The sequence below is a fragment of the Pipistrellus kuhlii genome, unplaced genomic scaffold, assembly GCF_014108245.1.
Source record: "Pipistrellus kuhlii isolate mPipKuh1 unplaced genomic scaffold, mPipKuh1.p scaffold_m20_p_6, whole genome shotgun sequence".
In the NCBI taxonomy this organism is placed as follows: domain Eukaryota; kingdom Metazoa; phylum Chordata; class Mammalia; order Chiroptera; family Vespertilionidae; genus Pipistrellus; species Pipistrellus kuhlii.
In genome coordinates, this window is record NW_023425562.1 from 74,446,463 (window position 1) to 74,590,641 (window position 144,179).

Sequence of the window (144,179 nt, forward strand, 5' to 3'; positions counted from 1 at the left end):
CTTTTCTTTGGCACCTCCCGCCCCGGCCCCTGCCCCAAAGGAGACCATGCAAACGTGTAATACAATCCTGGCAGAGAAGCCAAAGGCATGAGGTCTGCCTCCATACACCCGACATGCAATGCACCCTCAGTCACCATCTCTGAATAATGAGGCAGTGGCAGTACCTGCCTTATTCTGGTGGTTGTGAAGGTTACATGAGCTAACATGTGGGCAGTCCTTAGCACAGAGCCCAGGACAGCATCGTGTTTGAGGCGGGGCAGGAGAACGGCATCTCCTGGTAGGATGGGACCTCTCAGACCAGGGTCTGGGCCAGGGTGAAGCTTGTGGGGTGCCCAGGCTGCAAAATGTAAGGTGGTGTTCACCCTCAGGGCTGTGCAGACCCAGGTTTCCCGAGACAGAGTCGTCCTAGGTCTCTGCTGCCGCCTGCTGGTCATTCTGCAGAATGACAGCCCATTCCTCTGCTCTGACCCGCTCCTGACCCTCTGCCCCCAGAGCTGGCCGGAGGGAAGTCACCTGACTAGCTTGGAGAGGCAGTGGAAACCTGGGTTTCATTACCAGGAAACTAGGGTAGGGAAGCCTGCCTCACAGCATGTAGAGAACAGGAAGCACTCCGCAACCATCAATGTCCTTCCTGCAATGCCAGCGTTTAATAAGCACCTACTAAGTGCAAAAGACTAAAGGTGACTGAGACATGAGCCCTCCCCTCCAGGGGCTTAAGAAGTGGAGTGGGGTGGGCAGGAGGAAGAAGGCTGAGAAAGATGACTGACGTAAGGGGCTGGCCCTATTGAGCACATACTATTCTAAACACGTGTATTAACACGTTTAAGGCTCTCAGAACACAAGGAGGTGGTACTATTTTTAATTCCTGCTAGGAAGCTGAGGCCAAGAGAGGGTAACTAACCTGTTCCAATGTTGAGCAGACTTGATGGTGGAGGTGAGACTAGAATCCACAAAATTCTAGTGCGAGGCCGGGGTGTTGTATGGATCATCCATCCATTTATTCAACAAATTGAACACCTACTGTGCGCCAGGCACAGTGGTGGATGCTGGGAAGAGAGCAGTGACCAAACAGACTCAGCCCCTGCCCGCAGGGAGCTGTTCACGTGGAGGAGATGGATAATAATACGCAAGATAGATGAGTAAAATATGTCACGTGGTGTCTTGCTGTATATAAAACATAGAGTGCAGAAAGAGAAGGAGGGCTGGAGTGTGTTTCAGTCCTTGTGGGCCATGTAGGTGCTTTTGCTTTCACTGAGCCGTGGGGTGGGGTGGGGTTCTGAGCAAGGGGGTGGTGAACACAGGGCATCTGGGAGGGTGGAACAGGCTGAGAGTTGCGGGTGCGAGATATCAGTTCAATTTCAGGTCCATTCTGCGTGGCCTGTGAGTATGGGTGTGGCATTTGGATTTATCCCAAATAAGACATGGCGCTTTGACCTGCCATACAGTGAGCCCTGCGCCAGCCGGTGGGCTATCGCTGTGGTTAGGAGAATACTGGAGGGATCATTTCTGGTCTTGGCTCCTTTGAGGGCTGCTGCAGTGTCTCATGCAGCCACCAGGTGGCGCCAGCGCACAGCGGGATGACCCGAGCCGATTCGCAGGGGACGTGGGCCTGCAGGCCTGGATCTCAACTATTAGCAGCTTGGGCAGGATCCTTCTCTGTGGTCCGGGCTGTCCTCGGCATTGCAGGTCGTTTGGCAGCATCTCTGACCTCCCTTCACCCCGAGTCAGCATCACACCCCATCCCTCTGCATGACAACCAAAACGGTCTTCAGATATTGCCAAGTCACAGGCCTGCCCTGACGCCTGCTTAACCGCGTTCATTCACTGTGTGCCCCAGTTTGCTCCCCTCCAGGCTCACAGCCCAGAGGACCGAGTACCAGCAGGGATCACACCCAGACAGTGCAGGCCCCCATGTAGCCCTTCGAGACAGTTGAATGGCATAAGTCAAGTTCATCTACTACATGGGGGTGGGGGGAGTGTTCTAGGTGCAATCCAGATTTTCCCACTTATTAGCTGTGTGACCTTGGGCAAGTCTCCATGGCTCTCTCGAGCCCCCATCCCCCATATGCAGAATGAGAGAGGAGTCTGTTTTGGTGCCAAACCCCAGTGGGGTCTGGGATCCAGCTATGGTGAGGCCGCTGTCCCCTCCTGGAGCTCCCAGGCCTGGACAAAGGACATCCGCACTGTGAATAACACACACACTGGTGCCTACACGAACCCTGACACCTTCCCCGAGCTAGAAAGCAGGTCTGAGTCACACACAGGAGGTCTGAGCCAGCTTCCCTGCCCGTATTGTCTCCACACAGTCACCTGACGTACCAACGGTTGTGTGCGTGCCTCTGGTTCATCTCCAGCTCCCCACTCCAGCTCCCTGTGAGCAGAGACTCTTGTCGAAGTTGCTCACTGCTCCAATTCCAGCCCCAGGATCGTGCCTGGGGCTCGGGAGGGGCTCCATTTGGTTGGGTGAATAAAGTCCCTTCTTCCATTTTTGCCCCCATATAGACTATAGTTCATTCTCCACAAAGGATCCCGTGGGACTCTCAGAGGAAAAGACCTATATAAGCCCTACTTGATCTACCCCTCCGCTTCACCCCTCCTCCGCCCCTGCCAGTCTCATCTCCTTGACCTCATTGGCCCCAATCTTCACTCACTTACTCTGTGCCGGACACACGGGTCTCCTTGAATATTCCTGCCTCAGGACCTTTGCACCTGCTGTTCCCTCTGCTAAGAACTCTCTTCCCCATAGATGTTGGCACCGCTCCTCCTTTCACCCAGGCCTCTGCTCAACACCGCAGCCTCACAGAGGCCTCCGTCCCAAACACTCTCGGCCCAGTCACTTTCACAGCGCGTGCCTCTAGCAGGAAGGATCTTGCAGAGATGTTAAGCTCTTTGTTGTCCGTCTCACACTCACAGCAGTAAGCTCTGCCCTCGGGGAGCTCAGAGTCCGGTGAGCCAGACCAGGAAGGGCCTCTCTGAAGCGGGGCATTGAGCTGTGACTGGAAGGATGGGAAGGGACTGGTTGTGGGGGAAACTGAGGAAAGGTCTTTCCTGGCAGGGGGAGTAGCATGTGCCAAGGCCTGGGGGCGGCTCCCTGCAGGGCCTGCCTCAGGGTGGTGAGTGCCCAGGCCGCGCAAAGCTGCTGGCTGGGAGCCCGGGAGTCACCCAGAGCCCACCCTGGGTGGACAGGGGCTGGGCCAGACCCGGCCGCATGAAGGCCATGGACAGCGGGACGGGAAGGGCCCGGAGCAGCCCGAGCGGGCGGCTCCCTCCTGCCAGCCCCCAGGAAGCCCTGGCTGGAATGACTGGCCACGGGAGCTCCCAGGAGAGGCCCAGGCAGCTGTGCAGGGGCCCTGAGATCCACAGCCCCGGTTTAAATCACCCCCCCCCCCCCCCCCCCACAGCTGAGTGACCTTGGCCACATCACCACGTCTCCAAGCTCCCGTTCTCTCTTCTCTAAAGGGCGGTGGGAAGCAGGACTGCGCGTACAGGCCAGTGTGCGGCCCCGTGGGAGAGCGAGGGGAACCCGTGTCACCCAGCAGGTGCTGGGCAACCGGCGTCAGCTGTGGTGGCTGTGGGGGCCCCCCTATGGGGCGGGGACGGTGGTGGCTGTAGTGGCACCAAGCATAAAGGCCAGCAGGGGAGCGTGGCATGGGTTTCTGGTTCAGGCAGCCTGTGTTGGACTCAGACCCCCTGCTTTCTAGCTTGGGGCATGTCGCATCGCCCTGCTGCATGCCTCAGTTTCCCCATCAGGGACAATGAGAAGCCTCACCCAGGGAGGAGAGTACAGCACCCAGCATGGGGCTCGGGCCTGTGGCTACAGAACGGGCAGGCTGTGGGGGCAGCCGCAGGGGGCAAGCGGGAAGGGTGAGGGCGTGCTCCCCACAGGCTGGTAGCAGGAGGGTTTGTGGGGAGCCCAGCTAATCGCTAAGACCAGATCTTAGCTATTATCTGGAACATAAGCATGCATCGGGCTCCGTCTGCTGGGTGTGAGTCCCCTGTGCCAGCTGTGCATCCTTGGGCAAGTTACTAAACCTCTCTGCGCTCGGTGCCTTTGGGTGAAGCAGGGACAAGTGCATCCCTTCCAGCCATGGGGTAGGTGGAGGGTCCTGACAGAGGAAGGTCACAGGAAGGTTGGTGACAGGCGCAGGGCCCGCCTGATGGCAGAGCTGAGGAAGCTGGGGACCTGGACCATGACAGGGCCTGGGAGGGCCGGGGGCAGGCGGGCGACCTTGCGTGTTCATCAAACACACGTACATGCTCTGCCACGGGTCCGGGTGGGAAAGGGCAGGCCCCGGGGTGGAAGGCAGTCCAGCGGAGGCAGCAGGGCCATCGGTGACTCCTGCAGGAACGGCCGCTGGGCCCAGGGAAGGCGGGGACGTGCCTAGGTAAGAAGTGTGTCTTCGGCTGGGGCGGGCGGGAGCACTGGAGGGTTTAGGAGTGAGGGCTAAGTCGTGCTTTCCCTATATTCCACCTCACTGCTTCATCCCCAGCACCCGGCCCGCAGCCTGCCTCTCAGGAGGGGCTGAGGGAACTGGCTCTGAATGAATCCGTGGGATCATGGAGGAGTGAGAAAGCAGCCACTGAGAGGTGGCCCTCACCTCACCATCCACCCACAGAGCCCGAAGCACCTGACTTAGAAACTGAAATATGGTGGCACTCATACTTGGGTAAAAACTGCTGTTTGAATTTTAACCTTGCTATCTGACTTCGACCTTCGATTACTTGCTTGAACAATAGGGTAGTTGTAGGAGATTGACTCCCACTGACTCAGTAGCTTCAGGGGTAGAAACTGTAGATAGCCTTTAGTTCTGCTTTTGTATTATGGGCAAGATAGGGCCACATTCCAATGTCGAGCAGGGTGTGACTGGGAACCGACCCTGCAGGCTGTCCCCAGTCTTTAGAATTTAGTCCTGAGGGGCCAATCAGGGTTAGCCGAGGCAGTGACATCACCGACCTGAGTAAAACCCCTGGACTGGGCGATATTCGCTCTCTTCCGCCATGCTGCCGGCATGAGTGGGATAGCCCATGCTAGCATGGAGATGGCTCTTTTGTTTATTGCATCGGACTCTGCTCCCTGGTGGTCCTTAGGGATCATGACTGGAATCCCCAGCCAGGACCATGAGGGACCCCCATTCCGGAGAGCCTGACTGGCCGCGGTAGGTGTGTGTTTGTTTTTGTGTGAGGGCTCTGGAGGGACTGCCCCTCCATCGGGGCTGTCACCTGGGTGTTTACCGGCTGCTGCGTCAGCCATGGTTTGAGTCCAGATTCGAATCTGTAATAAATTCTAGCATGCTTAATCAAGTTGGCTCCGGTGGTCCATCTCTTGGGGACTCGCTTCGTAACAGAAACCACTGCAGAAAAACTTGTAGTCGCTACTATGCGTAGTGCACCTGCTATGTGCTAGGTATTGGGAAGAGCCAAGCGCCAAACAGATCTAGCCCGTGTTCATGGAGCTCGCATTTCAGGGGTAGAGGAGGGACAGGTAGACGAATAGCACGGTTCCTCCAGCGAGCGTTCAGTGCTGGGGGTGTGAGACCGTGAGGAGGGAGCTGGAGGAGCGGTGGTGGGAGTGCCAGGGGGGCCCAGCACGGGAACATCCCTGAGGTGGAGGAGCAGGAGGGCCCCGGAGTGGCGGGGGGCAGAGGAAGTCAGAGAGGGAGCCCTGGGGCTTTGTGAGTATGAAAGGAGGACTTTCTCAGAAGTGCAGGAGGCCCCGAGGCAGGGTTCTGAGCAGGGAGTGACTTGATGTTGTTTGCATTTTAAATCCTCCCAATCGAAGGGCTTAACCGTTACTACCATCGCCATCTTACAGCTGGGGAAACTGAGGCTCCAGAGAGCTAAAGTCTTACCTTAGTTCACACAGCTGCTAAGACAGAGCCAGGATTCAACCCCAGTCTGCGTGCCTCTGGGACCCCAAGGCTGGGAGGGGATTGGAAGACGCCTGCTGGACCCAGCGCAGGTCCCTGAGTCACAAGACTGGGTCCAGGGCTAACCTGGGCACCCAGGAGCTGCCCGGGGAGGGGTCCTGGGCATCCTCGCCCTTCCCACGCCCCAGGCGATTCTGGCCGCTGCCACGTGGGCTGATGCCCCACAGGGGACGCAGGACAAGCTTCTCCAATCTGCCCTCCAGCTGCTGTGCAGCCTCCGGCCAGCCCCCAGCCGTCTCTGGGCCCACAATGCACCTGTTATCTGGCCCCGCCCCCAAGTCTGCAGTCTGTGTACTGTGTGGACTCCCGGGCAGATGCTGATACTGGGCCCGGGCGGGAAGGCAAAAGGCGAGACAGATAAACAGGCCGTGGGAGGTGCTGTGGGCCCAAAGCCCAGCCTCCGGTGGGTGGGGCGGCGGCTGTGGCGGCCTCACCAGAACCCGGGGCCCAGGCCCTGCCCAGATAATGTGGCCGGAGAAGAGGGAGACTCGGGCAGCAGAGCTTGGCTTCTGTGAGAGGGAGAAAGCGAAGGGGGAGGGAGGGAGGGAGGGGTGGAAGCAGGGAGGGCGGGAGGGAGGGGGGAGGATTCCACAGCTAGCACTCCTTTAACCCTCACAGCAGCCAATGGTGATGGTCTTGCAGGTGAGAAAACGAGGCCCAGAAAGGAAGAGTGCTTGCTCAAAGTCCCCTCTCGGAGGCCGCAGAGCCAGGAGCAAACCCAGGCCCATCTCGTTCCAAGAGCCCCTTTGACCCCGCCCAGCTGCCCCTCAGATCCTAGACTTTTGTTTTCCCCTCAAAATAGTCCGGCGATCTGGACTGAGCCGCCGGGGGCCGGGCTGGTGTGAGCCGTGGAGCAAGGTGGGCAGGGGAGCCGGTGGCCTCCCCGGGCACAGCCCAGAGCCAGCCCTACCCCCGGGAGCCTGCTCAGCCCAGGGGCCTGCCAACCCAGAAGGAACCCCCTGCCACACTCGGCACCCGGGGCCGGGGCACCGTCTGGAGATGGGAAACGGAGGCCAGGCATCCCTGTAACGGGCCCAGCACCAGGGAGAGAGCAGACACGGCTGGTGGCATCCAGGGGCGGGGGGCCTGGCTCTTTTCCTCCTTCCTGCCTGCTCGGATATTTTCCCGGCCATCGCCTCTTTGTACATCCTCATTTCTCCTCTCAGGACCTCCGCTGTTAAAAGACATAAAGTGAACAACAAATACGTAACTATCAACAAGTGAATCTAAAAACCAAGGAAACTAAAAAAAAAAAAAAAAAATCTGAGGAACAATATTAACTGTTGAATATAATAGAATCAGAGGTATGGAAGGGGAGTGAACTGTTTATTCTTGGGGAAAAGGGGAGAGGGGGACTTGGGAAGAGACTGAACATAAACTGTGCACCTATGGATGAGGACAATGGGGGGTGGGGAAAGGGCAGAGGGTGGGGTGAGAAGGGGGGAAAGGAACATTTGTAATAATATGAACAATAAAAATTTATTTAAAAAAATAAATAAATAAAATAAATAAAGACACCAGGAAGATATTAAAAAAAAAAAAAAAAAAAAAAAGACATAACGTGTCCTCCCTTGGCCCATCACCGGCCCACAGGCGCCCCATCCCTGCTTTCTGGCCGGCATCCCGCTTCTGATGGGCATGTCCACCCCCCTGACTCGCTCCCTCCTCGCCCCACCCCCTCTGGAGTGTCCTCCGACCAGGGGTCCTCCCAGAGGCTGCCTCGTGGCTCTGATGTCACCCTCCTTGCCCCCAGGCCCAGTCACGTGGCATCTCCGCGGGAACGTTGCTCGGGGTCACCTCTTAGCAACGTTCCCGCTGAGCTGGTCTTTGGACCCGCCCAGCCGCGCCCTTGGCAACCACTCCTGAGGCTGAAAATAAATGAGTGCGACGAACCTCACGTGCCCACCAGCTTCTCCGCCTCTCTCCCAGGCTCTGGACCTGAGAATCGAATCGCCTACCTGAAACATCCTAAAGAGACACCTCGGTTTCCCCAGATACTTACTCCTCCCCCCACCCCACCCCAACCTCCCGTCTTTGCTCTTCCTGACTCTGCCCAGTAGTAGCTCACGCTCCAAGACTAGGTGTTCCTCTCCAAGTACCTGGTTACAGATGCATCCACACAGGCGTGCATTCGTCCACCAGCAAGTATAATATTTACTTACTGAGCACCTGCTATGTGTCAGGCACTGCTCTGCACCCCTGGCTTCCGTCTACAGCGGTGAACAGGCAGCCACAGGTCTCTGCCTCCAGAAGAGAAACAAGCCATTCCTACTGGAACCCGGGGGAGCGGGTCAGTCAGCTGCCTGCCCCCCCCCCCCCCCCCCCCTCCGGGAGCCACTGGAGAGCAGGGCCTTGGTCCTCTTCAGCTCAGGATCTCGGCGTTCGGCTCCTGGTTCGCAGTATCCGGGAGCTCTGATGGGCGCGAGCGAGCGAGTGAGCGGATGAGTGGGTGAGTGAAAGTGGCCAGCAGGTGAGGAGACGCAGGCAGGCGGCTCCTGTGACCTAGAGCGCGGCACTTCCACATTCGGTGCTCACTTCCTCTTGCTCGGAGTCCTGGTTTCACTGTCTCAGGTTGCTCCTGGTTTCAAAAGGGTGTGAAAGCAGGACTCGGTGGAGCCAGAAACTGAAACCTACCAGGAGCCGGAGGGGGGGGGGGGGGGGGGGGGGGGGGGGGGGGGAGGAAGCGGGCAGTGTTTCTCTCCAGGGGGTTTGACTAACGACCTGACCCTCCAGTTGGAAGAGCCTCGGGAGTCACATTAGTAAAAAGACACTCTGACTCCATTTCCACCAAAGCCACAGGCCCCACGGCGCGGCCAGTGGAGGTCTGGGGACTCTGGTGTCCCCGATGTGCTTCGGGCCTTGGCACACCCGCAGGCCGTCCAGACGCCAGGCTCCGGGCTGGCAGCGGGATGTAAACAGCTGTCCTGCAGAAGGGGCTGCTGCCCGGGGCGGGCCCCTGAGTCATCGCCTCTCAAGAACCGGCTTGTCACCACAGCGTGGCAGGTGCTATTTGGTCAACATCTCTGCGGGGTCACTGGGAACAGACTCAGAGACACAGCCCCACCCGCAGGTGGCTCCCGGGAGGGGCCCAGGGCCGAGAGGGGCATAGGAGCTATTTTTTAATGGATTCCTACACAGTTCCTGACTCTGTGGTTGTGACTCCTCGCTTATTCCCAATCGTGTTCTTGTCACTCTTTTCCTGAGTGAGATTTGCCAGGATTTATCTACTAAACTTTTTATCATTTTTATTAAGTTGTTTTTTACTTCATTAGTTGCAGAATTAACCTTTAATTTCTTATTCTTATTTTAATATATATATATATATATGTATGTGTGTGTGTGTGTGTGTGTATATTCTATTTTTTAAGTTACTTAATTCATTTGTTTTTCTCTTTTAAATATTAGAAGTTTGTAGGCTCTGGATTTCCTCTGTGGCATTCGCTGCATCTGCTTTGGATGATCAGTGTCTACTTTTTAGTGCAGGTAGGTTGCCCTTTCAGTGCTGACTTTTCCCTCGGATGCTGGCTCTGATTTTTTAAGAAGTTAAGAATTTGCCAGGCTGGTGTTGCTCAGTGGTTGGGCATCAACCTATAAACCAAGAGGTCACAGTTCAATTCCTGGTCAGGGCACATGCCCAGATTGTAGGCTCGATCTCCAATGTGGAGTGTGCAGGAGGTAGCCAATCAATGATTTTCTCTCATTATTGACTCACTCTCTCTCTCTCTCTCTCTCTCTCTCTCTCTCTCTCTCTTTCTCTCTCTCTCCCCCTTTCTCTCTCTCCTCTTCCTCTCTGAAATCAATAAAAATATTTTTAAAAAACTTAAGGATTTGAGGCTCTTCTGAGAATGTGTTCACTCATTGGATTATGAAATGAGAGTGGGGCTAGGAAAGATCTCCACGGTGAATTGTGACCTTGCCACTCAGCAGCTCTGACTAGACGGGTGACTGTGCCTCTGAGCCTGTTCCCTCGTCCGGAAAGCGGGCACCACACCAGTTCCCATGTGAGAGGGCCCGGTGGCCATGGAGTCAAAAGCCAGGCCGGGCCCTTGTCCTGAAGCCACCACTGCCCAGCCCCTCGCCGCCTTTACCTCTGCTGCGTGTGTATCAGGGTGGCATTGGGGGCGCTGGAACGAGGGGGCAGGGACCTGAGGCTCCTTCCTCAGCCCCTGAGCCACCCTGGATGCTGCCACTGCCCCTCGTGGTAACACCCAGGCCTGACACGAAGTCCCTGGTGCGTGACAGGCCCCGGTGCCCCACGGCGGATGTGGGGGAGCTGCTCCCTGGCGGTCAAGATCACTGAGTGATGCTCGAATTTATCACCACAGCGGAATTAGCAGCGAGGACAAACTGCTAAGAGTAACTCATGCCAGTTGTGAAATGAAGTCAGCTCCTGGCTGGCAGGCAGCTTCCCCAGGCGGCTATGAGCCTCTCAGCTCCGAGAGGCAGCCCAGCCCTGCCTCTACCCTCCACTCACCACCTGCAGACCTCGCCTCACTGCCCCCGCCTGCGCCCCTCACTCCCCCACGGCTGGACCGGCCGCCCACAGGCCCTGCTCGATGCGCGCCCAGGGCAGCGGAGGGCAGCTTGGCGAAGCCGCCGAACAGGAACGAGGCCCGCGGGGTGGGGAGCCGGGGTGAGAAATGGGGGGACGGGGAGCAAGTCCGCTCTCAGTTCTAGAAAGAATGGGGACCAGAGAGAACAGCTCTGCCACCAGGACCCCGCAGCCTGCGGAGCAGTCCGAGGGGAGGAGAATGACCCGGGTGGTCATGTTTCCGTCAGGACAAACGGAGAAGCAAAGAAGCCTGAGAAAGCTTCTCTCCTCCCTCCCTCCCTCCCTTCCCTGTCCTCTCTCCTTCCTTCAGCTACTATTTTAATCCCACCTGATGTGGCCCCTGCTCTGGGCGGTGAGGCGAGCCGAGCTTCTGGCCCTCCGAGTCCACAATGCAGAGGGGGAAATGCAGATCCTAAACCAGCGCAGGAATAAATTCACACGTGGATGGACCGAGTGATGTGGGGTGAGGAATAATCACCTGGGCTGGGTGCTGCGGGCTCCAGCGGAGGGAGGAGCCAGGGAAGGTCCCCCGGAGTTCATGGGCCCGGGTCAGCTTTAGCCGCACTCGAATTATTTACTAGTCCTGACAGCCTTACCTGGAAAGAGCCAGGCTCAAACACAGAATGTCACCTTTTGTACTTTAGCCTGAATTCGTTAGGCAACAGGCTGGACACGTTTTTTTCTGTGAAGGTAGTAAATATTTTGGAGTTTGGGGGTCGCAGCTACTCCATTCTGCCCCTGTAGCTTGAAGCAGCCGTAGACCCTATGTAAGCAGGGGGGCGTGGCAGTGTTCCTGGGAAATTTTATTGACAAATCCAGGCAGCTGACTGGCCAGAGTTTGCCAACCCCCATACTCCTCCCGAGTTAGGCTAACAATTAATGAAAATATAAATGGGGGAGGAGGATCACAGAACAAGGAAGGAGTCCAGGAAACACAAAACCAGCAATATGTACTGGCCAGTACAGGGAGCAATAGCAATAGCAATAGCCTGGGAGGAAGTAAACCACCCAACAAGAATGGACAAACAGTCCAGGCCCTGTCAGCACAAAGGAAAAGGAAGTGGCAGGGAAGAGCGACAGATTATACAGAAACGCGGAAAAGCCAGCCTGTTGAGCGGAGAGAGGACACGCCACAGGGAGGTACACTGGCGTTCTCTGATCCTGGGACACAGCGGAAGAGAGAGCTCGCTGAGATTTAGGGTGATGGGGGGGGGGGGGGCGGGAGACACACGACATTTCTGTGTTTGTCATTCTGCCTGAACAGATGGCCAAAAACACAACAGAGGTAACAGGTTTTGTTATTTACTTACTTATTTTGAAAGACTTTTTATCAATTTTTAGAGAGAGAGGAAAGGAGAGAAATATCAATGTGAAAACAAAACATTGTTGACTGGCTGCCTCCTGCACACCTCCCAACAGGGATCAAGCTCGAAACCCAGGTATATTTCCTGACTCGGAATCCAACTGGCAATCTTTTGGTGCACTGGACGATACCCAACCAACAAAGCCACGGTGGGCAAGGCTGGTTTTTTTTTTTTTTTTTTTATAATTTACAAATTAAATCAAGAAGTCCTATATAATAAAGAGGTAATATGCAAATTGGCCCTCACACCCTCACAAGATGGCTGCCTACAACCAGGCCAGCAGGGGGGTTAGTGAGGGAAGACCAAATGACTGAACAGCAGGATGTATAGGGTGACCAGGCCAGTGGGGGGACCATGAAGGGTGACCAGTTCGGCAGGGGGCTGTTAGGGGCAATCAAGCTGGCAGGCAGGTGAATGATTAGGAATCAGCGATCCAGGATTGTGAGAGAAATGTCTGACTGCCAGCAGTCAGACATCCCCTGAAGGGTCCCGGATTGGAGAGGGTACAGGCTGGGCTGAGAGGGAACCCCCCCTTGTGCACAAATATTGTGCTCTGGGTCTCTAGTATTTAATAAGGGCCCATTACATTAGGGACTACCGAGATTAAAAGTGGCAACAATGGCAGTTCCTATTAGGAGTTGTTGAGAAATAGCATTTCATTATATTACTACTTTAAATTTTTTTAATAATGGTAAAATACACATAACATGAAATTTACCATCTTAACCATTTTTATGTGTACAGTTCAGTATTAAGGGTATTCATATTATTGTGCAACCAATCTCCAGAACTTTTTCACCTTACAAAAATGAAACTGTATATGCATTAATCAACCCCCCACTTCCCCCTCCTTTCTGCCTCGGCAGCCATCATTCTACTTTAGGTTTCTATGCTTGACTTCTCTAAAAACCTCATAAATATAAAATCATATGGTATTGTTCTTTTTGTGACTGGTTTATTTCATTTAGCACAATATTCTTAAGGTTCATCTGTATGTCAGAATGGCCTTCCTTTTTAAAAATATATTTTATTGATTTTTCACAGAGAGGAAGAGAGAGGGATAGAGAGTTAGAAACATCGATGAGAGAGAATCATCGATCAGCTGCCTCTTGCACACCCCCTACTGGGGATGTGCCTGCAACCAAGGTACATGCCCTTGACCGGAATCGAACCCGGGACCTTTCAATCCGCAGGCCGACGCTCTATCCATTGAGCCAAACCAGTCCAGGCTGGCCTTCCTTTTTAAAGCTAAATCATGTTCCACTTTTTTTGTCCATTAATCCGTCAGTGGAGACCCGGATTGCTTCCACTTTTTGGCTGTTGTGAATAATGCAGGTGTACAAATACCTTTTTGAGACTCTGCCTCCAATTCTTTTGGATATATATCCAGAAGTGAGTTGATGGATCATGTGGTATTTCTATTTTTAGCTTTTTAAGAAATATATATATATTATTGATTTCAGAGAGGAAGGGAAAGGGTGAAATAGAAACATTAATAATGAGAGAGAATCATTGATCGGCTGCCTCCTGCATTCCCCCCATTGGGGATCGAGCCCACAAGCTGGGCATGTGCCCTTGACCAAAATTGAATCTGGGACCCTTCAGTCCGCAGGCTGATGCTCTATCCACTAAGCCAAACCAGCCAGGGCTATTTTTAGCTTTTTAAAGAGGTACTGTTCTCCGTGGCATTTTCATCATTGGGCATCCCCCCAACGGCACACAAGGGTGCCCTTTTCTCCACATCCTCGTCAGCACTTCTGGAGGCAGAGCCGTTTAGAGCTGGAATCTTGGCTGTACCTTGTCACTCCCCAACCTCGTCAGCGCCCTGAGGTGGGTTTGGGTTGGTTGGTTGTCTTCCTTCCCCACCAGAATGGAGCACACAGGCCCTGTTTTGCTCATGGTTCAATCCCCAGCACCTAGTCCAGGACGAGTGTTCGGAGTGACCTGAGGTACAGTGGAGGTGGTCAAATATTTGCTGAATGAATGAAAGAATGAACCCCTCTGTTTGGCAGATAAAGAACCAAATGAGATAAGGTAATGTTTATATATAGAAACAGCCAAACACACCCAACCTGAATTCTGAGTCAGGTGCTGTGGTGAGGTCACCGCACTCAGACCCTGTACTCTGTACTCCCCTTTGGAAAAGGGGGGTGACAACACTTTCCACCCGGTAAGGAAGAGATGCCGTGACACCCAGGAGTTCCCTAGCACCATGCTGGACATGCTATAGGCGGCCAGTCCATGCATGCTTCCCTATAAAGCACCATATATAAATGCAAAGTATTCTTACTATTAAAGTCTAATAGTAAGAATAGACTTTAGACCAACCCCACCCATAGGAGAAGTAAATTGAGCCAAGATTTGTAGTCGGTGCAAGATCACTGACATTTCTGTTAAAAGAACTATCTTAACGGAACTAAATACAAAATAAGATCACAATACAAAAAAGAGGCCATAAGGTTTTGGCTGCCTATTATACAGGGATATTTATTTTTCACTCCATTTTTTAAATTGAAAATCCACTGAATAATAAAAATATAGTTGTGGGAACATGAATTAGGAAAAAATTTATAAAGTAATTTTAGAGATAAGACTTAGTATTGTAAAGATATTGAGCCTTCCCAAGTTAACAATTCAATGTCATGCCAATCTTGATCCTACAAAGATTTTTTTTTTTTTACCAGAAATCAACAAAATGAATCTAAATTTCATTGGCTTAATACATAAAAATAGCCAAAAAATTTTCATAATAAACAATGATGAGATTAGATGGGTATGTTCAATGTGACAATTCAAAAAGCTGGCTATTCATATATGATGTATGGACTCTTCCGTATGCACACTCCACTTTTAGAAAAACTTGTTTAAACATTGGAGGAGGAAAAGGAGGAGGAGAGACACTGGTCTCATAAAAACGCACTGTGGAAATGAAGTAGGGCAAATGTGAACTGTCTAAGGCAGAAGGAGACAAAGAGCTCAGCACAATGGAAGAATCTGGCTGCAGAATTTAATGGATGAGACACAGTGTTTCATATAAGTGAGGCAATTATAATAATAAAAACTGTTGGGACAATTAACAGTTCATTCAGTAAAAAACACACACATTTGGACCCTCGCCAACCTCACATAAATCAATTCCAGGGAATTAATGATACAAAGAGCACAGTCAATCATAGATGGGACCAGGATTGTTAATTCAAACTGCCTGTCTATAAAGCTTTACAGGACTGAGAGACCAAAGAGGCTGACAATCCCATCACTATGCAAGAGCTTATTAAGGGAACTTATGTTTGTTTTTTTTAAAAAGTATATTACCTTTGTTTTCCTATACATACATGGGCATAGGTATAGACACCAGCCAGACTGCTGGCATTAAAGGGAATGAGATTTAGAACTTTTCCCCGTAAACAGGTACTCATGTATCACATCTATATATATAAAAGCCTAAGCGACCGGTTGCTATGACATGCACTGACCAACAGGGGGCAGACGCTCAACCCAGGAGCTGCCCATGGTGGTCATTGTGCTCCCACAGCCAACCTCCCGTGGCCGGCCAACCTGCTGTAGGCTCCCCCTCTCCCCACCTCGCAACCACCCACTGCCAGCCAGCCCTAATCGGCCCTAATCAGGACTGGGTGAGACGCCCCAGGGACCACAGCTGTGCATGAATTCGTGCACCAGGCCTCTAGTTTAGAATAGTATTTGTGAACTGTGTCTGAACAAAAGCTCTTAAGAGCACATATGCAAAAAAGAGGTTGGGTCAGAGGCAGCTTGGGGGTTTAGAGCATTAACCTCAGGGTAAAAGCCTTGGTGTCCACATGGCAGGTGGCTCCATGGTGTTCTGTGACCTCAGGCAAACAGTGGCTTTGGTGGCTTCTGTGCCTCAGCCCTCGAGCAGCGGGACCAGGGGATTTTGCTCTCCCGGGGTCGTTTGGCAATGTCTGCTGGCACTATTGGTTGTCACAAGAGAGGTGCCACGAAACATGCTTCAGTGCACAGGACAGCAGCCTTCCCCGCCGGAAAGAGAATCATCCACCTCAGGCATCCAGAGCTGAGGTTGAGAAACGAGGTTCTAGAAAAAAAGGGCAATGTCTACCTTGCAGGGAGAGGACTGATGGTGTACAAGGTGCTTAATTAGCACAGAACAAGCCCTCAGTAAATGGGAACTACTATTTTTATGACTGGACTTCCACAAAATTAAGAAAAAAATATATAGCGGGAGGAAGTGGTAGCAGTGCCTGGAGCCCACTCAGCCGCACTCTGTCTAGGGAGAGAAGAGGTGTGTGCCTTTCCTAACAGCAGCCCTGGTCTCTGGCGTCTGTGCCGCCAACTGAAAGTGGAAAAGGGCTCCTCCCTCCTCCGGAGTTTTTGTTCTCCAGGCTCCTGCCCTGTCCCGGCTCAGGAGCCTCCCGCTGAGTGTGCCTGGGCTCCGTATACTCACCATCTTTCTCTGGTGGGCATATCCCTCTGCTTCAAGAACACACCCAGTTCCTCTTGTTGGAAAATCAAAACCATGCGCCTTCTCTTTTTCTCTTTTCTCCTGAAATTCAGGAGGAACCTACATGGAGGACTGCTGCTTCCTTTCCTGCCATCTCCGCCAAACTCCAGCGTGCCCCTCCTGCACCCCCAAGTTCAGCCAAACTGCTATTGCCATGTGACCAACCATTAGCTTTCACTCAACTTACTCCACGGCTTTGCTGCATCCTCGCTGGGGGCCACCCCATTGAACATCTCTTCCCAGGACTCTCCTGTCCTAGCCCCTCACTTTCCTCCTGCCTCTCTTGCTGTCTGCTCCGTTCACTCACCCTCTTCTCAAACGTCATTAAACGGAGATGTCAGAGATCGGGCCACAGGCATCTTCTCTTCGCTCTCCAACGATTCCAGCTCCACTCAGTTCAACCTCCTCTGCGCCTAGATCGCAAGTCCATCCCTGGTCCTGACCACTCCTCTCAGTCCCAAAACCAGAGCATGTATGACTGCCCATGTGTCACTCTGTTTGGATGTCTCAAAACGCCTGAACTCAGCACACCCTCAACGGATCCAAGGACCCTCCCTGGGAACCTGGTCCAATTCCAACGCCCCCGCCTCAGGGAATGGCCTTGTCATCCACCAAGTGGGGAAGCCAGCAGCTCAACGAAATCCTCCATCCCAACAGCAATCCATGCCAAATTGTCTTATCCCAGCATCCTCCTCTCCACGGCTCTTCCCCCAGCATCCTCCTCTCCACTGCCTTACCCCAGCATCCCCCTCTCCACAGCTGTCTTCCCCCAGCATCCTCCTCTCCATGGCTCTTCCCCCCCAGCATCCTCCTCTCCACTGCCTTACCCCAGCATCCTCCTCTCCACAGCTGTCTTCCCCCAGCATCCTCCTCTCCACGGCTGTCTTACCCCCCAGCATCCTCCTCTCCACAGCTCTTACTCCAGCATCCTCCTCTCCATGGCTCTTCCCCCAGCCTCCTCCTCTCCACGGCTCTTACCCCACAACATCCTCCTCTCCACGGCTGTCTTACCCCAGCATCCCTTCTCTCCACGCTGTCTTACCCCCCAGCACCCTTCTCTCCACAGCTGTCTTACCCCCCAGCATCCTCCTCTCCACGGCTGTCTTACCCAGCATCCTCCTCTCCATGGCTGTCTTCCCCCAGCCTCCTCCTCTCCACGGCTGTCTTACCCCCCAGCATCCTCCTCTCCAGGGCTCTTACCCCCCAGCATCCCCCTCTCCGCGGCTGTCTTACCCCCCAGCATCCTCCTCTCCACGGCTGTCTTACCCCCCAGCATCCTCCTCTCCACGGCTGTCTTACCCCCTAGCATCCTCCTCTCCACGGCGGTCTTACCCAGCATCCTCCTCTCCACGGCTGTCTTACCCAGCATCCTCCTCTCCACGGCTCTTACCCAGCATCCTCCTCTCCACGGCTGTCTTACCCCCCAGCATCCTCCTCTCCACGGCTGTCTTACCCCAGTATCTTCCTCTCCACGGCTCTTACCCCAGCATCCCTCCTCTGTGTATGGGCCCATGGACTGGAGTCACCTGATTGGCCCCCTGCTCCCCCTTTGCTTTTCTACAATTCCCCACTCCCCCTGCAGCTGGCAATTTATTAAAAATTACTGTCTAATCACATGACACTGAGCCCTACTTGCTGGAAACTCTTGTACCCACTGCTCTAAGGATAACGTCTAAACTCCTGACCTTGGCCCACAAGGCCCCTGCAGTAGAGTCTGGCCCAACCCAACCCCCCAGCCTAACAGTGCCCAGTGTGGTCCTCTGATCTCTCCAAGCTTCCTGGCTTCCTGCTCCTGCGGATGCCCTGCTCACCCCTCCTCAGCTCACCCACCGTACCGCAGGGACACCTGCCCTCCATGCACCCGCAGCCCACAGTGTCCCCTTCACAGCGCTCATCAAGGTTGTCACTTTAACCTCGGTGGGCGGGCGGGGAACAGTAAGCAATGACACTGACCCTGTCTTATTGCTCGTCATTATGTCCCAGCTCCTGGCACAGAGCGTTACACTCACTAAATACTAGCGAGCGGTCAGCATTCTACAATTAGACTCTCTGAGCAGAACCAGGCAGACGGCAAACTCTGGAGTGATCCAGTGGACCTTCTGGATCCACCTGTGGAACTTCCCCTCCCCTTGCTCAGGGATCTTATTCGACCTGGGCATCACCTGGTCGATTCTTGAAGAAAACCCGGGTGCGGCAGGAGGTCTGGATAGTCCATGGGGTTCGTGCTTCTGCTACCCTGGCTGCGTTTTTCACCAACTGGTCTGGCTGGGAGAGTCTGGTGGGCAGTGCTCCCTGAGGAACCCCCGGTGGTGAGCGGAGCAAAGAGCCGCCCAGCGCTTGAAGGAGCACATGGAGGAGCTGAACTCGCTTAAGAAAGGAAAGGCCAGAGAAGCCACGGGGTCCTGGGCAGAGAGAGACGACCACCACGGTTTGGTTCTTGAATATGTATTTTTTACTGAAAAAAATCATTCATAAATTAACATACAAAAATGTACAAACACATGAGTAAATAATGTAATGACAAAGGACTATCTTCGTGAAAAGTGTTTTTTAAAACATCTTTAGATTTCAGTGCAAAAATGTACCCCTGGCACCTCTTAAAACATAAGAGCAAGCTCAAAAAAACGTAGTGATGGGAATAAGCTAGCTAAGTTCCATGTCATCGTCAATGGTGAGTGGATACAATCAATACATGTGGCTGCTGTTCCGCTATTGATGTCTGCGACAGAGGAGCTCTAACTAGAGTCCCTGTAATGTCAAAATGATTATTTTTGCAAATAACCCCTCTCCCCCCCCCCCAAAAAAAAACACCCAAGAGTGTGAAAGGAAAACCTTTCCCTGTACTCAATAATCAAAGACAAGAATGATGTAAGGGGTCACCCATCAGTAGCCTTAAGCAATTTCAGCTGCCAAAATATGCACAAGGTCACACTTGGTTCTTATTGTTCCTTTTCTTTTTTGACATGAGAATTTCACACCATTAACAGCACACCGGCCTGGCTGTGTGTTTTTAACATTTCAGTTTGCCACACAACACTCAACGCGGTGGATAAATGGCTAACAGCACACAATAAGAGTTCACACTAATAATACACACTTACACATGATTGCAAGGTAATTTAAGTGACCCCACTTCATGAGACCTTCCCTTCTTGTCCTCAATCCAGCATTTTCTTTTTTTTAAGTCAGGTGTCAGCCTTTTGCCAACATTTGGCTCCTGGCTGCAACTACATCAGTGAAAAAAGCTTCAAAGAAGATCACTTTAGAACACTGCCAACTATTATACCAAGCAGTCTGTCCTGGCCATTTCTGCCGAATGGCATCCTGGCTTTGTCACCCGGAAAGCAGCGCGGCCTTCAGTGATGGAGGGAGGAAGGGGGGTGAGAAGGTGAGGAGCCAAGGCCAGCACAGAGGTCTCGGGTGGGGGCTGGGGGGTGTGAGAGGGGAAAGTAGTCTTTATTGCTATATGCACCATACATCAAAGGAAAACCAAATGAACTTCTGTGTGTAATGTTCCCTCGTGAAGGTCTTTTAAAGCATGAAATTCTCAAATTCTTTTAAAACATATGATACAACTTACCAGCATTTTCAAGGGCAGCAGCCTGCTCTCTCATACAAGCCGATAAGAACAACTAATTTTCTAAATATCACTCTATTCTTCAAAAGAACAAAAACATGAACAAAAGCAAGGCCTGGCCAATCACTCCCACAGCTTGTGGGGATCATACGTCCATGGAACCAACACATGCAATGGAGAAAACCCCAACCCACATGTGTATACAAATATACCCCTACACACACATCCATGTAAACCATGAAATTAAGGAAGTTGAAGGCAAACAAGGCAATTAAAAAAAATATGAAGTACTCTTCAGAAAGTACTCCCAATCACGATATATAAATATGTCTTATGGAAAGGGAGGGGGAAACTGGCATTTCTCAAAATTCTGCAGAAGTCCCCGGGGACTAAGAATTGAGGGGTTTGGCTCAGGGCAAAAACAGGGAGGCACAAATTCAAATGCAATTTAGAACGTGACTTCCCAAAGCACACGGGGGTGAAGAGACCACGTGGCTCCTGCACCTGGCTTTGCCAGTTTAATTTAAAGCTCTGATGTGGTCTAACCTGGATCCCAGCTGACCCACAGCACACAAGAGCCACTTGCTCCCGGCTGGTTCCTCATCATCCGATTGCTCGTTAGTTCTATGTATTAGTTAACAATGTTGACAAGGAATCTTTCCAGAAATCAGAAAGGAAATATTCAGAGGGATCACTAGAATTTAGGCACAGGTTTCAGATTTTGTGGCCGTGTTCCACAAGAGGAAAAAAATTTGAGAGGCAGGGTGGGGGTGGGGGGGGTGGTGCAGGGGGAGACACCACTCATCCTCTCCTGATGATGGTGAATGGACGGAACAAAGTGCAGGGACCCATGGGTGGGCGTGTGCCCGCACCACCACCACCACCCGCCCCCCAAGGGCTTGCTTGGAGCAGAGGGCACGCCTGCTGTAAAACAGGAACCTCCTGTTTAGCCAAAGATTGGGAAGAGCCTGTCCGTGCCCAACAGGGGGGCGGAATCCAGAGCAAAAGTCAAGAGCAAGACCTTGGGAGAAGGGGCCGGGCGGGGCAGGAGTGGGTGCCAGTGACAAAGACTGGACTGTTTTGTTCTTTCGCGACGTGCCCTAAGTCCACTCCCTTCCAAGGTGATAGCAACTTGGGAGATATGTTCTTCCCAGCGTTTTAACTGAATTCCTGCATTTGCCAGCCAAAGAAGTGATCTTATACGATAAATCCTCAGTTTGAATCAAAGCCAGCTATAAAATTAAATTTAAAAAAGGCATTTTACATGGCTTATTTACAATTATACTTCTTCAAGAAGTGATTGTTACATGTCTATTTATCGTCCCCAATCCCTCCCCTCTACCCTCGATCCCCACCCAAAGCAGGTAATTTAAAAAAAATGAAACGAAGAGGACACCAGAGACGACGGTGTGCGGAGTCTCATTTGCTCTTCCTAAAACACAGCTGCCTGCGGTGCGCTTGCTGCCTCTTCGCTCCGAAGGCCAAGAAGCTCCAAAGGCCGCTCGGCGGGCAGGCTCTGGGCAGGCCCACGGCGGGTCGCAGTTCGGTTCTGGAGACTGTGGCTAGGACGGGACGCTGGGGAGGAGACGGAGGAGAGCAGCAGGACAGACGTCTGTCTTGTGGAAATAGAAAGCAGTCCTGATGAAAGGAGTTCCCGAGTGGACTCCCCGATCCCAGCGGTCCGAACAGCGGGGGCGCTGTGCGCGCGTACTCTGCTCACAGTTTCTCTTGGACCCTGTGATCCTTCATTAGACACCGTTTTTCTAATTCCCATCCCGCGTGGAGCCCCAGGACCTCTCCACACATCAGGCTGCTTTCGTGGTGGTGGTGGGTAAAGCAACACACATTCCCTCCTCGTTCAGTACTCGGTCACCTGAGCCAGCTCAGGTGTCAAGTTGACGGTAATGTTTTTATACAAGGCGTCATATGTGATGTTTGCAAAGTAGTTCAAGTTGTTGAGGCCGTCCAGCCCTTGCCGCTCTTTGGACCTCCTCAGCAGGGCATACCTGTTGGTGCAGAGAACAGAGGTGGCTGTGAGGGAGTCTGACCCCCTCAGGACAGACGATGGAGCCCACAGGGGAGGGAGGACACATGGCGGGAACGGCCATTCAGACGCGGTTATCATTAGAAACACCTCCTGTTTCATGCCAGGTGCTTCATTACAGATTTCTTTAAGGCGCCCACCCCTTAAACAGAGGAGGAAACCGAGGCTCCTGATGTTAAATGACGTGCCCGAGGTCAGATAATGGGGAAGCAGGAGGTGAGATACTAAGACATCAGATGGGGAAGTTCAGAGTCTGTATTCAGGGCCCTGTAATTCCCAAAAAGACAGAGTCCATGCAATCAGAATCGGCTCTCCAGAGCCCATCCTCCCCCACGAACAGAGACACAGCTGCCCCTGAAGATGCAGATGCCACTCCGTCCGCACGCCCCGAGTCCAACCTGGGATTTACGTGTTGGAAGCAGAGAGGTGTTAAAGCAACGGCAGCCACAGCCAGCAGCTCAGGGCCACCCCTCCAGACGGGAGTCTGCAGGGAGGTGCCAACTCTGCTCTGTCACGTCAGAGCAAGTCCAAGACCTTTGCCCGAGTGACTGCCCAACTCCCTGCAGCTGCAGAGGAGACAGTAAAGCTTACGGTGTAGACGGAGTGACTCCCTTAAAGGCTCTTACAATCGATAGCCTGACTTCACCCTCAAACGCTGGCCTCACGGGTAAGGATACCTGGGGCCCATCAACAGCTGTCAGAACAGGGCCCGGGAGAGAGGCTGGGGAGTCGGACGAGGGGCTGCTGTGCCCCCTGGGACACCTGGAAACGCAAAGCCCAGGAGTCATAAGAGGAGTAAAAGGCACCCACCTTCCAAGAAACTGGACTTCTCCTCGGTGGTGATGGGGAATGGACTTGTACTTCCCTGTGTCACCTTCCGGCCGGCTCACAGAATAGCCTGCATTCTGTACTCTGCCCAAGACAAAGAGAATGGGCAGTTAGATAAGTGATCAAGTCCTAGGGGTGACCTAGGCCGAGGCTGAGAAACCCAAGTTGAACAACAGAACTTTCTCTGCATCTAAATATTCAAATTACCTATACTCTCTGAATAAGTTCATGGTTTTATAAAAGAAATCGACAAAAAAGTTTTGAAAAAATAAAATAAATTCAAAATGAAGTTCAAAATTCTTGAGGGTAAGGTTGACACGGGTCCCGGGTGGTAGGTCCAACAGTGATGCCCCTGGCAGGCCAGTGCACACCCACTCCTCCTGCCGGCTCGCTGGGGTTCCATCAGACATTCTCAGGGGTGGAAAGAACCGTTCCCTTCCACCAGCTCCCACAAAGCAAGTCAGCAAAGTCAGAGTTGCTACGGGTTTTCTCTGCTTAGGTCTAAATTATGTCTCCGCTCACCTCCCCCATCACTACGGAGATGAACAGATTTACATGACAAATTCTCGATGGAAAACTTCACAGTTCATGGAGAGTCACTACAAGGGAGGCAGAATTTGGAGAAGGTGTTCAGGATATTATCCTGACATGATAAAGATAAGATTTCCCAAGCTGGGCTTACTGGAAACTTAATAAAGCTCTAAGAAATCATTAATAGATTTTGTCTTGTATGGAAAATTTAAAGTCATTTTCATATTATTTCAATATCCTCCTTACTCCAAATTAAACTCTCATTTGGTAAGTATACATGGAATGCCTACTGTGTGCCTGGAATTGTGCAAGGTGCTGGGGAACAAACCAACCACAGTTCCTGCACAGAAACTGCCCCCCTCCCCTGAGCTGGGGGTGGGAGGAGAGAAAGAAAAAGAGAGAGAGAGAGGAAAGTTGTGACAGATTTTCTGGGTGAGATCAACTGGATTCAAGGGCCAGCCAAACCAGTTAAGTTTATGGAAAAGCTCTTCATTCTCCCTAGGTTCCTAGGAAACTCAAATTAAAAGGATGAGATGCCATTTTTACCTAGTAGATTGAGCAAGAATTATCCGGAGCTGCTTTGTCCAGTGTAGTAGCCATGAGCCACTTGTGGCTAAAATTTAAAAGATTGTTTATCTCCATTGTTGGCAGTGGTATAACAAAATGGGCAGCACTGACTAGAATCTTTTTGAAAGAAAATTCGGCAATAATTATAAAAATTTAAAGTGCATTTACTTATTAACTCTGTAATTCCATAACTAGGGATTTAATGGAAATAAATAGTTGCACATGTGAACAAAGGATGTTCAAAATCATGAACAACAGGAGAGCATTGAAATAAATTACTGTGGCCTCACCAGTGTGGCTCAGTAATTAAGCATCGACCTATGAACCAGGAGGTCCTGGATCGATTCCATGTCAGGTCACATGCCTAGGTTTCAGGTTCGATCCCCAGTGTGGGGTATGCAAGAGGCAATGGATCAATGATTTTCTCTCATCAGTGATGTTTCTATCTCTCTCTCCCTTTCTTCCTCTGAAATAAAAATACATTAAAAAAATAAAATAAAATACTGGGTACTGGTACTCCATAAAAGAATACTATGCAATTATTAAAATAATGAAGTGGTCCTCACTATATGAACGTGGTGGGAGGGGAGAAGGGATGTGTCAGAGTTGCTTATATATGAATAGGAAGCAGTAGAAAAAGAAACTGTGTTAAATGGCTACTTCCTGGGAATGAAATAGGATGGCAAAGGGAAGTCAGACTTCCACGCTTTGGTTTCTGTGCTTTTGTACCCCATGAATTCTTACCAACAGATACTACTTTGTAATTAACAGCCAACACATACTTTCTTTTTTAAAGCCAACCTAGAAGTAAACAGAGGTGGCAATTCTTTTGCTTATTCCTGCCTTATTAAATGTCTACACCACACAGAACTGTTCACTCACACTTGTATCACACAAGCCTGGACTGATGGCGCAGATAAATCTGGGCACATCTCTGACATTCAGCCTCTGGCTTGGGGAGGTTTCAGTGAAATGTGCTGAGTGGAAAACACACACCAGATTTTGAAGATTTAGTAAGAAACAAGGAATGTAAAGTATTTCATTAACATTTTATATTGATCACATGTTGAAATATTATTATTTAGAGACACTGTGATAAATATATCACCGGCATATCGTGTTTCCCAGAAAATAAGGCATCCTCCGAAAATAAGACCTAGCGCATGGAAAGATAAGACATCCCCTGAAAATAAGACCTAGCGCAACTTTGGGAGAAAAAATTAACATAAGACACTGTCTTATTTTCGGGGAAACAGGGTATTTTATTACCATACTAAAATTAATCTGCCCTCCTTTTCTTTCTTAACCGTTGGAGAAGTGGCTGCTGGGACCTTTTTAAATTGCACACATGGCTCGTATTCCATCGGTACTGGACAGCACCGCCTGGAGAGTGTGAGGGAGCGCCGCTGGAAGACGCGGGAGAAGGGCCGTACCTGTTCCACAGGTCGTCGTCTTCTCCGCCCCAACCCCAGAAAGCATTAGGGAAGCCATTGATTTTCCGAAATTGTTCCACTGTTAAGCCGCTCACTCCGCCGAAGAACTCAGTGTAAGGAAGCCTAAAAGGAGACAAAGAGCGTCCATCATCTGTGCACGAAAGGTGATTTCTTCCCCCTAGAACAGGCCATCTCGCTGGAAAACTGTCTACCGTAAAACAAGGCTCTCTGTGCTACTGCCCTGAACCACCCGAAACGGTTTCCTCTCGCTGAGATGCATCAACCCGAGTAGCTCATTGAACATTTTTACACCAGCTTTTCTGAGACATAACTGACAAGCCATACAACTCACACATTTCAAGAGCATAATTCAAGCTGAAACCGGTTTGGCTCAGTGGTAGAGCGTTGGCCTGCGGACTGAAAGGTCCCGGGTTCGATTCCGGTCAAGGGCATGTACCTTGGTTGCGGGCACATGCCCGGTAGGGGGTGTGCAAGAGGCAGCTGGTCGATGTTTCTCTCTCATCGACGTTTCTAACTCTCTATCTCTCTCCCTTCCTCTCTGTAAAAAATCAATACATTAATAAAAAAAAGAGAGCATAATTCAAAGATGTTTAGTATGTTCACAGAGTTGTGCAACCATGCCCACAGTCAATTTTAATACATTTCATTACCCCCAACAGAAGCCTTGTATCCATTAGCAGGTACTCTTCATTTCCCCCATTCCCTCATGCAACCACTATTCTCCTTTCTGTTTCTACAGATTTGCCCGTTCTGGACATTTCACATAAGTGAAATCATGTAATATGTTGTCTTCTGTAACTAGTTTCTTTCACTTAGCATGCTTTCATCCACGTTGTTGCATCTAGCAGTACTTCGTTCCTTTATACTGACAAACAGTATTCCACTGTGTGGATCTACTACGTGTCATTTACCCATTCATCAGCTGATGGGCATTTGGGTTGAAGCTAATTGGATTTGCCATCTTTGCATCTCTCATCATCCTTTCAGATTTAACTTATTTTTGTTTTTTTCCATTAAGTTATTTTATTTTATTAAGGTATTACAAATAGTAGTCCATGTGTCTTTCTCCCTCCCCCACATTGACCTCCTTCTGGCCTCCCCTACTCCCTGGCGATTGCCCTCACCTCTCCCCCTGTCCCCCCAATGTCTTGTGTCCACTGGTTATGCTTATATGCGTGCATACAGTCCTTCGGTTGATCTCTTAGCCCCCCAACCCTCCTCTGCCTTCCCGCTGTAGTTTGACAGTATGTTCGATGCTTCTTTGCCTCTGTATCTATTTTTGTTTAACAGTTTATAATGTTCTTTATATTCCACAAATGAGTGAGATCATGTGGTACAGATTTAACTTCTTTAATTAAGAGGAAATGATACTCACAGATACATATACTTATCCAATTTAGTCGCAAAATGCCTTGGCATCTGTCCACATCCATAGTAGTTACGATCACTTTCAGGTATGTGATCCACATCATGAAAAATAAGACAGTCCCAGTCCAAGTCCTTCATCGCTTCTTGAAAGCCGACATTGAAAAGCATGGCTCGGTTGAAGGGCTGGGTGCCAACCTACAGGAGCAGAGCTTTATTTGTAAAAGGACTCTTGAAGCAGTCGCTGCTGCCTCTGCCCTGCCTGAAGGAAACCCACTGGGGAAGATCGCTGGGCCGGAAGTGAGACAGGCCCAGCACCCGCACCACGGCCTCAGGAGTCACCTGACAGCCAGCCTCATTTCCTCAGGAATAGAAGGGATGGGGATGATAAACCAGAGCTGCTCTCTCCACAGCTGTGGTGGACAGCGTTTAGATTACCCAGCCCAGAAAGGAAGGAAGAACACTCTGCCCTTTTACTTACAGCTCCTTATCATAAGGGGAATTTCCTGGAGCCTGAAGACACCACCCAAAGCAGCTCTAGCAAAACCACCACACAAGGGGCCTTTGTTCAAGGGTAAACAAAGCTCCACCCTGGACGCAAATCTGTGGTCCTGACTGAGCCACGTTTCACAGAGGAGCAAAGAATTGCTCTCTGTTCCCCTTCCAGGCTCAGGGTGACTCAGTCACAAGATTTCCGTTTTACCAGCTCTCCACACTGAAGATGGATTGATTAGCTTGAAGCACTCTAACTGCTGCCTCAGAAGAGAAAGGCGAGGAGAGAAAGGACCGACCACTCACTTGCTCAATGACATAAAATGCAAACCGCAGGCGCTGGCGCTGAAGCATGGGAATCAGGTGTCTGAGCAGGACTGGCAGGTGCTCGTGGCGGTTCCGGAAGGGGATAAGGATTGCCACCTGGAGAGGGTCACAGCGAAAAGAAAGAGGCCGTCCTGTTAGTCGCCTCAACTTCAGCAGAATCAGTGACCAGCTCTTGGGGAGTGGAGGCTGCCTTGTCCTCAAGTACTTTAAAGGAAGAACTACTTTGGCAAGTCAAACCTGTGGAGGAAGTGGACCTTGTTCTTGCATGTGCCATACTGTACACATGGTGGGCCTGCTGAATGGAGTCATTCTAGACCACAGCCCAGAGGAAGACACACATCCTACATGGTGACCCAGTACGCGGATATATCCCTAGATATATAAACATTACAACTAAACTACGCATCACAAAAGAATACTTCCCCTTACAACGCGCAAGGCACTTTAACACAGATGATTTATTTAATGATGGTCATTGCACTGACTTTCCATTCTAGCCAACAGGCTGGAAACACGGATCTGCTCCAGACCCTCCTGGGCCCCTGCTGCACCCAGCTGTCTCCCAGGGCTGGCACAGAACAAGTCCTTCAAAATTCTCTGTGTCCGGTGAGCGGCCTCCAGTTTTTACTCCACTAAACTCAGAGTAACAATGGCGAACAGGGCAGGAAGCACTGAATTTGTGAAGATGGCCTCTGTAGATGTGTCCTAAGAGACCTACCAACCCTCCCCACTGCTTAGCCGATAGTCCTCTAAGGAGACAAGAGTGCTGCTCTGTGACCAGAACAATGTAAATGTCTGGCCATACAGGAGTCCTCAGGGGACACCCATCCTCCTCAGGGGACACCCATCCCTCCAGAGTATTTCCATCACATGCAAACACTTCTCACTGGGCAGCAGGAAGCAAATTACAAATCCCCTGGTGGTGAAGCCCACGGGGATGGGAAGCAATGGCAGGTCTGAGCACTTCAGGTCCTGACTCCACACCCTACCTTCCAGCGGGGCACGCAATCGGAAGGTGCCCAGTGACCTCCGAGCTTGATGGCAGGGTCTTTGGAGAAGAGTTCATGAATGGTATCCATTCCAATTTCACTCATGTTTATGTCTATTGGGCCCTCTGAACAGAGAGAGAGAGAGAGAAAAAAAAAAACATTAAGGCCAGGAAATGGTAGATTCTTTCCCCTATGTCCAGGGTTTTACTCTCCAGAGAAGGTCAATGCTTTTTCAGCTTATCGTTTCTAATAGGAGTGGAGTCCCTTCCTCGGCTTTCCAACTCTTTGCATTTCAGGTCGTCACCATTACTGCAGCCAAACCAAGATGGAGAGTTCTGCTTCGGCCCAGGGTGCAGCGAGAGGTTAAACCCAAGTAAGATAGCAATTGCACTTCTCAGAGAGGAAGGAGAAAAGCAGCTGAGTTTGGAGCCATCTCTGCATGCTCCTGAGGCAAGTGCAGACGCAGTGTCCAGATTCATTTACCTGGTCATGCCCAAACTCAGAACACCCATCTCTAACCTAAGTTAAGAAGTGGAATTGTCTAAGATACAGAAAAGGTATAATGCTTTGTCGTCATTGCTTTAGAGCAGTGCTTCCCAAACTTTTGACAAATGTGTACCCCTTCTACAAGTTTCTTAACGCTGAGTACCCTCATACTCATGAGAACGTAGAATTAGGCACAGCTAAGCACGGTGCAGTGCATATCCCCACCAAACTCTGGTGCAACGCGTATCACACTTTGGGAAACACTGCTTTAGAGTAAGCCTGGGATTTCAAGAAAAAAGGAAAGAAAAAAAGAGCCAACAATTTTTTAAGCCAACACTTGGTTAAGAAAATAACTTTTCTCATATCAAACAAGCTATCATCAGTGTAAAATACATAATAAAAGACGTCCTATCAGGCCCCAATGAGGGTGTGTGTGCAAAGGGCACGCAGAACACGGGCCCCCTTGCAGGGGGGTTGAGGAAGGGTAGGGGCACAAGTCCGTTTCACAGTCTCTGTTTCCACTCCAGAGGGATGTTTATGTTTTCTACGCAGGGAGACACATACAGAGAACAAGAGCATCTTCCCTCTAACTTTAATCAAATACAAAGACAGCAGTTTCAAGGGTGGAGGAAGATAAGCGAGAGCTCTACTCACTCATGGAAGGGAGCCTTTCGGGACAGGTATGGTTTGCAAAGTAGGTGAAGTCTTCAGGAAGAAAAGTTGTGGTTTGTAGGAAGGTCTCACTGTGGTTCAAGTCAAGAGGATAATCTAGAAAGGCAAGGGGGAAAAAAAGGCAACTCAGACTGGTAGGTACATGTGGTCAATTCTGCAATTCTCGGATGTCTACAAAAGAGGGTTTTTTTCTTAGACATAATTTTTTGTGAAGCAGGATTCTGGACTAGCTCTTCATTGCAGCTATAAATTTGAACCCATTAATAAAAATGCTAACCAGATGACACCATTTTAACCACTGTTTCTATTCTGATTGATATTACAGCTTTATATCCACTCAGGTTACTGTCAAATTACCCACAACGTAATTATAAAAACAGTACACACACCCTGTACCTTATTCTCTAAAGCAGGAGTGAGGAACCTTTTTTCTGCCAAGGGCCATTTGGGTATTTATAACATCATCCACAGGCCAGACAAAATGATCAACTTAAAAATTAGCCTGCTATGTTTGGTTAAACATTTAATAAACTCACCCCTCAAGCCTTGGCAGGGCCAGACCAAAAGATTTCGGGCCAGACGTTCCCCACCCCTGCTCTAAGGGAACTACTCTCACTTCTGTTAGCCAACCGCTTTACAGTTACCTCCTTTTGCTCACACAGCTCTTTGTGATGCTTCCGTTTTAGGCCTGACGTGCTGACTTCACACCATGGGGGGGACAGGATTTCCCTCCCTTTCTTCCCCTGCCCCACCACACACATGCCATTTCCACCCTCCAGTCTCCTAACAATCATATATGATAATTGTGGTTGTGGATACTATTCATAGCTGAGAAATGTGGAGAAGTTATGATTACTTTTCCTTCCTTGTTTGAATTTTTTTTTCCTCTGAGTGACTGTCTTGTTTTTATGCTTGCCAAGTTTTTTTGTTAAGGATTTTTTCCCCATTGATTTTTTTTTTTTTTAAGACAGAGTAAAAGGAGGGTGGAGAGAGAGAGAGAGAGAGAAAGAAACATTGATGTGAGAGAGATTGGCTGCTGCCTGCACGGCTGGACCAGGACCAGGGATAGAGCCTGCAACCATGTACAGTATGTGACTTTGACTGGAATCAAGCCCGGGATCCTTTAGTCCGAGGGGCAACCTTCTAACCACTGAGCCAAATCAGCTAGAGCTATTTGCCAAGTTTTATCATAGACTAATGACTAGCTCAATACCATGCCCTAGTTATCACTGCATTCACAGGCATCAGGTATTCTCTCCATTTCATGGCCCAAAGAGGGTCCAGTGCCTCTGACCCACTCCAATTTGGACTGCCTTTCCTCTGGGCCTGACGTGCAGATGCTATCCTGGGATCTCCCTCCTCAGTGTCATCTCTTTACAGAATCGCTCCTCATTTTCCCCAAGTTCAATTTCTCCCCTTTTTCTCGTTTAATGGAGCACATCCTCAAAGCAGCTCTTACAAAGGGAAAAGGGAAGTGATTTTGAAAACTGTACATCTGATTGTTTTTATTCTTCTTCCCTTGACTTGTCGGTTGGTCGAGCTTATAGAATTCTGGGCTGGAAATAATGTTCCTTTAGAATTATGAAGGTGCTGTCCCATTACTCTCTAGATTCCACTGTGTCTGCTAAGTCCAAAGCCATTCTAATCCTGGATCTTTGTCAAGGTGACCAGTAATGTCTTATTGGAATTGTAAAGAACTTTCTCTTTGTTCAGAACATGTCATAGTGGTGTGCCTTGCTAGGGTGTCTATTCTTAGCCATTGTGTTGAACATACCTAGCCATTTTGCTACTCTACCAATTTTCTCAATTTTACCCAGCCCTACTTTTAATGATTATTTCTGCTATAATATTTTTTATTTCAAAGAATCCTTTTTATTTTTCTAAATGTTCATTTCATATAATATATTCTTGTTTCAAGTTTGGTATCCTTTTTTCTCTCACCCTTGAGAATATATATTATTGTTGTTTTAATAGTCTTCTCCCAGCCAAAGCCGGTTTGGCTCAGTGGATAAAGCATTGGCCTGTGGACTGAAGGGTCCCGGGTTCGATTCCGGTCAAGGGCATGTACCTTGGTTGCGGGTACAACCCTGATGGGGGGTGTGCAGGAGGCAGCTGATCGATATCTCTCTCATCAATGTTTCTAACTCTCTGTTTTTCTCTCTTCCTCTCTGTAAAAAAATCAATAAAATATATATATTTTTAAAAATTCTTCTCCCAGAATAGTCTGTTTCTTCTAATTTGCTGCTTCTTGCCTATTTAGATCCCTACGCACAATAGTTGGCCATCTGCTGACATTTGAGTGGGGCACTAATCAGCTAACTGAAAGGGTATAAACAAGGTTCTTCACGATAAGATATTCTAGCCGGAAGTTTGGTTTAGAAACTTCCAGCATCAATATCTTTGGGTCTTTCCTCTTGGTCCCATCACATTCCCCATAGCAGTCTATTCTAGTCTCCTGCCAGAATTGCAGTCCTGGCTATAAGCATCCTGGAACTGAGGAAAACCAAGTTGAGATGAAACCAACTTGAGGGACCCTCTCTTTTGCCATCTTTGAATGTTATCAAGTCTCCAATTCTTTGCCAAGATTGAGAAAGAGATCTGGGCATCTGATTGCTTTTCAAAAAGCTTTCAACCAACCTTTATCCAAGTTGCCACCTTTGTTTCTTTAAAATATATTTTTGTTGATTTCATAGAGGAAGGGAGAGGGAGAGATAGAAACATCAATGGTAAGAGAGAATCACTGATTAGCTGCCTCCTGCACCCCCCACTGGGGCTTGAGCCACAACCGGGGCAGGTCCCCTGACCGGGAAGCAAACTATGACCTTCTGGTTCACAGGTCGACATTCAACCACTGAGCAGCACTGGCCATGTGCCACCTTTATTTTATCTCCAAAAGTACTTCATATTGCTCATTCCTGAGCTTCTAGAAGATTCTGGGGTATAAACTCGGGTGGTTGATGACTTTCTTTGCTGCCACATTAGCAGTCAAATTTTTTTTTTCTTTTTGGGTGGGGGTCTATTAAATCCTTTCATCTGTTTTCCAACTTCCAAAACTTTTTGTTGTGGTCTGCTTTCTTGTTCTCTTCATTCTTAAGGGTTTATAACATTATGTATGCATACACACATGCAGCATGCATGCACGTGCGCACGTGCGCGCACGCACACACACACACACACACACACACACACACACACTTTTTTACTGTCATTTAGTGGGGTTCTAAGTGTGTGAAGCAGACGCCTTTTTCCTAGGGGATTCTAAGAAGGAAGCCACTCCAACCTTTTACTTTCTTACAGATAAGGAAACTGAGACACCATATAGATAACTCATATAAGGAGACTTGGCTAGTACATGACAAAAATCTGAGTCAGAGATCTTTCCATTAGACTGTACTATTTTTTCAGAGTATTAAAATCACTCTCACCAATCTTTCTAGACTCATACTGATTCTATGAACATTAAAACTTCCTATTCAAATTCATTTTGCAACCTGAAATTTATAAATCAATGTTTCTCTCTCATCCATGTTTCTAACACTCTATCCCTCTCCCTTCCTCTCTGTAAAAATCAATAAAATAGATTTAAAAAACAAGCAAACAAACAAAAAAACAACAACACTAAGCCTGCATTTATATAAAGATATAAACCAAGTCAGCATTAACCCCAAAGGTAAAATTACATTTACACAGAAACTAGCCAGAAGTCCTTAGTTTACACATGCAAACCTGTCCTAAGTTGTTGAGCCTTTTCTGAAGGTATTAACATTTCAAAAGCTTTGTCAAGAACCTCCTATACCAGTGGTCAGCAAACTCATTAGTCAAAAGAGCCAAATATCAACAGTACAACGATTGAGATTTTTTTGAGAGCCAAATTTTTCAATTAACTTCTTTTAGTGCCACTTCTTCAAAAGAGACTCACCCCGGCCATGGTATTTTGTGGAAGAGCCACACTCAAGGGGCCAAAGAGCCGCATGTTGCTCTCGAGCCACAGTTTGCCGACCACAGTCCTATACTGATAGTTCTGATTTTGCTTAATTATACACATACTTCCCTTTGAAACAGCATCACAGTAATTATACTGTATTTTCCTAGAAGGCAAAGAAATTCTCAGAGGTATTATAATAAGCATTTTCATAAGCAGATCAACAAAAAATAGAAGTGAATAATAATTCTGGGCAATGATAGAACTAAACCTTGGAGCTGCGACCTAAACAGGAATTAAGTAAAAACAATAACAAAAATAAACACGTAGGAGAGGAGACAAGACACTTTCTAACCTTTTTGGGCGTTTAAAGATAGATCAGTTCCTTTCTACTTCATTCAAACACTGACATAATAAGCCTGCTAGCAATTAGCATGGAACAAAACACGACAAAACGCCACATATTTTTTCTTCTGGTTACTAAATTAATAGTGTCATTAAAAAAAAAACAACCCTCGCCGAAACCGGTTTGGCTCAGTGGTAGAGCGTCGGTCTGTGGACTGAAAGGTCCCAGGTTCGATTCTGGTCAAGGGCATGTACGTTGGTTGCGGGTACATCCCCGGTAGGGGGTGTGCAGGAGGCAGCTGGTCGATGTTTCTCTCTCATCGACGTTTCTGGCTCTCTATCTCTCTCCCTTCCTCTCTGTAAAAAATCAATAAAATATATTTTAAAAAAACAAAAAAAAAACAAAAAAAACAACAGCCCTCAAATACACAACTCCTACATGGAAGTCCTCCATAACTTGGCCCTACATCTTGGGGGAATACCCCTCCCCTCCCCCGCAAACCCCTAATTTCCTCTTTTCTAATTTTAAGTTCTCTAGATAAAATCTTCACGAAGTGGAAGAGGCAGAGGGCATGAACTGCCCATGGCCCGGTGAAACTGCACGATTGCTGTGGGGCCCTGGTTCTCCCGTCTGGCCTGGAAATGGGTGGGCTATCCTGCAGGTGCTTCTCAGGGCACCAACCATCAATGGCTCTTCTACAGCAGGTATTTACTGAATGAGGGAACTACTGAAAGAAAAAGAACAAGCTTGCTGAATGTCCATGGCCACGGTTTTACCTTTTCATTTAAATCTGTTTCATTTCATTCTTCCAGCAAGGGAGTGGAAGGGCAGAGAGTGCAGCTGTTTTTACATTTATAAAATGGGGAAACAACACACATCCTTCCTACCTACAGATCCAATGGTCTGTTTATTCAATTTTATTCTATACCAGTGGTTTGGCAGCTTTGTTTGCACGTTAGAATCATCTAGAAGCTTTAAACCCCCTAATGTGGACATGTATATATGCTAGAAAGATGTAATGGGGACAATATCTGTGGAACATAAAGAATTAGCATTCTTCAAGAGTTAGCAAGCTTAGGACTGACTACCTGCAGAGGGCAGACATACAGAAAACTATGGACTGAGCATCTGAAAACCAGAAAGAAAGAAGTATGAATATTTACCTCACTGAATATATCACAGAGTACACTGGTGATGACTTCACTCATTTTATTTGTCTATGGTAACAGATCTGGGTTTTTTTGTTTGTGTTTTTTAATATATTTTTAATTGCTTTCAGAGAAGAAGGGAGAGGGATAGAGAGATAGAAACATCAAGGAGAGAGAATCATTGATCGGCTACCTCCTGCACGCCCCCTACTGGGGATCAACCCCACGACCTGGGCATATGCCTTGACTAGTAATTGAACCCAGGACTGATCCTTCAGTACACAGACTGATGGTCTATCCACTGAGCCAAACACGCCAGCGCAATAGACCAATTTTGAGTGATGTAGTTAATAGAACATTTTTCTTTGTGTGTACTAGGAAGGATTAGGGCCATAAGTGTTTGTGAGAGGTTTGTGTGCATATGTGTGTACAGAAGTAAGAAATCTTCCTCTGGTTAAAAATTTCTAGATAGACCCAGCTGGCAGGCTCAGTGGTTGAGCATCGATCTATGAACGAGAAGGTCACAGTTCAATTCCCGGTCAGGGAACATGCCCAGATTGCCGGCTTGATCCCCAGTGTGGGACTTGCAGGAGGCAACCGATCAATGATTGTCTCTCATCATTGATGTTTCTATCTCTCTCTCCCTTTCCCTTCCTCTCTGAAACATATATTATTTAAAAAAAATTTTTTTTTAAATGTTAATACATAGGATAGCACCTGGAAATTCATATTTAAATATGAGAAATGCTAGGCCATCCAACTCCTCACCTCATCTATAAAACTAAATAGCTAGACTGGATAAACCCAGAGAATTCTCTTCTGAAGTCATTATTATCTTACTTGCCTTTCCTACTACTCCTAGTCCCCCCTTTCTATGGCTTTCAGTGATAACAAGCTTCTCCAGGTCATTAATTCAGGCTCAATCCAGGCTCCTAGTCCTACCCCCAAAAGAACATTCTTATTAGACGATCACCACTTTAGCTTTTAAGGATAAAGAAAGCTAGCATTACCTAAATGTCACACGATGCTTTTTAGCTACACTTGGCTAATGAAGGCCTTTTAATGTGTGTGTGTGACATGGCACTACTTACAGGGTAGGGCAGGAGCTGGCAGACGACCTTAGTCCAGGCTGCTGCCCTCAAGCCCATAGCACTCCTAGTGGGAGTGGCTGGGTCAGAGGTGGCAGTCATCTGGCTATCTCAGCAGCTTTAGATCCAGAATGCCCTCTGGCTGGGCTAGGCAGAGAACTGCTTTGCAATGAATAAAATTGATATCTTTTCACTGGATACACATTAAATGAAATGATATTTTTTCTTTAATACTAACTCACTAAGGATGTGGCAATAACATAGAAGCCAATCAAGATGGTAATCTCAGAATTAGGCGACAACATTTACCTCTGTTTTCTTATTAAATCTATTTATTCCCTTGCACGTTCAAAAAAAACACATTTACTGAGAGTCTCCTATGGTTTAGGCCAGTAGTCGGCAAACTGCGGCTCGTGAGTCTAGGTCAGTGGTCGGCAAACTCATTAGTCAAGAGAGCGGCAAACCGCGGCTTGCGAGCTACATATGGCTGGCGAGCCGCAGTTTGCCGACCATTGGTCTCTAGGCAGTGTACAAGGAACTGGGGATACAAAGATGACAGAGGCTGGGAGGGCACTGCTAGGACTCAGAGACCAGCCAATCCCAACTCCACTGCTGCCTCCAGTCTTCTTACTCCCATATGCTTGACCCCTTCACCCCTAAATGGGGACAGGCAGTTAGCTTACTGAGTCCTTGTGAGGGTCCGATGGGATAATGCAAGTAAAGAGCATAGCATAATAACATAGTCCTCAACAGCAAAGACTTACAATTTATAAGGGAAATAGCACAAATTAAACACAAAATGGACGATTAACCATTTCAACCACAAGGATGATGAAAGAATTATTTTGGTGTGTGATAATTTGAGAAATACATGCAAAACCAAGTGAGTTCCTGGATATGCCTTCCAAGAGTGCAAGACACTCCTGCACTCAGTTTTCAAGGACAACAATCCTCAGGGAATGAGTGAGAACCTGTGTTCAAGACCAGCAGCGGTGTAGGGAGAGTCCTGCTATGCGCCCTCTAACTTCTCAAAGAGAACAGACCACCTCACTAAATGCCCAGAAAGAAGTCCTAGCATCACCTAACTGGAGTGGCAGGATCACATTGTGACTGAATAAATGTCACAACGGCACAAATGTTCCTTTATCCAGAGTGAAACAGGGCAAAGAACTCTGGAATGACTGTCAAAGAACTCCCTAATTTTACCACACAACCTAAAGCAGGTTTGGGGCAGGGTTCAGGGAATGTCACATGACCAAGGCACTTCAACATCCCCCCAAGATGATTTGTTCTACCTGTGAAAAATGGAGTAACTTAAAATCTTGTCCATCGGACTGAGCCATGTTCTAATCAAATCACACAAAGTGTGTGACATCATTAGCAAAACCTAATGCCACACAGGATGAATTAGGGCCGAGGTCGGCAAATTGCGGCTTGCAAGCCACATGCAGCTCTTTTGCCCCTTGAGTGTGGCTCTTCCACAAAATACCATGGCCTGGGCGAGTCTATTTTGAAGAAGTGGCGTTAGAAGAAGTTTAAGTTTAAAAAAATTGGCTCTCAAAAGAAATTTCAATTGATGTACTGTAGATATTTGGCTTCTTTGACTAATGAGTTTGCTGACCACTGAATTAGGGCACAAAAATGTGCTCAGCCTTCTTCCATGACTTTGGGAACTGCAGGTATGGTTCACAACTCGGGCAATTTGTCCTGAGACCACAGTTGGGCTAAAAAAAAAACTCTGAAAAGTCATCACAAAAAGTAATTACCAATGCTTATTTGATTTGCAAACTATAGTCCTTTGTTGCTGCCAAGTTGGCCAGCAGGACAGACTGATGAACTAGAATGTGGTCAATTTTAAAGATTTAACTTCCCTTCGAGAGACGCTCTCTCTTGAGATTCCAAGCATGCAGGGTAATTCTCATTAGCAATGTCTGCAAAGACAATCTCATTTCTACACTGAGCTGCAGAAGAAGGGAGGACTGATTTGAAGGAAAGAAAAAAAAAACTTAAGTATACATATTTTATAATACTAGGCTTGAGAGAAATCAGTAAGAAGCCATAGGAAAGTACATTAGTCCTTAGTTAGAGAAGTAAGGCAAATCATGAATGCTTAGCAGAATAAAATCTCAGAATCTATTTTTAAAATGAAAATCATTCCTGGCTTAACTGGACAAGCCTCCCGGCAGACCCATTTAACCATCTGGAAATACTTCTTTGTTCAATTTTTGGAAGTGTTAAAAAAAGGCATATAAAGAACAGCTTTCTCTCAAAGGTAAAGAACTGCCTACGTATATTGTCTTTTACAAAAATAGTCAGGAACAGGTTCTTACAATATTATTTTAGGCAAGCTATCTAACCTGTGTTCTTTTCTCCTCTTTATATAATTAGTGCTTATCTATATACTAGTCTACACTAATAAAAGAGTAATATGCTAATTAGACCAGGAGACCTTCGGACATCCTTCAGGACAAAGCCTGGGGCTTGGACCCCTGCAAATCACACCCAAATGGCCCTCATCCCCTTGCCCAGGCTGGGCCCCCCCCCCCCAACCCGGGACCCTCACCCTGATGGGGGTGTGGCCAGCCTGCAAATGGACCCCCCCCCCAGTCCCTCAGCCAGGATGGCCACGCCCCCAGCAGGGACCCACCCCCACGAGGGTGTGGCCAGCCTGTAAACCACCCCAGGCCCCTCACCCAGGCCAGCCCTGATCCCCAAGGGGACCCCTATCCTGATTTGGGACCCCCTTCAGGGCAGACCAGCTGGCCCCCACCCATGCACTAGGCCTCTATCTATACTAATAAAAGGGTAATATCCTAATTAGTCTGGGAGGCCTTCCTGGACATCCTTCCGGACAAAGCCATGCTGGCTGGACTGAGACAGAGGTGGTTACGGTCAATCAGGCCAAGAGGGGAGGGGGGGGGCCAGTCGGGGGTGAGAAGGCTGGCAGGAGGGCAGTTGGGGGTGAGCATGCTGGCAGAGTGGTTAGGGCAATCAGGCTGGCAGGCAGGCAAGCAGTTAGGAGCCTGCGGTCCCGGATTGCGAGAGGAATCCCAGATTGGAGATGGTGCAGGCTGGGCTGAGGACACCCCCATCACATACCCCGTGCACAAATGTCGAGTGGTGGAAAGACCAGAACAGCTGGTCGACCAGTTGCTATGACATATGCTGACCACCAGGGGGGAGATGCTCAACGCAGGAACTGTCCCCTGGTGGTCAGTGCACTCCCACAGTGGGAATGCCACTTGGCTGACCAGGATGAGCGGTTTGGAGCAGCTGCTAGCAGGCCCAGGGTGAGGCCAAGTCTCTGCACCTATCAAATACCCGAGCCAATCCAGACTCTGGTCTGACTCCACCAGCTGATGCAGGCACTCTAAGGTGTGTTCTAGAAAGAGTGCAGGGAGCTGGTATAGGCAGGTGGCAAGAGGGGACGTGACTGTGCCCCCTCCCCCCCACCCCACCCGCCTGGAAGGCTGTCCTGATGGATGAGGATCCTGGAGCAAGGTGCCCTGAACATCTTCAATGGTGCCACCAACCTGGCATCACACATCAAGAAATTCACCGAGTGACTTTGGGGTGCAAAGCTCTCCGTCAGGCTCCTCCAGAACACAGAACATGCTTTTACCCAAGACATCACTCCAAAATATCAACTCAGATATTTCCTCATTCAGCAGCTGCTCAGAGGGCAGGTCCACAGCTGCTCGGATGACTGGGAGAGCAGAGCTCCCACAGTGGGCCGATTCCCGCAGGCCAGGCCCCCCCACCAATGCATGAATTCACACACCGGGCCTCTAATAAGGTAATAAAAGCCACAAGTTTCAAAGACTGGAACAGAAATGTTCACTCTTGTGTCCACCACAGCAATGTTTAAGTGAATAGTATGAACATCTTTCTTTAAGGCTGAATGAATCTGACCATCAGGCTAGGCCATGGAGTTGGAATTAAATCACAGGATGAAAACCACATCTGACTGGGAAAGGTAAACCAGGTGACCTAGTAAACTTCTTCCAGAAGCTGCTTTTTTAATTTGGAAACTGTCCCGGATGACAAGATTATTATGAAATGAAGTTATTCATGGACAATGTGTTCTACTGGGTAGAACTATTCGAGTAGAGACCAATAGGAAGAACAGAGTTGGAGTGATTTTTCCTGTGTGGGAACCAGGCTAGCTTTGAAAACAATATGGAACATTGTCATCACCCTGTGTGACTCAAAAAAACAAAACTAACAAATCCCACATGTGAAGCCATAAAATTAAGTATCAGGAAATTCAACCCAGTTCTGTTTTTACTCATTGCCAGTACAGATACATTTTTTGAAATTACTTCCAGAAACAGCTTCTGCTGCTCCTGTTTTGCTGGTGTCCTAATCTGTGCTTAATCTGCCTACTTGGGGCAACTACACTGAAAAAAGGTCTTGAAAGATACTCTTTACCTCCCTGGCCCTGGTAAGCTATTAGGAACAGAAAATGGAGTCATTTCGTTGAGCTTAACATACTATTAGCAAAACAAACAAGGATTCATTTTGCAAGAGCTTCTTTTTAGTAATAAGGTAAGACTCAGCTCAAACCTTTCCTCTTTTACAAAGCACTTTGTCTCATCAAAGACAATTGTTCTCACCAATTTTCCCTCCCCTGGGAGGAGACATTCTAAGCAGACCTTGTCTTTACTAAAAATATACCTGAGTCATTTACGCTGCTGTTCCTCTTGGCATAAGCGCTTCGAACCACCTGCTCATAAACCTGAGCACCTATTGTCCTCATGTTGTCCCGGATCAGAATGCCTTGAGCTTGCATCATGAAGAGGTAGGTGTTCACTGCAGAAAAGAGAAAGGAGAGGAAAAAGGGGGTAAATTCAAAAGCAACCATTAAAACAAAACAAAAAACATATATGAATTTGGTTTCTTTACTTTTTAAAAAACTCTTTCAGCTCTAAAACCTACAAATGCCATAACTCTGTTTTCCACTCTGGATTCAATGTTTTCAGGACACTAACATTCCTTGGGTAGCTAGTAGGACTTTGGGGGAATTTCTGTCAATATTCAGCAGTTGCAGGAAAAACCATACATTTACAAAGTTATACTCCACCAGGTCTTCAAATATTCAGTCTGTATTCTAGCAAGGGGACAATCAGAAAGACCTTTATGAATCAATTAAAACCGTTTAAAAAAGACCTCTGCTCTCACGTGTATGCATAACCACAGAAACAGACAACAGTGTGGTGATGGCCAGAGGGACAGTATAATGTTTCTCAACCTTGTGCTAAGTGTAAATAAAAGCATCTTAAAAAAATAAAAGTGAGTTCTCTGATCTCTTTAATTCACTTTCTCAACACTCGATGGCTATACGCAGAGAATGGAAACCACCGACTGCTGTGCTTAATTAAACACTCAGATCTAGGTCTGGTCTTGGCAACCTTATGAAAATGGTGGACTAAGATTCCAGCTACTTTTCTTTGGGGTATTTGGAGAGATAAAGAAAATAATGGGGGAGAGAATCCAAGATGGCTGCAAGGGTAAACACCTAGCCGCAGCTGCACACAACAATTTCAATAAAATACAACTAAAATATAAAATGGACATTACCCAGAATTACAGGAAAGTCGACTGACTGGAAATTCTACAACGAGAAGCAAGGAAAAAACCAGAAGGAAGAGCGGAGGAGCTGTAAAAGCCTAAGGTACAGAGACATGCGGCGCGCGTGGAGAGGCAGTTCCGGAGGCGCGCACATTGTGTGCAGAGGACGAACTGTTGACTCTGCTGCCAGATTGCCCTGGCGGGAAGGAGACAAAGGCTCCAGACTGTGCTGGGCCCCAGTTCCGACTCCTCTGAACCCCAGTTCTAGGCCAGACCCCAGGGACCCAGGCTCAAACAGAGGGAGCTGGGCTGTAAGGCGGAACCCTGGGGGAGCGGCAAAAGGAGGTCCCGGAGGCGCGCACATTGCTCGCAGAGAAGGGATGGCTGGCTGTGCCACGGGATTGCCCTAGCGGGAAGGAGACAGGGGCTCCAGACTGCTCCGAACGCCACCTCCAACCCCACTTCCAACTGAACTGAACCCCAGTTCAGGGCTCATTGGGGGAGAGCCTACACTGCTTGGTAGCAGGTGAAAATCAAGGACACCTTTCTCTCAGAGGTGCTTGCAGCGAGTACTGAAGGACCCTGGGGATTACTGAGACTCAGGAGCCGCATAGGGCGTGGCCGACGGAAGCCAAGCCTGTAGGCTCCACCCTGAAACTCTGCCCCATCAGGGAAGCAGCGAAAAATGCCAAGACAACGAAATAGATCACAAACGAAAGAAACGGAGGACAAAAAGCGACTGGATATAGAGTTCAAAACCACACTTATAAGGTTGTTCAAGAATCTCCTAGAAAAGGCCGATAAAATAAACGAGACCTATGAGGATATGAAAAGGGATCAACTAGAAATAATAAGGAATCAACAAGAAATAATAGGGGATCAACAAGAAACAAAGAATACATTGTCTGAAATAAAAAATATTATACAGAGTCCTAAAAACAGAATGGAAGACTGCAAGAATCAAGTCAAAGATTTGGAACATAAAGAGCCAGAAGACACTCCTCCGCAGAAGCAAGAAGGCAAGAGAATCCAGAAAGTTGAAGATAATGTAAGAAACCTCTGGGACAACTTCAAGCAAACCAACATCAAAATTATGGGGGTCCCAGAAGATGAGAGAGAGCAAGATATCGAAAACATACTGAAAGAAATAGTGACAGAAAACTTCCCCCACCTGGTGAAAGAATTAGACTTACAAGTCCAGGAAGTGCACAGAACTCCAAACAAAAGGAATACAAAGAAGACCACACCAAGACAAATCATAATTAAAATTCCAAGAGCAAAAGACAAAGAGAAAATATTAAAAGCAGCAAGAGCAAAGCAGGTAGTTACCTATAAAGGAGCACCTATACGATTGTCAGCTGATTTCTCAACAGAAACCATGCAGGCCAGATGGGAATGGCAAGAAATATTCAAGGTGATAAATAGTAAGAAACTACAGCCAAAAATAATCTATCCAGCAGAGCTATCACTCAGAATCGAAGGCCAGATAAAGAGCTTCACTAATAAAAAAAAGCTAAAGGAGTTCATCACCACCAAACCAGAATTATATGAATTGCTGAAGGGGGTTCTTTCGGAAGAGAAAGTAAATAAAGATAAAAATTATGAACAACAAATATGTAACTATCAACAAGTGAATCTAAAAACCAAGGAAATTAAAAAACAACAACTGATGAACAATATTAACTGTTGAATATAATAGAATCAGAGGTATGGAAAGGGAGTGAACTGACAATTCTTGAGGAAAAGGGGAGAGGGGGATGTGGGAAGAGACTGAACATAAACTGTGCACCTATGGATGAGGACAATGGGGGGTGGGGAAAGGGCAGAGGGTGGGGTGGGAACCTGGTGGAGGAGAACAATGGAGGGGGGGGAAGAGGAACATTTGTAATAATATGAACAATAAAGATTTATTTAAAAAAAGAAAGAAAGAAAGAAGGAGGAGGGAGGGAGGGAGGGAGGGAGGGAGGGAGGGAGGAAGGAGGAAGGAGGAAGGAGGAGGAGGGAGGGAGGAGGAGGGAGGAGGAGGAAGGAAGGAAGGAAGAAGGAAGGAAGGAAGGAAGGAAGGAAGGAAGAAGAAGAAAGAAAGAAAGAAAGAAAGAAAGAAAGAAAGAAAGAAGAAAGAAAGAAAAATAATGGAAGAATGTAATCAGTATTCACTACCCACCCACCTTAGCCTTAAAGTTCTAAGTAATAGGAAAAAAGAAGGGGCTAAGTTCAAGCGTCAATTGAAACATATTTGCTTTGCAATATGTACAAATATAAAATCATGCTACTGTACAACCAATGCTAATATAATGTTATAAATCAATTATATATTAACTAGAAGCCCGGTGCATGAAATTTATGCATGGGGAGGGGTCCCTCTGCCTGGCCTGCACCCTCTCCAATCTGAGACATCCCTCTCTCACTATCTGGGACTGCTGGCCTGCCTGCCTGCCTGCCTGCTCACTCCTAACCCCTCTGCCTGCTTGCCTGATCGCCCCTTGCCTCTGCCTGCCAGCTTGATCACCCCTACCTTGCCCCCTGCCAGCCTGACCAGACCCTAACTTGCTTCCTTGCAGGCCTGATCACCTCTAACTGCCTCTGCCTTGGCCCAGCCTAAGCGCAGTCTGGCCTCCCTCTGCAGGAGGTAACCTGGTGGATCAGGGGAAGGTGCCGCCCCCATAACCCCGCTGCTCCTGCTGCCACTGACAGCCTGAGCCTAGGCCCTTCGCAGCCTCATGTACCCCGCCACCCACCCTCCGGCTGCCAGCCTTGCTGCGATCAGAGCCTTTGGGCTGTGGGGGAGGGCCCACGAGGTGTCCATGCACCTCATGGTGACTGGTTGTTTGGTTGTTTTGGTGTTGCCTTTGGTCCCTCACTGCCTCCCCCGCCCCCTGCCAGCCTGGTCACCCCACGCAGCCTGCCTGTTCAGTTGTCCGTCCATTCGTGAAAACCCCTGGCTCTTTATATATATGGATAAAAAGCACAACAGAACAAAAAATATACAAATTATTATTCTGATTAACTTCCCAATCACTGTCATTTTGGAAAAGTGAGTTCCACTGGGTTTTCTTTAAGTCTCTCTATGATATGAAACTCAGACATCACAAATACGAGTGAATATAATTCTGGTATTCCACTTGCCATCTCAAATACCATGCCATCTGTTTTCAAGAAACGGAGAGGTCTAAAAACATACTTCTTAACTATTATAGTCAATCTAGTTTATTCACTTTCCCCACACCATTGTGAAAGGGGGGTGTCTCACAGGGTAGCACATTTATAAACCTAAACTCTGGTGTATTAGGATCCTCTGAACACTTGGTCCAACTCCAACCAAGCCCCAGGCAGGCAGTACTCAATGGAGAGCTAGAGCCACTCCTCTAGATTCAATAAAGATGGCCTGCAGCTGCCCTGCTCTTCAACTAGACATCATTATCATCACAGCGTCCTGTGCCTAATGGCAGTAAATAACTAAGTGGGTGAAGTTTAGAGGTCAATTTACTTTATTCCAAGATATTGTGTTTGGTGCTTGTGCTGACGATGGGGGTGGACATGGGAACTCACCAACTGCATACCTCTCAATATTGAAAACCTCAGTTGGCCCACATTAAGCAGGAGCATAAAATATTTCAAATCATCTCGAGCCATAAAATAATCAAAAAAAGAAGTCAATGTTCAGAATGCTTTCAGAAATGAGGTAGCACTCTCAAAGTAGGTCTTGACTGCAAGGCAAGCACCTGCTTAATTTCTGGCTTTGGCTGAGAATAGATCAGATAGTGTTTATTCTCTGTAGCTGGAAAATGTTACAAAAAAAGATAGCTTCAACTCCTTAAAAAAAAAAAAAAAGTAATTCTGTGAAGCCTCTGAAAACAAAGAGTTATATATCATTTCCTATTTACGGCAGATAGCACAGTGCCTGGTCTCAATAGTAGGCAGTCCATAAATATATGCTAAACATAAGATTTAAACTTCAATATCAAATTTCTAAGGTGGTTCTGTGGTGTTTTTTATACTTTGGGCTACAGACTATGAACATCGCATACAGTATATTATATATAACTGCCCTGAAATCCTCCTTCCATTCCCAACCTACTATGAAACCAGTTGTCTTCAATAGCATAAAAACATGTATTTGTTGAACATTATGTGTAAAACTGTTAGGCACTGCCAAAAATACACTCCCTCCTTCCCCACAAATTTCACTCTCTTCTCTGCAAAGGACACTCTGGTGAAGCACCTCTTAAATGCTCTCCCTTTCCTAGTTCTAGGACCCCAAAAGCTAAGGCAGTTAGTTCTCAGACTGCCTGCCTGTCTCCTGAGCAGCTTTTTAAAGCCTGCTTCCCAGTGAGTCAGAGAGGGGCGGCGAAGACTTGCACTCATTACAAGTTTACAAGTGATGGATGTGGTTGATCAGAGAACCTACCTTTCTGGTACCACAGTTCTAGGAACTTCAGCTACTTAATAAATATAGCAAGTAACGTTTACTGGGCAGTTACATAATCCTTTATCTCATTTAATCCTCATAATGATCTTAATAGGAAAGTAAACAATCCAATTTACAGTCAACTTCTAGGCTTCGGTTTCTCCACGTAGGTCCACAGCGAAATGGACTTGAACCAGGACTAGAATTTATGCTCTAAGACCTCGCTCATCCATGGTCTAGCCACAGTCTCCTCAAAGACTTCAAGTACCCTGATGCTTCTTTAAATATTTACTCTTAAGGAGAGAGCTCTCAATCTTTATCTCTTAAACCACATGTGTCAAACACAAGGCCCGCGGGCCAAATCCGTCCCGCCAGGCCTTGCAATGTGGCCCGCACCGCGCTGTCATCACTGCACTCCGCTGCGTTTCCATCACAATGACAGTTTATGACTGTTCAGTAAACCATTTGGCCCTCGATTTAGGCTGGATTTTAGATTTTGGCCCCTTCTCTGATTGAGTTCGACACCCCTATCTTAAACAAAGCTGCCAGATGGATCTTCCTTAATTACAGATTTACCCACATGCCACAGTGCAAAGCCTTCTATGTCTCTTGCCTTCATCCCTGGGCTTCTGCTGACCTGCAGTGCTTCTGCTCTTCCTGCCAGGCACACCTTATCAATCCTTCAAACCCGTTCACATACTTCTCCTGTCTCCCCCTTCTCCAATCTCCATGGTTCCGTTACAGATTAGCAAAATGAGCCTTTTGTTTTGTTTTCTTAGTTTGCAAACAACCGTCTCATGTGACAGTATTGTCATCCAACCAATAAACTTAACCCGCATCTTATTAATGCTTTCCCTAATTATCCACAGGAATGAGCACAGTGCTGAAAAAATAAAACGCTGAGGAAATAAATTTTGCAAAACAAAAGAAAAAAATCACAAATTTATAGATTTGGGACTGGATGGGATTTTATTTATTTATTTTTTTAAAAAAATATATTTTATTGATTTTGTACAGAGAGGAAGGGAGAGAGATAGAGAGTTAGAAACATTGATGAGAGTCATCTATCAGCTGCCTCTTGCACACCCCCTACTGGGGATATGCCCGCAACCAAGGTACATGCCCTTGACCGGAATCGAACCCGGGACCCTTCAGTCCCCAAGCAGATGCTCTATCCATTGAGCCAAACCGGTCTCGGCCTGGATGGGATTTTAAAGAGCACTTTTCCAAAAAACACCTAATGCTTTCACACCACCCCAAAAACACGCCTTCCAAGAACAGAGTTAGCATGTAAAATACAGCCACCTTCAAGGAAAATTTTACTTTGGGTTCAAAATATCTCCCAGACCCTTTTACCTCCTGGTTCTCATTCTGCCCCTTGACAAAACAGTCAAACCCCTTTCCTGCATTTCAGATATTTTCAATCTCCCTCACCTAGACCCTAACTGTCCAGTCCCCTCTCCCCGGCCCCCGCCATGTGCTCCTCCCATGTGTCATCACACTTCCCTCCCCCTCCTGGCTGCTCTCCTATGGATATTGGCTCTCTAGACTACAGGCTCTCTAGTCTACACTTGACAAAGGGCAGGGCCCATGCTGGCAGTGGTCCTGGTGCAATCTGACAGGTTCAGAAACAAGCAAAATTACCAGCAGCCCAGTTCCATCTGTTACCAAAGCTCTGTCAACTCAAGCTCCCTCATGGAGACCCACAATTCACAATAACTCAAGACCAAAGAAATTCTCCAGCATAGATGTCCAATGAGCTAATCAACTCATCATTTCCCAAACCAGCGCTACCCTCCACCCCCGTGGAATAATTAGTAACACCAAGTGATTCTCTACAGAACTCACAATGGGAAATTCTGTTTTGGATATTTCTGTTCATAGCATTTAAAACTTCCATTACATGGTAGTCAATCAGTCGGTTATACAAAACCAACTTTTAAGAGCTTACAAGTGTCCCTATTAAAAGTCTTATTGCTAAATTTAGCCCATGGCTCTGGCCTAAACTAGAAATGTATATGTACACACATTACTTTCAATCTAAATTATCTCATTTAAAATTCACATATTTGTGAAGCAGGTAACATCTTGATTGTTTAGATAAGAAAGTCAAGTCCTGCCAATGGCTCAATGGATAGAGCGTCAGTCTGGGTCTGCGGACTGAAAGGTCCCAGGTTCGATTCCGGTCAAGGGCATGTACCTTGGTTGCGGGCACATCCTCAGTAGGGGGTGTGCAGGAGGCAGCTGGTCGATGTTTCTCTCTCATCGATGTTTCTAACTCTCTATCCCTCTCCCTTCCTCTTTGTAAAAAATCAATAAAATATATTTAAAAAAGAAAAAGAAAGTAAGTCAAGTCCTCCAGAAGTCATTTACCCAAGGTCACAAGGTTAGTGAAGTCAAAAACAGAGAGAAGTGAGGTTCCATAACATTTTGACAAGCTTTACTGAAAAAACACAGTACTTTCCAATAATATGGTCCTGATTAACAGTGGCTGAATCACAGCTTAAAAGCATTTTTCTGAATTGACACACAGCGGTTAAATCCTCCATTGTTTCCGTATCTACTGAGTAGCTGCCTGACCGAGTGCTTTCCACACACAGTACTAGGCCACTGGGGGACAAGGATGAGTAAGACAACACAGGATGAGGTAGACACAATTTAATAATTATAATACAGAATGATATGTGCTAAAATAACATTTACTACAAATTCAGGCATACTAATAACTTTTTTACACTTTCATGAGAAATTGTAATAGTTATCCAGCCCACGTGGATGACCACGATTTGGTTGAGAAAAATAAGTCCCATTCAGGTTTACCTAATCGGAAATGCCAGCCAGATGCCAACCTAAGAGCCTTGGGCCATGGTTTTAACTGAAATTTCCAGGAGCAAAGCACTGGTCTCCTAACAGGAAGACACATACTCTGGTTTCTCTTCAGATTGTATAAATCTTTCGCCTTTTACTAACAGGAAGACATACTCTTCCTCTCTCCACCGGAATTCCACTCAACTTCCACAGCCTATGAATCAGGTAACACGACTGTCACTTGAACACACACATTAATAAGCCACTGACTCATACAAATTCCTCACAAGATAATGAAATCTGTCATTTCAGATTAGGAGCAAAATGAACCCAAGAGGAAAAGACAGAATTACAACTCTAAATACTTAACAGTTTATAATGTTTTATCCTAAACGTGTGTATCCTTAATGTTTGTTACATCTGGCTTGGTAAGCTGAACGAGAAGTAGAAAAAGAAGGTCATTTCTTTCCTGACCACTCTTCAAAATCTGTCTTACTCTCAGTGCCCAAACATCCCAACACACACACACACACACACACACATTCTCTCTCTCTCTCTCTCTCTCTCTCTCTCTCTCTCTCTCTCTCTCTCTCTCTCTCTTTCTCTCTCCCTCCCTCCCTCCCAACCTCCCTCCTTTCCCTGCTCTCTGTTTCTATTTAACATACCACCTTTTTTTTGTCTTGTCTACTGACACTGTGAGCTCCATGAGGGCAAGATGCTATGCCCTCCTTGGTGGCCAGAACAGTGTGTCTGGATCACAGAGGATGCATAATAAACATTTAAATAAATGAGGATCTAAGTTGGGACAACAAACAAATGAATCTTCTGAACTCAGCTGTGCCTAAGGAGGCCTGGATAATGGTATTTAAGCCTTTCTATTATATTACCTCCCTACTCTGTGAGAAGAACCCAAAATGCTGTGAGTTAACCAGCTTCACTGCACTAACCTGTTCCTCAGAGAAGTTCAGCAATTCCTTTTCACCACCCCACCCCTTCCCCAAAAAAGTTCTCTGGTACTTTCCTTACGAAATTGTTTGGTTTTGTAATGTTCCTTAAAATAAGGCGCAAATTTATTCAAAACCTTGTGCAACATTATTTGTAATATGAGGAATCATTCAAAATAGCCCAATCTGATAAGAGCTCAGAAGTCCATCAATAAAACAAATAAAAAATTTGTAGCCTATTTAATTTCAGCAGGATTAGAATAAGCAAACTACAACTATATGCAACCTCACAGATGAAATCTCTCATATATTATGTAAAGTGACACCAAAGAGCACATATGGTATAATTCCATGTACAGAAAAGCCAAATATAAGCACAACGAAACTATAGTATTAGAAGTCAGGAGTATGTGTATGAGGGTAGGGGACTGAAGGGGGCTTCTAGTTATCTTTATTTCTTGACTTGGGTACTGGTTACATAGGTATAGTTCATTCTGTAAAAATTCAAGGTATTCACTTATTTGAGCACATCTTTATATATGTTATACGTTAATAAAGGAACACAGGAGAACAGATATTAAATCATGCTGTGAGGGCAGGTCAGGAAAACATTCAAGAGGACTAGGATAAGGCCTTCAAAGAACAGCTCTGAAATGGGAAAGTGAAGGGCACAAATGAAGGCAAAGGGGCATAAGGGGAGAAAACACATTTGAGGAACTAACAGCAGTTCCGTGTAGCTGGAATGAAGGGTGCGTAAGGCAAAAACTTGGGAGGCGGCTAGAAAAACAGAGAGAACACGATCACAAAGGGCTTTATGTGCCAGCTCAGGGGCTAGACATTGAAGAAATGGTCCCGGATCAGATTTCAGGTGTGCCAATGAGGCGGTGTCAATCAAAACGAGTAAATTCACCCCAACTCAAACTTATGGCTCCAGATAAAAGCCTGAGCTTTTTAGTATCCAAACAAATTGCTTAAAGGAAGGAGGAAATCTTTGGATGAACTGAACAAGTTCTGGATGAAGAATCCCATTTGGTTACTGAAAGTTCAGTGTCCAAGTCTTACCAAAGGTTGTATTTTTATTTTCTACATTAGGGGTGTCGAACTCAATCAGAGAAGGGGCCAAAATCTAAAATCCAGCCTAAATCGCGGGCCGAATGGTTTACTGAACAGTCATAAACTGTCATTGTGATGGAAACGCCGCGGAGTGCAGTGATGACAGCGCGGTGCGGGCCACATTGCAAGGCCTGGCGGGACGGATTTGGCCCGCAGGCCTTGTGTTTGACACATGTGTTCTACATGAATCAGCAGGAGGAATACGCTATCTGCCATATCTTGGAGCAAGAAGATGGAGTGATGATGTTGTCAAGATATAAAGCCACGCCGAAACGGGTTTGGCTCAATGGATAGAGCGTCGGCTTGGGAACTGAAGGGTCCCGGGTTCGATTCCGGTCAAGGGCATGTACCTTGGTTGCGGGCACATCCCCAGTAGGGGGTGTGCAAGAGGCAGCTGATCAATGACTCTCTCTAATTGATGTTTCTAATCCCTCTCCCTTCCTCTCCGTACAAAATCAATAAAATATATTAAAAAAAAAAAAAAAAGATATAAAGCCGGGTACCACTAACAGTAAGTACCCAAGGCCAGGGACAGCTAGGGCAGGAAGCAGGCATTTGGCAGTCAGAAAAGGTGCTGCTTAGTGTTAGGTTGGGCCTGTCAGACTAGATATTCTTTCCCTGGGTTTACTCACATCATGCATCTTTGTTCTGAAAACCCCTTACAGACCACACGATGTGTGATTTATAACGGAGTCAAGTAGAGTCCATGAAAAGACTAGAACAAATCTATGGACTAGGGGTTATTTCCCAATTCGTAGGTCCCTGCTTTTAAAATAAAGGACAGGGGAAAGAGAGAAAAGGAACAGAAGCAGATAAAGAATAAATGGAGAGATAAAAGAGGAAGTCTCTCACTGTTTCCTTCCTCCCACATATGATATACATTAAAGATACAGTAAAAATTAAGATGAAATAACAGAAAAGTGTCCGGAGACAGCTGAAGCTTGATTTTGCCGTGCTAGAAAATCTGCACTATCTTTTCTGACCAATATTTTTTGAGAAAAACCAGAACCTGAAAAATAATTGATCTCTCGCCCCCAAATCAGAGATGATCGGTGTTTATTGCTCTGCAAAACGGGTGTTGTATAAAGAATAAATTCTGCCAAAACTGGTTTGGCTCAGTGGATAGAGCATTGGTCTGCAAACTGAAAGGTCCCGGATTCGATTCCGGTCAAGGGCATGTACCTTGTTTGCGGGCACATCCCCGGTAGGGGGTGTGCAAGAGGCAGCTGATCGATGATTCTCTCTCATCGATGTTTCTAACTCTCTATCCCTCTCTCTTCCTCTCTGTAAAAAAAAAATCAATAAAAAAAATAAAATAAATAAAATAAAAAAATAAAGAATAAATCCACTTATTCTACTTACAGAGATGGATTCATGTAAAATTATACGCTTACTGAGTCTCTATGAACCAGTGCTTCTCTAAATACCTGTATGCATTCTCTCACTTCATCCTCACAAGAAACTCAGAGATAGGTTATGCCCTCGTTTTGTAAACGAGGGGACTGAGGTTTAAGTGAGAAAGGACCATGTGGAGCCCAGATTTCACAAGAAGCCTTTGTCTCCAGAGTCAAGTGCTGAACAGTCATGTGCTACCTACCATTTCTCAGTTTCCCAAAGCCCAGAAATCCCTCGAATCCACAGCTATCACTCCCACACTTTGCTCACTGGTTCCTTTTACCTGGCTCTTTACTGTTGATATTTTGTATATGGTTGTCCCAATATTTCACATCAGTAGTGGGTTCCAAAACTCACAATAAAATAGGTTGCCCAAAATTTACAATAAGTTCTCTAAGAATTTTTTGTAAGTTTGAAGCTCTAATGTGAACCCTAGAATTTTTACATTTGAGATTTACCCAATGATACTCATACTCTGCACTGAAAGAGAGGTCCACAGTTGTGAGTAATACATTTGAGAAAGAAAAAACAAAAACACGCTTTTTTTTTTACAAGATGCAAGACATTTTTTTACAATAAAATTTCACCCTTTGACACATTTTAATGTTCTGGAGCAATTGTGTGACAATTTTCACACAAAAATTATTTAAAGAAAACTGTGTGTTGGGATGAGAAGAGGACTTAAGAGTAAGGGATCCCAACAATTACTTTTTGGGGAACATTTCATTTGATGAATCATTTGCTTTCCTCCTCCTTCCCATTTGAGGCAGAAAAACCATGAAGATGATCACAGGTTATGTGTTCCACCCTCTCTCTAGATTTTATCCCCAGCTATTAAAAAACAAAAACAAAAAAACCCCACATGGTAAAAATTAACAGCTATGAAATACTCTGCAAACATTTCAGCTGACCTGTTAGTCTATGTTCTGTTAAATTATTAAACTGTACATGAGATTAGAAATGAAAATGCTGCCTAAACAGATACTAACTAGCTGTGTAGTCCACAGCAGTGATTGTCAGCAGGTGTGCCACAGAATTGTTAAAAGATGCAATACCCGACTACTTAGTAAGGAACACTGACCTTTCCCCTTATAAAAAAGTAACAAGAATCAACACAACAATAGCTGTCTGGTGTGAACAAATAAAAATTATACCTATCTTTTAGGTCAGATCAGCAAAAATATATAACGTATGTTCTGGTATGCTGCAGAATTTTAGTAATTAATCTACATGTGCCATAAGATAAAAAGGTTGAAAATCGCTGGTCTATGATCATCACTTAACTAATTCAGCTTTGTTTCTCCCCAAATTCTTTTTTTAAATAATTTTATTGATTTTTTACAGAGAGGAAGGGAGAGGGACAGAGAGTTAGAAACATTGATGAGAGAGAAACATCGATCAGCTGCCTCCTGCACACCCCCCACTGGGGATGTGCCCGCAACCAAAGTACATGCCCTTGACCGGAATAGAACCTAGCACCCTTGAATCCACAGGCTGACTATCTATCCACTGAGACAAACCGGTTACTAGGCTCCCCAAATTCTTAATAGCATGATCAATTACCAACATCCAGAAGTGGAGAGGGGCTCAGCAAACAAGGATGCCCAAATCTTGCATTGTATAACCTAAATGTAACCCTGGGTCAGAGGAAACTATAAATTACCTTTGTGGTGCCCTCCGCATTGAATGCCTGTATCTACTTTGGCCTGCCCGGGGGTCAAGTTTCAGACTGAGTACAGATGTCCCTGATGGGAATGTGCGAGAAGAGACACGGACCAGCAGAGCTACACTGCTCTCTGTAGCTGCCTCTAAACAAAGGCTCTGCCCACCTCTTGTGCCTAACCCTTTCCATCCCACTGACCAGGCAGAAGCGTGCCTGCTGCCCCTGCTGACACCTCTCCTGTGCATGGCTGTGCTCTGGTGACAACTGCTCATACCGAGCTTCAATGGCTCTTTTCATAGCTTTTCCTGACAGCATCCCACCTCCGCGATTAGAAGTGCTTGGCTCCTTCCCAACTGATTTGCAAACTTCTATCCATAACTCATAGAAATCTGAGCATGTCTATTCCAGCAGGCTGTAACTCCTTAAGAGTACAGACGGTCTCATCCTTTTCTTCATCTACAATGTCTGATAAATAGTAAACACTCAGCTAATTGGTTAAATTAACAAAGTACAGTTTAGTGCGCAGCATGCTGTTGCCACTAGGTGAAGGTACCGTGTTTTCTCAAGTTAGAAGTACAACGATTTTTCTGCAAGCACAGAATAAAGATTCTATAAGCCAGAAAAGGGCAGAGTGAAACTGATACTCGACCAGCTTTGCTGGTGTAAGTGTAAATCGGTATAACCCTCTGGGAAAACTATTTGGACATTAGACAGAGATATACCTCTAATCTAGCAATTTCACATAAATTATCCCAAATAGGAGGACATTCTGTGCACAGCTTATTATTAAATTATTTCTAAAAGAACTTGGGAAACAACTCAAAAGCAACAACAAAATAACAGGTAAGTTAACTGATATATACACCTGATAGAATCTTATATAGCTTTATTTTTATTTATTTAAATATATTTTTATTGATTTCAGAGAGGGAGAGAGAGATAGAAACATCAATGATGAGAGAGAATCACTGATTGACTGCCTCCTGCACGGCCCCTACTGGGGATCGAGCCTGTAAGCCAGGCAAGTGCCCTTGGCCGGAATTGAACCCAGGACTCTTCAGTCTGCCAGCCAACACTATCCACTGAGCCAAACTAACTAGGGAAGAATCTTACATAGCTTTAAAAGGAACAGCTATGAAAGCTTATAAATAGAACAAATGTAGAACACCTAACATACTCTTACTCTCTTATAAAAATCTTCCTTCTAAGGAAGAACGGTGGAGGGGAAACTCCTGGACTGAGGAGGCCAGTGACATGGGTGTGAGGTCTGTCCCTGACTGGCCTTATGGACCTCTCTGGACCTCGGCCACCACATCTAGAAGATGGTTTTGTTGAACTAGGTAAGGCTTTCTCAGTCTTTTCAACTAAGCCCTGACCCCCATCACTGATACACTGAAAAGCTATGAAAAGAGTTTAAAAGATTAGAGCTTTCATGTCACCAGAGTGCAGTCATACAGAGGTGTTTTGCAAATAAAAATTTTAGCTTGTATTTACACTGAATGTTTTCAAAATATAAACTATGTAATATTGACTATGCTTTTACAAATTACACAAACCCCTGTAGATTCTGATTCTTCTCCCTTCCCTCTGGACCTTGAGAATCACTAGACTGCAAAGTCTATCTCAACTTAAAAATCCCACAATTCGAAAGTACAGCATAGGAAACAGAGTCAATAACATAGTGTAATTATGTACAGTGCCAGGTGTTACTGACTTATGTGGTCAACCATTTTGTAAGTTTTATAAATGTGGAATCACTATGTTGTACATCTGAAACTAATATAATAATAGTGTATGTCAACTATAATTAAAAAATAAAATACTAAAATAAAATCCCACAATTATAATTTCATTTTTTCCTCCTCCCTTCATTTTGGAAAATCTGGTTTACATACACCTCAGATTTAGATCCATATGTTTTCCCTCTTCTCCCTTTTCATAGGACAGTGGTCGGCAAACTCATTAGCCAACAGAGCCAAATATCAACAGTACAACAACTGAAGTATCTTTTGAGAGCCAAATTTTTTAAACTTAAACTATATAGGTAGGTACACTGTTATTAACTTAATTAGGGTACTCCTAAGCTGGCCTTTGCTAAAAATGTCCTCACTCTGATTGGTACACTCAAGGGGCCAAAGAGCCGCATGTGGCTCGAGAGCCGAGGTTGCCAACCACTGCCATAGGGGATTAGTGTGACGGTCCTGCATGGCTGGCTTTCCTTTCCGGATCAGTGATGCTCTAGCCCTCGTTGTGATAAAGCTGGGGAGTAGTGCCCAAATTAGATGGAAAAGCACATTTCCGTAGCCACCTCCTCCTGCATACATACTGGCTGGTCAGGAGATTGTCCTGGAGTTACCTAGAGTGGACATGGATCTAACTCTTTATATTTCCTTTCTTCCTCTCGACATGCTGAAAAATTTGCATTTTAGAGATGATTTAAAAGAATACAATTCTACCACAAAGAACTGAATTCTGAAATGCTCTCCGCCTACAACTAAGTTTCTGCTATCCCTTTGCAAATATGTAATGCAAGATTTTAAAATGAAGCTATTGTAGAAACCGGTTTGGCTCAGTGGATAGTGTCGGCCTGTGGACTGAAAGGTCCGGGGTTCGATTCCGGTTGAGGGCATGTGCCTTGGTTGCAGGCACATCCCTGGTGGTGGTGGTGGGGGGGGTGCTGGAGGCAGCTGGTCGATGTCTCTCTCTCATCAATGTTTCTAGCTCTCTATCTCTCTCCCTTCCTCTCTGTAAAAAATCAATAAAATATATTTAAAAAAATAAAAAATAAATAAAATGAAGCAAGAAATTACTTATCTAAATTTATTCAAAAAAGTGGTTATAATGAATGTTGGTAAGAATTAGGGAAATAGATACCTCGTACCTTGTAGGAAGGAACATAAATTGGCATATCACATAGGGAGCAGGCTGGCAATAGGTAACAAAGGGAAATGCTCATACTAACCCCACAGTTCCCACTTTCAGGTATTCACCCTAAAGAAGCAACTGCACAGACAAGATGCTCAGGATGTCTGTCTCAGTGTTAATAAAAGCTGTGGGGGTTCAGAATGACCACTTCAAGATGTGCCTCAGGGGAGTGCAGATACTTTGAGAAAAGGCAATTTTATTGTAGCTTCAAGCCCAGGAGAAACTTCTGCCCCTCCCTTTAACTGCCTAGAAAAACTGGAATTAGGGGTCTTGCCCATAAGAAGAAACTATCAGAGATAACTTCTTTTGACCTACCTAGAGGGAAGGACAAGCTTCGATTTACTAAATGTCCGTTTTTTATGCAACGACCATCTGAAGCCCCCAACTGCCACATCCCTATCTCAGGATGTCAAATACCTCAATCTCCCTTTCTGTCGCTAAACCTCTCATGCATGTGGGGTCTCTGACACTCTCAGGGATGCAGGGCTCCCTTACATATGCATATAGTACATTTGGTTATGCTCTCTCGCTAATCTGCCTCATGTCCATTTGATTAGATCAGCTTAAAGGTAGAGGAAAGTTTGGTTCCTTCCCCAACAAAGCAAAACCCCAAACCTACTTAAATGTGCAACAAAGAGGACTCAAGGGGAAAATTATGTCGAAGTCATCCCATGGAAAACTAAGTAACCATTATTTCATTTTAAAAAAATCATATTGCATGCCCTGGCCAGTGTGCTCGCTGGTGAAGAGGTCAGCCGGCACGTACCTGGGTTGCAGGTTCAATCCCCAGCATGGTTGGAGCGAGTGTAGGAGGCAGCCTATCGATCAATGTCTCTCTCAGAGATATCTCCCCCCCGCCGCTTCACTCTTTGAAAATCAATGGAATCAATGGAGAAAATCACCTTAATGAGGTTTAGCAACAACAACAAAATTATATGTACTAGGTAGCCCTGGCTGGTGTTGGCTCAGTTGGTTGGGCATTGTCTTGGGCACCAAAGGGTTGTCAGTTTAATTCCAGGTCAGGGCACCTGCCCAGATGTCAGCCTTAATCCCCAGTAGGGGGCGTTCCAAAGACAGCCAATCAATGTTTCTCTAGGTGTTTCTCTTTCTCCCTTCTACTCTAAAAATCAACTAAAATAGTTTTAAATCATATTGTACAACAATGTATATAGTATATCATATTTGTGTTAAAGAAAAAGACAAGAAAACATATGCACAAAACAATTTTAGAAATTGTAGATTTAAATGTTCAGTGCCATTTCTGCTTAGAATTATGGGTCATCTGCACTTTTCTTTGTTACCATGTAGCATTTCCATGACTGTCAGAAAAACTCTTGTATGATAAAGAGATTCTCTGTTCCAACAGTGAAAATTCTTGCAGTAACCAAATATGTTTGAATTGACCTCAAATTGCAAGTTTCCAGAGTTACTGAGAATGCCTTTCTTACCCTGCCCATGTTTAATATCTATGAACATTTTAATGAATGTTGTTGCCTTAGGACATCCTCTTTTTCTTTCTTTTCATTTTTTAAAACAATAATCATACATTTTTTAATTGGAGGGTACAAAAAACAAACACACACACAACCAAACTTTTGTCTTGTGTGAGTTCCCCTTTTTACTGCTCCAGACTGTTAAAGAGAAAACCTCGGGTGGCACCAGTGCCTAAAGCCCATACCAAACATAGATTTATTGGCTGATCTAACTGCAGTTTAAACCTCTCCCAGAAATATCATCTTAATCAAACAGTCTGAATTTTCTGATCAACACCAATGAGGAACCTGTCCACCCCCATAGAGGCAATCTGCATGATAAAAACCTTTTCGGTTCTCAAACCCCACCCCCCATGCAAGATGTCTTTTATTTTCTTCTGTTTATAGCTCCCTTGCGCCACCTTTCTTCCCATAGAAACCTCCCATTTTGCACAACTCCTCAGAGCAGCCTTTTAGTTGCTGGATGAAATGCTGCCTGATTCACAAATTGCTTAATAAAGCCAAATAGATCAAATTTACTCCACTGAGTTTTGCTTTTTTTTTTTTAACAACAAATGACTTTCCCTATCCCAGACTATTATTCCACCTTCACCTACTCCCAATGATTAATAACTATCCTAAAAACCCTGGTGTTTCTCCTTACAATTTCACAAGCTGACAATCCTAACGTGTTCTACTGGCAGTGCTTTGGTCTCCCTCCTGATCCTCTTTTGGAAAAGAGATTATTCTCTGTGTCATGGGGATAATATATTATAATCATATTACTGTAAGCCTGAAAGATCCTAACAGACTAAAAGGGTTATCTACTCTTTGGGAATCTAAGTGTTTCCAGAAGGCATCATTCTAGCCAATATTAACACCCAAATTGTCAGACACATGAAACCAGAACTATGATTTCCATAGAAAGGGAAAAATTATCAGAGAAAGCACGAGAAAATGTCTTGACTATAAGGCAAAAGCACATAGGAAAACATAGTACCCTGCATGTATGAGATCTTTCCTCCAGACCAGAGGGCTTGACTTTTCAAACATCAAATGATAGTCCTAGAAAGAAGTCCTCTGAGCCAAGTGGAACGCTGTCATCTATCATATCTATTATATTGTCTTTCACTGGATCCAGAATGATCAGACATTAACTTTTTTTCTTTAGCTCACCTAATAAAGCAACGCAAGACCCACCAAGTCCACGGGAAGAGATGGCCCAACCTACCCGACAAGGGAATTTTGAAAAACACAACGCATGGTCAAAACTTGTAAGATGACTTTAGAACATTAAAAACGAATTCTTCCGAGAGATGACTTGATTGCAAAGGGGAAAATGCACATTTACAATGGAGAGATCAGACAAGCACCATTGCCCAAGGGATAAAACTGGGCCTCACTAACATTGGAACAAGTCAACATGACCTTCAAAGCATTCTCGCCAAAAACTTTTAACCTAAATCTAAGCAAGATTTTAAGCTATCTTCTTGTTTACATCAGAGTGATACCTGGCAATTACAGAATGTAAACAGTCTATAAAACACTGGCATGGACTAAAAAAAGTTACTATAATAGGGGAATGGGGTTGAGAAGGTGGATAAGACTGAGACCAAAGAGATATAATCAAATATGTGATTTTGGAGGAGGGCAACTATAAATAACATTTTGAACACCACTAGGGAAATTTGGCTATGGACTGGATATTAGAAGATATTGGAAAAGTACTCTTAATTTTCTTAGTGGGTATTTATAATAATATTGTGATTATATAAGAGAATAGTAGCCTTGTTTTTTAAAAAAAGATGCATGCTTATGTATTTAGAGGTTAAGTATATTGATATCACTTTACAACTTAATTTCACATGGTTTAGGGGAGTAAAAAGAAAGCCAGAGTTAAAATAAGTAAAGCAAAATGGAAATAATTGTTGACTTTAGGTGGAGGATTATGTATTCATTGTGTTCTTTTAACTGCCCTGTATGTTTAACTTTTTTTCAAAATAAAACGTTGGAAAAGTTTTATTTTGGATGTATGTAAATTGCTAACTAAAATTAAGCACACTAATATAATAATCATTCTAAGAATCCTACAAATGTGTCCAAAATTATAATACAGGGAGCAAATAAATACCCTAGAAATGTTTATATCAGAAGTTAAAGCTTCAGGTATTCTATGCCCCTCCCCCTTCTTTATTTTTTTTATTGAAACCAAGAATTGCATTTACTCTATAGCTATAATTTCATAGAAGAGCTAAACAGAAATGATAAATATTTGTTACTCTCTCACCTAATCTTTGAATAGCTTTCCACTGCCTTCACAGTCAAGTTCAAATTCCTTATAGTTATTAGCATGCCTTAGAACAGTGGTCAGCAAACTCACTAGTCAACAGAGCCAAATATCAATAGTACAAGATTGAAATTTCTTTTGAGAGCCAAAAACTTCTGCACATGGGTCACGAAGTTTCAATCGCACTGTATGTGCGTGCCCACATGTGGTATTTTATGGAAGAGCCACACTTAAGGGGCCAAAAAGCCGCATGTTGCTCATGAGCCGCTGTTTGCCGACTACTGCCTTAGGAGAATCCATAAAACCTTGGCCCCTCTCTCAAATCTTGCAGCTCCCCAATCCCAACCAGCCAAGATATCAGACAATGTGCTCATATTGTCCAACAATTAAAGACACAAAACTCAAGATGAAGATAAGAAAAAAATCCCAGGAAAAATCAACTATCATAACAAAAGCATGAGCTCAGGATGAAAAGGCGGAGAGGGGGAAAGTTCTAGTGAAGTCCAAACCCATCTTTACATCCCTTGCCTTTACGTGTAGAATTCCTAAAGTTGGCTTGTTTGTGGACCTGTTCAGTTACATTCGTAGTGTGGATAAAAAAGGGACCACAAGCTCAGGGGAGGCCTGCATGGCAGACCTTACCAGCTCAGAGACCTGAAGTAACCACATAGGATGGCCTGAACTTAACACCTTACCTAAAAGTGAGTCACTACCAGTTGTCATATCCTAGGTGTGTAGCTTCCTCGACAAAGGTCAGTCTTTACCTTACCTGAGAAGTCTATTGCATCTATGGTAACATACGTTTGGAATGTTATCAGGGCACAATCTCCCACCAGGAGACCACAGAACCACTCATTGTTATCCGTTCTCCCGCTTACAGCTCTACGAGCTGTCAATATTTACTAACCTATACCTCTACCGATGTAAAAGTATGTGTCTGCTTTACTTTTTATACAATCTCAGATTTCCCCACTTTGCGTTCTCCCGTTTCCCTACACTATCACCAATGGATTTCACGTAATCCCCTTACGTCTTGTCCTTTAATTCTGATGTGTAAAATAAGTGGTAAAAGCACCATTTTCTGGGGCATTTTCTCAATCCATGGAATTGTCATCAGTTTTATTGAAATAAACTCATAAAAATTCTCTACAGTTTTGGGCATCTCATGTTGACAGTAGGTTTACCAAAAGAAAAATTACGAATTCCTGAGATTGGATTTACTCTCAGACTAAAATCAATTCCTAGGCTTATACACCCCACAATAAACTAAACAACAACAAAACCTGCAAAGGTTAAGTGCTGAATACAACTCAGTGTGCCCAATGACCGTAAGATACTGACCCTCTGCAGGCAACCACGTAGCACTGAAATGCTGCAAAAATTAAATTATGTTGCTTTGTAATAGATTTAGCACTTTGTTTTAAAATATTAACAAGACTGCCAGAGGGAGTAAGTTTATCAAGGGATAAGAATCCTAGTAGTACTCCTCAGAGGCCAATTAGCATTTCCCACCACACCGAACAACTAGAGTCTCCAGGGTTCAAGGTTAAGACCCTGTGGGTTTGTCAGCAGAGGCCTCAGCCCAATAACCTATTACAATCAATGCATCAGGGGTTCATGTATAACCACCTGAGCAAATTTAGTACGCCTGTATTTTGTTTTGCTTCTTGTGCAGTCTGAATCCCAAACCTAAAGTGGCTATTTGATTTTAGTGTCTTCTCACCTTGGTTTTCCCTTCTCACAGTTATTTTTAAAATCAGCAAATGCCCACCATTCGTAAACTGTTAGTGGCCATCTGTGCTTTTCACAATTAGAACACTGGTAAAAAGGAGCAAAATTTTCAGCTCTAGACTTTACTTCAACAATCTTGCAAATCTTTAAAGAGGTGAGAGTACGACTTCATCTATTGTATCAAGCAGGATCACTGTACTATGGGACCACCCTAAACCAAACCTAAGTCTTAAACTCACACACTATACGCCCTGAGTTCTCAGGTTAGAGTTTTATTACTGCCTCTTCCCCAACTCCCCCAACATAGCTTGGCAGTTTCTGAGTCTTCGCTCACAAAAATGACTCAGCCCACTGATAAGGTAACTGACAAATTTTTAAGGGATTAAAATATCATCAGGTAAAAGTGAATTAAAAAGTTGACCTCTTCCTTCTAAAAAAAATTCATTGCTATTATGGGCAACACTTTCTGCACCTGGCAGTTGCGTGGTGTCTGTGAAATCAATGAATGCTTCGAGGTCACAGGGCTAGTGCAAGCACACAAAACTGAATGGAGGAGAGGCACAACCAGACAGAAAATGGTGAAATGGCCTGTCCTGCCGAGACCAGTTTGGCTCAGTGGATAGAGCATCGGCTTGCGGACTGAAAGGTCCCGGGTTCGATTCTAGTCAAGGGCATGTACCATGGTTGCGGGCACATCCCCAGTAGGGGGTGTGCAAGAGGCAGCTGGTCGATGTTTCTCTCTCATCGACAATTCTAACTCTCTATCCCTCTCAATTCCTCTCTGTGTAAAATCAATATAATATATATAAAAAAAAGAAAAGAAATGCCTGTCCTGGCCCATGATGGTGAAAGGAGAGGGAAAAACTACACAGCAACAGTTTTCACTGTTGAAAAGAACAGGTGAAACAGCATTCATACACTATGTTCGACTAGTACCTGATGCTTTCTCCTGAGCAATGAATGAAGAAGCGTCATCCTGAGAAGCAGAGAATTACTTCCACCTACGAGGCACAATCTCTCAAAAAGTATGGGTCGGGTGCATTCCAATACCACCCTATGAGGTATGTGTGCCTATCTTTTAAAAGGTATCATAGCTTTGCTCACTTCTTTGTTCCCTGCAGTATTTTTACAGCCTTTTCAGGAAAAACAAAAAAACAAAAAACAAAACAAAAACACACACACACACACACACACACAAAAAAAAACCTTTTAGAAATAGTTAGAGAGCACTACAACTGTCTGATGTCATCTGGAGAGCCTGGACTAGAAAGAGAACCACAAGACTTCAAAAATAGGATAACCACAACTATACTATCTATTGCGCAAAAATGAGCCACATGCAACTATATTACAAGCTCATCCTGAGTATGTGATATCTTCAGGTAATCTCCCTCCCAAAGATCTGGCCCTAAGAAAACACTCCATATATTAAGTCTGGTAAAATGTTCCTAAATCCACCCCTTAATTTTAATTTCCCACCCCTTGATCCCTCTTAGCACCATACCCCTACTACAGTTTCTTCAAAACAGTACGTATCTTCAGAACAGCACTATCTTGAATCTACTGACAACTTCAACAATGGCTACAGTGTACTATTATTTCCATTTTTTAATCTCCTTTCACACCATTTAGGCTAAACACACTGATCTCTGATCCCAAATACTGAGCACAAATACTGATGGTGATCTTGCTAAAGTAAGGAAGGCTTCTTTGATTCTATAGAATCTACCGTATTTTTCGGACCATAAGACGCTCCGGACCATAAGACGCACCAGTTTTTAGAGAAGGGAAATGAAGAAAAAAAGATTCTGAAACAAATAGTGTCCTAAAATATTTTATGTGCATTAAAATCCAACATCACAGTCATAAACACATGAAATCATCCCTGTAAAGTAAACAGCAGTATTTAGAACCATTTTAGAGCCGGGCAAGCACACAGAGACCACACAGAGCCGGGCAAGTAAAAAAACTTTTTTTTAAAGTATATGTGTAGGCTATATTTGGACCATAAGACACAGGGACTTTTTCCCCCCACTTCTGGGGGAAAAAAAGTGCGTCTTATGGTCCGAAAAATACAGTATTTCTGATTTCTGAAGTGGATCTGTCTACATGGAGAAAGAGTAGAAATTGCTTTTTATTATGCATCTAAACAAATGAAACAAAAATTAAATATAACCAGAATGTAATACAAAATAAGTCACACCCTCCAAAATTACATATGAATTTATCTAATGAGATAGGTAAAATATCTTTTAAGTCGTATGTCGGCATGTGATCTCAAAGACATTTTCTACCTTAGGGCACAGAGTAAACAAATTTTATTTCTTCAGAGCACAAGAGAATGGCAAGGTAGAGAATAAGATGACATTGGAAGTGAGACTATATCTCACCCCTCCTGGTATGCCAATCAGATACAGCCTAGGGCACCTGGGCTAAATTAAAAGTTGAAGGTCAGCTCAGTTATTAATTTCCCAAAGACGGCACAAAGGAATCAAGATAGAAAAGCACAACCAATCCTGGAAATCAAACAGGACTGAATGCATGTCATAGCATTGTTTATAGTCCAGGACTGGTGGATAATAATTTAGCTAGACAAGAGTTCAGGCCCTTTCCCAAGATAGTCACCTGCTGTTCAAAGAATACACATGCCTTCCTATTGCAGCCACAAGCTACGCACCAGCTTGAGTCCTTAGGTGGATATACCGCTGGTGTGGGCACTGCCTCTGAAGGGCAAGACTTACAATCAGCTGGCCAGGAGGTCTTGAAAAGAAGCCTACCAAGGCATACTTGATAAGATACACTATCACTGGGCCCTGGAAGCCAGCCAGTAACTCAGTCTTTGTGAGAACAAAGTGAGATAGAATATGTAACAAGAACATACTGTTCTCAAACTTCCTCCTTGCTCAAGCCTTATTAAAAAATATATAAAATAAGAGTGAAGGGTTTCATTTAATTTAGATTAAATAAGTATTACTTCAATTTTATAGCAAACAAGCCTAGAATCAATCACTGCCTTGATCTGGCTTAAAACCTCCCAATAAGTTTGTCCCAATAAGTTTGCTCCCAAGACCTTGGAGATCCTTGGCCTCCATATGTACTTCAAAACAGACATTGTTGTTGCTGTTACTGCTAACGAGCAAAGTGAAAAGTTCTCAGGGTTCCTAGAGCCCGAAGCAAAGTCCACTCCAACTTCTCTGATATAATAATTTAATTCTTTGCCCACTAGATAATGACATAAAAAAAGAAAATCTAGGGCCAAGACCCAAAGCTAACCACAATTCAAAAGGAGAGAACAATGGATACTTTGATCTTCCTTTTCAACTTTCATTACTGCTGATAGTTTCTGCATTGGTTGGAGGACTCAATGAATTATGGGAAATGACCTGAAAGGTCTACTGGAAAGGACTAAACTGGGGCTGTCGTAGAAATAGCCTCTTGCCTCTAATTTTCTTCTCAAAAATTGTTTTAACTAACAATTTTTTTTTGCAATTGCCAGTCCTGAAGTTAATCTAATACTCAATTTTCAACCTGGCCTTCATTTTCTCTGCCACCACTGTCAAGAGCATTACTGAGCCTTGACTATGAGACCAAATGTTGGTTTAAACAAACAACGCCTTGTTCACATGTCAACGGAGCTTTCAGTGGCCTTAATTTCTGAACTCCGCAGAAGGGCCAGGTTTCCCCTCAATGCATTCACTGCCATAAATACTGCTGTTATCAAGCAAAGAGTGAAGAGGTTATTTAGGAGATGTTGCAAATAACTCTACAATTGCCTAAAGCAAGACGCAAACATTATAGGATTTAACCCCAAGCTAAGCAGTTTGTCAAATGAGCAAGCTAAAAATTATGGCCTCCAAAATACCTCTCACTCCATTTTCATAAGGAATTTATTCTGATTTGATTGCTACTTTTTTAGTTTTTCTATTTCAAATGAGACAAGCTTATCTTTAATTAAAATGCTACATAATATCAGAAAATCCATCATATCACGTTAGCCAGAGAGTAAATCATCCAGTTACATAATATCATTGTCATTGTTTTACCAGAGCACAAATAAGAGCTTCATAGGCTAAAGAGACACTTCTTTGGAACACAAGGCTAAAGTTAATGAGATCTTTCTGTAGCAAAGAATTCCTCTTATAAGTAAGACTCAATATAAGAGGTTCATATCAATCATTCAAAGAAGTTTTAAAAGATAATAAAAGCACTGACACACACTACAACATGGATGAACTCTGAAAACATTGTACTAAGTGAAATAAGACAAACACAAAAGCACAAATATTGAACAATTCCACTTCATGAGGTACCTAGAAGAATCAAACTCAGAGAGACAGAAAGTAGAAATGTGATTACCCAGAGCCAGGGGAAGGGGATCTGAGAAATTGTTTAATGGGTGTGAAGTTTCCATCTGGAATAAGTTAAGAAAATGGACGGTGGTAATGGTTGCACAATATTGTGAATGTACTTAATGTCACTAGATTGTACACTTACAATGGTTACAATGATAAATTTTGTATGCATTTTACACAATAAAAAAAAGCTGTATATAAAAGCCAGAGTTATAACTTAATAATATTAAAGGTGGTAAATAATAAACTTAACCCAAGGGGCATAAAGGTTCTGAACTTAAAATATATTTAAGAATTAAAAGAATCAACACAAAGTGTCAAAACAGTCCAGACAAAGCTAGTCAGTCTCATTCTTCTCTTACCCCGTCTCGTGACTTTAAATGTGAGTCTGCTGACGACTCCCAGATTTCTAAGTCCAGCATTAATGTCTACCCTGAACAGTCTGCATACCAACTGCATCCTCAACATCCAACAGAGCTCCCTCACTTAACTTCCCAGGCACTGTCCTTCCAGCCCAGACCTGCTCCACTTGTCTTTCTGTCCTGGTTAATGGTAACTCTACCCTTTCACCTTGACAGTCTTCTCAACCAGGCAGCCAGCGGCATCTTTTTAAAACAGAAATCAAAAGATCTCATTCCTCTCTATTCAAAAACCTCATCTCATTCAGCGTAAAAGTCAAACTCTGGAAAATGGCCTACAAGTCTCTGGATCAGGAGTCAGCAAACTTGAGAGGCCAAATCCTACCTACTGCCTATTTTTATAAACAAAGCATTATTGGAACACTGCCACACCTGTTCGTTTATGTACAGTACTGTCTATGACTGCTTCAGTGCTACAAGCTACAAGGCGGAGTTGAGTACTGCAAAGCCAAAAACATTTACTCCTGGCCATTTAAGCCTACCCACCTCTGCTCTAAATGACTGTACCTCATCCTCACCTCTCTGTTTACTCTGCCTCGCTGGCTCTGCTCCAGCCACAGGAGCCTGCTGGCAGTTCCAAGATACCCCAGGCAAACTCCTACTCAAGGTCACTTCTCAAGTTCAGGCAAGCTCCCACCTCAAGGTCACTCACTGCCCATGCTGCTTTCTCTGAGAGGCTGCAACCCTCACTCCCACCATCAACTGCGAGGCTTGCTTGTGTAACTACTGGGAGTCTTTATTTAGTTGTCACATCAGGGAGACCTTCCCCAACCACACTCTAGTTAAAACTGCAACCCCTGCACACCAAAAACCCACTTATTCATACTTTTCCCCTTCTCTGCTCCATAGCACTGTCAAATATGATACATAATTTTCTTGTCTGACTTGCCCTCTACACACTAGAATAATTATTAGTTCCATGAGGGCAGATCTTCGTGCATTTTAGTTGTGTGTTCCAGAGCCTAGAACAGTGCTTAGAAGATAGTAGCAACCCAATAAATATTTGTTAAATATAGTTCAAAGAGTATGCATGACATAGTGAGCCTAAGGCAAAATATCAAGATTGCTATTATAATTGTAGAAGGTTAAAAAAAAAAAAAGTTAAATGATTAACGAAAAGGTTGGGAAAATTAGGATCTGTACCTTAAAAGAATCTGAAAACACAATCTTGGCTTACAACACATTCCAGATACAAAGTGAAAGGTAAGTTTCTCGATTTAAAAAATCGAACACCAGTCTAGAATTTCAATTAAGTAATAAATGCCACATGTGTTCACAAGGTGAAACCTATTTCAAGCTATAGCTCTCCAATTTATATCCTATTTTATTTTTAATCTTCAGAAGTCTATATCTTAATTTATACATTTCCTATTATTCTATTCCAATATCAATTGTCTTAGCTGAAATGACCAGCACTAGGAAAAACCCTCCTGTTCAATAAAGTAGGTTAAATAAAAGGTACGGCCCTGGCCAATGTTTCTCAGTAGTTAGAGCACCACCTGCACACAGAAACACAGAAGGGTCGCAGGTTCGATTCCCAATCCAGGGTATGACTGGGCTCGTGCTCTCTCTCCTCCTCTCTCTCCCTCTCCCTCTCCCTCTCCTTCTCCCTCTGCCTCTCCCCTCTCCTCCCCTCCCATCTCCTCTCCTCTCCTCTCACCCTCTCATCTCCTCTCTCCCCCTCCTTTCCCACCTTCTACTTTCTCTAAAAAACAAAACAAACAAAAAATCAATGGGAAAAAAATCTTCAGATAAGGATTAACAACAAATAAAATAAAATAACCCACCCTCCCCCAATCAAAAAAAGAAAGAAAGGCCTAGCCAGTTTGGCTCAGTGGATAGTCAGTCCGAGGATTTGATTCCTGTCAAGGGCAATATCCTGGTTGCAGGTTCAATCCCTGGCCCTGGTCGGGCCATGTGTGGGAGGCAGCCAATCGATGTGTCCTTCTCATATCAATGTTTCTCTCTCTGTATCTCCCTTTCCCTTCCACTCTCCAAAAATCAATGGAAAAGTATCCTTGGATGAAGATTAACAAAAAAAATTTTCTTTTAAAGAATAAAAATAAAAGTAAAGAATACACAAAAACTAAACCAACCCTGTGCTAATAAAACTGACAACTCTAATTTTTATAAACAATATTTAAAAGAAAAAATAATGTGTCATGAAAACAAAGTCAAAGATGGAAGGATAGTAAATTCTTTGCCCCACAATCAAGAACATTAAGGAAATTTGAAAGGCCAATGTGTAAGAACTTCAGGTTTTGAATTTATCAAATAAAGTAATAAGCCAGCCTTCTGATATTTAACAACACTAATATATCTGAAATGAACTAAGAAACTAAAAACACAGTTTATATTTAGAAAAAAGCCTAGGCTATTTCATAGTGGTTATTTGGAGGAACAGGTAAGATTATACAGGACCTTTGACTTTTTAAGATTACAGCTATAATAATAAAAGTATAACATGCTAATTAGACCAGACAGCTGAACAACCTTCTGGAATCATTCTGGACAAAACCGGGGCTGCAAGAGCCAAGGCAAGCCGCCAAGCCTGGGGGGTGAGGCAGGCCATCGAGGCTGTGAGGGCCGAGCCCCTTGCATGAATTTCATGCTTCGAGCCTCTAGTATTACTATAATGTTTGAATTTCATAACTCTATATTCCTTTGTAAGAGAAAAATGAAGATAGAGAAATTCTATACTAGAGTGAAATAAGCTGTATACCACAAATAAAAGTTCTCAATTGAAAATCATTAATGAAGCACTTAGGTTAGAAATAAATTGTTTCAACCTCACAGTTAATGATCAGATGAGAAATTAACAAACTATCTGCACACAAATGTGTTTTATTTGGCCTATTGGGTTTAGTTTTCCTTTCATCTCTAAACTGTGAATTACCAGATAAATATCTTGGTAATTATAAGTATCAAGTTTGGAGAATCACCTAGTGATAAATCCTAGAGGCTGAACGACCTTGGACAAATTACTTAACTAATCTGTGCCTCAGTTTACTCATCCATAAAATGGGTATAACAATATCCTTTTTTCAATTAGAAATAAGTGAGTTAATATTTGTAAACACTAAGAAGAAAGCCTGGAATATAATAAGCACTACATTTACTTAAATGTTTGCTATTATTATTCATATAAAAATCCAAATTTTTAGATTCTCTTGAAATATTGAAAGATTTGGTAAAAATGAACATACAAGTCCCACCTTGATGCAATGAGGAGGTGCTGAGCAGCCTGGTGGTTGTCTCCTTTTAACAGAATACCATTATTTTGATAATATATTTTTATTGATTTCAGAGAGAAAGGGAGAGGGAGAAAGGGATAGAAACATAAATGATGAGAAACATCAATGATTGGCTGTCTTCTGTATGCCCCCCACTGGGGACTGAGCTCGCAACCTGGGCATGTGCCCTTGACCAGAATTGAACCCAGGACTCTTCAGTCTGCAGGCTGACGCTCTATCCACTGAGCCAAACCAGCAACACCTTCTCCATGTTACCACCTCCAACAGAAGCTTCAGCAGGGGCAGTGGGTATCCACCCAACTCATACTCAATAACTTCAAATTTTCCTTTTCTGCCCCAGGACCAATCACAACATAACATGCCCTAACCAACCAGGAAATGAAAAACTGTGGCCCAGACAGACCTGCATTTGAAAGCAGCATGGACAGCTGCTGCACTCTCAAAGGTCAGACTCTGAGCGGCCATCCAGAATGCTGTGGGCTGGCAAAGGAAGGAAGGAAAACGCTGGCTCCGAGCCTGGATCCCAGTGCTCACCCAACAACCAATCGAGCTCTTGTCCCACTCCTTCATATCTGTCTGACTCCTAGCAGCTGCCTATAGTAAAGGTAATGTAAAAATATCAGTTTAAATTCTACAAAATGGAAAAGCAGAGACTCACAACAGACAACAGCTAGAATTAGGGGAAAGGGGTACAGGGGAACAGCTACTGTCCCAGAGATGCAATGCAATTCACACTAACATTCACTAACTTTCAGAACTTCCCCCTCCCCCCCCAGACCCCACCTTTAAGAGCTCTCAAACACCTCAAAGATGTCATAGACATTTCTGGATAGTTTTAAAAGCTTTATTCCTTACAAGTAAGAAAAAAAGCATCCTCTGTATTGGAGATTTACAGTAATCAAGGTGAAATGTTTGCTACGAGATGGATGTGCAAGAAAAATGGCAGCGTGAGCATTGCAGAGGGATCTCTCCTCTTTGCTTGTGCTGAGCTGCTGTAACAATCTTCTCTGACTCAGCACCTAAAAGGCATGATGGGAAGCGAGTACCATAAAAAGGCTGTGCATTATTAATAAGACTTGGCAACAAAGCAGAATGATTTGGAAAACAGAAAGATGTCCACAGAATAAAAGAAAGAGTAGCAAAGAGCTTAAATGATTTTTGACAGTGTCATACCATTCAGAAATGACACTTCTGAGTCATTGTTATTCTAAGTGGTATATTTCTCTTTTAACCTTTAGTTTTAGTCCTAATTCTGATCTCTTTATGTCCTTTCTACCTTAAATTTCAAATGGTTATTTACATCCTGAGTATACTTCTCTTGTATTAATTTGCTCCTGTCAGCTTAAAGGCTGTACATGTGTTAGATCACAATGAATACAGACTGCAACAATACTGCTCCACAGAAGCCCAAGGCGATACCACACATGACCTGAAACAGTTCCTATCGCCTAGAATTAAGAGTTCGTCTTCTCAATCCTAGAACATGTAAACATGTGGCATAAGTTCCCAAATCACTGCAGGCAAGCTAATGGTGCAAAACTGCATTTCCTCTTATAGCCATTTCAGGACCCCCAATCTGCCATCAAGTGATCAGGAAAGAAAGACGATGACTTCAGGAACTCATAACTCAATCCTGTATCTCCAGTAAGATATATCAAATGAGACCAGCAGTTCTCAACCAGGGGTCATTTTGCTCCCTAGCAGACATTTAGCAATATCTGGAGACATTTTTGGTTATCACAAGCTGGGGGGAGAGAGGAACCACTGGACCTAGTAGGTAAAAGGCTAGAGATGCAACCAAACACTTCACTGCACAGGACAGGCCCCAACTACAAAGAATGACCCAGCCCAAAATGTCATTAGTGCTGGGACTGAGAAACTCGTGTTTAAACCATTTTCTTTCTTTTTGCTAATACTTACCACTGATATTTTAAACCAAAAACATAGTTGTATTAATAAAGCTTGTACTGGATGGTTCTTTCTTTATATATTTTAATTTAATTCAGAGAGGAAGGGAGAGGGAGAGAGAGAAACACCAATGATGAGAACCATTGATCGGCTGCCTCCTTCAAGCCCTCCACTGGGGACTGAGCCAGCAACCCAGGCATGTGCCTTGACGAGGAATCGGACCATGACCTCCTGGTTCATAGGTCGACACTCAACCACTGAGCCATGCTGATCAGGCCTGGTTGGTTCACTTTTAGATTATTAAACAGATATTTCTTTTTAATTCCCTTTAAATTGGACACGTCTTCCTTAATATATGGAGCACAGATTAACATCTTTTCTATGACATAAGGAATAAAACACATGAGCAACATTTATGTAAAGCAGCTTCTGCTTCTGACTATGACTAAATACCTTGCTGTAGACATGGGATCCCTTACACTGGCTTACAGAATAACCAGAAAAGCCAGGTAAAATATGAAGGGGGGGGGGGGCGGGGAGGGAGGGACTTTGGAGAGTTTTTGAGCATACAAGGAGTTAAGGGAACAAAATCCCTTAGGAGTGTACCAACATACTGCATTTGGTTTGTCCTTCAAAACATTTGCCAATTCCGCTGAAACCGGTTTGGCTCAGCGGTAGAGCGTCGGTCTGCAGACTGAAAGGTCCCAGGTTCGATTCCGGCCAGAGGCATGTACATTGGTTGCGGGCACATCCCCAATAGGGGGTGTGCAAGAGGCAGCTGGTCGATGTTTCTCTCTCATCGATGTTTCTAGCTCTCTATCTCTCTCCCTTCCTCTCTGTAAGAAAATCAATAAAATATATTTTAAAAAAAACAAAAAAAACATTTGCCAATTCTGGGTACCAAGAACAAGTCTGAGGAAGCAGCCAGACACTTTGGGCACAGGACTGGAGCCACTACTAAGAGGCAGAGAAACCAACAGAACTTTTTTTTTTTTAATTATATATATATATATATATATATATATATATATATATATATATATATATTATTGATTATGGTCTCACATATCCCCCCATTCCCATCCCAAACCCCTCCCTAGATATGCCCCCCCACTCCCCCACCCCCGTTGTCCATGGCCACTGGTTTTGTCAGTATCTCAGGTCTGAAGAAAGAAAAATAGAGACTTAAGGGACCAGGATCCCTATGAGAAGATTTGAAGGAGTTCCCCCCTTTAGAGATTTGTAAATCCTAAAGCTGCACAGGTCAGGAGGCTAAGGACCAAACAGAAAGCAAAGCCTCTGAAGAGTGCAGCAGAGTTTTCACCCGTCCCAAGTACCAAGATTAAAGCTCAAGACACACCATGGGAGAAGGGTCTCCATGAACAACTAAGGTTCTCAGCTGTAACTCCTGGAGGGCTACTCCCTAAGACTACAGGGAAACCAGAAGTAAATGGGTCCTCACCAGAACCACACACTAGCTTTGCTCAATTCAATCCCTGATGGAATAAATGGAACCAGTCCTCATTCTATTTGCCTAGTAAATGGAGTAAGCCTTCTTTAAAGAAGACTAAAATAATATACGGCTGCTACAATTTTTTGTACACAACTTTCAATTTTCAATCAATACCAGGTGTACTGATTAATAATGCGGACTTTTTTTCAATAGATGGAGTTACACATATGTTGATATATATGCAATTTGATATGTATGTTACTTTGTGGTATTGACAGCAAGCTTCAAAACTTTATATGTCAAATTTTCTGAAGGTGCTAATATATATATTTTTACGCTTAAAAATGTCAAATTTCGCCAGGACTGGTTTGGCTCAGTGGATAGAGCGTTGGTCTGCGGTCTGAAGGGTCCCAGGTTCGATTCCGGTCAAGGGCATGTACCTTGGTTGCAGGCATATCCCCAGTAGGGGATGTGCAGAAAGCAGCTGGTCAATGTTTCTCTTTCATTGACATTTCTAGCTCTCTATCCCTCTCCTTTCTTCTGTGGAAAATCAATAAAAATATATATATTTTTAAAAAGTCAAATTTCATGCCAAAAAAAGCATTTATGGGAAGTTTTAATTCATTATTTTATTTTTAAGAAAAGTGCTGCTGAAAGTTATCATATAATTCGGGAAGCTTATGCTCCATCTCAAGATACTGGTGAACGCTCGTTTAAACATTTTAAAAGTGATGACTTCTATTCGAAAGACTAAGAACATCCAAGTCAACCGAAAAAGTTTGAAGGCCCAACAATTACAAGTATTATTGAATGAAGATGCGTGCCAACCTCAAAAACAACTTGCAGAAAGATTAAACAAGGCTCAGCAAACAATTTCCCATCATTTACAAGCAATGGGAAGATATTAAAGAAAGGAAATGGGTGCCACATCAACTGAATGAAAGACAAATGGAAAACCGAAAAGTCATCAGTAAAATGTTGCTTCAACGGCACGAAAGTTGGTTTTGTTTTTGTTTTTTTGGAGTTTTTTTTGTTTGTTTGTTTGTTTTGCATGAATTGTGACTGGCGATAAAAAGTGGATTTATTTTGAGAATCCCAAATGCACAAAATCATGGGTTGATCCAGGTCAACCATCAACATCGACTGCAAGGCCAAATCGCTTCGGAAAGAAGACAATGCTCTGCGTTTGGTGGGATCAGGAGGTGTGGTATATTATGAGCTTCTAAAAGCAGGTGAAACCGTTAATACTGATCGCTACCAACAACAAATAATTAATTTGAATCACACTTTGATTGTAAAACAACCAGAATGGGCCAGAAGACATGGCAGAGTAATTTTGCCATAATGATGCACCATCACACACTTCAAAACCAGTTAAAGACACTTTAAAAGATCTTGTCTAGGAAGTATTAACCCACCCACCGTGTTCACCAGACCTTGCTCTTCAAATTACCACTTGTTCTGATTGATGGCACAGCAGTTTCTGAGCAGCACTTCAAAAACGTACGGAGAAGTGGAAAATTGGGTCTCTGAATGGTTTGCCTCAAAACAAGAAAAGTTCTATTGGGATGGTATCCACAAATTACCTGAAAGATGAGTGAAATTTTTATGTGTAGCTAGCGATGAACATTACTTTGAATAAAGCACTTTTGATGTTTCTCTTGAAATTATCGTGTTTTCTTTGATTATAAAATCCACATTATTAATCGGTACACCTGGTATTCTCAGACATGCCAAGAGATGGGACCAAAGAGTGACTATCAAAAGGACCAGACAACAGGTATACAGATATTGGAGCCATTACTCATGAGCTTTAAAAAATAACTACATTCAGGGGGAAAATAAAGAAAAAGATGGGGGTGAGGGTACGGAGAACTTCACTATGAAAATGGAATCTAGAAAAAGTGTCAAATATAAATTCTAGAACTGACAAATACAATAATTACAATTAATTTAATAGTGAATTTATTACTGGATTAGGCACAGCAAAAAAGGAGAATTGGTGAGCTAGAAGACAGGACAATAGAAAATATCTAGACTAAAATATGGTGAGTAAGGGAGATGAACAGAAAAATATAGATTTGTACTGAGTGCTAGCCTTGGAAAGTGTCTTGGCAAAATAGTGTTTATGTATCAATAGATCTTCTATGTAGAAATGAACACAGGTGCTACCGATTTGACAATAATAAAAGGTTTATGCCACTTGGTCATTTCTAGGATAGTATAATAATCACAAAAATAATCTTTGGACTCAATGAGAAACGGATAGATCCTTAACATAGTAAAGATGAAGAATACAACAATTCTTAGCTCTTTTTCAAGCAATCTCAAAGTTAAAATGATCAAGGCAGTGTCAGATTCAAATGGCTCCATTTCTGCCCAATAATTGTAATTAGAACCTTAAAGGTACTAATGTATAACATCCTTTTAACCAACATTTTATTATAAAAATTTTCAAATGTACAGCAAAGTTTAAAAAATGTTAGTGAACACCCATATGCTCTTAATTTTCTTATCACATTCATCTTATTTTTTCATGCATTTCCAAGTAAATTGCAAAGATCTAAGTACACATCATTAATAAAAGATCAATATTTGGATATATTTTTAACTTTTTGGTGTAAAATTTCATAAAATGAGTAAGTATATTAGTACACTTGCTGAGCTTTAAAGAATGCACACGTGTGTAGCCCAAATCCCTGTCAAGATGGGAAACACTCTCATCACCTCTGCAAGTTTCTCAAGCCCCTTCCCAATCAATTCCCATGCTCATTTCCCCCAAAAAACACGTGTTTTTTTTACCCAACTATTTTTCAAAGCTGTATTTTGAACAATCTTTAAGTCTCTGGTGTGGAGGAGTCAGTCTTAGAAAAATAATGAAGAATCCTCATATTTGAATTTCAATTTTATCTATACTATAAATTCCTTGAATATTTGGCTTTCCTTTCTGCATATGACCAAACTGAATCTTTCTTGGCAAAAATGGATTGCTCTCTCAGCTGTGAACTATAGTTACCTGGCTTTATCTGGCAACCAGTTAATTTAACATAAATTAGCAAATTGTGCCTGTACACTGGTCCTACAATATTACTCAGCAGAAAAGATTTTTATGTGATCAAAACAGTGCTTGTTGAACCGGGCAAAACTTCCTTAAGGACCAAGTAATTTATTATTTTCATTTCTGAGACTACCTATTGATGGGGAAATGAGCCATTCTGATACAAAGTAAGGTGTGGGTAGCACAATCAGCCTGCTTTAGACATTACTACTACATAAAATACACACAAAAGGATGTTCTTCTATGGCATATGGTCAAGTCCACATTCTCTTATAGGACTGAAAACCTGATAATCATTCTGCCTCTAGAACACCAGTCGCCAACCTTTCGGACCTCACGTTGGTGACAGCTACTCTAGAATACACTTTTAACATTTTAAACTGGCATGTAATTTGAGCTCAATTGTGTTTCTGAAAAATTTCATATACTGAGAAAGAAACAGCACCCAAATGCTAATAGTGAATTAATTGTTTTGGGGTTATGAGATTTTAGGCTATCTTTATTTTCTTTATGCTTTGCTGTATTTTCCAAATTTCATACATTGAATATATTATATTTACAATCCAAAATAAATAAAAACTACTATGGGGAAAAACAAAAACAAAACACTAGCCATACCATCCTGCAATGATCCCCATCATATTCTGATTAAGGAGCTACAAAGCCCTTTGTATCTATTTTAATCTTGCTGCTCACCCCAAAGATACATATAGCCTGGTTTTTCCAACAACAAAACACCTTGACATTCCACTTACTATACGTTTGTAAGGATAACAGACAGTAAATAATGCAACTGTTTTAACCCAAGCCCTGTATAATCATGCTTTTTTATTATCTTCAGTGTATTCCTACCTGCCAAGTTTTTTTTAACTTATTCACTGTAATCTACATTACAAAACCATTAAGTATGTTGAGTGTGCTTTTTCTATTTACACACAAACCTCTCTCTGCCTCACCCCTAATCAAAAAAGAATCCTGATGTCATCATCATCACTATCATTACCCAATGTCGTCATCGTCGTCATCATCGTCATCATCATCATCATCATCATCATCATCGCTATCATTACCCAATGCCAACTTTATGAAAATCCTTGGTTTAACAACACATTGGGAATCATTTCTAGTCTTGATATTGCCTAGAAGACTGAGTAAATCCTTTACCACTTCTAAGTTTCCATTTCTCCATCTGTTAAACACAGAAGTTGTTCCAGTAATCCTGATTATCCCCTCCCACTCTTTTGTTGTAATTCTTCAGATCCTGTTATATTCTATATATGGACTTAGTCCTGAAAACACACCTACAATTACAGTCTCCCAACAGGCAGAATATGAATCACAGTTGCTACTATCACTTATTTGATATGCTCACCATTGCAAGGGACCTTGCTAACCACTTCACTACTAGGAATTATTACCATCCCATGAAAAACCTGATACAGGCACAGAATGGCTCAGAAACTTGCCCAGATTCACAAATTAGACAGCTGGGACATGAGCTCAGAAGATGTGGCTCCAGAGCTCATTAAGGTTTATTTCTTTTTCTTTTTCTTTTTTTTTCTTTTTTGTTTTCCCATTGATTTCTAGAGAGAGTGAAAGGAAGGGAAGGAGGAAGGAAGGGAAACATCGATGTGAGAGACACATCAATTGGTTGCCTCTTCACCATGCATTCTGACCACGGCCAATATCAACTTGCAACCTAGATATGTGCCCTTGACAGGGAATTGAACCTGAGACCCTTTGGTGCACAGGCTGACACTCTAACCACTGAGCAACTTCAGCCAGGGACAAAGCTCATTGAGGTTTCTATCTCCCAGGTACAGGCAAACTCCCTTTGTCCTAAACAGAACACAACACAGATGACTGATAGATATAAAAAGCTAAGGGACTGACTGTATGTCCGTCCAACCGTCCGACCGACCAATTGGTACATATGACACGTACTGGCAATTTAAAAATAAACGTTGACTTGCACATGCACGATACATATAAAGCTCTCGCTGGTGCCAATCACGTGTATTTTAATTTTATAATACTATATTATATATACTATCTCGACATATAATTTTTTGTAGTAACATAATTACCACACAAATGTTTTTTCTAATTAATTTCCTTTCAATGTGCACGAATCCATGCACTGGACCACTAGTTGATAGAAAGTCTATACCTCTAGGAGACTGAGAACTGAATATAGATATACTTACTATCTCACAGTTATACATCATTAAGAAACAAGCTTCCTTTCAAAAGCCTGGCTGACAGGCTTTTAAAAGTAAGCTTGTTCAAGAGTTTAGATTCTAGGGGAAGATGGGAACGAGCTGGAAGAGGTTAATAGGGAAAAAAAAGGACCTCTGTAACACTTTAACAATAAAGATTAAATAAAAGAAAAAAGAGAGAGTTTAGGCTCTAGAAAAAGGAAGAAGAAAAAAAGCAAGCGCTTGTATTCAAATTACACCCCTCACAAGTTATGTGACCTTGAATAAATTATTTAGCTCTACAAGCCTGGTCTCCTCATCTATAAACACTACATTTCAGGGCTAGGGGTTAATGAATAATAGGATAACAGATGCAAAACACCCATAGAACAGGCTCACCACATGGAAGCAGCACCTGCTGCCACTGCCATGTTGGGAGACAGGAAGATGGAATGAAGATGTGGAAAAGCAGAAACAGAAATGGAAACTAATGACCAGTATTATTCACTTCTGGGAAATAGGCTTTCTCACACACAACAGTCCCTAATAGGAAAGACTGAAGAGGAGGAAAAAGACTCACCATAATGAAGTGAGCTAAATGTTTCACTTTGTCACCCTCTGGTTAGCTAAAAATGTGCAGTTTATAGGAAGAAATCAAGATTATCCTATGCATTGAGAGACCGAGAAGTAGTCTAAAAGAAATTTCAGAAAGTTACAGTGACTGTATTTTCAGAATGCAAAATTAGGTGTCATGTTTAGGAAAAATAATCTCCCCTCCCCCCCAAAAAAAATAAAGGGGAATTTGCTAATCAAAAATTTTTCTAAAACCCCTTCACCTTCACCTTTTCTTCCCAACACAATGTGTCTGTGCCAGGGACAGCCAGGGAAGACCCAATGGGCCACAGTGGGATGTATACGCACAGCAGGGTGAGGAAGGCTGCAATGCGTGGTGTCACAGCCAAGAAGAATGAGGAGAGCATCCAGCAGGGATGAGGAGGGTGAGAGTGTGGGGTACCAGGAACAGCAGGGCTCAGAGGAGTGTCCCACAGGGAAGAAGGAGCAGCCTTGTACAGGGTGTCAGAGCCCATGTGGAGTAAGGAGGGCACCCATGCTGGTAGATGGCCTGGTGCAGAGTGTGGGAGCTCAAGAGGAGTGAAGAGAAAGGACAGCCCAGCAAAGAGAACTGAAATATGTTTGGGGTGAGAAGAATGTCCAAAAAGGGACTGGGAATAGAGTAGCATCGTTACATACAAGGGATTGATCAAATATATTAAGGAAAATAGGAGTTAGGATTCTCACTGTCAAAGAGAGGAGTTACAAATATGGAAAGGAAGAAAGCTAGAATGAACCCTGATGTGTAGGATTTAAATAGTAAGTATTGGTGTGAACTCACAATTTCCATATATATATATATGTGTGTGTGTGTGTGTGTGTGTGTGTGTGTGTGTGTGTGTAGAACTAAATATAGATGCCAATATGTGCATGTGTATGCATACATATATTCCATAGCTCTATACCCTGAGATAGCCTGGAAGCCACAAAATTCCAATAGCAATGAGTGCACCTGGCACCCGGATCTTGACTTCTAAATACCCATTCTCCACTAAATGGAATCAGTTCTGTGGAGAAATAGATGATTCTAGGTCTGGGATAAGGAAAACACAAAGTGTGCCTAGAACATCTTGTTATGTCAGGAAGTAAGGAAATGTTAAAGAATGATGGATATGTGTAAAAAGGACAGATGTCAGGGCAAAGGGGTTCATTCCTATTATATTTATGAACATAAAATATTATCATTATTTATGTTCATGCTCAATTGTCCTGAATCAGGACAATTGAGCATGAACATAAATAATGATAATAACGTTAAAGTCACAAGCCCATGGAGATAAAAATAAGGAAACTTTAAAAATTAAAAAGCATTGGTACATATCCATAGATATACTTTACAGTGGGAAAACTGGGCAAAAAAATACCAGACGGGAAAAATAAGCACTAAGTAACAAACAGATTTCTGAAAAAGCCTTTATTTCTACTTTGTATAATACAATAAAAAGAGGAGATAGAGCAAATATTATACATTCATATTAAAGTAGCCATATTGTTAGAACATTTAAAGAAATTTGGAAATTCTATTTAATTTTATTAATAATATTTAGGAATGAGATTTAATCAACTTGTCACCAAAGGAGCTAGAACTGCCCACCAAGTTTTCCATATCTTGGTAAAAACACCAAGTACATTTTCTTTATAGCTTACCTTTCAAGAATTTCTTGCCAAAAATAACCTTATATCAAGGCACTATGTGGAGTTATAGTGGGCAAGCAAAATTAACCAGGAAAAGATGTAATAACAAAGAAATTCTAAAAGGTTATACTAGCACAAACACTAGATTACTACTACCCTTCTAAAATCAGTTCTCTCAGCTCAGCAATTCCTAGGATGCAAATTGTTCAAATATCTGTATGTATAAAGAAGAGACAGAAAACACTTGTGATTAAAAGATTATGAATAGCCGAAGCCGGTTTGGCTCAGTGGTAGAGCGTCGGTCTGTGGACTGAAAGGTCCCAGGTTCGATTCCGGTCAAGGGCATGTACCTTGGTTGCGGGCACATCCCCGGTGGGGAGTGTGTAGGAGGCAGCTGGTTGATGTTTCTCTCTCATCGATGTTTCTAGCTCTCTATCTCTCTCCCTTTCTCTCTGTTAAAAATCAATAAAATATATTTAAAAAAAAAGATTATGAATAAATTATTTAATTTCCTCTTACCATTCTTAAAGTTGATTTATAGTTTTTAAAATACTGTTTAATAGAACAGGGTAGCAACATTTGTTAGATCCCAATTAAATATGATTCTGAGATATTTCTAATGACACAGACTTACATAAATAATCTGTGTTTGTTCAAATATCACAATGAGCTGGTTTGGCTCAGTGGATAGAGAGTCCACCTTCGGACTGAAAGGTCTGAGGTTTGATTCCAGTCTAGGGCACATACCTCGGTTGAAGGCCCCTGGCCCAGGCCCTGGTTGAGGCACATGCAAGAGGCAGCCAATTGATATGTCCCATCGATGTTTCTCTCTCTGTCTCTCCCCCTTCCACTCTCTCTAAAAATTAATGGAAAAATATCCTTGGGTGAGGATAAAAAAATATATATATATCACAATGAAAAGACTGTTTTTCACACATACAATACACAACCTAAAACAATAATTTCAATCTATGCAGACTGTTTTGTTATTTTAATAACAGAACTATTAAATTAATAAAACTAACAATATTCAAACTGGTAGTAGTGTATAATTTGTGGCTACTGGGGAATGATACTAAACATACACCACAAAAGCTATGCCAAAATAAGCCCTAAAAGAGGTATTTTTGCCATTCTTTCTGTTGCAAGCTTTGCACTTGGCTTTGGTCAAAGTTGGCGTAAATAGCTACAGAAATTAGCAATACATCCTCAGAAAAAAAAGCCCAAGGGAACCAAAAGAACACAGGTGGTGCACACGCCAGCAGTAACTCTCTGCTCCCAGGACACCTGAGAGCCTTCAGCATCCTCAGCTGTAGCACCTGCTCCTCCAGCTCAGCACAGGTTCCACCACAGCATGGGGGGCTTATCCTTCGCAAACATGCTGACCCTTGCTTGTTCTTCCAGATCTACAATTCCAGGGTTCACAGGAAGGACAGGGTAATGGAAACAATGTGTAGTAATTAACTGTTTCAACCCTGCTGTACCATGTACCAATTCATCCGAATTGCTAACACTAAGCAGGAAGTATCTTTCCTTCTTCTTTTCTCTCTGTTTCAACTAAGCACTGTGATAAGGAAATGTAAAAGGGGAAGGAGGCACTTATCTGTTGAATTACATAGCTAGTACAGTACAAAGACTTGCAAATATCTGACAAATATCCTCTTCTTTAAACCTCTTAAGTAGCCCTGGCCAGTTGGTTAGAGCATCATCCAGATATGCCAAGGTTGTGGGTTCAATCCCTAGTCAGAGTACATACAAGAATTAACCAATGAGTGTGGGTAAGGGTGGGACAGGTCAATCTCTCTCTCTCAAATCAATAAATAAAATTTTTTAAAAATAAAACAAACATCACAGTAATCATGTGTTCATAGACTGCTTGTCTTCCCTTTTTACATATTGAGAAATACTCATTCTAGTAACTGGATCAATAAGACATCTGAACAAAAATGAATTCTAATCATCCAAAAGGCTTTAAAATCCAGATAAATCAGCCAAAGCTTGTACTTTTATTTTGCTTTGTTGTTGTTTTCAGGGATCCTTTGGGCCCTCTCACCTTTATATTTTTCATAAATATAAAGGTCTCATCAAAAAGTTACCTCTAGCCAAGACCGGTTTGGCTCAATGGATAGAGCGTTGGCTTGGGGACTGAAGGGTCCCGGGTTCGATTCCGGTCAAGGGCATGTACCTTGGTTGCGGGCACATCCCCAGTAGGGGGTGTGCAAGAGGCAGCTGATCGATGACTCTCTCTCATCGATGTTTCTAACTCTCTATCTCTCTCCCTTCCTCTCTGTACAAAATCAATAAAAATATATTTAAAAAAAAAAAAAAAAAAAAAAAAAAAAAAGTTACCTCTGGCCCTAACTGGTTTGGCTAGTGAATAGAGCATCGGCCTGTGGACTGAAGAGTCCTAGGTTCGATTCCGGTCCAGGGCATGTACAGTGGGGGGAGTGGGGGAGTGGGGGAGAGGGTACAGGAGGCAGCTAATCGATGTTTCTAACTCTCTATCCCTCTCTCTTCCTCTCTGTGAAAAATCAATAAAATATGTTCAAAAAAAGTTACCTCTGTTCATGGGGGTCCATTACACTATTACTCTACTTTTGTAAGTTTAAACTTTCTATAACAAAAAAAAATAATAATAATTAAGAAAAGATATTATCTTAAACATAAAGCCAACCAAAAAATACCTCTTATCCTTAGAAACAAATGAAATTCAAATAAATCCAAATCTTTTAATTCACACAAATCTTAAGAATTCTGGATATTTAAAGCCAGAATGAAAGAGCCAGGCATGCCAAGCCAACAATGAATCAGAAAATCAAACCAACACCAAAGTCAAAACATTTCACATTCCTCCCTCTCACATTCATACTCTAGACACAGACACACAACACACAGCACAACACACAGACACAGCCCCACACACACACACATACACACACTGCACACTTCACAATGAAAGATTCCACCTGTCCCTTTCAGATAAAGCAACTTATGGGTGCAGGCCTGACACTAATCAAGCTCAAGCTTTTATTGAAAAACTAGAGGCCTCATGCACAAATTAGGGATCGGGGCTGGGCCTGTTGGGAGGAGGAGATGGCAGGAGGTTGGCCAGCCGGCCCACCTGAATCAGGGTCAGTCAGGCCTGGTGGGCTGGGGAAGGGGCTACAGGCAATTGGTCAGTGGGCCCTCCCTCATTGGTGTTGGGGAGCCGGATGGGGACGGGGCTGGGCATGGGAAGGGATTGTTGGCTGGTGGAGCCAGTGGTCTAGGGGAAGGGTCATGGGTAGTTGGCCAGCCAGCCCCGCCCCTGATTGGGGTGGGGTGGGGCCAATCTAAGGTGGGGCCAGCAGTGGGGAGGGGCTGCGGGCCCATCAGGATGGTGCAGGGCCCATCAGGGGTGTGGCCGGCCAGGGGGAAGGAGCAGCAGGAGGTTGGCTGGGCAGCCCTGCTCCCTATTGGAGTGGGGGGGGGGGGGATTAATCATGGGAGAGGGGCTGCAGGCCTATCTCAGTGGGGCAGGCTGATGGGGGCGCAGCTGGCAGGGAGGGAGGGGTGGAGGGAGCGTTTGGTCCACAGGCCCGGCTCTTGATCCGGGTGGGAGAGTCCGATCAGGGGCAGGCCAGCTGCGGGGAGGGTCCTTGAGGTTGGCTCCAGGCCCCAACCCCTATCCAGAGGGTCCGATGGGCATTATAACAACTGCTTGTTAGGTCGTTATGGCCATTACAGTAGCTGCCTTTTTATATAGAGAGATAATCTTAGCAATAGAGGCAAGGTTATTTCCACCTTCCACCCTATAGTATGGAGCACTAAATATAGCTATTTATGAATAACAGATTTACTTTCTATAGTATCCATATGCACTTCCAATTTCAGAAAGTGTTTCTTCCTCATCTATCCTTGAAAGTAGTATACTATAAAACATTTCTCATTTCCTAATCAAAAACTACGACTCAAGCCGGGACTGGTTTGGCTCAGTGGATAGAGCATCGGCCTGTGGATTGAAAGGTCCCGGGTTCGATTCCGGTCAAGGGCATGAACCTTGGTTGCAGGCATATCCCCAGTAGGGGGTGTGCAAGAGGCAGCTGATCGATGATTCTCTATCATCGATGTTTCTAACTCTCTATCCCTCTCTCTTCCTCTCTGTGAAAAATCAATAAAATATATATTTAAAAAACAAACAAAAACAAAAAAAACTACCACTCAAATTAAAGATAAGCATATTCAAGACATAAAGGTATAGCTATTATCATAAATTTGAAAATATCAAAGCCATTAACCTAAACACTTTTGTAATTAAAAATCAGAAACCAGGTTCCTAGCAATATATAAGATTTCTTATATCTGTCCCTTCCCAAGTGAAGATTGTTTGTTTTCCTACATTTACCCATTTTTTTAACCTAAATTTTAAGCTTAGATACAAGATAAATCATTGATACATTTATTTGTGATTTTTCAATTTAAAGGATTATCATACTCATACTACATAAGATATAAAGTGCTTAAAATGATTAAAGTCTATGTTGAATCCTAAATGGATAAAACTTAAACCTCCTTCTTGTCATCTGCCCACAAACCAGGCCCCCCTATAACCAAACATGATTGTACTGGGATTAACTGATCTGAAACTATTCTATGCATCGTGCTTTCAATTATAATTAACATTTTTACAAATCCATCAGATTTTTATTTAATCCTTTTCATTTCTCATCTCGAAGTCTTAATAGTATATCAACCTTTAACTTAGCTAAATGAGCAGGGGACTGGCTAGTTGTACTTTTTAGGACCTCAGATTTCCTGCCTCAACTTTACTTCACTGACTTAAAAAAATATTTATTGGGCATCTACCGGGTGCCAAACAGTGTTCTAGGCACTAGAGCTACAACAATGAGCAAGAGAGATAAGACGAGGCATGCCCTAACTGGTTTGGCTCAGTGGTTAGAGGGTTCTCAGGTTCAATTCCTGGTGTACTTGGTTACAGGTTCGATCACCATTCCCTCCCTCCTCTCAACCCCCACCCAACCCCCCATTGGGGTGCATGTGAATGCAACCAATCAATGTGTCCCTCTCATATCTCCCTCCCTCCCTCTCTCCCTCCCTCTCTCCTCTCTCTCTCTCTCCTCTCTCTCCCTCTCTCCCTCCTCTCTCTCTCTCTCTCTCTCTCTCTCTCTCTCTCTCTCTCTCTCTCTCTCTCTCTCTCTCTCTCTCTTTTTCTTTCTTTCTCTCTCTCCTTTTCCAAACCTCCCTCCCTTCCACTCTCTTTAAAAATCAATGAGGAAAAATGTCCTCGAATAAGGATTAAAAGAAGAAAGAGAAAAATGGTCCACGAATTTTACAATGAATTATTAGAGGTCTGAGGACCGGCAGCAGTATAGGAGTGAGCCAGTGAAAAAGAAAAGTTCAGAGTCTAGTCTGTGCTAGAAGCCAGGTGAAGGCCCACAAGGCCGGAGAAAAGGGAGAGGAATAGCACAATGAAGCTGGAGAGGGAGGCAGAGGCCAGATCACTAAAGAAAGGCCTTATAAGGTAAAATAAGGAGTTTGAATTTTATCTTTTTTTATTATACATTTTTTATTGATTTCAGAGAGGAAGGGAGAGGGAGAAAGAGATAGAAAGATCAATGATAAGAAAGGATCATTGATCAGTTGCCTCCTGCACGTCCCCATAGGGGATCAAGCTAGCAACCTGGGCATGTGCCCTTGATGGGAACTGAACCAGAGACCCTTCCATCTGCACTCCGGCGCTCTATCCACTAAGCCAACCCGGCCAGGGCTGAATTTTATCTTAAGAGCAATGAGAGCAACTGAAGATAGGAGACAAGATTCATTTTGTCAGACAAATACTTCCTGAGCACCTACTCAGTGCCAGTCTCTGACACTCTTCAAGTTGTAAGGAAAGAGACCTCAGCATGTAAATAAATGCAACCCTCCTCCATTGGTTCCAAGAGCATCTATTATTAAGAAATTCAGGTCATTGTTCATCACTCAATATGACTCTGTTCAGAAGATAAACAACAGAAACATTCCTATAAATATGAGCACCACCACTACCCCTAAACCCTGCCAAGAACAGGCACAACCAATGGGCCCAATGGGGTAAGACATTAAACTTAATGTCCTTCCAAAAATTTCTTTAAAATTTTTTTGTTGCCCTAACCAGTTTGGCTCAGTGGATAGTGTCAGCCTGCAGACTGCAAGGTCCCAGGTTCGATTCCCGTCAAGGGCATGTATTGTACCTTGGTTGTGGGCACATCCTCAGTAAGGGGCGTGCAGGAGGCAGCTGATCGATGTTTCTATCTCATTGATGTTCCTAACTCTCATCCCTCTCCCTTCCTCTCTGTAAAAAATCAATAAAAATATATATTTAAAAAAAATTTACTGTCTTAAATGCTATTATTCCTAGTAATTAAGGAATATTAACACCAACTGAACACCAGTTGAACTGACTCCCAATTGAACATTTACATCCAGGAGCATAAAATCAATCAAAACTCAAATAGCCGAATCAGGCAAACGAAAAGCCAAGTTGTAATTGTTTTTCTTTTATCACAGGCCCCCAAATATAAAAATTTTTCTAAGTACCTACCTGCCTTTAATCACTACCATTATCACTCACATTTAGATAAATACTTTTGAAGTTCCACTAATACCAGGGAAAAAAGTCAAATTGCAGGAGTCCAGCAGGTTTTACATGTTATATTTTTCTATTTCCTCATTCTTTAGCATTCTCATCATTTTCTGATAGAGTTTTGAAGGAATCGGGTGGGGGCAGGGAGGGGGGAATTCCTGTGCTCACATCACACACCTCCTAGTCATCGAGGGACCATCCTGGCAGCCCTTTTCTCGTCACTATCTATCATCTTGTGCCTGTGCTATGGACTGAGGAGGCATGGGGAAACAGAAGGCGCTGGTGAATAAAGAATTATCAGCTGGTGTTCAAAGAATCAGAAGGAAAAAATATACTTAATACCAAAGGAACAGAATAGATATTTCTCCAAGCAAGACATACAAATGGCCAATAAACACATGGAAAGATGCTCAAGAGTATTGGTCGTTAAGGAAATGCAAAGCAAAACCACAATGAGCTATCCCTTTACACCTACTAGGAAGCCCATGCCTCTATTCAAAAAAAGAAAATAACCATGTCGGCCAGAATGTAGACAAACTGGAACTCTCATACATTGCTGTTGGTGAGGTAAATTGGTGCCTCCACTGTGGAGAAGCCTAGCAGATCTGCAAAAAATTAAATAGAATTACTAAGTGACCCAGCAATTCCACTCCAAGGTATATATCCTAAAGAAGTGAAAACAGGGACTCAAACACATACTTGTACTCCAAAACTCATAGCAGCATTATTCACAATAGGCAAAAGGAAAAAACAATTCAAGTGTTCATCAACAGATGAGTACCTACAATGGAATATTACTCAGCCATAAAGAATGCAGCTCTGACATATGCTAATGCTACCATATAAATGAACCTTGAAATCATCATGCTAAGTGGAATAAGCCAGACACAAAAGGACAAACAGTATATGATTCACTTATATGAAGTATCCAGAAAAGGCAGATTCATAGAGACAGAAACTAGATTGGCCGGGCCCTGAGGGGTGGGGAGGGGAAAGAAAAGGAGGGGGTATTGTTTAATGGTACCAGAGTTTCTGTTTAGGGTGATGAGAATAGTGGTGATGGTTGTATTACACTGTGAATGTAATTAATGCCACTGAATTGCACTCTTAAATTATCAAAATACATGGCAAACTTTATGTTATATAGATTTTGTCACACACACATACACACACACACACACACACAACAGCAAGGAAAATAAAAGTGCAAAAGTAGTTTGGGGCAAAATGAATACCAACTCACTTCAAAATCAGAATTAATATAGGAAGCATTCCTTCCCCCATTGTAAGTGCAATCTAACAATGAAGAGGCTAACTTGCCCAGGCAAACAGTCTATTCACTCACATCACTGAATAATTTTTTTTTTAAATGTATTTTATTGATTTTTTTAGAGCGGAAGAGAGAGGGATAGAGTTAGAAACATCGACGAGAGAGAATCATCGATCTGCTGCCTCTTGCACACCCCCCACTGGAAATGTGCCCGCAACCAAGGTACATGCCCTTGACCGGAATCGAACCTGGGACCTTTCAGTCCCCAGGCCGACGCTCTATCCACTGAGCCAAACCGGTTTCAGCACATCACTGAATAATTTAAGTGCATATAATATAGTAGACACTATCCTAGGCACAAAGAAATTACAATCCAGAAAACTTCCCTATCATTACTCTATAAATTATGAAGATATGGATAAGATGAGCTTTTATTAAATAATTAAAGAGTAAAAAAAATGTTTAAGAGTAAATGATTTTATTTAAAATACACAGATTCAAAATAAGTACATCAAGAATCCTAAAGCCAGCCTACTATCATCTTTGCTCCATCTGGTTTAACTTCCTTAAATTGGCAATTTTATCATTTTTCTATACTGGAACAAAAGATTTTTTTAAACTATACAAACATTTAGAAAAACACTATTTTCTGACCTTCATCAGCCAACAGTCTACTGATCAGAAAATATAAACATCACAATCATAAATACAATTTAGTCGTTGAACATGAGAATTAAGCAAAAGATTACATGTCTATTAATCATACTTTGAGGACCACCTGGAGGGTGAAGAAAAGTTCCCTTTTTACTGGCATTTAAATGTTTTACAGCTCTTTAATTATAATAAACAGCTGTGCTCACTAGTATAACCTAGATTAAGTTTTAAAACACAACAATGAGCTTTCCAACAATATACACTTTGCTGTACCTGAGGCTATACATTTTTCATCTTTGCAATTAGGCCACTAATTGCCTCAGAGCACTGTTTATAATTGATGATAGTAACTAAGGTACCTTAGAAACAATGACCAGGTTTCCTTCTGGTCGCTGCAAAGTACCTGCATGTTTCTGTAACCTGGGAAGGAGGAGGAACAATACCTAGAGTCTAATAATTGCTTACTCAAACTAACAAAAGAAGGGAGGCAAAGGGGGAACTCGAGAAGAGATAGCACTTTAAATTATTCAGTGTGATTCCCATGCTTGGGAAAACACTGAATTCATGGGATCAGCAGGAGGTAAGAGTGTTCTCTAGTATAAAGCCACAATATAAAAAGAATTACTGGGTCAAAATGTAAAATTCATTTTCATGTAACATCCAGTTACCTGCTAGTAGAGGGCTGAGGATGGGGCAGGAGCTGAGTCAGGGCTCTATTTCATTCTTTTTTTTTTTTTTTTTAAAGATGTGTTGTTGTTTTTTAATTTAAATATATTTTATTGATTTTATACAGAGAGGAAGGGAGAGAGATAGAGAGCTAGAAACATCGATGAGAGAGAGTCATCGATCAGCTGCCTCTTGCACATCCCCCACTGGGGATGTGCCCGCAACCAAGGCACATGCCCTTGACCGGAATCGAACCCAGGACCCTCAGTCCCCAAGCCGACGCTTATTTCATTCTTAAAAGAAAAAGAGTGATGCAGGAAGAAAGGACTGATTTAGATACTGAAACTTAAAAGGATTACCCAGAAGATAAAAGGGGAGGGGTGGGGGGAATCTTAACATCCAAAACCTATTTCCATAAAATTCTTTTAATTTTTTCCTTTGACCACGACAGCCCAATTTTCTTTTCCCCTGCCTTTGTCACAATTTCAAAGATAGACTTCAGTACAGAAATTCATATGTCCTAAAACAATAGCATTGCAGTATGAACTTTGCCATTCACCCCAAAAAGTGAAACTGTGAAGTCTGATGCTTACAAGCACTGGCATTTCATTGGAGGTGGGAGACAAAGTGAATAAGAAATCTGAATTTGTTTTTTAATGGGGTGTCTTTTAATAGTGACAAGTCACTATTCCTTTTTATACTTCAAGGTTCAACTCCCACTTGCTCAGAATCATGTTAATATCAGATCTAGAAGGGGCCCTAGAATCTGCCCAATTATCTAGGTTCAGAGATGAGAAAATAAATCTATCTAGTTACTGGTAAAGCCCAATCCTCCCAACTCTCAGTGCAGTACTAGTATTACATCTAGGAGGACATCTCCTATGGTTATAAATAATAATTAAAATTATGGAGCTTTGTGTCAAGTTGTATGTTAAGCCATTTTACATGTATATTACATTTAATTCTTACAACACTCAGAAAAAGAGTAATACCCTATTTGGAAAATAAAATTGAAAATGATTTGCCCACTCAGGGCCGATTCAAACCCAGGTCTGGCTGATTTCTAAATTAAAGTTCGGTCTTATTCTACCATGGCCTGATCCCTCCTACCATTCTAACCTCATATCCTACCACTCACAATATCCAGTCACCATCACTCAAGCCTTTACATGTGCTGAGTGCCCCCCAACCCCCAACCACCACCCCCAGACCTGTGAGTGACTGGTTCTACCCTTTCAAGTCAAATATCACCTCTTCTACCAGGTTTTCCCTAACCATTCAAACCAAAACAGTCCCTCAGTCACTCCCACCACTATCTGAAATTATCTTGTATACTGGCTGTCTCCCATTAGAATAAAAGTATCACAAGGACAAGAACTTCCAGAAATGTTCCACCATATTCATTTCTAGACTGCCCAAAACACAAGAGTACATGATAAAAGGAGACACTAACAAAAAACAAACAAACAAACAAACAAAAAAAACATATGTTGAATGAACACCTGTGCCATTAGGGTCAGTATCATACAATAAGCAGTTGATTACATACTATCTTCTATTTTTTTGCAGTTATTTCTTGTGAGTAATCTTGTCTAGTAATTTATAATTTTCTGCTTTGGGCAAGTTAATGACTTGACATGGGTTTATATGATCATCTTTTTTTAAAAAGCAGTCAAAAGTCTAGAATTCAAATAACTCCCATAGTTGATAACAAGCTAGATAGACACTCAAATACTGTATTAAATACTGTACTACTGACCCACAGATCTTAAATTCCTTTAATATTCTCACAACCCTCTACCAAAAAAACACAACACCAGTGTGTAAAGAAACACATTCTTTTATTTGGCGAGTAATGGAAACTAAAGAGTAACTGCCCTTTCACTAACAGTACATACAAGCCTCCCTCGTTTCAAGATAGCGCCAATAATTTCTTGTAAGCCAACACCCCATCTGTTTGCTTCAGATTATCTTTTATCACGACCAACGTTAGCCTCCAGTTCTATGTCTTTGACAGGCCTCACCAGCATCACATTCCTCACTTACTGCTTGCTTTTTACGGTTCCATGTGTTCAACATAGCTCCCATGATCTAAAAAACTGTAAAATTGGGGCAAGTAGGTCAGTAGCATTTTGGCCTCTGGCTTTGGAATTCCTACTCCCTTGAGAGCTCTGAAGAGTCAACACAAAGAGACCTTCCTTCCTGGTGATTTATTTTATGCTGCTCCCTCCGGCCTGTCAGGCATAGGGTGGGAATAGGAAACTGGATTGGAGCAGAAAGGTCTCCTGGCTTGAATATTGATGGCCTGGAAAGGTAACTGATACTGTCTGAACGGCTGCCTACGAAGATTGTCCAAGTCTAGCAGATTTTCGCTGTTAAAGACATTTCAACTCCAAATCCATGACCTTGTTTCCAACGTAGCAAAAGAACATAAAACATGACCGACCAAAGTCCTGGTCAAAAGGGTACTATTCAGCTTTACGACTTCAGCCTTCTAAGAAGAATGACATGACGCAATACTCAAAGGAAAAATGTGAGTGTGCATATGCAGGCACATATGGAGGGAGGGGCTGTCTTTAACAGGGTGGGGCTTCTTAATTTTCTAAAATAAAATAACCCACATGTCACCACATTTATTTCATTCCAGAAAAGCTCAGGAACTAAGTGCAATGAGGCGTTTGGAGCGCATTTTCATGTGAGAAACAATGACAAAAGGCTATTTTCATACAATATTAAACTGAGGGGAGTCTGAAATTTCCTGTGGTTATTAGAAAAAGTTGCATTTGATTATATAAAACATGTCTCTTATCTAAAATCTTAGGTCAAATATTTGTACAGAGTGTGAATGAATCCTCAGCTTTCTATATGTAAACAACTTTCTATACAATTTCTTCACAGTGAACAAGCATAGAAACAGCTCATTAAAACTTTGGCTAAGATGTAGTTCTAGTTTCTCAAGCAGCTTTGTTTTTTGTGCCAAGTGTAAGATCAGAGAAACAGGCAACTTGCTCAAGGTCATCTGGTCACCTCAGGTGGGATTAGAATTACTGGTTCCTGCTTTCCAAAAGCCAGCCATAAATCAAACTTTTCTCGGAACTAAGCAGGCCCAAAGGAAAAAAACTATTCTCCATTTCCTTTCTTCAATAATCAAAGGACAAACGAAAAATTAGTTTAAATGATAGAGCTGCAATTAATAAAATTTCATCAATGCATAAAGGCAACTCTCTCAAAATTGGCAACATTTAACAATTTGCAAAGGTCAGTAACCTCTATCTAACCTTCCACATGATGGCATCATAGATTTATTAAAGTTTTTTTTTTAAATCAGCACTTCATATATGCATCTATAAATAATTCACATATCTTCTAAAAGAGCTGGTCAGACTAGAATATGCAAGTACTCTGAGCTCGTAGATCCTTTTGAAGGTAAAGGATCATAAATAAGTTCAAAGTTTCCTTCAGAACCCTGAAAGGAACAGGGAGATTTCAACAGTGCAGGTAAAATTAGTGATTAAATAAACCAGAATCACTCAGGCTATGGAGCGGAGAGGACTAGAAAAAGGAGGCATTTTTATCACCTTATCACCATCCTCTTCCTTTTTTCAAACCCACCATTTCCATCACACTTTCTGCCCCATCCTTTTTATTTCTACTTTTAAACTGCTGATTTAAAAAAAAGAAGAAAAAAAAAAAGAACATTACTTTTGAATTAACAACAAAAACATAATGTCCAATGAAGCCATGTTTTTAAAAATACTATTTGGACCGGGATAGGGACGTTAGAGTAGCTAAGAGTACTTTGTATTTAATACAAATACACTATCGTCATATTTAGTAATTTTCCTCAGATCCAATCTCCTCAGTCAAATAGTACCATCACCCCATTTCAGATGACCTCAGGTCCAGGAAAATTTCCCGTTGCTCTGAAACTATGAGTCACTGATATTAAAAGCTGACATTAGATCTCAAAAGTACTAAGTTAATGGCTAGGGTGAAATCGTGGCTGGGTTATATTATAGGAACAACTTTAAAACTTTTATAACCAACAATGATTTTTCTCATCTCCAATCCAAGTCTACCTATTTCTGAATACAGTTATAAAACACTCTTGGAGTGATGGTTTCTCTTTAGCCCTTGAACAAAATGTGGCCACAGGGTATAGAAAGCAAATCAAAAGTGAGGACTGGAAAAAAATTAAACCTGGAAGGAAATACAAGTCTGACACTTTCCATTCTGCCAGAAAACAATTGTCATTACTTGGGAGTATATTAGGTTGAGCCATACCAAACTGCCATTATATATAACTGTATTTTCCCTGCAAAAACTGAAATTTCATTTGGTTTGACCTAACGTTATTTTCTAAGCTCATCTGAGTAATTATCTCAAATAAGGTCTCCATATCCCAAAGCACATAAAACCTTCTAGTTTTCTAAAGACTGCCTGAACCTTTGGAAAAGTTATGCCGCGCCACTGTCCAAACCTGGTCATTTGAAAAATTAAGCTCATTAACAAGAAAGCCAAGTAAAAACCACCAAACTGGCTGAACGTAGCCATGCTTTCATGAAACCTAAAACCACGCCACATCCTCTTCCACTAACAGAATTTAAATCCTAAGCAGATCTGCTTTTAGAAGACTTACATTTAAGGAGATACACTGAAAAAATGTAAGTGCTTGGCAGCCTTTTCCGTTATTGGTGATACAGGAATCTAAGCATGGTAAAAGCCCATCACTTTTCACTGGGGTTTCACTGACCCAAAAGTCTACCACTAAGGAATTTTAATTAAGTTGATAAATCCATTTCTGTTGGAGAATTTGGCTTCTAATTCTTCTAATCAAAAGGGGGGCTGCTATCCCAGAGGGATACATTTTTCCATTTAGATAAGGCTGATTTATGCACCCACAGCAGAAATAACCTGTCACTTTCACAAAACGGTTTATGGCTCCAAGACTGCCTCTGGGTCCAAATCCATCATTTCACACCCACTTTTATCAGAGTCTAATATCCAATATGCTAATGAACTATTCTCAATTAACTCTATTAATTACTCAACCTGTTCCTGTTTCTGCCAAAACTCCTACCTACTGGGTGCTTTTCCTAAGACACCTCAGGAACTGCTAGGGCAATCTGATGCTGCCTGTTCTATCTTCCTAGACCTAGTTACAGCACAAACCATCAAGTGAAATATGATTTAAAAAAAAACCAGGAGAGAATCTCCTGCTCCATCTAGAAACGTCTCTAGTTAGCTAGTTCAGTGTTGATAAGTCAACAGGCACTAGTCACTACTACAATCCTACAGGGCATTTCTCTATAATTAATGAAACCATCAACCTTTTCCTAACATCCAAATAATCCACTTTTTCTAGCAGAACTTACTCTCCTTGCCCCACCCTCAACATCTCCTGGTCATTTTTCACCCTAAACTGAAGTTTTTCTCTAGCCAAGTCAGGCAAACACATTGCTGAAACCTTCCATCTACTCCCTTCTTTCTAAAGTTTTTTTTTTTTTTTTTTTTTTTTTTTTAATGAAAACTATGCATCAGGTACAATGATGTGTTTTCAAAGGAAATTTATCTACTTCCCTCCTTAAAACCCTATGCGTTTAGGATCAGTATCCCATTTTACAGAGGAGAAAAACTGAGGTTTACTAACTAACCCAAGGTCATCCAGGCCAGGGACTCACAATCCAAGTCTGGCCTCCACGTCCTCTGACCTTCACCCTCTTGCTACGGTTCTTTCTGATCTCTGGTCACGTCCTGGATGTCTGCTCTGTGGTCTTATAAAAGTCTTGGGCAGGGTTCAGCTTCTTCCGTGGCTGTCTTTCCTTTAAAGGATATGCCTCTGAGAAGAATGACTAACAACCATCCCATCTTTTCTCCATTCTTCCTCCTTTCCCACCTGACACCACTTCCCCAAGGCCCTTATCCTATCTCCTTCTCTAGGGCCAATTTAAATGTCCCCTCTGACCCCAGAGCAGGCACCACAGAATCCTAAAGGGCCACTTCTACCATCAAGGCTGGGAGTGGGCAGAAGTGAAAGAAAAAGGAAAAGCGCCCACAGCACCTCAAGTCTTCACTCGGGAGGGAACTGTGGGGCAGAGGACCAAGAAGGTGTGAGGTTTTGTGGTGGTGGGTGGTGAGGGGTGTGAAGGCGGAGGGCGGGGAGGGGTAGGTAGTGACAAGTGTGCCCTTGGGGGTGGACGGGGCGGGGCGGGGCGGGGCACAGACAGGGAGCCGGCCAGGACGCTCACGCGGTTTGAGGATTGAATGGGGAGCGGACGTCCCCACGGGAAGGGGGGGCGCCACCGGGCGAGAACGGCGACCTGGGCACTTGGAAGAGCGTGTTTGCGCTGGGAGGAGGATGGAGGTGGATGGAGAGGGGAAAGTGGAGGGAAGAAAGGGTAGAGAGATGATCAGGAAACGGTTTAGTCACGGGAGGCAGGAGGGGGAGGATGGATCGGCTACGGGGAAGGTGGGGCGCCTCCAGCCCCGGGCTCGGCGCACGGAACGCCAGGATTGGGGGGTCGGAGGGGACCCCGGGGCAGGAGGCGCGGGAGCTCAGGAGCCCAGAAGCGGGAAGTGAGGGTTCCGGGGAGGGGAGGGCGGGAAAGGGGGCGCCCGGCACCAGGAGGGCTGCTGAGAGCGCGCCGCTATCGACCGGGGATGGGGTTAGGAGGGCGGCGGGCGGCGGGTGGATGGGGAGGGAGTTTCGGGGCGCAGAGGGCGGGAACGTCCTGGAGTGTCCCCAGGGCCAGGCCCGGGTGCCCGTCGCTTTCTGTTTTCCCGGCTCGGGTTCGCCTCCCCCGGGCTGGGGATCCAGCGGGGACCGGGATCCTCTCAGGACGGGGCGGGGGTTCCCGGGGTCCCCTCGAGGCCACAGCGGCGCCCCCCGCCTTACCTATGCCCGGCGCCACATAGACGAAGTAGAGCAGCGAGGACGAGAGCGAGAAGAAGAAGAGCGCGGCGAGCAGCGAGCGGCGCGGCAGCCGCAGCAGCCCCCGGCGGACGCGCATGCTGCAGCCGGCGGCCGCCTGAGGGCCGGGCCGGGCCTGCTCCCGCCGCTTCCCGTCCGCCGCCGCCTCGGCCTCCCTCCGCCGCCGCCGCCTGGGCTTCGGCCACCACCGCCCGGGTCTCTCCGGCCGCCACTGGCCGCCGCCTCGCCGCTCCCAGCCGCCGGCCGCCGCGGGCCGGGACACATGAAGCGAGCAGGGGCCGGAGCGGCCCGGAGGGAGCGCACGGCGGGGCGGGGGCGGGGCGGGGCGGGCGGGAGGGCGGCGGGGGCGGGGCCGGGCGAGGGGCGGGCCCATCGGGGCGGAGGGGCGGGGCCAGCGCCGCCGGGGTTGCCCCGGAGCCAAATGCGCGCGCGCTCACGCCCGGCCGGCCCGCTGCCCCGCGGCTCGCGGGGAACGCCGCCCAATGGCGACAGCCCCCCTCTCCGGGCGCGGCCGCCGCCGCCGCCGCCGCCGCCGCCCAGGCTCTCGGGGAGCGTCGCTCCAGTGCGCGTTGGCTCCGCGCTCGGGCGCCCCCACCCCGGGAGCCCCGAGGTGCCATCTGCAATGTCTGAAGCCGCTGGTCGCCCCCGAGGGCCGCGCACAAGATCTGGGGTTGTAGATGGGGGAGCTCGCTCTACACTTTCATTCACCCATTCACTCCTTCATTCAAGTCTGACCAGACATAGGCCAGACACCGTTCTTGATGCTGGGGAGGCTACAAAGAACAAAACAGACAAAAATCTGTGTCTTCTTGGAACTTACATATAAATGGCAGGAGGAAAAAGAAGCAGATCAATTCATAATATCTGGTACTGTGATAAGTGATAGGAACGCCAGAAAGCAGGAGACAGGCCAGTGGGGTCAAGGAAGGCCAAACTGAGCAGGTGACATGCACTGAGACATAAAAGAGTGAATAACAGGTGCAAAGGCCTGAGGTTAAAAAGCCTGATGTGTCCCCAGGTTGACTCTAGTAAGACAGGGAGAGAACAGGGATGAAGCTGGAATTCTAAGCAGGGTCTACAGCCCACAAAAATCATAAGGAGTGTAATGATAACAGTGATCAATGTGAAGACATGCTGAGAGATATTTGGTTTTACTTATCTCATTACATCCTAAGGTATGTACTCTTATTCCTACTAGAGGCCTGGTGCATGAATTCATGCACTGGTGGAGTCCCTCAGCCTGGCCTGCAGGGATCAGGCTAAAACTGGCTTTCCGACATCCCCTGAGGGGTCCCAGATTGAAAGAGGGCAGTTCTCGGGTGACACACCCTGGAATCAGACTCCCTCCTTTATGGTTCCTGGTGTGTCACCGGAGAACCGCAGCTGTCAAGTCACTGTAGCTCGGCAGCTGCTGTGTTCAGCGCCTGCCCCCTGGTGGTCAGTGCGCATTATAACTACCAGTTGGACGATAGAATGGTTGGACGGTCCTTTAGTCTTTTATATATATAGATGGTTAAAGAAGAAGAAGGAGAAAGAGAAGGGGATGAAGAAGAAGCAGGGGGAGGAGGACTCCTAGAGGGAGTAGCAATTCACCTAACCCAGTGTTTCTCAATCTTTCTAATGCCGCCACCCTTTAATACAGTTCCTCAGATTGTGGTGACCCCTCAACCATAAAATTATTTTCATTGCTACTTCATAACTGTAATTTTGTTACTGTTAATGAATTGTAATGTAAATAACTGTGTTTTCCAATGGTCTTAGGCTCTACAGCAGCGGTTCTCAACCTGTGGATCTCAACACTGCTAGCGGAAAACACATATTTACATTACGATTCATCAACGCTAGCAAAATTACAGTTATGAAGTAGCAACGAAAATAATTTTATGGTTATTAAGCTTACGGGCTCAAATCAAAATTGACCTGTCTCCCAAGGCAGATCCTTGGTCACTAGGTTATAACTGCCTCAGCATTCCGTGTGGCCCCTAATTCTCATTCTGCAGGCAAATTGGCATGCTACTCGATAGGATAGTGTGAGACCATATTCAAAACATCACTTTTCAATCAGCCCAGGCCAGAAGATCTCAAAGGTAGAGAAGAAACTCATGGCCAGGGCCAGGAGAACCAGCCCCAGCTTCAAGAAACTGACAGCTGGATTGAGGAGACAAATGTTCCCTGTGTAGACACATCTGAACCTGGGGGGACTGAGTTGGAATGCCAGAAGCAATCAGGAATAAAGGGGATTTTGCAGGCATTCTGTGAGAACCAACAATAACCTGCATTATATTCCTAAAGTTGATTTATACTTTTCACAGTGTTTCTTTGATCCTTTAAGTGAGGGCTGTAGAATCAAAATGCCCGGGTTCTCCGACTCCCAGCTCTTCCATTCTTTCCTGAATGACCTTAGGCAGGTAACTTAACCTCTCTGTGCCTTTCAGTAAAATGGGGGATGTTGTTAGTAACAACTACATCAGGTTGTAGTGAGGATTTGAGTAATATTTGCCAAGCCTGGCACATGTAGTAAATGCACATAGCTCTAGCCAGTTCCAACAACCCTGGGGAATGAGATGGGAGAGAAGAGGCTTAAACAACGAAAAAGAAAAGCAGATGTGGGTTGACTCAGACAGATGTGGGTTCAAATCTTGGCTTGATCTCAAATGGCTGTATGACCTTGAGTAAGTCACTCACCCCTCTGAGCTTCTATTTATCTGTGAAATGGTATGGAATAAGCGAGAGCAGAGACAAGGCCCTAGACCCGAAATAAGCTGACCTGAACCACTTTTTTTTTTTTTTGGCCTACATATTGGCCTCTCCCCTACCATCTCTTCAGTAAACATTTTCAAACATACAGAAAACATTAAATAATAGTACAAGGAACCCTCTCCATCTGGATTCAACAATCGTTAGCATTTTCCTAGTTTTACCTACCTATGTTTACATGTACAATTTTTTCCTGAGTTATTTAAAAGTAAGTTGCTGCCTTCCTGGTATATCATGTCTCAATACTTCAAAAACCCTAAGAAAAATTGCATTCTCTTAAATAAACATAATAATGTCATCACATCTAAGAAAATGAACAATCATGTCATAATATCCAATAAAATATGACTCATCCCAAATTTCCCCATTTTTAAAAAGAATGTCTTTAATGGCTGTTTATTTTTCAACAGTATCAAATCCAAGTTTACACATTGAATTTTGGAATTATTTCTACTATTTGTTTATCTCCAACAGTCCTTCTGTCTTTATTTTCATAATTTTTCCCCCAACACTTTATTTAAAACATTTTAAACCTATAGAGAAATTGCAAGTCTGGTACAATGAACACCTATCTAACCATCATGCAATGTTACTTTAATTGAGCTAGTAATAGGTCAATTGGACTTCCATGTGGGGGAGGGGGGAAGACTCTCCACTGCTACCTCCCACTTTCCACAAGGCAAACTCTAAATATGAACTATCAAATACAAAAGCTCTTAGACAAAAACATCTTCATACCCTGGGAGTAGGCAAAGACTTGTCAGAGGACACACACACAAACCAATTGGGAAAGATTTGATAGATTTGATAGATTAAGGATTTCTCTTCATCAGCCGAAGCCAGTTTGGCTCAGTGGTAGAGCATCGGTCTGCGGACTGAAAGGTCCCAGGTTCGATTCCGGTCAAGAGCATGAACATTGGTTGCGGGCACATCCCTGGTAGGGGGTGTGCAAGAGGCAGCTGGTCAATGTTTCTCTCTCATTGACGTTTCTATCTCTCTATCTCTCTCCCTTCCTCTCTGTAAAAAATCAATTATATATATATATATATATATATATATATATATATATATATATATATATAAAAGAATATTATAAAAAAAATAATTTCTCTGCATCAAAAGACACCATTAAGGGGGGAAAAAATGGGTGGCAAAGTACAATAGGAGAAGAAATAGAAACAGAGAGAGGTGAAAAAGAGCTCCTAGCCAAAATATTATAAAGAACAACAATCCAATAAGGAAAAAGAGGGGGAAAGCAAGCAAAAGACAAATACGCATCTCCTTAAAGAGGGTATCCAAATGGTCGATAGCATATGAAAAGATGCTGACATCTTTTGAAAAAAATGCAAATAAAAAAACCACACCTCAATACCACCCATTGTCAGCTGGTTTTGAGAAAAAGGTGGGGCACTTGGGACTGAGCCTTGAGGAAGTCCAACTTTGAATGGCAGGGTAGAGGGCGTGACTCTGCCTGGAAGACACAGGGGAAGGGGGGCAAACCAGGAAGCTGTTCTTCTGGGAGCGGAGGGAAGAAGTGCCTCTTGTAAATAAGCCAAAGGTGGCTGGTCACTGGCCTTGGATGTGTGTCCTGGAAGCCCTCACTCCATCCCTTGCACATCTGTGAAGTGACACTCACTGGACTGACTTCTACAGTATGCTGGGAGGTGGGAAGATCTCAGGGACTTGTATACCTCATGCTGGGACAGGGGAAAAGACTCCTCCTTTTGGCTGATATAGGAAGGGAGTAGTGAGGATCTAGCCAACTCAAAACAACCAATGTTCTCTACAGTTGGATTCCCTCACCATCAACCTCAACCTTAGCCTAAGTGGGCAAGAAATTCAACTGTTCCCCTAAGAGAAGAGATGGGGGCAGGCCTTCTCCCATCTGGATTATATACTGCTGACCAATCTCAACTCACGTCCCATCCGAAATAACTAGCATTGAAAAAGATAGCTGTTGTTTTCTTAATGGAAGGAGGGCAAAAAGATGTTGGAGGTGAGTGTCTTCCTACCACATTCCATTTCCAACTCACTCAAGCCTGCATCTATGCATTTGTTCATTTATTCATTTGCTATTCAGTTCATTAGTCAAACAAGCTCACTGCACTTTTATCTCTGCCCAAACGTTATTTTTTCTAAGAGACCTTTCCTCTAACATATCTTCCTTCTTCCCATCAAAGAACACTCTATTCCCTTACCTAGGTTTATGGGTTTTTTTTCCAGAGCATTTTTCATCCTGACACTTATATTACATATGTGTGTTTCTTTGTTCGTTTTCTGTCTCCCATATCAGAACATAAGTTCATGAGGTCAGGGATTTTGTTTCACTCTGCTGCATCTTTGCATCTAGCACTGTGCCTGGCACCCAACGGGTGCTCAATAATTGTTGAAGGAATGCCAAAACAATAGTAGGTGTGCACCAAGCAAAGGCAGGGCATAGCGAATGCAGGGGTGGTTCTCATAGCCAGTGACAAGATGAACAGGAAAGTGAGTAACTGGTACAGTGGCAGGAGGGCAGGACTCATGTGGCAGGCAGTCAGGGAAGGTGTCTAGTGAGAGTCTAGTCTTTGAAACAGGTTTGCTCAAGAGCACTGAGAGGAGGCCAGCCTGGCTGGAGCAGGAAAAGGAAAAGGAGGGGTGAGGCACCGGTGACATGGCCTGACCCTGTGGTTTAGCCAAGGCCCCAAAGTCAGAAAGATCTGGCAACTAACCAGGCCTGCCTCTGTGATTGTGGTTGGTTATTTCACCCCTCTGAGCCTCCATTTCTACATCTGTAAAATAGGGACCATACAGTTCCTTTCTCCTGGGATTGCTGTGAGGATTTGAGATAGCATCTATAAAGTGCCCGCTATGTAACAGGTGCTCAATCAATGGGAGCTTCCGCTACTCTTACACGTGTTCCTGTGGACCACAGGGAGCACGGAAAAGTTTTGGAGGAGGGGTGGAGTCTAAAGCAAGTGAGGTCCCTTGGAGAAATGCAAGGAGAGCACAGGTTGGGCCTTGTGAGTCCTTCCCGCCCTTTCAGACTCTGCTGAGAAGTTTCCAGGCACCGGTCTTGAGGAAGCCATTGCACAATCCATAAATACTAATCACCAGTAGTGTGATAACATCAGGGAGCAATGACTACCTCAGTTCAAACTCCAGAGGCAGTCAGCAGATAAAGATCGTTGACATGAGCATAACTGCTCTCCTGGTTCCAGGAGCCTTACTTAGCATCGAGTGCTTCCATGCCAGAAATACCAATTGACTGTGCATTGACTACGAGGTTCATCCTTCTAACCTCCAGGCAGGCAGTGGTTAAGCACTGCCTTTTCGAGGAAACTGATGCTCAGAGCGGAAGTGACAGGCATCACTATCTGCCAGCAGCTTTAAGAACCAATGTGTCAAAAAAAAAAAAAAAAAAAAAAAAAAAAAGAAAGAAAGAAAGAAAGAAAGAAAGAAAGAGAAAGAAAGAAAGAAAAGAAAAAGAAAAAAAATGAACCAGTGGGTCTTTTGTCACTCTTTTCTCTCACCCATGATAATCATCAATTTCCTGAAGAGCAGCTGCCTCAACTGTGGGTTCCAGAGTGAGAGGAAACCTGCCCAACTCCATCTGGCCAATGATGAACATGTACTATGTTCTGTTTTAAGCCTCTAAGAAGATATAGGGGCTGTTTGTCAATACTGCATAACCTGGCTTTTCCTGACTGAATACAAATATACTCTTCTGCAACTTGCTTTCTCTTGACACTATTTTTATAAGATATATCTACAATAAAACATGTAGCTTAAGTTTATTCATTTTTCCCTCCTAGATAGTATTTCAGCATATAATTAGGCCACACTTTTTAAATTCCTTTTCTCCTGATGATGTCTAATTAGGTTATATCCAATATTTCACCTCTGAGATCGATTATTGATACATAGATCCTTAGCCACAATTCAAAATCTAAAAAATCTGAAACCTGAAAGTTTTTGCATAATTTACTTGGCACTAAGGTCTGACCTGACCTGAACTTTTTGTTGTTGTTGTTGTTGTTATTGTTAATTCTCACATGAGGATATTTTTTCCAGGGCTTTTCAGAGAGAATAGAAGGGAGGGAGGAGAGAGAGGAAAAAAAAAACAAAAAACCATGTGTCTCTCACATCAACTGGTTGCCTCCTACGCACACCCTGACTGGGCAGGGATCAAACCTGAAACCCAGAAACATGCTCTTGACCAGGAAACAAACCTAAGACCCTTCAGGTCAGGGCCTGACCTGAACCTCTTTAGTGTCAAACCTAAGGGGTTTGGATACAGGAATGGTGGCCCCGTACTATCTGCAGTAGTTCACTGAAATGAACACCTGTGGCAGAATCTTTTTCCCAAGTTGGCCTCAACAATATTTCCCAACTCCATGCTCTTCTAGAACTTTCTTTAATGCCCCTACCTTTGAATCTGGGTGGGATTGCAAATCACTCATAGTCAATAAAAAGAAGTGGAAATGGCTGAAACTGGTTTGGCTCAGTGGATAGAGCGTCGACCTGTGGACTGAGGGGTCCCGGGTTCGATTTTAGTCAAGGGCACATACGTTGGTTGTGGGCACATCCCCAGTGGGGAGTGTGCAGGAGGCAGCTGATCGATGTTTCGCTCTCCTCAATGTTTCTAACTTTCTCCCTCTCCCTTCCTCTCTGTAAAAAAAATCAATAAAATATATTTAAACAAAAAAAGAAGTGGAAATGGCACTACACACATTCTGAAGTAATGTAGCTTCTGACTTGTTGATTGGCCTTTAGCCGCCATGCTGTGAGGAAGCCCAGGTGCTCTGGTCAGTGGCCCCAGCAGAGATCCCAACTGCCAAGTCATCCTCAACCTTCAAGTCTCCACAGCAAAAGGTCCAGAGCAGCTGTCTCCTCTGCACCCTCCAAATCCATGAGCCTAACAAAATGGTTATGGTTTATACCACTTAGTGCGGAGAGAATGCTATACACCCATCATAACTGGAACAGTGCCCTTCTGTGTGCATCCTCGGCATCAGGGCAAGAATTCCTCCAGAGCATGTGTCTCTCTCACATCAACTGGTTGTCTCCCGCACACACCCTGACTGGGGTCAGAGATCAAACCTGAAACCCAGATACGTGCTCTTGACCAGGAGCCAACGTGGGAAAAGATTCTGGCACTGGTGTTCACTGCAGTGAACTATTGTAGATAGTTTGTACTGGGCCACCATTCCTTACCCAAACCCCTTGGGGTCAGATGTGTTTTGAAATTTAGAAAATCTCAGAATTTTGAAGGTAATATGGTACACACATTAAATATTTACAAAACACTTCTTGAGAAGGATGGATCACTCTGTAAGCAAAAAATCTGAATATTTCCTCCAGCTTATGTATATTCACAATAAGTGCGGCAAAGATTACAGATAGCTTTCTGTCTACCAAGGTCCAGTTTTGACATGAAAGAGGTTCAGGTCAGGCCCTGGCCGCTGTTTCTCAGTGGTCAGAGTGTCAGACCAAGCACAGAAGGGTCTTAGTTTTGATTCCTGGTCCATACTGACAACATTCCATGATTCTATTCCAGAGGGGGCTCAGTCAGCATTCCATAAGTCTATACAGCCAACATTCCATGATTCTATACCAGAGGAGGCTAAATTAACATTCCATACAGCCAATACCTCATTATTCTATACATAGAGGCCCAGTGCACAAAATTCGTGCATCCCAGCCTGCACCTTCTCCAATTCAGGACTTCTCAGGGTATTTCCAACTGCTGGTTTTGGCCCTATCCTGGGGATTGGGTCTAAACTGGCAGTCAGACATCCCTCTCACAATCCTGGACCACTGGTTCCTAATCGCTCACCTGCCTGCCTACCTGGTCACCTCTAACTATCCTCCCCCCTGCCAGCCTGACTGCCCTTCACTGCATTTGCATGCTGGCCTGATGGCTCCTAACTGCCCCCCGGTGCTGGCCAGGTCATCCCCAACTGCCCCTTCCCTGCAGACCTAGTCACTCCTAACTGTCCCCCTCTGCCAGCCTGGTTGCCCCTAACTGCTCCCCCCTTGCTGGCCTGATCACCCCCAATGGCCCCCCTGTGCTGGCCTAATCACCCCTCACTGCCCCCACTGCCAATCTGGTTGCTCCTCACACACACCACCCCCACTGGCCTGCTCAGCCCACGCTCATGCAGCCTGCTGTTCCCAACTTTCCTTCATAAGACCTGATTTGCCAAGACCGTTTGGTTTTCCCTCACTAACCCCCTTGCCGGCCCAGCCATAGGCAGCCATCTTGTGAGGGTTTGAGGGTCAGTTTGCATATTACCTCTTTATTAGGGGGTCTCAGTCAATTACATAGAAGAAGGGGATTCAGCTAACATTTTTTGAATTAGGGGGTCTCAGTCAATTACATAGAAGAAGGGGATTCAGCTAACATTCCTTGAATCTAAAATTCTTCCAGATGAGGAAGCTTTGTAGATATTCCATATTGATAAGCAAAGAGGCTCTGCAAACATTTAATTGATTTATATTCAAGCATTCTGCAAATGATGCAAGATTCTGGCCACAAGAAGGGACTCTGAAAACACTCCATGATTCTGTACACATGATAGTGTACCTTACAAACAGTTCATAATTCTTTATACATTTGTTCATACACCCTAAAATTCTATACACAGGGAATATCCTGTAAACATTTTCTTGTTTTACACCTAGAAGACTTGACAAATTCTGTATAATTCTTTATATAGAAAAGGGCTGTGTAGATCTTCCTTGGTTTTCCAATGTGCCATGCAAACACTTGGTGATCCTAGGAAAGGCTCTGCAAACAATTAACGGTCCTACTCAGAGGAAGGTGTTCATTAACTTGATTCTACCTAGAACAGGGGTGCTTTGTAAATATTCCATGGTACTAACCATGGGAAACTGTCAGTTTATGAGTCTACAGATAGAAAGGTGTTCTATAAATATTCCTTGGTTTTACACAGAGGGGACAGTGCAAACAGACCATGACTGTACACACAATATGGTATTCTGCAAATATCTTGTGATTTTATATGTAGAGGATTCAGAATACGCCCCAGATTTCACACAGATGAAGGGATCCAGCAAATACTCCTTGATTCTGCCGAGAGAACAAACATTCTTTGTAAATATCCCTCGATGTCACATATTAGATGAAGATTTTAAAGCAGGCCTTGATTTATTGCATAGGGAGGTGCTTGGCAAGTGTGTGAAGATTCTGTGAGTTCTAGGGGGCTTGGCAAATCCGGTCTTATGAAGGAAAGTTGGGGACTGGGCAACAGTTTTAGCAAAGGGCACCATAGACCAGAACCCAGAGTCTCCAAATATTTTAAGTGCACATAAAGATAGTTGACACCTTGAAAATAATTACTCCAAAATATAAAACAGAAGCTGCAAAAATTGAAATTAATCAATGTTTAATAAAAATGTATACAGATATATAACAAGCTAGCATGGCTCTGTGGTTGAGCGTTGATCTATGAACAAGAAGGTCACGTTTCGATTCCTGGTCAAGGCACATGCCTGGTTGTGGGCTCAATGACCCGTAGGGAACATGCAGGAGATGGCCTATCAAAGGTTCTCTCTCATCATTGATGTTTCTATCCCTCTCCCTTCCTCTCTGAAATCAATAAAAATATATGCATTTTATAAGTTACAATGGTAGAGGCCCAGGAAGATTTTTTAAATGGCCCTGGAAACTTCCCATGGGTAGGTCAGAGAGCTCTCATTTCCAAGCCCATGTTGCTCCCAGCCAGTCCAGCTCCTGCCTGAACAGAAAGCTAACGTTCCAAAGCTGGGCTCAGTTCATTCACCACTGGGGTGAGAAAAAATTCCAACTCCCAAGAGACAGACAGGGCTCCAACATTACCCACTGATTGGAAGGAAGGCTGCCCATGTTGGCAACTGGGAAAGCCAATTAGCCAAGGACATTATGTTGTGGCAGTTGTCCGGAGGAATCAGATATTGTCATGATCTCAAAAAAGAAAAACAGCTGTTTCTGCTTCTCCCTCCTCTCACCCTGTATGCATCCCCTGAGTCCCAGGGGAGGGCTCTGAGCCAGCAGCACTCCTTTAAGCAGAGGAATGGGGGCCAGAGAGGAGCTGTGGCCACAGCTCAGCCCCAGGGCCGCAGGCAGGAACGAGGAGTGTTGATCAAAGGAGGTGGGAGAAAATCTGAGTCTAGGGTCTTAACGTCCCAAAACCCAGACATAATGAATCAATCCACGTGACAGTAAATGCAATATTGCCTTGAGCTACAGGGCACAGAATGACAGAGGTTATAGCTTTGTTTCTCAATTTTCTTAACCCATACCCCATTTCAATGAACATAAAAGCATTTCTGTCTACTTTGGCACTACTTTAGATTTCAAAAGAAATTTTCTTCAAAAACTCAGATGATTAAAGGAACATATAAAAGAATATCTTTATAACCTTGGAGAGAAAAGGGTTTCCTAAACCAGACACAAAAAGCATAAACTATAACAGCAGTTATTAATATATTGAACTATATCAAAATTGAATATTCCTATATGACAAAAGACCCCACAAAATGAAAAGACAGGTGACAAGCTGAGAATATATTCACAACCAATATACAAGGAATTAAACCCAGGATTTATAAAGAACTCTCACAGACCAATAAGGAAAAAAAAATGACAATCACCCCAATAAAAAGGGACTAAAGGGTATAAAAAAACATTTCTGTGAGAAGAGAAAAACCAGAGGGCCCATAAATATGTGGGGGGAAAAGCCCAGTCTCACGATTAATTAGGAAAACGAAAATTAAGACCAGAATCAGATACTATTTTACATTCAGAGATAGACAGAAATCCTACTTCTGGATGTGTGCTCCACAGAAATTTGGACAAGTGAGCAGAAGAAGATGTTCATTAGGGTGATCACTGCAGCACTGAGTATAACAGGGAAAAATTCCATTGTGAGAGGGACAGGCTAATAAAATTGGGTTTTATCAGTCACATGATGTCATAGGATGCAGTAGTTAACAGCAAGCAACAGAATGAGACTCAACATAGGATAACACTTAGCTGTATTGTGAAACATACAAACAATGAAATTATAAGCAAATATGAAAGAAGACTTTCTATGATTCAAAGTCCAGAAGCCATAAAAGATTGATATATTTGATTACCTTAACAAAAAATGTTGGCAAAAAGAGAGTGTGTGAGAGGATATGGGGAGAAAAACTACCCTGTGCAAAGTCAAGACACAGAATGACAAACCAGGAAAAAATCCTTGTAATTCATGCCACAAAGAGCTAGCTACTCTTCCTCATGCAAGAAGAGCTCTTACAAACAGATGAGAAAAATGGACAGCAACCCAATAGAAAAATGAACAAAGGATGCAAACAGACAGTTCATAGAAAAGGGAAATCAACTGGCTGCTAAGCATATGTAAAGTTGAAGTATGAGAAGCTTGATAACATGCTGAGTGATAAGAGTTTGAGGCAATGGGCACCTTCACAAGTCCTGGAGGGATATAAATTGCCCCAACCTTTCTAGTGGCAGTTTGGCAGAACCTATCAAAATGATAAAAACATATAACTTTTCTGAAAAATTGTCCTCAGAATAACCCCGTCTATGTGTGAGATGACATTTGTAAGCAATTATTTTCTTTTTGTATGGGCATAATAACTAAACAAAACAACAACAAAGAAAGAAAAAACAACAACAGGAAAAAAGCCTATAGAATGTACAACCAAGAATGAATGTACAACCCTAAGGTAAACTACATAGACTTTGGGTGATAATGATGTGTCAACATAGGTTCATCCTCGGTAAAAAAAAAAAAAAAAAAAAAAAAAAAAAGTACCGTAAGTAATAGTACATGTTGATAATGAGGGAGACTGTGAATGTGTAGGGCAAGGAATATTGGGGGAAATCTCTATACCTCCCTCTGAATTTTATCATAAACCTAAAATTGCTCTAAACACACACACACTTGGGTTTGGCCAGTGTGGCTCAGTGATTGAGTGCTGACCCATGCACCAGGAGGTCGCCAGTTTGATTTATGGTCAGAGCACAAACCTGGGTTGCTGACTTGACTCCTGGTGGGGGGCATGTGGGAGGCAGCCTATCCATGTTGATGTTTCTCTCTCATCAATGTCTCTATCTCTCTCTCCTGCTCACTTTCTCTCTCTCTCTCTCTCTCTAAAATAAATAAAAACATCTTTTAAAACTATTGGATGAATTCATGATGGAGTTTGAGAATGAGGGTGACAGATAACTAAAACAAATCGCAATCCATGACCAGCAAAGTGCACCCAGGAAAGACAGAGTGGGCTGGGAAAAAGTGTATCCAAATGTGTCCTTCCTTTGCTCAACACTCTTCCATGGATCCCTATTGCCCTCAAGAAAAAATCCAAATGTCCTTACATGTGCACCAGGCCCTGCATGAGGTGGTCGCTGCCCACCTCTCTCAAGCCTCCTCACCACTTTCCACTCAGCTCCTTTTCTCGGGAGTATGCACCTCACTGCTCTCCTTTGTGTCCCACTCACTCAGACCTCACCTCCACCAGGAAGCTTGTTGGGTTACAGCTCACATAAGCACCCCAGGGAGGTGCTGAGCTGTCAAGGTGGAGCAGCTGGGTGAACCTCTGGCTGTCGTGAGAGGGAGTAGGAGGAAGGAGAGCAGAGATAAGTGGGTGGTGGCCATCACAGACGGTTTTGTTGATTCTCGTGGGGCCATCACAAAGAATGAGCTTGGAGCCAGGAGCAGGTTTTCCGTCTGACTGAGGATTATTTTGGTTTCTGGGGAGTAGCTGAACAGGACAGAAGCAAGAAAACCCAACATCCTCAGTCACAATTAATCCTCACTTGGCCTGTGCACCCAGGACTCATGCACGGACTGCTTTAAACAAGCACGAGCCTTTATGTCATCTGTTTATATTCTAATTGACTGTAAACAGCAGGCACTGAAGCATGGTGGAAAGACCGAGGCCTCTGGGTTGTAGCCTAGCCCCTTTATCTCGTAATCTGGTTATTTAGTTTGTTGGAAACTCGGGGTTTCATTCATCTGTAAAATGGACTTGGTAAATTGTACCCACCGCCATAGAGTTGTCATGAGCAGTAGATGAATTATTCCACAGAAAGAGTGCCCACTCAATGCTAGCTGTTGTTGCAAAGTGTCTACCTGTGCTGCTGTTAAAAAGAATTTCTCAGGAATTCTGTGTTGGTTTCGCCTGAGTGCACAGAGCCCTCAGGCAAAGTTTGCTGGAAATTCCAGTCTTTGCTCACTAGGGGAGAGGGGTTCTCCCCACCACCCCTCCCCTCTATGCCCCTCTGCAGAACCTGTACCTGTTAACACCCCCAAAGGGCTCCAATGATCCCTGGGCTTCCTGGCCAGGTGCACAGACCTATAGAAGCATCCAACCCCAGGACAGAGAGGCCTCGGAGCCCACGTCTAATGCAGCGTTTTTCAACCGCTGTTCTGCGAGATGTTGCCTGGTGTGCCGTAGGTGCAGACAAGACAAGAATTTTATAATTTTTCACTATTTTGTTTACTTAATATTTCATAATAAAGTAATTATAAAATACTTTCTTTGTGTTTATTTGATTCCTATTCAAGAGAATTACTTTATATATAGTCAATATAGGCACAGAGTTAAATTTTTTAACATTTTCTAATGGTGGTGTGCCTCGTGATTTTTTTCATGAAACAAGTGTGCCTTTGCCCAAAAAAGGTTGAAAAACACTGGTCTAATGCACACTGGGATAAATAAATGGGGGACCAGAAAGGTTAAGGTCATAAAGGTTAAGGCACAGGGCACAGGAGTTAGGGACAGAACGGAGACAGGAATCCAGGTTTTCTCTCTCTAGGGTTGAGGTTCTTTAATTTCCTTCTATCAGTGTTTAATTACACAAGAAAGGCAGTCTCCTCATTAAAATAAAATAAAAAAGTCTTTAATGACCACCCTTGTGCCATCTGCCAACAGCCTTTACCCATATCCCGGCTCTATTTTTCACCAAAGCACTCGTTTCCACTTGACACACCACCCACGGGACGCACAACGCTGGCAGGGCAGGGATTTGTGCCATTTTTTATTATAACTGTGGTCCCAGTGTGAATATAGTGCCTGAAACAGAATAAGTGCTTTTCACCATTTGGCATTTTTATCCATCTGTACCGGCACCACCCAGTAAAAAGTTCCAGTGATGAAGAGACTCTGTATCTGCACAGTCCAACCCACTAGCCACTAGCGTGTGGCTATAGGACACATGGAGTATGGCTGATGCCACCAAGGAGCTGGATTTTAAATTTTATTCCATTTTAATTCGTTTATATTTAAATGTGGCAGCTGTATCCGATGGTGCTGTATACATTACCCAGAGACTGTTTTGCATTTTTACGTTTTACATAAATTGTCATGCTTTGTGTATGCTTCTGCTTCTTGCTTATTTTTCACTGAACACTGTATTTTGGAAGTCTTTTTTATATCAGGCCAGATAGACCTGCTTCATCTATAACTGCTGCCTGGAATTCCATAGTGTAGGTATGCCATAATTTGCTTAGCTATTCTCTATTGAGAGACATTTAGGTGGTTTTTCAACCTGTCACTATTGAAAATAGTGCTGTAATGAATATTACTATTCACATCTTCTTGGACACATATAGGACCTTTCCTTTCTGGTTAACATCAATAATACAGTTATTATCCAAATCATAATCACTTATATTTATTGAGCTTTTATTATGTACCAGACATTGCACTATACCATTTACAATGATTCCATTCTTATTACAGTCTAATAAGGGAAGTTTTATTATTATCTCCGTAGTACCAATGCAGAAACTGAGGCACACAGAGGCTCAGTTATTTGCCCCAAATCACACAGCCAGTAAGGGGCAGAGTCAGGATTTGAACTCAGGCAGTTGCCTCCAGAGTTGCTTGTTTAACTTTGGTTTTCCTAGCTCCTGCCAAACTACGCTGCAGAGGGTCAGGAGGTTGTGCCAGTGTGTGTGCGTGTGTGTGTGTGTGTGTGTGTGTGTGTGTGTTTCATCCACAGGGCCGAGACCCTGGGAACCTAAGTCTAGTGTAAGACACCCATCCCTGGAAACGTTGGAGCTGGGCCAAGCGGCCATTTGGGTCTATATGGGCAGCCATAAACGCCTGCTGACATGCCCTCTATCTTGCCCCTTTCCCTTGTAGGTCACATGTCTTCCTCCCTGGCTGCTGGTGAGTTCAGAGTGGTATAGAGATGACAGCAAGATAGATAGTGAGAGAGAGCAGTAGGCAGGCTTACGCAACCAGAGGAAAGTGATACAGAGGGACTGGCTGATTGGAAACAAACAGAAAAGGAGTCAGGCAGAGCTTCCTGGAATCCAGGTCTACGAGCTGCCAAAAACGGGCCTCCTCTCTCAGGAACAATTGAATGTCACTGGGGTAACTGAACACCGCTGGCGCGAGAGGCCTCCTGCCCACAGCCGCACAGAGTGGCCTGTGTGAGCGAGGCTGGGCTCCAGAGGAAAGAAAGGGCCTGGCAAGGTGCCCTGCGAGGCCATCTGAGGAGACATTACCACTCTCATGCTGGACCGTAACAGGGCTGCTGTAACAGGGCTGATGGGCCATGAGCAGCCAGGGGATTCCCAGGAACAGAGATAGCTAGCAAGGAGGGTCATGCCTTGAACTCAGAAGCCAGGCCACATGGATTCCAAGACGAGCTTTCCGTGCTGTGTGGCCTTGGATGTGGGCCTAACCTCCCAGTCTTGTCACTAGTACAAAGGGATAAAAATATCATAAAAATGAAATAAGACAGGGGTACACAGACCTTGCAAATATCCTAGCCTTTGTGGGCCATGGGGTCTCTGTCACAACTCAACTCTGCTGTCACAGGCCAAAGCAACCAGGTTCAATAAGAAAACAAGTTGAGCCCCGGTTGGTGTTGCTCAGCAGTAGAGCACTGAAGGGTTGCAGGTTTGATCCCCGGCCCCAGTCGGGCGCCTGTAGGAGGCAACCAATCGATGTGTCTCTTTCACATTGATGTTTCTCTCTCTCTCTCTCTCTCTCTCTCTCTCTCTCTCTCTCTCTCTCTCTCTCTTTCTCTCTCTCTCTCTCCCTTTCTCTCTCTTTTCTCCTCCTCCTCCTCCACTCCCTCCCTCCCTTCCACTCTCTCTAAAAATCAATGGAAAAAAATATCCTCAGGTGAAGATTAACCAAAAAAATAAATAAATAAAAAATAAATGGATGTAGCCATGTGCCAATAAAACTACTTTTTGTGCACTGAAATCTGAATTTCATATAATTTTTGCATGTCACAAAGTATCATCCTTCGATTTTTAAAAAAACATTTATTTACAAATGTAAAAAACAGTCTTAGCCTGAGAGCCATCCAAACAAGGCGGTGTTCACCCAAAGGACCTGGCTTTGGTATGCAAACAAGCCTTTAATTTTTATTCAACTGCAGAAATGTCACTGGAAAAATAAAATATGAATCTCCCAAGGTAAAAACAAAAACAAAATAGAACCAGTGGGCTTAGCACAATATATGAGTACCTTGCTCATATATGAGCTCTAAACCAATAGCAATTATCATATTAAAGAAAACTCACACTCTGAGGAGGGAAGGCATGTATGGGAGTGTGGGTGGGGGGTAGGGATTGGTAAGGTATGTACACATATAATACCTTAATTTTTTAAAAAATGAGAGGGGGAAAAAGAAAACTCACAGAATTTGGGAAAAGGTTAGGATAATTGAGTGACCCCATAAGATTTCAGCAGCTAAAATAATAAAAATTAACATTTGTTAAGTCCTTGCTATGTGCCAGACCCTGTCCTCAGCACTTTATTTGTATGTATGTGTTAATTGATCACAATAATCCTATTCTTAAGCGCATTTTACAGATAAGAAAAGAAAAGGCAGAGAAAGGTTAAGTAAACAGCAGGAAGAAGACCCTCACCCAGAGAATCTAATTCCAGAGCCCACATTCACTCAAGTGATTTTTAAAAAAAATATTTTTTATTGCCCTAGCCAGTTTGGCTCAGTGGATAGAGCTTCAGCCTACAGACTGAAGGGTCCTTCCTTGGCTCAATTCCATTCAAGGGCACATGCCCGGGTTTCAGGCTCAATTCCCAGTAGAGAGCATGCAGGAGGCAGCCGATCAATGATGCTCTCTCTCTTCCTCTCTCTGTTTTTTTTTTTTTTTTTTTTTTTTAAGGCCACTTTTAAGGGACTGAGTCTTTCTCTTTTATATATATATATTATTGATTTTTTTACAGAGAGGAAGAGAGAGGGATAGAGAGTTAGAAACATCGATGAGAGAGGATCATTGATCAGCTGCCTCTTGCACACCCTCCACTGGGGATGTGCCCGCAACCAAGGTACATGCCCTTGACCAGAATTGAACCCGAGACCTTTTAGTCTGCAGGCTGATGCTCTATCCACTGAGCCAAACCGGTTTCGGCCTGAGTCTTTTTTTAATATATATATATTTTATTTTTTTTACAGACAGAAGAAGGGAGAGGCATAGAGTTAGAAACATGGTTGAGAGAGAAACATCAATCAGCTGCTTCCCGTACATCCCCTACAGGGGATGTGCCTGCAACCAAGGTACTTGCTCTTGACCGGAATCGAACCTGGGACCTTTTAGTCTGCAGGCCAATGCTCCATGCACTGAGCCAAACCGGTTTCAGCTCATCTTATTTTTTAATGTCTCTAGCACATCAATGAAGAGCGAGCATCATTGATCGGCTGCCTCCTGCACGCTTCCTACTGGGAATCAAGCCAGAAACCTGGGCATGTGCCCTTGAATGGAATCAAGCCATGTGACCTTGACCAGAATTGAACTGGGGACCCTTCAGTCCATAGGCCGATGCTATATCCACTGACCCAAACCGGCTAGGGCTCATGTGATATTTTTAAGCACTTTATGTTTTACCTCATTTAATATTCCTAAGAATGTTCTGTAGTGGGGACTGATTTTATGCCCATTTTACAGGAGAAGAAAGTAGAGTTCATAGTGGTCAAGTAAATTAACTAAGAGCATACAGCTAGTAAACAGCAGGGTCAGAATTTGAACTCAAGACAGTCTGATTTTAGAGCCTATGACTTTCACTTTTAACCTGTAACATATATAGCTTTTCCTAGCACAATTTACTGTATCATACTTTATCGAATCCCCATTCAAAGACATTTAAGTTGTCTCCAGTTTTTCACTTTCCATGTTATGAAGCACAACTTCAGCTTCTTAAGACAAACGCCTAGACCTGGAATTTGCAGGTCGAAGAACGTACACTTGGGGACGTTAGGTGCATGTCATTCAGACAGGTGGCTGTGTCTGGCAGAGCAGCCAAGGTGGTGGCTAAAGGCCAGTTTGAAGTCGTACAGGTCAGCGTTCAAATCCCAGCCCACTGATTTACTAGGTGGATAACATGGGGAAAGTCCCTTTAGCAGTGACTTGGGCCTCGGTTTCCTCATCTGCACAGCCTTACCTTCATTGATCCTCTTCTCACTTCTTGCTGATTATATTAACTTCCTCACGGGACAGCTGTGATTATTTGTATTGTAATCACTTGATGAATGGGAGCCCCCACTTCTCTTTTCCTCAGGCAAGGTCTCAAAATAGCAAGCCAGGAAAAGGAAGCAAGGCCAAAAACTTGAAACCTACAGAGTCGTTGGAAATTGAGCGGAAGTGTGGTCATCAGGACAGAGGCTCAATCCTTAATTCTAGTCCAAGATCTTCAGATCATAAGTGACAAGAACCCATTCAAACTTCTCAAGTGAAAAGGAGGATCTCACTGTGAGGAGTATTAATAAGAGCATAAGAGATAGAAACCCAACTAAAATGGGTTTAAGCAAAAAAAGTGGATTGGCTAATTTAATTGAGAAGAGTAGCTTCAAGTCTCAGCTTTAAGCATAGCTGGATCCAAGGGCTAAAATACTGCCCCAGATACATTCTCTCTCTCAGCAGTGAGCCTCTCCTCCTGGGGACAAGATGGCACCAGTGGCTCCAGCCCTCTCAGCAACTACAGGGCAAAGAGAATCTCTTCTCACTGCTACCAACAAAACACTGCAGGATGAAGTCCCATGGGTTCTAACGGGGTCATGTGTCTATTTCTGAACTAATCACTTACCACGCTCAGAAGATACCGTAAAATGCTGTGGTTGGGCTGGCATAGAGCCAGGTGGAGACAGAAAGTAGGAGAGAGGGAAAATCAAGGTACTGTTTCTGGAAGACCTGAAAAACATTCCAGGTAGAGGACCAGCTAGAGGGAGGGAGTGTGTAAATAGGAGCGATTCAGGTAGATTTGTGATGAGCCAAGTAGGTAGAGAACCCCATACTTTCCATCTGCTGACTCAATGAATCTTCATGACAATCCTGTGAGATAGCTACTGCTTTTACTATTACTTTGCAGATGAGGAGACGGAGGCACAGAGAAGGTAAGTAACTCGTCCAAGAGCACATAGAACTGGGCTTCTCCAACAGGAATCCCAAGCAGCTCTAATCCTTAAGGAAAGGAAGGCAGGAGAAATCCATCCATTTTGGGACAGGTGGGTAGTCTGGGGACCTTCCGGGACCAATTTCACTGCAGCCGCAGCCATAGACTTTGCGGGTTTTATATCAGAGGGAAGGAGAGTACACACGGCCTTTTCTAGCCACAGACAGGAATCCCTTCAGGCAGCTATTGATGTTCAACCACAGGAGATGCCACAGTGAGGCACTCCGAGGAGCCAGCCCTGGGAGAGGCCGGTGAGAAGACCTGCACTTTTCCTGGAAGAACTAATTTCTCTTTCTAGCTCCATTAGGAGAGAGTCTGTTAGAATAGAAGGAGTTGGGCTGTGAGGCCAGGCCAACCTCCTTTCAAATGGCAGCTCTGTCACCCACGCACTGTATGAGCTCAGGCAACTTACATCCGAGCTCATTTCCTTGTTTAAGTAAAATAAAATTACCCAGAAAAAGTAAGTCTTTCAGTTTCCCCCCACCCCCATTCCACAGCTGCTCGTCTCCCCATCCCCTAAATGCATGTATCACAGATATATATATATATATGATACATATATATGATACATGCATGGATATATATATATATGTGTGTGTGTGTGTGTATGTATGTATATATATATATGTATATATATATATATATATACACCTATAGTGTATCTGTTGGGGTACTTTTGGCTATAGGTACAACAACTTACAAATGTATGAATTACTCATCAAGAAATCTGGAGGTAATAAATGCCTTTTACTTATTGGTGTCTAATTGAAATCTCAATTTTAACATGGTTAGAATTGAACTTGGGATTCCTGGCCCCAGAACCTTTTTCTTACTGAACCCTTGGTTGCTCAAGCCCAAAAGCTCATTAGAATCACTCTCAACTTCTCTCCTAAACTCACATTTCACATCCATTCCATGGCCCAGTCTGGTCCTGCTTTCCTCAAATCTGGAGGTAGCTCTACTGTGACAAGAATGAAACAAGAGTTAGGGCTCCTTAATTGTCCAGACTTTTGAATATGCCCACAGAGTCACATGATGACTTGACTAGAAGAGCAACATTAAGGTATTTTAATTCAACCACCAAAAACATCACCTCCCCACATTCCCTGCCCTGCAGCAGGTGGCATAGGGAAGCCAGGGCAGGAGCTAAAGAAAAACTAAATTGGGGAATCCATTCATTTTGGGCTTAGTGGCTGTCACCATGGCACTCACAATTTCTTCTGTGTCCAGCAAAGGTATTGCCTGCTGTCTTGGCATGGGAGTGGCTTCCTGGATATTTCTCCTGCCTACACTACTGACTGTCCCAATATTGAGACACAAAGGTGAAGGCTCAGAGGTCATAGAGACCAGATTAAAGAGACAGGAAGAATCTAGACCCTTAATGATACTGCTCCCTTAAATGAGCCAACTTTGAAACACTATATGCAAATATCTTCTATGTAAGTCATATATGTGTAGATTGAATATTGTTTACTTGCAGCCAAAAGCATCGCAACAGATACACCAGTATATGCTGATGTTTGTCTAACGTTCACCTGGAAGGAGAGATGCAAATCTAGTAATAATGGGAGGAAGACTTAAGTTTTCTGGATATTTCTGTTTTGTCTGAGTTCTGCTTATCTTGGATCAGCTTTCACCATCTCAAAAATTAGAAGGCAAAATTTCCAAAGTCGGTGGAACAATTGAGTTGCACATTTCTTTTAAGTGCATGAAATAAATTGAATCTGGCAAGCCGGTCCTTGCTGAAAGTCTCAGAGAGGCTGTTGGGACCGAGAAAAAAGGGAGGTTGTTGGTAAGTTTGGTTATTAAAGTGTTGGAAGGTGATCTGGGACAGCGTGGTAGAGCTCGAGGGACAGCCAGAATTTTTCCAGACTGCATTCTCGCCACTGAGCAGCCCCGCCTGGCTTTTCCCATCAGCCAACCCCGCCTGACGTTTCCAAGGACTTCCAGGAACCTGGCACCAGCTGCACCCTCTTGAAGTTGCTCTGAATGTCTACTTCAGATGCGTCAGCCTGCCTGCTTTTCTTCAGCGTGCTGTTGGGGCCTCAAAAATGTTTTTGCCATTTGTTTTACAAGTCTGGAGGTAGGATTTTTTTCAAAGTCACATGAAGTCAATTGGTGACAGGGCGGGAGTCGCCAGGGATTTCCCTGTCTGCCTGTGTATGCTTTGTTTGGCCCCCGCTATGCTCCTCGTCTGCCCAGGGGTCCTTATCTCCTCCAAGGGGCCTCCCTGGTCCTCGGTGTTAGCACTGGAAGATCCCCTCTGGAAAACGACCTTGACATCCACAGTCTAAGTCTGGAGAGGGCTGCATTTTCTAACCCCCTCCCGGAGATTTACAGAGCATGTTAGCAGGTTAGAGGCTCTGGAAAGTCTTGCAATAAAGGAAACTATTTTAAGAACAAATTTCCCCCACAACAGCAGCTCTGGAATCTGTCTGCCTTGGGCTCCCAACCTCGCTCTCCCACCCCTTAGCTAGGTGGCCCTGGACTAAGGGTAAAGTGACTCTGAGCTTCCGTTTCCTCTTCAATAAAATAAGGATTTATAGCACCCACCTGAGAGTTGCCATCAGGAATCCGTGTTTCCAAACTTAGAAATGTTTAGATTTTAGAAAAGTAATGAGGGATATACGTTATAGCATCTCATAATCAAACACATGGGTATGAAACAGGAATATTCACACTGAGTGGGTTCAACAAGACAAGAAAGAGCCTCCAAAAAGGTGAAGGTTTGCTCCCAAATAAGTTTTGGTGCCAGACTTTTTGGGAAATGGTTGGTTTTCATAGCCTTTAAAAATAAATTTCAGAATTGCAGATAAAGAAAAGAAGACATGTAATGAAAATAATAGTTACTCTTGCCCTAGCAGGTGTTGCTCAGGGGTTAGAGCATCGGAAGGGTCACTGGTTCGATTCCTCGTCAAGGGCAACACACCTGGGTTGCAGATTTGATCCCCGGCCCTGTCAGGTGACTTCAGGAAGCAACCAATCAATGTGTTTTTCACATCAATGTTTTTTTTTTCTTTCTTTCTTTCTCTGTCACTCCCTCCCTTCTCCTCTCCCTTCTTCCACTCTCTCTACAAAGCAATGAAAAAAAAAATCCTCTGGTGAGGATTAACAACAACAAAAAAGTTAATCTCTATGAAGCTTTTGTTTGAACCACGCGATGTTCCAAGCACCTCACATGGATTAACTCTTTGGATCCACAGAACAACCGCAGGTGGTTAATTTATTGTGTCTTCCCATTAGGCATAGGAACAAATGGGGACATAGAGGAGCTAAGCAACTTTCTCAAGCAGTAGTGCTCGGATTAAATGAGGTAATGGATATGAGTTGTCTATAACAGTGCCTGTCACGCAATCACCACTCCATAAATGTTAGCTACCATGATCTTATTAATATCATCTTTTGTTTTTGTTTTTTATCCTCACTCAAGGATAATTTTCCATTGATTTTTAGAGAGAGAGTGGAAAGACAGAGAGGAATATCGATGTGAGAGAAACACACCCATTGATTACCTCCTGCATGAGCCCCAACCAAGGCTCTGGCTGGGGAGGAGCCTGCAACTGAGATACGTGCCCTTGACCGGAATCAAACCTGGGACCTTTTGGTTCACAGGCTGACGCTCTATTTGCTGAGCCAAACTGGCTGGAGCTAATATCTTTTAAATGGTGGGAAATTATTCTAATTTTACTATAATGAAAATATTCTGTGTGTGTGTTTGGGGGAGTGTTTATTTATTTATTTATTTATTTATTTTTCATTTTCTTTTTTTAAATTAAATTATTATCTGTGTACATATTTTAACATTGCCCCCCCACTCCCATACATACCCTCCCTCCCCAGAGTTTTGTGTCCATTGGTTGTACTTATATGCATGTATACAAGTCCTTCGGTTGATCTCTTATCTCTGGGGGGGTGTTTTAAAAAAAAAAAAAATTAAACTGAATTTCTGAATTGAGCCTAGTCTTTCAATTGGTTTTCTGACTCCTTCTGTGAAACCAGATGCTAATCAGGGCAAAAATGGATATGTCACCTCAAGGTTGACTCCTTGGGCACGGTGGCCAGATACTGGGCAGCCCTGGAGGGGCACAGCTTCCAGGAAGAACTTCCTATTCTCCTGTTCAGAGTGCTGTTAGCTGACAGCCTCCAGCTATAGCATCTTTGAGATCTATCTCAACTTTCAAGCCAAGACCAAGGTCTTCCTGAGTAGCCTCTAGCCAATGACTGAGTACAGTGTGGGTTAGGGATAGTCTAGGTTGTGGTAGCTCCGCTTTGACTTGATCAAGACTTTGTCAGAGCTGCACTCCCGCCCGAGGCTTCCTTGAGCAATTTGGCTTCTGCCCATATTTTTCACAAACACAACACTCCAAAGAGCCTTGATTTATAGGGCTCATTTTATGGGGTAGAAATCCCTTCACCTTTGAGGGTGGGTTTTTCTCCAATCCCAGAAGATGAATAATGATCTCTCTTACATAGGAGCAGTAATCCATTCTCCTTCAGCAATGATTGGTCCAGAATGGGCACATGATCCAATGAAAGGTCAAGAGAAGTCAGGGGGTTCACTTTATTTTTTTAAAATAAATCTTTATTGTTCAGATTATTACAATTGTTCCTCTTTTTGCTCCCCATAGCTCCCTTCCACCCGGTTTCCACCCCACCCCCTGCCCTTACTCCCCCCCATACACACTGTCCTCATCCATAGGTGTACAATTTTTGTCCAGTCTCTTCTCGCACCCCTCACACCCTTTTCCTCTCCCCATCCCCGAGAATTGTCAGTCCCTGGTTCTATTATATTCACCAGCTTATTCTGTTCATCAGATTTTTAAAAAAATATATATATTTTATTGATTTTTTACAGAGAGGAAAGGAGAGGGATAGAGAGTTAGAAACATCGATGAGAGATAATCACCGATCAGCTGCCTCTTGCACACCTCCCACTGGAGATGTGCCCGCAACCCAGGTACATGCCCTTGACCGGAATCAAACCCAGGACCTTTCAGTCCGCAGGCTGATGCTCTATCCACTGAGCCAAACTGGTTTCGGCAGATTTTTTTTTTTTTTTTTTTAGAAATCCCTTCACCTTTGAGGGTGAATCTAAAAACCAACTTCCTTGGTTTTTAGATTCACTTGTTAATAGTTACATATTTGTTGTTCATAATTTTTATCTTTATTTACTTTCTCTTCTGAAAGAACCCCCTTCAGCAATTCATATAATTCTGGTTTGGTGTTGATGAACTCCTTTAGCTTTTTTTTATTAGCAAAGCTCTTTATCTGACCTTTGATTCTGAGTGATAACATTGCTGGATAGATTATTTTTGGCTGTAGGTTCTTGCTATTCATCACCTTGAATATTTCTTGCCATTCCCATCTGGCCTGCATGGTTTCTGTTGAGAAATCAGCTGACAATCGTATAGGTGCTCCTTTATAGGTAACTACCTTCTTTGCTCTTGCTGCTTTTAATATTCTCTCTTTGTGTTTTACTCTTGGAATTTTAATTATGATGTATCTTGGTGTGGTCCTCTTTGGATTCCCTTTGTTTGGAGTTCTGTGTGCTTCCTGGACTTGTAAGTCTAATTCTTTCACCAGGTAGGGGAAGTTTTCTGTCACTATTTCTTTCAGTATGTTTTTGATATCTTGCTCTCTCTCATCTTCTGGGACCCCCATAATTCTGATGTTGGTTTGCTTGAAGTTGTCCCAGAGGTTTCTTACATTATCTTCAATTTTCTGGATTCTCTTGCCTTCTAGCTTCTGCAGAGGAGTGTCTTCTGGCTCTTTATGTTCCAACTCTTTGACTTGATTCTTGCGGTCTTCCATTCTGTTTTTAGGACTCTATATAATATTTTTTATTTCAGTCAATGTATTCTTTATTTCTTGTTGATCCCTTATCATTTCTTGTTGATTCCTTATTAATTCTAGTTGATCCCTTTTCATATCCTCATAGGTCTTATCCATCTTTTCTAGGAAATTCTTGAAAAACCTTATAAGTGTAGATTTGAACTCTATATCCAGACGCTTTTTGTCCTCCATTTCTTTCGTTTGTGATCTATTTTGTCTCGGCATTTTCGCAGCTTTCCTGAGTTGGTAGCCTTAAAAGTCTCTGTGTTCTGCTTGGATGGGGCGGGGTTTCAGGGTGGAGCCTACAGCTTTGGCTTCCGTCAGCCCTGCCTTATGCAGGTCCTTCAGTACTCATTGCAAGCACCTCTGAGAGAAAGGTGCCCTCGATTTTCGCCTGATGCCAAACAGTCTATACTCTCCCCCAATGAGCCCGGTATTGGGGTTCAGTTCAGTTGGAATTGGAGTTGGAGGTGGCATTCAGAGCAGTCTGGAGCCCCTGTCTCCATCCCGCCAGGGCAATCCCATAGCACAGCCAACCATCCCTTCTCTGCACGCAATGTGCACGCCACCGGAACCTCCTTTCACCGCTCCTCCTTACAGCCCAGCTCCCTCTGTTTGAGCCTGGGTCCCCAAGGTCTGGCCTAAAACTGGGGTTCAGAGCAGTTGGAACTGGGGTCCTTCCCGCTAGGGAATGCCAACCAGGCACTCAGCCTCCCTCCTCTCCAGCTCCGTCCTCTCCGCATGCGCCGCGTGTCTCCGTACCTTAGGCTTTTATAGCTCCTCCGCTCTTCCTTCTGGTTTTCTCCTTACTTCTCGTTGTAGAATTTCCAGTCAGTTGACTTTCCTGTAGTTCTGGGGAATGTCCATTTTATATTTTAGTTGTATTTTATTGAAATTGTTGTGTGCGGCTGCGGCTAGGTGTTTACCTGTCAGCCATCTTGGAACGACCGTTCATCAGATTTTTTATTCACTTGACTTTTAGATTCACTTGTTGATAGATATGTATTTGTTGTTCATAATTTTTTTTCTTTACCTTTTTCTTTTTCTTCCTCTTCTTAAAGAATACCTTTCAGCATTTCATATAATACTGGTTTGGCAGTGATGAAATTCTTTAGATTTTTCTTATCTGTGAAGCTTTTTATCTGACCCTCAATTTTGAATGATAGCTTTTCTGGGTACAGTAATCTTGGTTGTAGGTTCTTGCTATTCATCACTTGGCCTGCATGGTTTCTGTTGAGAAATCAGCTGACAATTGTATGGGTGCTCCCTTGTAGGTAACTAACTGTTTTTCTCTTGCTGCTTTTAATATTCTCTCTTTGTCTTTTGCTCTTGGCATTTTAATTATGATGTGTCTTGGTGTTGTCCTCTTTGAATTTCTCTTGTTTGGGGTTCTCTGCACTTCCTGGAATTGTAAATCTATTTCTTTTACCAGGTGGGGAAAATTTTCAGTCATTATTTCTTCAAATGGGTTTTCAGTATCTTGCTCTCTCTCTTCTTGTGGCACCCCTATAATTCGGATGTTTGTACGTTTGAAGTTGTCCCAGAGGCTCCTTACACTATCTTCATATTTTTGGATCCTTTTTGCTTTTTGCTTTTCTGGTTGGGTGTTTTTGCTTCTTTGTATTTCAAATCTTTGACTTGGTTCTTGGGATCCTCTAGTCTGCTGTTGGATCTCTTACATTATTTTTTATTTCAGTCAGTGTATGCTTAATTTCTAGTTGGTCCTTTTTCATATCCTCAAGGGTCTCACTAAATATATTGGCCTTTTCTGAAAAATTCTTGAAAAACCTTATAACCGTGATTTTGAACTCTTTATCCAGTCATTTGCTTTTCTCCATTTCTTTCATTTGAGATTTGTTTCTTTGTCTCACCTCTAGATTTTTACAGTGCTATTGCCTCTCCTCTCTTCTTCCCTTATATCTCTTCATTTTTCAGATCTCAGTTCAAGTGAACTTGTCTTTGCTCTCAACTATTATAGTTCACTTCCAGCTCTTTTTTTTTTTTTTTTTTTTTTTTTTTTTTTTTTTTTAACCAGTGGCCCTGCTAACCAAAAGCTGCCTTGGGCTCCTGACCAGATGCTTATCTGTACACTTACAGAAGCAATTGCTCCTATAGAACTCTCCATGAAGTTTCATTTCTGTAGCTGGACACAGTTTGTTTCTCAGTTTGACTGGTGATTCTTCTCTGATCTCCCAAGTTCTCTTACGAGCTTTCACTTCCCCCCTCCTCCCATAATTGTGGGAAGTCTACTTCTTATAATAAATCCCTTGCCCTGTGGGATAGTCATTCACAGTGACACTGCTGCCCTAACCAGTACACAGTCCAGGAGTAGACACCACCTCCTGGCTTTGGGGGTAGAGATTGAGCCAGGATTTTGGCTGGAACAAAGGAAAACAGAAGCAATCTTTCTACTGGTATTGCTGATAGTGCTGAAGATTATCTTGCCACCATATGGGACGGGCCTGCCTGAGAAGAAAGCCAATAGGGAGGAAAGCAGAAGAAAGGGAGAGGCACAGAGTCCATGTAACTTACCTAACATCACTTGAACATCTGCATCCAGCTTGTCCTGAAGCTAAACCTATTTCTGGGCTTTTCCTTGTTGTAGCTCAGTTGTAGGTGAGTAGGAATTGGATTTTTGGACCTTCCTATTGAAAGTGTCCTGGTTGCTATGGGTGAACAGTAAATACCTGTTGAATGAATGGATCCCAAATTGGCAGTGGCACTTTACTTCTGTTATTTCTTTTTTCTATTCATTTTTTCTTTTTAGAAAAAAATTTAAAAAAAGAATTTAGAGGGTTACTGTCATATGAAAGGTTTAATCATTTAATCCAACCTATTTTTTTGTTACAGATAGGGAAACTGAGGCTCAAAGAGGAGGTGTAATTTACTCAGGGTTGCATGGCTAGGTTCTATTAGAATCAAAATTGGTGGCCAGGCTGAGAATGCCTACGCTGAACCAGCTAGTGAGAAAATAGCAGACAAACCCAAACTGAGAAACAGTGGTTTAAAAAAAAAAAAAAAAAGACAAGAGGTGGTGGGAGAGGAGGGAGTACTATTCAAACATGTCACTGTCATAAAAGACAAAGAATGGCTGTAAAATATTCCAGATTATAGGAGACTAAAGAGACATGAAAACTAAATGCAGTGTCTGACCCTAAGCTGGATCCTGTACTTGAGGGGGAAAAAACAAAACTTTAGGACATTATTGGATCATTTAACAAAATGGTAGAAATGGTAGATTAAATAATCTTATCAGTGTTAACGGTACTGAGGTTGGCAACTCTACTGGGGGCATGTCAGGTAATATTCCTATTCTTAGCAAATACGTACTGAACTATTTCATAGTAAGGAGACATGACATATGTAACTTATGCACAAGTGGTTCAAAATTAAACACATACAGAATGATAACATCAAATAAAATATTAATTATAGATACATCTGGGGAAGGGTATATAGGTGTGTTGTTGTGTTGTTGTTGTTGTTGTTGTTTTTGTCCTCTTTTTATTTGTCCAACTTTTCTGTAAGTTTGATATCAACAAAACATTTAAAAAACAAAGGTAAAGATGTTCGAGACCAGACTTCTAGGCTAGCCCCTCCTACTCTGTGAGTTATAAATGGTTGCACAGGGCTTCAGGCAACTTTCTGACTTACAAGGGAGTTTACAAAACTCAATCCATGGTCATAGGGTCCTGATGAATTATTAATGTTTATCATGTGCAAGAGCTTCATAATAGAACATTCACAGAGCAAAGTAGAAGAGGTCTGACAGGCTTCAGAGTCAGAATAATTTCTGAGAAATGGTGGCCTTTTATGGTCTGCCCTCTCTGCCTTCAACTTTTACAGTCTAGAGTGGATTTTTTAGGGTGCTTTGGGCTGCAAGTAACTGGGTACTCATTTAAGAGGGCCTTAAGTGACTAGGACACTTATTATCTCAGCTAACAACAACAACAAAATCAATAGGTAGGCTTTTTCAGATATTTTACCATCTTAATATTAGTTTCTCAAGAATTCCTTGGCCTTTCAAAATGGTCTCAAAATGACTGCTATAACCGAAACCAGTTTGGCTCAGTGGTAAAGCATTGGTCTGTGGACTGGAGGGTCCAGGGTTCGATTCCGGTCGGGGGCATGTATGTTGGTTGCAGGCACATCCCCAGTGGGAGATGTGCAGGAGGCAGCCGGTAGATGTTTCTCTCTCATCGACGTTTCTAGCTCTCTATCTCTCTCCCTTCCTCTCTGTAAAAAAATCAATAATATATATATATATATATATATATATATATATATATATTTTTTTTTTTTTTTTTTTTTTAAATGACTGCTGTAGCTCCAAATGTCACATCCTAAAACTACAGAAGCAACCTTTCCAAAGGGTGGAAGAATGTGTGTGCAACAGAAAAGGGCTTGGCAGGGAAATCTCTTTCTTTGAGCAGGGAGAAGAATGCTTCCCAGAAGCCCTCAGCAGACTACCCCAGCTACCTAATGGGCCAGGACTGGGTACCATGTTACCCCAACAAGAAGACAAAGGGAGACAAGCTTGCCATGGGTGACTTATACCAATCCGAATTCATTCCTTGGGCCTGGCATATTGGTCCTTACCACCCAAAATTAGGTTCCATTGGCAAGGAAAAGGGGAATTAAGCAATCAACAGAGTCTGCTTTATGGCTCTTGTGGTCTCTTGAGTGAGGACCTTGGTTCTCCTTTTGTGATCTGGACCAAAGACCCGAAAAGGGTGCCAAGAAGACCAGAGCCCCTGAGGTTTATGGCCTAGGCCAGGTACTCTACACTGGACATCAGTTGTGCCTGCCTGTCCAGCATTCCTTCCCCATGTTTACTCACAGCACCCAGTATGCACTAGGGGAACTTCACCTCACTGACTTTCAGGTGAGGCTGTTCCTATTCCAACAGGTATGTGACCAGGCTTGGACCCTCAGAGCATTGCCTTCCTTGAGTGACAGTTGATTGGTTCAGAGATGGACGATGACTTAAGTTGGTTCAATCAGAACAAATGCTAGAACTACAGCAGCGTTTCCAGGAAATGACTCTCTCTTTCCCACCAGACTTGTACAGTAGTCCCCTCTTATCTGTGGTTTGCTTTCCACAGTTTCAGTTACCTGCGGTCAACTGTGGCCCAAAAATATTAAATGGAAATTTCCAGAAAGAAACACTTTCTAAGTTTTAAATTATGTTCCATTGTGAGAGTCATATAAGATATTGTGCCATCCACAAACTGCTTCCTTTAAGTGAAAAGGTATGCATGTAGAGGGGAAAATAATATAGTGTATATAGGGTTCGGTATAATCCAAGGTTTCAGGCATCCACTGAGAGTCTTGGGACATATTCCCCGTGGATAAGAGAGAACTACTGTACCTGGTAGGATGCAGGTATGGAGCTACTGATTGCCATCTTGTCAAGTGGAGACTGAGAATGGAACCGACTCGCGGAAGAGCAAAGCCAGGAGATGGCAAGACCCTCATAGGTTCATGGACCCAGCCAGGCCTAAAACCTGACAGTACTCTTCAGTTATTTAAGTCACAGCTGGGCTGTTCAGTTACTGGAGCCAATAAATGACCCTTTTTGCATAAACCAGTTTCAAATGAGTTTTCTGTCATTTACAAATAAAAGAATCCCAAGTTTCTCAACTTTTGGAGAAGCATGTTTGAAAGGCATGCTTCCCGGGTCTGGTCCCCAAAGATTGTGACAGAGTCACCTGGGCCCCTCCAGGAACTTGTCCCTCCAGGTCCCCCAGTACTATGTCTTGCATCCCCCAACAAGACTCTGCGACCTTGGGGGCGGGGGGGGGGGGGGGTGCCAGTTAATTGCGCCTGGAGGTAAAAGAAACTCAGACCTTTCCATCACCGAGTTTCAGCTAGCTGATTGGCAAGGACCCAGGTAAATACCTTTCATTCTTTCTTAATGACTGAGTTGAGGAAATGAAAGAGGTTCATTTCTCAATCGAGTACCCGCAAGTAACGTTAAACTTTGGTAACTCTCCTTGCTCCACAAGGTTTCTAAAGCAACTTGTGATAATTAAGCAAGAACTCTTGTCTAGCCAAACCCAGAGACTGTAAATCCTGTGGCTTTGAAGGGTCGGGTAGGGAGGCAATAAATAGGAAGTAGTCCTGGCTGTGGCGAACAGGACATCTCAGCCTAAAAAGGACATTTAAAATTATGTATGTACTGCCTGGAACCAGGGATGCACTTAAAGCCATGAGGATCTGATTACTCTTTTTCATCCCCACACTGCTATCCCCTGAGGTGGCTTCACTCTCAGAGAATGTGGACCCCCAAGCCAACATCCTAAAGTTTAGGGACCATAGCAGAAAAATGTTCTCTCTCTCAATTGTTCCAACAGAAATCCAAGTAGAAGTTGTCATTGGCCTGCTTGGAGTCACTTGGCCATCTCTGAACAGCCAGAGTGGTTAAAGAGTTATGGTGGTGTGGTTGGTCACACGCCCATCCCTGGAGCTGGGCGTGGGGTCAGTACCACTTTAACTACATAGAAAGAGACCAGAGAATGGGAAGGGTGGTTTCCTCTCTTAGCTTGGGCTGGCCCAGAAGACCCCAAAACAAGGACTTGAGGTACAAGTAAATTATTTGGGTGATGATCCCAGGTAGCACCTTTAGGGACTTGAGGGAATGAGACAGGAAAGGGAAGGTAGTGAACAGAGGGTGTGTAATTGAGTAAGTGGGCCACTGCAGGCCATGGAGCTAACTCCCATCAGGGAACTCTGGGAGCCAGTGTATTGATAGAACAGGCACTTCAGAGTTATCCCATCTTAGGATTGGGGTGCTGAGGTGTTTATCCTCCAATTCCTGTCAGTTGTCTTGCTCTCAGAAGTGTTAATTTCCCATAACGTCCAGCATGCAAGAACAAGCTGCACTCTGGTGATCTAAGAAAGTCCTCGAAGAGATAAAGGTTGGGCCAGTGTGCACTGAAGATTATGGCAATGGCCAGGGCACTGCTAGCATCTTCTATATTCTCCAGAAGAAAACTGGAGGCCTGTAATAAGAAGAAGGCACTGATGTTAGGCAGACCAAACAAAGAATTTTTCAGTTAGGGAGCCAACTGGGTGGCTAACTCAATCTGAGCCCGGCAACCAAGCATTGGCAGAGGAACATACAGAAACTTGAGTTGCAACCTTGTGTGGGCATATCTAGCTTTGTAACTTTGGGGTAGTCCTTTGTCCTCCTTAAACTTTGGCTTCCTCATCTATAAGATGAGGATCCTAACTCTTATCTCTCATAAGTGTTGTTAGGATTAAATGAGCAAAGGATGTTAAGTATCTGGTACACAGAAGTAGCTCCATAAATGGTAGCTGATTGTGACAGACACTGCCAGTTATCCACCCCTCTAATCCATTTTCTTCTTCATGAATAATAAAATCCCCAAGTTTACCTGGGCACATGGGCACCTAGAATAAAGACTACATTTCCCAGCCTCCCTTGACATTAGGTCTGACTAATGGGGTTTCAGGGTTAGCCAGTTGGCTTCTCCTAGTGGGTCACACACAGAGATTCTGGCCACTCTCCCTACACCCTTACACAGAACAGTTTATCTCTCTCTGACTCTCCAATCTTCTCCACACCACCTCACTTAACTCTTTTATATCTTGGGCAACTTTGTAGAAAAGTATCCTTGCCTTCCACCTTCCTTAGAACACATAACACATTAATATCTTTAACCTGAGTTTTTCAGTCTTGGCACTAGTGACATTTGGGGCCAGATAAATTCTCTATGGCGGGGTCCATCCTGTGCACTGTAGGATATTTAGCAGTATCTCTGGCCTCTACTCACTGAAGGACAGTAGTGTCTTCCTTTCACTCCCAGCCCCCAGTTATAACAGCCAAAAATGTCTAGACCAGTGGTTTCCAATCTTTTGTGCCATGCCTCACCTAAGCATCTCTAAAATCCTGATGCCCACTGTGACATATAATTCTTATTATTCAAAAATTGAACTCCTATTCATGTGGAGGAAGCCTAAAAGGCCACTAACTTGATCTAAACAAGCTTCCAAAGAACATGGTATCCATGAAAGAGAAAGAGAAAGGAACGAAAGGACAGTTTTTTCTTCTTTCTACCGAGGAAGAAACCACTAAGAAAATTGTTTAAAAAATAATAATAATATGAAGTGATATAAAAAGTAGCAAATAAAGTTTCAAAACATATAATAGAGAACTGAAATGCATAAATATGTCACTATATATATATATTTATATACTGTATATGAGGCCCCTAGAACCATAAGAAATGCAAAAAAATTCACTGTTAATAACTCATTCTCAAATTGTCCCAGCCACACAGGAGCCCCCCCTTCCCCACCCTAACCCTGGGGAACCTTCATGGAACCCACCTGTTTGAGGAACAGGAGGAGACACTCTGGTCACTAAGGGACTCGTTGTCAAAGCAAAGCCCTATGAGTCATTCTCTGTGGTTCCAGGGAAAAAGGATTCCCAGATAGGGGCCCATTCCAGAAAGAATAAACTTGGCCCAAGACCTAAGCTTTTTGGGAAACCAGCTGTCTCTTGGGGTTACCTTAAATTGAGATCTCTTTGGATAAAACTGTTTTCTTATTCAATCATTCATCAACTAAAGATTTTTATTTCTTCAATCAACAAATCTTTATTGGAAGGGGCAAGTTAGCTCACGTCTGACTATACTTTTTTAACTGTATACATTCACTATTACAAAAACACATCTGCTGCTTTTGTTAAGCTTCATTTTTAAACTAATTTTTAATAATGACTAATACATAGGCACATTCTTCTTGTAACCACCATGATGCAAGGTAACACACACCGTGATGCATAGGTGCTATCTTTCCAGAATGTATTTGCGTGTTTCCATATGGACGTATTGAAAAGCTACGTCCATATGTTTTGTGTGTATTTGTATATATGCTTTCATGAATCAGTTTGTAATTTTTAAAAATGTTTTTTATTTATTTCAGTGTGGAAGGGAGAGGGAAAGACAGAAACATCAATGACAAGAGAGAACCACTGATCGGCCGCCTCACGCAAGCCCCCACCGGGAACTGAGCCTGCAACCCAGGCACACACCCCCAACCAGAATGGAACCGGGATCCCTCCGTCCACAGGCCAATGCTCCATCCACTGAGCCAGATCAGCTAGGGCTTGTTTGTAATTTTTTAAAAGCAATTAAAATTGAATTTATTGAGGTGCTATTATGTGCCAGGCAAGTCTAGGTGCTAGGGATGCAGCAGTAAACAAGGTACAACTACTCCTTGACTTTAATGGGAGATAGGACCAAACCAAAGATCATTATGTTGCAATCCAATGAGTGTAACAAAAATAGAGAAAAAGGGGCTGTGTGAGATTCCAGAAAGGATACCCACCCCAGCCCATGGTCAAGGAGTATTAGTTAGGTTTATTTAGGTTGCAAGTGATAGAATGCGCACCAAATAAATAAGGAGGAATAGGGGGATTAATGGTTTATGAGAAATCGTGTAAAACTGCCTTCGGGCATGACTGAATCCAGAGGCTCAAATGATGTCAAGAAATATTTGCCTCTCCTCTCCTCTCCTCTCCTCTCTTCTCATCTACCTATCAATTGATCTATCTTTCAGCTCTGCTTTCCTCTGTTTTGGATTTCCTTTCACACAGGCTTTTTGCACATAGTGGCAAAGATGGCCAGCAGCCATTCGAGGTTTGCTTTGTTTTTGTAACTGGCAACCCCAATAGCAAGGAAGATCCTCTTCCCCAACAATTCCAACCAAAATCCCAGGAATGAGTCTCATTGGCCTCTCTGGAATAACACACCCATCAAAAAACAATCCCCGTGGCCAGGAGGATAGAATATGCTGATTGGCCAAGCCCACCTGTGAAGCAGGAGCCCATCCCTGAACGCCATGGATTAGAATGGGGGAGGGAGTGGTTCCCCAAAGGAAAACAGAGGAAATAAGAGCTGCACCCACCAGGTGAAAGATCCCCACTGGAGAAAGCTTCCTGGAGAAGCTGACCTCTAAGTGGAAATCTCAAGGATGAACTGGACTCTGCCAGGTGACAGGGACAGCGTGAGTAGAAAGGGCGCTCCAGCAGAGAGAACAGCATGTACAAAGGTCTGGAGAGCATTGCTCGTTCCAGAAAATGCAAGTGATTTACTCTGACTAATGAATGGGTCCTGTAGAAGGAGGGAGAGGAAGTATTGAGGTCAGAGAGCAAGTCAGGCTGCCTTTAGGGAATTGTGATTTTATCCAACTCTTCTCCCCGCCCCCATCCACCCCCTTGGGACATGACTCAGTCATGGGGTTGACACATCCTCATGCTTAAAGCTTGGCCCAGTTTCCTCATTGCAGCAAATGTGTCATTCATCAGCCAATTAGGTCACACCACTGATCCACACTGTGGGTCAGCTGATCATCATAACATTTGACCACTATTCTCCCTTAATGTCACAAGGCAAAGGAATTCCAACTTGAAAACCAAGGGAGCATTAATACTTGTGACACAGTCAGTGCATAGCACACAAATGTTCACGCAAGTTTTGTTCATTTGAAAAGAGGAGAATCACGTTATAACTAGGTTTACAGCCATCTTTGATTGAGTTTGTCCTCTCTCCGGAGGTAACCGTGCTAGCGGTTCTCAACCTGTGGGTTGCAGCCCACAGGTTGAGAATCACTGCTGTAGAGCCTAAGACCATCAGAAAACGCAGATATTTATATTACAATTCATTAACAATAGCAAAATTACAGTTATGAAGTAGCAACGAAAATAATTTTGTGGTTGGGAGTCATCACAACATGAGGAACTGTATTAAAGGATTGTGGCATTAGAAAGGTTGAGAACCACTGTGCTAAGTGAAAGAAAGACACAAAGAAGCACATATGATATAAACATAGAGATCTGGTGCATGAAATTCATGCACTAGGGGGTGGTGTCCCTCAGCCCAGCCTGGACCCTCTCCAATCTGGGACCCCTCTGGGGATATCCGACTGCCGGGGGATCAGGCCTAAACCGGCAGTCAGACATTCCTCTCAAGAATCTGGGACTAGTGGCTCCCAACTGCTCACCTGCTTGCCAGCCTGATCACCTCCTAACCACTCAACTTTTATATTACTTCTTTATTATATAGAATTTATATGAAATGTCCAGACTAGGCAAATCTATAGAGATGACAGCAGATTAGTGGCTGGCAAGGGCTTCAAGGAAAGAGATTGGGAGGTTAAATGGCTAATAATGGGTACAAGACTTTTTTTTTTTTTAAATATATTTTATTGAGTTTTTTACAGAGAGGAAGAGAGAGGGATAGAAAGCTAGAAACATCAATCAGCTGCCTCTTGCACACATCCTATTGGGGATGTGCCCGCAACCAAGGTACATGCCCTTGACCGGAATCGAACCTGGGGCCCTTCAGTCTGCAAGCCGAATCCTCTAGCCACTGAGCCAAACTGGCTAGGGCTCCTTTGCATGATTTAAGTAAAGGATTGAGGGAGGTTTCTCACTGATCTGGCTGAGGTCACTATTGAATTAATCACTATGGCCAGCACAATTTGTGGCTCTGGTGGGCCAACACTGGGTGACATAATTCACGGTAGAGCCAGGGAGTGTGGTCAGCTCTACCCAAATCATATGGTCTATTGGGGGCGAGTGCATCCCCAAAGGAAAACTGTGATTCGGGGTAGGTGTGAGCCACAGAGGCCCATAGTATTGGGGGATCGTGGACCCACTGCCCAGGTTTGACTCCTGCTTCCCCCACTGCCAGTTCTGTGACCTTGGCAAAGCACTAATCTTTCTGTGCCTCAGTGCCTTCATCTGTAAAATGGAGTGATAGTATGTCCCTTACAGAGTTGCTCTAGGACTTAAATGAGATACTTTCAGTAAAGGAGTTAGGAGGGTGTCCAGCACATATTGATTACCTAATATTACCACACATGTGCTATAAAGTCATGGGCAGTTACCAGGCCACTTTTAGGACAGCAGGAGAGCAGGCAATGAAAGTATCAATGGTGGGTCCAAAAGGAGCTTTGGAGCAACTGCTAGGAAAGGGAAAGAGAAGCCCTGGGACCTCCTGAGTGGCTGGACCAGGCTGTCCACAGTGCCTCTACTTCCCCAGCACAGCATCCGTACTGTGTTGTGACTTCTCGGCCCCATCAGACTTGGAGCTCCCTCTGGACTCTTAGTGGTTATGGGCTCCGAAGTTCATGCAATTTTAGAAGAAGAATACGTAATTCCAAATATGAAATAGGAAGAAAGTGGGTATTTACTGACAATGCAAATAGTGTTTCTTTTATTGGGCAATTGACATACTGATGCTTCCTGTTTGTATCTTGGCTGCCCCTCAGTCACCCCGGAACATTCTAGAACTCCTCTAACCCCTCCCAGTTCTGGTAAATCTGCCTTTGGGTCCAATAACGATTTTCAATAAATGTCTTTTGGATGACTAATTGGTCAAATAGCTACACCCCAGATTAATGTTCACAATGGGCAACACACACCTACATAGTTAAGAGCCTACTGCTTTTTTTTCTCCCCTTTAAATAATGAAGGTGGTTTTGAGAAGTCTCCTCTACTTAAAGGCAAAGATCCTGCCCAACTGATTCTGGGGCCTCTGAAGTGAGACTGACCTGGGTTAGTTTTTGGTTAGTTTTTGGTTCTGGGCTCTCTCCTTCTCTGAGCCTCGGTTCCCTCCTCCATGCAGTGGGAATACTTGAGCGAAATAAATGAGAGCCATCTCAAACACGTAAGTGGATTCACACAATGCCTAGAATGTGTGTCTAAAACACGAATGTCTGTTATTTTTTCACTTTTACTTACCCCAGAAGCAGCCACAATTAAAGGTTGTGAAATAGTTTAAAATTTATAGAAATGTTACAAGAATAATTCAGAGAATTCCAGTATGCCCTTTACCCAGATTCACCAATTTTTAATATTTTACCATGTTTTATCATTCTCTCTTTATGTGAATATATATTCATTATTATTAATATTTATTTTTCTGAACAGCAGAATTAGGGAATTGTGATTGCCCACACCCTGCCCCATTTGTCCCTTAATATTTCAGCATATATTTCCTAAGAACAGGATATTATTTTATGTAACTACACCACAGCTGCCAAATACAGGAAATTTACCTCGATACAACGCTTTAACCTACCATCCACATTCTAATTTTGTCAGTTATTGCAACAATATCCTTTAGAGCACTTTTCCCTTCTAGTGCAGGATCCAGTTCAAGGTCATGTTTTGCATCTAGTGACTATGTCTCTTTAGTTTTCTTTCATCGGGGATGATTCCTCGCTTTTCTTTGTTTTATGATATTAACATTGCAGGGGTCTGTTCCCTACAACTTCTCTCGCTTCAGTTCCCCACTCTCCTCTGACTGGAATGTTCTTTCCTCAGAGTTACATACATAGTGAGTGTCCAAGTGTGTTTGACTTAATGAGATAAAGATGAACACCACCACCCTCACTTGTGTTGATCAAGACTATGAGTCTTCTGTTCACGGTGAGTTATTGACATTTCCTGTCCAGGAACTGGTTACATGGTCAGTCAGGCTGACTGCGCCAGACTGGGCCCAGATGTGGCCATCAGACCGTATCACAGGCGGGAGGGAGCTCTGTGGACACAGACTGAAACCGGATGTGGTGATGGAGCTGTGTCACAGGGGTAAGGGTAGGGGGATTTTGTGGGTGCCAACAGGAGTTTTTGGAGCGGAAGCTAATGCCCATACCTCGAGAGGAAACAGAAACTGGTGGCTGGCAAGGGAAGAGGCCCATTTGTATCCCTCAGCCCTTCAGCCACTGCTAGCTGCCAACAGACCACAGACACTTTTTTGAAGAAAACTTTCTATTGAAGTGTAACATACACACAGAGAAGTACACGCTGGACAAATGACAACTCAATAAATTCTCACCAAGGCTGCACCCCAGAGTGACCAACCCCCAGACCAAAGAACAGAATGATACCAGTCACCTAGCAGCCCCTTTCCAGTCTCTACCACCACCCTCCATGGTCTCCGTTACCCTGACTCCCAGCACCAAAGAGTGTTTTCCTGTTTGTGAACGTCATGTTCTCACACGGCACTAATTCTTTCACGTATGACTTCTCTGCGCAACATTGTTTGTGGCTAAACCTTTTGACCCGACCTCTTCCTCCACAAGCTCAAAGTGGAAGCAGGAACCCAACAATAACTCACTTTGCTTGGCTGGTCTCCATGTGCCAGCCATTCCTTAGAGCCTCAAAACCACTTGGTGGGCTGGGCCTGTTATTGCTCCCATTTCACAGATGAGGGGACTGAGGTGCAGAGAGGTTAAACCATTTGCCCCACTAGGAAGCAGAAGATTGTATATTTGACCCCAAATCTGTCTGAACTCTGAGCTCATTTTCTTATCTACCATACACATTTCTTAATAATAAAAAATAACCATGTATTGGTCATCCATTTAGGCTGGACATTACGCTTGAGCTTTATGGTCACTGTCTTATTTGATTTTCCCAGACCTTGTATGAGCAATCTACCTTTATCCATGCTTGACAGATGACTCAGAGAGGTTAAGTAATTTATCCAAGGTCACACAACCCAGGAGGCATGAAAATAAAGATTTAAACTGTACTACATTGACTCTAAAGTCCAATGTAGGGTGGAATCAGCATTTAAGTTCATCTTTCAAATATTCCTACAGGGCTTTTCAAAGTAGAGGTGACAACAATAGCAGGTATCTTTTGTAGAACTACTTTGAGTCAGAAGCTTTGGCCAAAGATTACAAATGACCCTGCCCCCCCCCCCCCCCCCCCGCCCACGCCATCCCCCCAATATCTATTTCTGCCTCCTCTCTCCTTGTAAGAGAACACCTGAGTTTTAGCTGGACAGGCGGCTTCCCACAGCTTTACCACATTTCCCAGGCCCCTTTGCAACCAGCTGGAGTCACATGACTAAGTTATAGGCAATGCAAAGCTCTTCCTCCACATAGCCACAGGCCTGCCCTTCACAAGGAATGGGTTCTGCTTTCCCTTTCAATGTTCCCTTCCTGTTGGCTGAAATAACAGACATGGTATTGGGAAGCCATCCTAGACCATGTGGACAGGGATGTTTGTACCAATGGAGAAGCCAGGATGCCATGGCTCCACAGGGTAGGGTCCCAGGCTCCTGCATATAGTTACTCCTCCTTCCCTAGAGAATGCTGAGGAGGGAGGGCTCACCTTCCCCTGTGAAGAGTCCTTAACCAATACTGACAGGAGTTGGTAGGTAAATATCCCTACTCCTTTTCTTCGGGTGGACAATTCTGAGGTATGTTTCACTTTGTGTCCTGGAGCTCCAGGGTGGGCTGGAGCTTCAGTTGCCCAGCGTGATAACCTCCTCAGTAACTCACCTGATATTGGCTTCTTTCCCTTCCCTGTCTCACTTCCACACCCTCCCACCAGTACTTCCCGGCAAGCATTCTTTGAAAATATTTGCTTCATAATTATATTTTCCTTAACCTACTTTTCAGCTGGTAAACGGGGCAAGCGGTGACCTACTGGTATGCACAACAAAAAGGGTCCCGATGAGAGAAACCCCATTGGCTGGCCCTGGAACAGCTCTGGGATCCACCCTGCCTGCCCAAGTTTCATCCATCTCCCCCTGAACCCATTCATTCCAAGGCTCCAGCCAGCTCCCCTGCCCACAGCAGGAGCTAGACCTGTTCCTTCCCCGGGGTGTGCTGCATCTGTAAGGCCTCCAGCTCTGTCCTGCCAGTGATAAGATATTCCACGTCATCTGTCTGTCCCTGGCCTTTATAAGAACAGCACTTATCCAGGGTCTCTGACGTTACTCCTTGGGGATAAAAGCAGTGGGAACAGGAAGATAGAGAAATAAAAACACAACAAAAGAGAAACGGAGGCACAGGGAGGTGAAGTAACTAGCCTCAAGTCACTCTGGAGTGGCAGAGCTCAGGAAGAACTCAAAGAGCCTGCTTCCAGAGCCTGGGCTATGAACCACTCCTCCATGCTTTAATAATTTCTGATTTTCAAACTGTTGTCAGTCCATGGTTGCGAAACATCTCTAAGCGTTCAAACTTGAATTGCCTGCTTTGGAGGGGCCTTGAGGATCTTTGGTCCATTTGTTGGCCAGTCATGTGTCCTCTTTGGAAAAAATACCTCTTCACAGCCTTGACTATCCCTGAATTTCTGATCTTCAAAGCGAACAATCTGGAGGACAAAACTCCGGTCAGCGCCTGGCACAGAGTCAGTGCCTGGTGAAAATATACCAGACTCAACGGGCAGTGTCTCTCACCTTGTCTTCCTTCCAGAAGCCTGATGCTGATTAATAAACCTGCTTATATTACTGGCCCACCCATCACCTATGGATTGAGCACACGGGCAGCTCCCTGGCCTTGAGCCCATTTCCCCATCTGTGACTGGACTTAAGTCTGTCTCCCAGACCTCATCTCCTTCAACTCCCAACTCCCTTGCTTCCCATGAACCCCACTGGCCATTCTCCTGTCCCTTTACTCTGCCAACTTCCCTTCCACCTCCGGGGCTTTGCATGTGCTGTTCCCTCTGCCTGGAACTCTCTTCCCATGACACCTCCATCTCAGCCCCAGCGCCACTTCCTCAGAGAAGCTTCCCTGAACTACCTTATTCAGAGGAAACAGCAGCACAAAAATATCGAGCATAATTGCTAACAATTACACAGCTCAAGTACGATGAGATTTCTGAATTATGTTACCTTATTACATGCTTATATTTCCAACCTTTTTCTATAATGGCGATGTATTCCCTCCATGAATTTGTTTTTTTCCTTACTCAAATTTAAAATTAATTAAGAGTAAATCCTTAGAGGGACAAATCAGTGTCTGGGGCTCTATTTGCCAATCTTCCTGGCTCAACACTTCAGCAGGATTGAAACAGGATCTTGGCCTTTTGTAACCTCCAGGAATTCCTTTCTCCCCACCCCCTTGTCTGCCCTTGGCGATGTAGGAATCATGAATCTGTAAGCAATCCTCAGATCCCAAAGCCACTCAGCTAAACAGCTTCCCCTCCCCTGTGGATGTCTGCGGTCTACAAAGTGGGCATAGGAAAAGCCTTGCTTCGCAAGGTAGTTATAGGGATCTAACTCCATGGTGCTTGAAAAGCATCTAGCAGAAGGAAGGTTAATGCTGGGTGGGAACTGTACCGTGTGATGAGTTTGGAATCAGACAAACCCTGGATCAAAGCTTTGCTCATTATGACTTCAGGCAACTCGCTTGAGCTCTCTGAGCCTCAGCTTCCCCATCTGTGAATGAAGATTTAAAAAATCCATATCGAGCTCATGAAATGCCTTTCGCTAGAAAGAAGAAGCTAATACAATCCAAACTGGCTTAACTGGGATAGGCAATGCTGCCTCCCCTCCAGAGAGTGGTATCTGCCAGCCTTATGACATCAAGGCCCCGGGTTCTTTTCATCTCTGTTCTGCTGTCCACAGTGTTGGTTTCATCCCGAGGCTGGTTCTCCTCGTGATCATAGGATGACCGCCAAGAGCTATCAGGGCTACAGGCATCCTCTTTCATGTCCAGTGGGCAATAAAATCACTTCCAGCCTCCCTCCTGGAAGAATGAGGAAGAACTATCCTGGCAACTATTTATGGTATTCCCTTCTCATTGGCTAGATTTGAGTCACTTGCCCATTCCTGAACCAACCTCTTGCAAGAGGATACAATTTCTATGATTGGCTTAGACCAGTGGTCGGCAACTTGCAAGCTGCGGTTTGCCACTCTGTTGACTAATGAGTTTGCCGACCCCTGGCTTGGGTCCCAGGCCTGTGGCTGGGCTGGAATGGATATCAAGGAGTCAACTACACTGTCCACTGCACCTGCCTCAAGGGTTGCAGGGGGAATGAAATGAGATCATGCTTACAAAGCTTAGCACACAGTAGGTGCTCAACAAATAGTAGTTCTTAATATAATTGTCAACATTATCATCATCATCATCATTTGGGAGTTTTGGCATCAGACAGACTTCTTTTTTTTTAATATATTTTATTGATTTTATACAGAGAGGAAGGGAGAGAGATAGAGAGTTAGAAACATCGATGAGAGAGAGTCATCGATCAGCTGCCTCTTGCACACCCCCTACTGGGATACGCCCGCAACCAAGGTACATGCCCTTGACCGGAATCGAACCCGGGACCCTTCAGTCCCCAAGCCGACGCTCTATCCATTGAGCCAAACCGGTCCCGACCAGACAGACTTTCATTAGAAGTTTCTCCACTTAGCTGCCTCGCCTTACAAAAGCTGCTAACCTTCTCTTCTACTCTGTAAAATGGAAATAAGTGTTCCTATCCCGTGTCATTATTGAGTGGCAAATCATTAGTTACATCGGTGCTGATCATGCTCTTTTCTTTAGCCTTCCTGTAAGATTGATGGCCTCTCCCCCTCCTCAGTAGACGTGGTTCAAGCGAGGGAGACTCCCCTCTGGCACCAGGAGCAGATGTCTTATCTTCACCTGAAGTCCCCTATCCCGCAGACCAATGTGATAGGTTCAGGGAAAGCATGTGATCCAAACTGGCCCAAGGACTGGCAGCTCTAAACCTGTGCTGGTCTTCCCAGGGAAAGGGGTGCTATCTTCTCTCTAGGATTGCTGAGCTGGAAGGTCTGAAGCTGGGAGCTGCTAGAGACCACCTTGGTGACCACATGGAAAGAGCCTGCCTGAGAGTGAAGCCAACAGAAGGGAGAAAGGGAAGATGAAGAGGGGCAGAGGCCTGTTGACACTGTTGAGCTCCTGGATCCAGCCATACCTGAATGAGTTGTACCACTGGGCTTTTCCTCACGTGACCCAATTTCCCTTTAGACTACTTTGAGTTTCTGTTACTTGCAATGAGGAGTCCAGAGTCCCACCTAGTCTGACAGAGAAGGAGGTAGTCCTGTGAAGGTAGGACCATGCCTACTCAAATCAGTTTGGCATCCTAAAATTTTGCCCAGGCTAATGCATGAAATAGAACTCCAGAAGTATTGAATTAAAAGCAAAGTCTGGCCAAAACTGGTTTAGCTCAGTGGATAGAGCGTTGGTCTCTGGACTGAAAGGTCCCAGATTTGATTCTGGTCAAGGGCATGTACATTGGTTACTGGCACATCCCCAGTGGGGGCTGTACAGGAGACAGCTGGTCGATGTTTCTCTCTCATTGATGTTTCTAGTTCTCCATCCCTCTCCCTTCCTCTCTGTGAAAAATCAATAAAATATATATTTTTAAAATAAAAAATAAATAAAAGCAAAGTCTGGTGAGTATACCTTTTCTCTAGTTTATAATAAACAGACATATACACAGAGAGAAAACTGGAATCACACTCAACACCTTCAAACGCCACCTCCTCAAGAGGCCTTCTATAACCACCCCATCTACATAGCTCTGCCCCCACCCCATCTCTTGCACCATAGCATTTTTCATTCTCTAAATTAACTTATTTCATTTTCTTGTGCACTGTCTCTATGTAAGCTCTATGAGGGCAGGGGTTCCTCTCTGCTTATCATTGCTGTGTCCCCAATGCCTTGAACCAAATGGTTAAAGTACTCAATACTTATTTTTTTTTAAATTAATTAATTAATTAATTTATTTATTTTACATTTTTTTATTAAATTATTATCTGTGCATACCCTCCCTCCCTAGAGTTTTATGTCCATTGGTTGTATTTATATGGATGTATACAAGTCCTTCGGTTGATCTATTATCTCCCCCAGATCTCCCTACCCTACCTGCTGTGATTTGACAGTCTGCTTGTTGCTTTACTGTCTCTATATCTATCAGTTTATAATGTTCTTTATTATCCATAAATGAGTGAGGTCATGTGGTGTTTCTCTTTCATTGATTGGCTTATTTCACTCAGCATGATGTTCTCCAATTCCATCCAGGCTGCTGCAAATGATGAGAATTCCTTCTTTTTTTTTTTTTTTTTAATATATTTTATTGATTTTGTACAGAGAGGAAGGGAGAGAGATAGAGAGCTAGAAACATCGATGAGAGAGAGTCATCTATCAGCTGCCTCTTGCACACCCCCTACTGGGGATATGCCCACAACCAAGGTACATGCCCTTGACCGGAATCGAACCCGGGACCCTTCAGTCCCCAAGCCGACGCTCTATCCATTGAGCCAAACAGGTCTCAGCAAGAATTCCTTCTTTTTTATGGCAGCATAGTATTCCATTGTGTAGATGTACCATAGTTTTTTAAATATATATATATTTATTACAGAGAGGAAGGGAGAGAGATAGAGAGCTAGAAACATCAATGAGAGAGAAACATCGACCAGCTGCCTCCTGCACCCCCCCCCCCCCCAAATCAGGGATGTGCCCGCAACCAATGTACGTGTCCTTGACCGGAATCGAACCTGGGACCTTTCAGTCCGCAGACCGATGCTCTACCGCTGAGCCAAACCAGTTTTGGCAATACTTATTTTTTTAAACAAATAGCATTATGTATGTAGTTTGTTTTAAAGGAGTGTTGTGATCAAAACCATCTTTCCAGGGTAATAGACATGAATCTGCCTCTCCCTTTGAGATGAATGCATGGATTTCTCCTGGCTGGCTGGGCTGTTGGTTTGCCAAACCCTGCTGAATGACTGTGTGTGAAATAAGCAGCCAGAGGAGCCAGGGTACAGTGGGTCAGCGCCTCCTTTCATGCAACCGAAAAGAGCAGAGGGAAGGAGAGCCCACCGGCCTTTGACAGGC

General features: G+C 44.0%; 1 protein-coding gene and 1 long non-coding RNA gene across 4 annotated transcripts; both read right to left on the reverse strand.

Annotated features, from left to right (window-relative positions):
• Positions 1–974: 974 nt before the first annotated feature.
• Positions 975–8,205, reverse strand: LOC118708173. Its single transcript, XR_004984481.2, has 2 exons — positions 8,090–8,205; positions 975–1,745 (listed from the first exon to the last, which is right to left on the reverse strand). It is a non-coding gene; the product is annotated as an uncharacterized LOC118708173 (long non-coding RNA).
• A 10,565-nt stretch (positions 8,206–18,770) lies between these two features.
• B4GALT5 (beta-1,4-galactosyltransferase 5) lies at positions 18,771–97,813 on the reverse strand. 3 transcript variants are annotated; one of them, XM_036418208.2, is made up of 9 exons: positions 97,491–97,813; positions 40,855–40,989; positions 29,656–29,769; positions 28,516–28,640; positions 27,506–27,622; positions 26,718–26,905; positions 25,322–25,444; positions 22,773–22,874; positions 18,771–21,924 (listed from the first exon to the last, which is right to left on the reverse strand). In XM_036418208.2, exons 1-9 carry the CDS (start codon positions 97,603–97,605, stop codon positions 21,777–21,779), a joined length of 1,167 nt encoding a protein of 388 aa, XP_036274101.1. In that variant the 5' UTR covers positions 97,606–97,813; the 3' UTR covers positions 18,771–21,776. The 3 variants fall into 3 exon arrangements, with proteins under 3 accessions (XP_036274101.1, XP_036274103.1, XP_036274104.1); XM_036418210.2 differs by lacking the exon at positions 97,491–97,813 and adding an exon at positions 70,923–71,039; XM_036418211.2 differs by lacking the exons at positions 28,516–28,640; positions 40,855–40,989; positions 97,491–97,813.
• Between the last annotated feature and the right edge of the window lie 46,366 nt (positions 97,814–144,179).

Excerpts from the sequence above, each read along its gene's own strand:
- B4GALT5 (XM_036418208.2), bottom strand. The coding sequence starts at position 97,605 with ATGCGCGTCCGCCGGGGGCTGCTGCGGCTGCCGCGCCGCTCGCTGCTC. Across the intron at positions 28,641-29,655 it reads CGAAAGGCTCCCTTCCATGA|AGGGCCCAATAGACATAAAC; the intron begins GTGAGTAGAGCT and ends CTCTCTGTTCAG. Across the intron at positions 27,623-28,515 it reads ATTGCGTGCCCCGCTGGAAG|GTGGCAATCCTTATCCCCTT; the intron begins GTAGGGTGTGGA and ends GACCCTCTCCAG.